We start from the raw sequence: 142,512 nt of genomic DNA, 5'->3' as shown, positions 1-142,512 counted from the left end.
ATGTCAGTGCGCGCGAGCTCTTTTTATAATACATAGCATATATGGGCAAAAATATGCCTATTTAAAATCCGTTATAGCTCTTTGGAATGCACCGGGATCCTCAATTTTTTTTCATATTTAGATAGAGTATGAGTCGGAAATATGATTCCATGTCTCATTTGGCCATTAAGTGTATCGTGACATCATCACAATGGCCTTGGAACTCAAAATACGAATTTGCATATTATGACGTCAGCATATTTATGTAAAATTGATTGTATCTCTGTAAATATTGATCAATTTTCTTCAAAATTTCGATATGTTGTAGCTAAGACAATTCTCTACAAGCACAGTAATAACTATTTTTCATTTTGATGACGTCATCATAGTAAAAATTTTGATTGAAGGCCTCATGTCAAAAACTTCATAATTTGCGTGTTATGCCTATAGAAGGTGAATTTAGTTCACGTTATGAATCTGCATGATATTGTTTTTTAAGAATTTGTAAGCAGTATGTCGCTTATTTTTGCTCTATTTTGTCTCAAATTTTAGTTGACCAGCCCACCTATACTTGTTCCAAACAAGTATTATATGTCTAGTTTATTATCAGGTGGGCTGTATATCGTACAGACCACCTTATAATTTCGTTAGAATTGCCTTTATTTATTTATTATTATTAAATATTTTTCTTATTTCTAACCACTTTTTTGTTAGCAAGATAACTTGAAAATGGCTCAATCAAATGCCTTGAAATTTGGCACACATATGTAAAGGCATATGTACAAAGCACAATAACGTTTTCAACATTGTCCTTCACTGATGACGTCATCTAGGCGCCATTTTGTAAAATTTTACGAAAATCAACTCATGATCATATCTTCATAACCAAAAGGTATTTCTCATTCATATTTATAATGATCGAGGTCAATATCCGTCCGGTCAATTTCAGGTCAAATAACGCGCGCGTGCGCGTACGTCCGCGCGTCAATGCGCGCGCAAAATTTTGAAATGCTCAAAATCGTCTCAAAATCATTTTGCATACGTTTTAGGCCATTCTAAGCATTTTTTAAAAAATCGCGCACACGCGCATGCGCGCGCGTTTTCGCGCGTAAAACTATTAGACACCATAGAATCGACATTTTTTTCTTTCATAATATTCCACATATTCTTACAAACAAATTGATACCATGTTTGTCTCTTTATGACTATAAATAATTGAATAATCGACCGTTTAACATAAATTTCAATGCGCGCGAGCTCTTGTAATACATAGCATATATGGGCAAAAACATGCCTATGCAAAATCCATTATAGCTCTTTAGGATGCAAGGTGACCCCAATTTTTTTTCATATTTTGAGCGAGTATAAATCAGAGATATGATTTCATGTCTCATTTGACCCTCAATTAACTCATGACGTCATCATAATGGCCTCCGAACTCAAATTTCAATTTGCCTATTATGACGTCAGCATTTTTTTGGAAAATTGATTGTATCTTTCTAAAAATTGATTAATTTTCTTCAAAATTTTGATATGTTCTAGCTGAGACAATTCTCTACAAATCCAATTGTCACAATTTTTCATTTTGACAAAGGCATCATGGCGTATTTTTGCGATTAAAGGAGGCATGCCAATTTTTTCACATTTTGCGTGTATTCTCTATGGGACATGACTTTTTCTCAAAACTTGATTCTACATTCCCGTCTTTCGCGAGCAATATCTACGTCGTGTTAGCTTCATTTACGCTGAACTCCGAATATGTTGTAGCTGAGACAAAAAGCTATTTCAAATGTACCCTTTATTTTGTCTCAATTTTTTGTTGGATCAGCCCACCTATACTTGTTCCAAACAAGTATTACAAATCTAGTTTATTTTTCTTATTTCGACCCACTTTTTTGTTAGCAAGATAACTTTGAAATGGTTCAATCAAATGCTTTGATATTTGGCACACATATGTATAGGCATATGGACAAGACACGGTAAGGGTTTCAACCTTGACCTTGACTGATGAAGTCATCTAGGCGCCATTTTGTGAAATTTTCTGAAAATAATTTTTTGATCATATCTTCATAACCAAAAGGTATTTCTCATTCATATTTATCATGATCAAGGTCAATATCAGTCCGGTTAATTTCAGGTCAAAAAACACGCGCGTGCCCGTACGTCCGCGCGTCAGTGCGCGCGCAAAATTTTTAAATGCTCAAAATCGTCTAAAATTTATTTTGCATACGTTTCAGGTCATATTAAGCATTTTATAAAAAATCGCGCGTACGAGCATGCGCGCGCGTTTTCGCGCGTAACACCATTACAAAACATAGAATCGCCATTTTTTTTTCTTTCATGATATTTCTCATATTTTTTCAAGGAATTTGATACCATGTTTATCTCTTTATGACCATTATTTACAAGATGAGCGTAAATTCAAGATAAATGTCAGTGCGCGCGAGCTCTTGTAATACATAACATACATGGGCAAAAAAATGCCTATACACAATCCATTATAGCTCTTTGGGATGCACCTGGACCCCAATTCTGTTTCAATATTTGAAAAGAGTATGAGTTAGAAATATGATTTCATGTCTCATTTGGCCATTAAGTGTATCGTGACATCATCTTAATGGCCTTGGAACTCAAAATACGAATTTGCATATTATGACGTCAGCATATTTATGGAAAATTGATTGTATCTCTGTATATATTGATTGATTTTCTTCAAAATTTCAATATGTTGTAGCTAAGATAATTCTCTACAAGTTCAATAATAACCCTTTTCATTTTGATGACGTCATCAGAGTGAAAATTTTGATTAAAGGCCTCATGTCAGAAAATTCATAATTTGCGTGTTATGACTATAGAAGGTGAATTTCGTTCACATAATGAATCTACATGATAGTGTTTTTTAAGAATTTTCAAGCAGTATCTCGCTTAATTTTGCTCTATTTTGTTTTCAAATTTAAGTTGACCAGCCCACCTATACTTGTTCCAAACAAGTATTATGTCTAGTTTATTTATTTTATTTCTAACCACTTTTTTGTTAACAAGATAACTTGAAAATGGCTGAATCAAATGCGTTGAAATTTGGCACACATATGAATAGGCATATGGAGAAAACACGGTAAGGTTTTCAACCTTGACCTTGACTGATGACGTCATCTAGGCGCCATTTTGTAAAATTTTCTGAAAATCAACTCATGATCATATCTTCATAACCAAAAGATATTTCTCATTCATATTTATCATGATCAAGGTCAATATCAGTCCGGTCAATTTCAGGTCAAAAAACGCGCGCGTGCGCGTACGTCCGCGCGTCAGTGCGCGCGCAAAATTTTAAGATGCTCAAAATCGTCTCAAATTTATTTTGCATACGTTTCAGGCCATTTTAAGCATTTTATAAAAAATCGCGCACACGCGCATGCGCGCGCGTTTTCGCGCGTAACACCATTACACAACATAGAATCGCCATTTTTTTTTCTTTCATGATATTTCTCATATTTTTTTGAGGATTTTGATACCATGTTTATCTCTTTATGACCATTAATAACAAGATGAGCGTCCATTCAAGATAAACGTCCGTGCGCGCAAGCCCCTTTAAAACATAGCATTTATAGGCAAAAACATGCCTATACAAAATCCATTATAGCTCTTTGGAATGAACCGTGACCTTCAATTTGTTTTCATATTTAGATAGAGTATGAGTCGTAGATATTATTCCATGTCTCATTTGGCCATTAAGTGTATCGTGACATCATCAAAATGGCCTTCGAACTAAAAATAGGAATTTGCATATTATGACGTCAGCATATTTATGGAAAATTGATTGTATCTCTGTATATATTGATCGATTTTCTTCAAAATTTCGATATGTTGTAGCTATGATAATTCTCTACAAGTTCAATAATAATCATTTTTCATTTTGATGACGTCATTAGAGTGAAAATTTCGATTAAAGGCCTCGTGTCAAAAATGACATAATTTGCATGTTATGCCTATAGAAGGTGATTTTAGTTCACGTTATGAATCTACATGATATTGTTTTTTAAGAATTTGTAAGCAGTATCTCGCTTAATTTTTCTCTATTTTGTCTCAAATTTTAGTTGACCAGCCCACCTATACTTGTTCCAAACAAGTATTATATGTCTAGTTATCGTTTGTTGTGTGATCCAGCAGGTCTGGTATTTATCTCTTTACAACATAATCCAGTTGTAAATAGAAGAGAATCTAGCGCTCTTAAAAAAGACTAGATGGTGGCAGCTTACTAGATGTTGAGATAGCTTACTTGATCTTGGTGGCAAAGGAAATAGGCAAAACCCACCCCTCTTTCTCTCATTAGGGAATTACACCACCCACCCCTCTTCCTCTTACACCCCTTCCATTCTTCCTCCCTCTTATCTTATCTCTTCTTCTTTATTACCATCGTCTTCTTATTAACCCCCCCCCCCCCCCCCCCCATTTCGCCACACTATTATACAGCACATTTTACGGAAGCAGCACACTTTACGGAAGTGCCGTCAACACATGTCAGAAGTCAACATCATTGTATTGGAGATCGTAAAGTCACACTCTCCATGTGAAAAGGTAGCTAAGACGTATTCGCTTTGGTAATATATTTGCTAATATTTCATTATTTTTACCTCCGATTTTAAATTGCCAGGCATGATTATTAGTAGGAATGGCATAGCAAACTTTAAGGCCACTGTTCAATACTTGTCGGGTGCGGGAAGGGGTGATTTCGGATGCATTTTAGGGCTTAGAGACTTCGGTGGTAAGCGCTTTACAAGTAACATTTTTTAAATTTTTTATTATTTATATTTATTTTAATGTACCTGCCTCTCCGCGCACGTCTATGGAGAGCCACTTAAGGCTTGGTGATATCAGTATCATATTTTATATTATCACCAAGCATATTAATACAAAGTTTTGGGAAATTTTGAAAATTGGGTGGATAGTGATTCTTTACAATTTTGATATATTTGGATGCCCTGTGGATGTATTATATTTATAAGCACTAAAAAATTTAGCCCCTAAAACACTTCTGATTTTGAGAAAAATTTCAAATAGCGCCTACGGCCGTACAATGATGGTAGCTGTAACCATGAAAATCTCAGAATATGTAGTTGAGATATATAATTTCCAAACGGGAATAGCTACATTATCTGGTAGATTTAAGTCAAGAAACAATGTTTTATAGCTTAATTAATATATTGAACTTGAGAGGGAGCTATACAACATAAAAAGTTTTTTTATTTACAATCTCATAATTTTGGACTCGATTTCAACTGCGACAACCATATCACTGAATATTGTAGGATCACATTTGCTTCCAATATGTTCATTTGAACCAAATTCATGACCCTATACCAAAACTTTGTATTACCTTTAAAGATACTATGTCCCTTTTGCAGCCAACCTCAAATTCTGTAGAACTTTGCAGGAATTATGAATATGTCATGTATGTCCTATCTGTGAAATTTGAACGTCAGCAGTGTCATAATATTCAAATTATGCAAGGAAACCTGTTTACTTGCTAGAATTCACTGTCAGACACTATTACGTGACTGACTGGCTTTTTTTCTTCTTTGGTAATAACATACCTAAAATGAGCTGTAAATAAGGGTACATGAGCACTTGTCTACATCAATAGCCCACTTCTTGTAATGGCCAACATTAAACTGATTGAATCTTTGCGCACCATAAAACGTACGACCATTCGGTACAATGGTCTGAAAATCAAGACTATTACTTATTGGCTCCATAGCTCCTAAGTCAATTCGACAACTAATAGTCGTTATTTTCCCACTTAAAGACGTTTTCAAGCCCCCCTTTTTTTAGGGACATTCTAAATTAGTATTATCTTTCAAATGCCGTTGGTATTTAACGTTTTCATTTTTTGGGGCTGCAAATTTAAAGCTACTCAAACCAACCCAAGATTGACATAAGATTGACGTAAACATCCTCTTTTATCTTTATCTATGTCCATTTCGTAAAAATCTGTATTTAAAAAGATATCATTTTTTTTGTTTATATTTTCTAGTTGTTAGAAGTGACATTTTTTTTCGACATCTGACATGTTAATCGCTTTCAAATGATCTTTGACTGAAGTTAGGTCCCATGTTACTAAGGTCTACCTCTTAGATTTTAGCGCCCTAGTCCTACTAGTCCTGTGTGCTTGTCGTATTTCTTCTGGGACAATTATAGGCTTCAAATGTGTCATAATCTTTTATATTTTTGTTGAAATCTGGCAATACTCTGAATTTGACGACGAGTGCACAAATCGTAGGCATAGAACTTAGAAGACTTAATACGCACAGGTATTGGCCTCCCTACTACCAGTACTAACATGGCTACACTCAACAGCACACATATATATTTTTCTAGATTCTCTGGTTTAAAGGTAAAATAACATGTACACAAAAAAAATTACGATATACAAGAATGATGTGTCAACAATAGGTTGACAAATGTTAGTTTTAACTAGAACTTAGGTCTAAAGATATCCCCACAGGCCATACGTACCAGCTGGTAATTTTCTGTGCCTTATAGTATTAAGTATAACTAGATCTATAAAAGTATCCTCCCTCTCTCATATATCGTGGTTTCGGAAATCACGCGTTCGTCCGCATGCACAAGCTTGTGTGTACCATCTCCAGTGGCGGATCCAGGGGGGGGGCCGAAACGGCCGCGGCCCCCCCCCCCCTATTGGCGGCTCAAAAAAAGGAAGAAAAAAAAAAGAGGAAGAAAAGAAGAGAAAAGAAAGGAGAAGAGAAAGGAAAAAAAGAAGAGAAAAGAAAAGAGAAGAAGAGAAAAAGGAAGAATCTGATTGTTATTATACTGATTTAGAAAGAGATATTTCTTACCCATGAAAATAGTCTGCTTTATTCTTCTTCTTAAACGAAGTGGCTTTACATTGTACGCTTTCTTTTGAGGCTTTTACCAAATTTCTGGAGTACAGTGAGTTATTTTCTCTAGTTTGGAAAATATTTGACTTTTAAATTTTGATTAAGCATTGTGGTCTTGAATTGCAGTTGAGATAATATTTGAAATTTGAACTTTTTTTTAGTTCAGCAAATTTTGTCGAAATCGAAATCTAAAATTAGTTGGCGCCTCCAAGTTGATGAATGCAACTACTTTTCTGTAACTTAGCGTGAACAGTTACATTTGTCAATAAGTTCAAAATTTTGTTTAGACCAAAATCTGAAATGAAAGGTGGATCGCAACTAGAATGACCACGGGTACTGTCCATTAAAACGAACAGTTTTTAATAAGTTTAACATGAACATACAAATTATTTGATTGTAAAGATTGTTTGTTTTTTATTCTAAGTATAAACTGCACATCACCTTTTATATGAAGGTTGGATTGCAACCAGAATGAAGAATGGCCACAGGTAACAAAAACAAAAAGTTCTTGATATGGCACATCAAAATACAAATTATTTGATTATAATGTTTGTATGCTTGCATGCTAAATATACAATCAGTGACGTATCTCCAGGGTAGGGTTACGCCTAGGGCTTCACCCGAAGGGGTGCAAGACTTAATAAGGGGGAGGGATGCAAAAGAGAGGAAGATAAATGAAATGGAAAGAAAAATTATGATCCATGGTGATTTTTAAAATCAGTTTTTTTTCAGGGTTTAATATGCCAAAATTTACTTTCAAAAATCGCATATTTACAACTCAAGACTTATGCAAATTAAATGCCTATTTTAACATGTATATTTAGTATTCAATTTTAAAATGAGCTATGAAGGTCAATCTTTTCAAAGACAAAGTTTCTGAGTAGCATAGTCGACAATATTGAATTGAACAAAATTCAAATTTCATTTCAATTCTTGTGTACTTTATTGTTTTATTAATTCCTATGTATTCTATTGTTTGTATTTCTTATGCAGTACTTCTTATGTTTATGATTTGTTATGTTTCAGATTTGTATCTTGATAAATTAAAAAAGTACACGATCTATAGGACAAGACCTAAAAGACACAGTTGGAAGTCTAATAAAGCATTTCGGAGGGGGGGGGGTGTATTTTGTAAAAGACTCACTGAGGGTTTGCGTCATAACACCATGTACAATAACCGCGCCTTTCTTCACACGTTGAATGGTGAAAAAACCAAGTTACATGATAATATAGACATCTGGGTGTGAACCCTTTGTTGTTGGAAGGCCATCAATCCATTGTGCGTGAACGTGGGAAGAAAAACACAGAAAAAAGCAACCCACAAGTACGTAACTAGAATTTTAGTGTGTGTCGGAGGGGGGGGGGGTAGCCAGCATTATATGGGGTTGAAAAAATGACTTAATATGCATGCATGCATGTAGCCGAGTCCGAGTGTCTGCGGGTTTGCGTCATAACACCATGTACAATAACCGCGTCCCTTCACACGTTCAATGGTGGAAAAACAAAAATACACGATAATATTTACATCTGGGTGTGAACCCTTTGTTGCTGAAAGGCCATCAATCCATTGTGCGTTAACGTGGGAAGAAAACTACAGAAAAAGAAACCTGCATGAACTTTTTGTTTCATTGTCTCTGACAAAAGTGAGCAAATATACTTAGTCATATCTGCATTTCAGTCAGAATTTCTACTCAATATTTTTCTCTCATGTTGGCTATTAAACGGACGAGGGAGTTTCAATCTTGGGAAAGGCCATTTTTCTTTCTTTTTTTCTTCTTCTAATTAGAATTTGCAAATCACTTTTAGTTTCAGTAAAACGTTTTCTTTTCCCGGCTGATTATTAAATCCAATTACTTTTCTATAACGAAATGCACAGAAGAAAAACAATGCAAAAAAAAATAATTACAATAAACAAATCAAACAAGGTGTATATAAGATTGAAACTCCCTTGTCCGTCTACTATTTTCTACTATTTTCCTCCATTTTTTTCCTCTCTGTTATTTCTCTCTCTCCCCCCCCCCCCCCCCATTAAAAAAAAAATCTATAATTTCTCAGCTTCATATTTTTTCTTTTTATTGATTTTCTTAGCATAATTTGTTCATGTTATATTGTAAAGCAGCATCTGAGGAACTAACACTTCAGTGGCGGATCCAGGGGGGGCGAAACGGCCGCGGCTCCCCTATTGGCGGCTCAAAAAAGGAGGAAAAAAAAGAGGAAGAAAAGAAGAGAAAAGAAAGGAGAAGAGAAAGGAAAAAAGAAGAGAAAAGAAAAGAGAAGAGAAAAGATAAAGAAAAAGCCCCCCCCCCCCCCTCCCTCCAACTCCGGGGTAGGAGGGACCCAATTTGTGTTCCCTAAATTTCCGATTAAGAGTTACTTTTCACGAAACAAAGTCCGGCCCGCAATACACAAAAATCCGGCCCGTACTGACTTTACACACCGGAGATAGAGGGGTGCCCTCAAAGAGAGGGAACATACGTGTGCGTACCCTAGATTTTTTTTTTTTTTTCTCTTTAACCTCAATCAGAGGAACTTTATTATTCAAATTGACATTCCTTTTTGTTTCTTTTCCTTCAAATAAACAAATTCAACTCATATACAATCATAAACAAATAAAATATTGCAACGTCCCATTAGTTTGTTCATGAGTACATCTGTTTTCGTTGTCTACAGCATCTCAATTAATTTCTGTACCATATTGTTATTTTCTCTTTTAATACTTTTACAGTTCAAATAAAATGTCAACTCATATTTAAGACTACGATATAGAGTTCTCGCATGTGTTCTATTAAATGATTGTAAATTCTTTATGTGGTTTCTATATATTACATACTCAGCAAAATTTATTATTAAATTTACAAAAATGACAAATTGAGTTTTCAACTTCATAACCAAGTATTAAAATCTGTTCAGTCATCTGAATATTTAGACCACATAAATTGAAGATTACACCTGAAACAATTTTCCAAAACAATCTTACGTTTTCACACTCCAACATCATATGCTTAGTGGTTTCTAGCGTATTACATATCTCACATGTATTATAATCTAAGATCTTCCATTTGCATAAATTGTATCGTGATGGTAAAATCATATGCAAAAGTTTAAAGTTAAATTCTCTGATTTTATTATTCCGTACAACATGAAATTTAAACTGTAGAACAGATGACCAATTAAAATCCGCATGTAAGTGTAGTCGTCGTTGCCATGCGTTTAAAATATATGGTTTTTTCTTATTTTTTTGCACAATCAGTGAATATATTATTTTCGTATTAAGTTTTGACAAATCTATCATATCGCCTGTCGAAATCTCAATGGTCTGTAAATCAATTACTTCATCACGTTCTACATCTTGTGATTTACGCAACCATACCAAGGGAAAGCCTTTTTCAACATAGCAAACTTAAAAGCAAATAACATTTTGGGTAACCCATATCTTTGGGCAGTTTCGTCAGAGTTTTTCCATCGACCGTCATTAAGAACATGGTGTACTCTTTTTATTCCTCCTCTCTCCCACACCTTAAAATGAAGCATTCGGTTCCTTATTTTAATATTACTATTATTCCATAGTATCGTTCTCATTATGTTATTCGTCCCCTCAATATTTACATATTTTAGTTCAGACCATGTACAAAGCAAATCAAAGTAAAAATATGGCAAATTTGCTGTTTTACATAATTTTTCCATGTCTTTCTTGTGACAGTTAAATTCTAAACTTAAGGGTATTCCCCCAACCTTGTCAATCCAATAGGAAAACAATGTTTTCCATGAGGTATTTTGACAGTTCAAATATTTCATTATCCATGAAAGACGCAATGCACTAACTCTAGCTTCCAGATCAATCATTCCCAACCCCCCACTTGTAACATCATTAATACAAATATTTCTTCTTATTTTTTCTGTTTTTGAGCGCCACAAAAAGGAGTATAATAACTTATTAATTCTTTTGATGGCATCTTTGGGTGCTGGAACAGCAGTAGCCACATATACTATTTGTGATGCAGCTAGCATCTTTATAACTGTGATTTTCCCGTAGTACGTCAGATGACGCATTTTCCACATATCTAAAATTCTTTTAATCTTGTCAATTTTTCCTTCCCAATTTAGTGTTTCTACTTCTTTTATATTCATCCCTACATAAATCCCAAGAAATTTAAATGGATCGTTTGAAAAAGCCAATCCTTCAATTTCATTTGCATCACATCTTTGTGAAAGCTGCATTATTTTCGATTTATCCCAATTCACCAAAATACCAGCATATCTGCCAATTTTTTTTATTTCGTCCATTGCATGTCTCACTGACGCAAGTGAACTGAGTGTCATTACCGTGTCGTCTGCATATTGTGCAATTTTAATTTCTGTTTCAAGTCCTTCATGATTTTTATCTAGAACTTGTATACCTTTAATATCTTTATTTTGATTCACCTTTAACGCTAAGATTTCTGCAGTAATAATAAATAACAATGCTGATAGTGGGCATCCTTGCCTTACACCTTTCTCAATTGTGAAATTTTCTGAGAGCCATCCATAATTCATAACACTACCACATGCATTGTGATATAGTGTGCGAATCCATTTTATATATGTATCTTTGAACCCAAATATTTCCAACGTTTTAAAAAGAAAAGAATGATTAACATTGTCAAAAGCTTGTTTGAAATCGATAAACATAATAATACCCGGAACATGTTCTGACTCACAATAGTCTATTATATCTTGTATAAGACGTACGTTTTCAGTAGCTGACCTTCCTTTCATAAAACCCGACTGATCGACCGATACTATAGTATTTATTACACGCTTCAGTCTATGTGACAAGGCACGAGCAGCGATTTTGTAATCGACATTGAGTAATGATATTGGCCGCCAGTTGCCAAGGCGCGTCTTAGGACCTTCTTTATACATAAGAGTAAGAACAGATTGTTTTTGTGACCATGACAACTCCCCATTACAAAATCCCGTATTCAGACTTTCCAACACCAGGTCTTTTATCTCTGACCAGAAACATTTATAGAATTCCACTGTTAGGCCATCACTGCCTGGCGATTTATTATTATTCATGCCTTTTAATGAGTTCCAACATTCTGCTTCAGTAAGTAAACCTTCGCAGCTGTCTGCTTCTTCTTCGCACAATGAATGAATATCTATGTTTGTAAACACGTCGTGAGAGCTATATTGATGATCATCGATTGAATACAAATTCGTATAATAACTATGTATGTGCTTTAAAATATTATCTTTCTGAATTTTCCCATTAACTTCTAAAGAGTCTATTTCTTTTTTCTGGCCCCTTCTCTTTTCGAGTTGCAAGAAATATCTATTTGATTTTTCACCCTTTTCTAACCATTTCTCCCTTGAACGTACAAAAGCACCTCTACATTGATATGTATACCATTTGTCAATATTATTTTTTAGTTTCTTCATTCTATCGTTATCCTCTACAGATAGGTTACATTCATTTTCACACAGATCTCTTAATTCTTTTTCTAAATTAACAATGTAACATTTTTTCTTTTTATTCACATCTATTGCATATTTCATACTAAATTCCTTTATCTTTATTTTACAAAGTTCCCATTTTTGTTGCAAATCTAAGTGCCTATATTCAAGTTTTAGTTTTCGAATAACATCTGTGACATTTGTTCTATATGTCTCGTCCTCAAGCAGAGAGCAGTTTAGTTTCCAAATACCTTTCCCACGCTTCTGTTCATGAACCTTAATCGTAAGTGAAACAGCATTGTGGTCACACTTTAATGCAGGTCTGATATCGGTTGAGTAAACCCTGTGCATAAAATCAGCTGGAACAAGCCAATAGTCTAATCTTGAAAACATCTTTAAAGAAACCTGTCTCCATGTAAACTGTCTTTTATCTGGATTTTGCTTTCTCCATACATCAATCAAATTGAACAAATGTTGAAAACATGAAAGATTACGCTTACGTATATTTATGTGTGAAATACCCCTAGTATCTAATTTTCGGTTTTGGACACAATTAAAATCACCACCTACAAGAAGCACATCATTATGGTTCTTGTACTTATTTGACCATATTTTTAAAGTTTTAAAAAACTTTTCTTTCAGCGTACTCTTTGTTGGTGCATATATATTAATACAAAAGTATGATTTACCATACAAGCAAAACTGTAATGCAAGAATTCTTCCGTCTCCTCGTGTGAAAGCTTTTACTGATATCAGTGAACTAAATAATCGGTTGTGTATTAGAATCACGACTCCTTTTGAATGATTTGTTCCATTATTGAAGTAACATGCTCCGTTCCACTCTGATTTTATTATTGATTCCAGATCTTTTGTTACAAATGATTCTTGTAAAAATGCGATATGACATTTTTGATCATTAATCCAGCGAAATAGGTGCGTACCCTAGATAACACTTAGCGGGTGGGGGAAAGAAAAGTCGGTGAGAAAGGGGGAAAGACAAGGAAATGGCGCTAAGTGACAGTAACGACAAATATGGGGAAACTGTAATCGGGAGATTAGGGGTCATTCCAGAAGGCTTGGCAAACGTTATTGAATAGAGGGAGGCCGGGCCGGCCTCATAAAATCTCGAGCCGCGGATTCAAAGTTAAACGTTAAGAACAGCCCCTGCGGTCATCACTCTTTAGTGATAAATTTGAAAAGGGCACAATGTTTTGGATGTCTTTTAAATAGAAGTTATATACTCAACAGTCAAATTTTAAATTAACGGTAGGGCCGCCTCACAACTCTTATTTTGCCCTTCATTTGGATTCAGCTCATATCGACTCGCTTGTGCTTGTATTTGAACTCATGTTGGTAGTAATCATGGACAGGGGCTGCAATCCTGTGCCCGATATGGGGAAACGTCTCCCAGGAAATTTAGAAATATAGCTAGAAAGAAATATAGCGTAAAGAACGTATATATTGGGCTTAGGGATTTTGTAGAATGCATAATTTCAGCATTCAACATTGCGAAATCTCGCTTGGTCGCTACGCCCAGGCCCCGGCTCTCGCCCGATAACACAAAACTATGACGCTCCCGGCCGTGATTTATCAATGGTTGGTGTAATAGATCTTTTTTCCCTTTCATTTCTACTAACCTAATTCAATGTAACGTCAACGTTTCCGCGCTTCGCGAGGGAGGGGTAAAACTGAATTCAAACAAGGATTAAGAGACGAGAATGGTAAAACGATTCGTCTTCTTCCTCTAGTAATTTAATGGACCGTCAAAGCTTACGCGCTACGCGCGGGCAAGTGAAAACTTAATTCAGACAAGGATTAAGAGTCGAGAATGGTACAAAGAATGGTCTCCTTTCCCTTATAATTTAATGAAACGTCAAAGCTTCCGCGCTTCGCGCGGTAGGGGGGGGGGGGCGGGAACTCAATTCAGACAAGGATTAAGAGTCGAGAACGGTACAACGAATCATCTTCTTTCTCTAATAATTTAATGAAACGTCAAAGCTTCCGCGCTTCGCGCAGGAGGGGGGGGGGGACTCAATTCAGACAAGGATAAAGAGTCGATAACGGTACAACGAATCATCTTCTTTCTCTAATAATTTAATGAAACGTCAACGTTTCCGCGCTTCGCGTGGGAGGGAAAAAACTGAATTTAAACAAGGATTAAGAGTCGAGAACGGTACAACGAAACGTCTTCTTTCTCTAATAATTTAATGAAACGTCAAAGCTTCCGCGCTTCGCGCGGGAGGGGGGGGGGGAACTCAATTCAGACAAGGATAAAGAGTCGATGACGGTACAACGAATCATCTTCTTTCTCTAATAATTTCATTAAACTATGAAAGGCCAAAGCTTCCGTGCTTCGCGCGGGTGAATTCAGTCAAGTTACAAGAGTCGAGAATGGTACAACAAATCGTCTTCTTTCTCTAATAATTTCATTAAACTATATATAAAATGTCAAAGCTTCCGCGCTTTGCGCGGGAGGGGGAAACTGAATTCAGACAAGGAATACGAGTCGAGAATGGTACAACAAATCGTCTTCTTTCTCTAATAATTAATGAAAGGTCAAAGCTTCCGCGCTTCGCGCGTAATGGGGGGGGGGGGGGGGGAGAAGACAGCGAGCTACCCGAATGTGAGTTTTTTTTAATATCTTTTCTCGTTTATTTTGGTGATAAATAACACTTTCACAAAATACATATTATGCCCAAATTGTTGCTCGCTCGCTTCGCTCACTATAGCCGAATTGTGAAACCAGAAAATTACTTTTTCGGATAAGAGGCTATAGCCCCCCCCCCCCCCCCCCCCCCCCGATGAAAATGTCAAAAATTGTACCGGTATTGTGCTTCTAATATGACCTTGAAAAAACGGTCGGCGCAATTTTCAAATTTCCGGCCCCCCCCCCCCCCCCCCCCCCCCCCCTATTGGAAAATCCTGGATCCGCGTCTGATCTCTATGCATGGGATGGGAAGAAGGAACTAAATATTACTAAATGATCATGCGTGTGAAATCCGGTAGAATCTAGATATAGCTCTCACCTGCACCTCCCTGCTGAAATGTAGCGCTAAGTACTAGCTTTGCGGATTGGATCGGAGCGAATGGTGGTTTCCTGTTTCACGAAAGTTTCATTTCTATCTACAACTTGGCCATGGGCAGCTTGGATGATGGAACTCAAGATTCTACAGTGAGAATACGACCCATAACAGGCCATAGGCCCGTAATGCCACACCCTGTATCGTGCGGGCGCGCGCGCTTCATTACCTCATTGGGAATCCCCTAATATGTTATGGCCTGGCATTATGGGTATTTTAATTTTGACGTCATTGCCTCACTACTTTTCAATTCCTTATATATTTTTATTTCATTAATTTTCCTTTTTATCCCCAAAATCTTGATTTCCCCATGCCTTTGCCCAGATTATATGATTTATATCATATTTTAAAAATAATTTAAAAATAATAGATCTAGATACATTCTCAGATTTTATTGAATAATAATTTGACAATGTGTGTTTTGCGTGACTGATAAATTAAAACATGTGTATATGCTACTATGCTCATCAAATAGGGGACCTACGCCCTTAAGTCATAAATGACAGTAATGAAGATTAGTGCCCCACAAAATCCCAGGACCAAAATCCAATTGAAACCAGTTGAAATCTCCAACTGGTTTCAATTGGTTTCAACTGGTTTCAATTGGTTTCAATTCGAATAGAAAATTTCCAGTTGAAACCAATTGCCGAACTGGAAAATATTGTTATGGGTACTCATTTCCAGTTCAAACCAATAGTGCAACTGGAACCAGTAAGATAATTTTTTCCAGTTACTCCATTGGTTTCAGTTAGAAGTTATTTCCAGTTACCCAACTGGTTCCAATTAGAAGTTCAACTGGAAACAGTAAGATGATTTTCCTGTTACTCAAATTGGTTCTAGTTAGAATTCATTTCCAGTTACCCAACTGGTTCCAGTTAGCATTCATTTCCAGTTAGAAGTCATTTCCAGTTACCCAACTGGTTCCAGTTAGAATTTATTTCCAGTTACCCATTGGTTTCAGTTAGAATTCATTTCCAGTTACCCAACTGGTTCCAGTTAGCATTCATTTTTAGTTAGAAGTCATTTCCAGTTACCAACTGGTTCCAGTTAGAAGTCATTTCCAGTTACCCAACTAGTTCCAGTTAGCATTCATTTCCAGTTAGAAGTCATTTCCAGTTACCCAACTGGATCCAATTGAAACCAGTTAATTTGCTGCTTGTGTGCAGATCAATTTTTTATGTAATTTATTTTGATTTACAATGTATTTATTAATTTATTTTCATTTGCAAGTAATGCATTTGTTTTAGATAAATATAAATATTAATTAGCAATGATAAGCATGTTCATTAGTGACATATTTTTGTAATTACACAGATTAAAAGTTGATTAGTAAAACACTAACCATGTACAAAATACATCAAATACATACATATATAATGGCAATGCCTTCCTTGTTAAGTATATTGATCTGCAAATTATAATGCCCTTTACATTATACTTAATGTAGACACATATAACGATGCTTCTGTGTTGACATGAGCGATAATTAGTGCAAGAGCTAATTAACTTGTAACTAAATAAGTTTATGTCTACTGTAAGTTTCAATTGGATCCAATTGAAACCAATTGAAACCAGTTGAAACCAATTGAAACCAGTTGAAGCCAACTGGTTTCAATAGGGAAATTGGAACAATTGGTTCCAGTTGCCTAATTGGTTTCAACTGGAACCAGTTGGCAATTGGTTTCAACTGGTTTCAATTGGAACCAGTTGTTCCAATTTCCTTATTGAAACCAGTTGGCAACTGGTTTCAATTGGTTTTGCTCCAATTGGTTTCAACTGGATTTTGGTCCTGGGAAGGGCACTAATATAGCACATCAACACGGTTTTGATCCTGGGGCCTCACAGTTACGAGGCCATTGCTTTGTCACTGAACCATGACTGTACGCAGCGGGGGTAGTGTAGGGGGCAGTTTCCATAAATATTAAAAAAAAAAAAACAGAAAATGCAATGATTTTTCAATAATTTATTGCAATGCAATAAATGAAATATTCCACCTATAATGAGCGACAGTGTACATGTATGTTCCTTTTGCAGCCAACATCAAATCTGTAAAACTTTGCAGGAATAATGAATATGTTACGTATGTCCTATCTGTGAAATTTAAACATTAGCAGTGTCCTGAGTATTCAAATTATGCGAGAAAACCCGTTTAGGGCCTTCTACACTTCACTGTCAGACACTATTGAGTGATCTCCTTGGACTGACTGACATCTTTTTTGGTCTTTGCTAATAACATACATGAAATGAGCTGTAACAGGAATATGGTCGTTATTTTCCCACTAAAAGCCGTTTTCAAGCCCTTTCGTTTTGAGGGAAGTTTTACATTAGTATTGTCTTTCAAATGCCGTTGGAATTTAACCTTTTCATGTTTTTGGCCTGCAAATGGGACTTGCTGTACCTATAACTGAAAAAAACTCTATATTAGTCAGGCGCGGATTCAGAATTTCTTAGGGGGGGGGGCCCAAATTTGAAATTATGCGAGCCAAATATTGGTACGTAATGGTGACACCGGCAGGGGGGGGTAGACCCCCCCCCCCCCCAAAAAAAAAAAAAAAAAAAAAAAATCCCCATCACCCACTCTTACATTTCAGGCCCCGCTCAACGTTTCTCGGCGGGGGTCAAGTGGTGTTACCCCCAGAAGCTCAGCGGACATAGGCATTTAATTACTGTCAGATGAGCATATTTTCGTACCTCATTAATTTGTGACACTGGCAGCGAGGACAAAAATTGGTGTGGGGTCCAGGGGGCGGAGTCCCAGAAGCTCAGGGGTCATATACATTAAATTACCGTCAGATAAGCATATTTTTATACCTTATAATTATGTTACACTGGCAGGTGATGAATCGGCATGGGATCCAGGAGGCGAAGCCCCCGGAAGCTCATGGGTTTGGGCAATAAATTACGGTCAGAGAGCATATTTTTATACCTTATTTGTGACACTGGCAGGTCACGAATTGGTGTGGGGTCCAGGGGACAGAGCCCCGGAAGCCTAGGGCTTTAGGTATTTAATTACGTCAGATGAGCATTATTATACTTTATATGTGACACTGACAGGTCACTAATTGGCGTGGAGTCTTGGGGCGGAGCCCCAAGAAGCACAGGTTTGTTTTAGGCATTTTATAACGGTTGGACAAGCATGCAGGGGCCCGCCCTAGGGCCCGTTGTGGGGTCGAAAGGGCGGAATTTTAGGGGTTTTAGCCTAAAACCGGCATTTAATTACGGTCAGATGGACATATTTTGATACCTTATTTGTGACACTGGCAGGACACCCCGGCCCCCCCACTCAAAGGTCGGAATGACCGCATGCGTGTTGCCAAAATGTCCGGTAAAGGGGTACTTTTCGTGCGACAAAGTCCGGCCCGAGAATTGTAAAAAAAAGGGGTGTATTTGACTTTTCACCCGGAGATTTCTTTAAAAAGGGGGTGTTTTTCTTTTTTTCTCTCATCTCTTTGGACACCTGAGAAATTATTCCGAATTTAGGGGGGTAAAATGAGCATTTTTCCTGATTTAGGGGGTCTCCAAGGCAGGAAAAGCCCGCGAAAAGCCCGCGAAAGGGGGGTTCGGAAATGTTGGCACTCCTCAGATAGGGGGTGCTTTCAAAAATAGGGTACGAGCATATGCGTACCCTAAATAACACTGAGTGGGGGGGGGGGGGCCGGGCAGGACACTAATTGGCGTGAGGTCCAGGGAGCCCGAGACCCCAGAAGCTCAGGGGTTTTAAGCATTGAAATTAGATTAGCATCAGATTAGCATCTAGCCGTCCGCCTTAGGGCTCCAGGTCGGGTCCAGGGGGCAAAGCCACCGAAGTTAAGGGGTTTTAGGCATTTAATTACGGTCAGACTAGCATATTGATACCTTATTAAGAGGAACTGGTAGGTCCCTAATTGGTGTGGGGTCCAGTGGGCGGAGCCCCTAGGAACTCAGGGGATTTAGGCATTAAATTACTGTCATATAAGCATCCAGGTGCCTGACTTTGGGCCCTATAGGTGAAATCCAGGGGCAGAGCCCCCGGAAGCTTAGGGTTTCTAAGGCATTTAATCACGGTCAGATGAGCAAAAAAATTTGGGCCCCGGAAATTGGAAAACTACGTCGTCAGATATTTCGTTCAGGTGCTTGGGGGGGGGGGAGGCTTTATGTAGCACACACAAAAAACAAAAAAAAAGTTTCCCTTTTTCCTTCTTTTTTTGTGCCGGGGGGGGGGGGGGCGGCCCCATTGCCCCCCCCCCCCCCTGGATCCGCCACTGATTATTAGTGCATCGACACAAAAACATAAGGCTATCAATATAACTTTGATGCTGGTGTGAGGAAATAAGAATCTTAGGGGGAAATTGGGAAAAAAATCCACAAAAGGGGGGGGGGGGGCTACACAAATACACACATAATACACACATAAAAAAAACTAAAGGGGGGTCCCTTTCAGACTCAGAATAGGCACCTCTCTTTCCCTATACATTCTCCACTCCCACCTCATCTCTCTCTCTCTCTCTCTCTCACTAATCCTCCCCTCACTCTCTTTCCTCCCTCTACCCCACTCCCACGTACCCTCATCTCTCTCTCTCTCTCTCTCTCTCTCTCTCCCTTCCTCCCTTGATCCTCCCCTCCCTCACGCTTTCCCCCTCTTTCCTCCCTCCGTCTCCACTCCCGCGTAGCTCATCTGCCTGCCTCTCCTGCCTCCCTTCATCCCCATCCTCTCTACCTTCCCTCTTTCTTGATTCAAACCTTACAAATTAATCATAATTCAGACTCGGAATAAGCAATACAAGAATACTTTAATATTTTGGCAAATACCGAGTACACATAAATATGATGAGCACAAACAGGATTGTTTTGAACATATTTCAGATTTAATACAATTTCAATTTCAGTTAAGTTGGAATTCTTTGCATATCATAAATACAAGGCTGTAAACTTACAAACTATAAGATCATCTCATTCGGACTATACAGTGATCAGACTTTCTTCTTGAAATTGGAAACGTTCTTTTATTGCTATATTTTTCTCATTAAAATCATGTACCTTCAAAGAATATTGATTTATTCATTGACAGAAAGTATGTCGTACAGTGAATCACAAACAGGTATGCCAGTTGTATATATCAACAAATTGTGATTTTGACTTTTACAACATGTCACAGAGTTCAGGATTTCAATGCAGATTTCCCTCCTAATATAAAAATAGCTCTTACACTCAAGGCTAATATCAAATCACAAGACCGCTTTGTTTTTTTACATGCAGGCACCAAGTTCAACATAAGGCACATGCACATCACCCCGGATGCACACAACTTGATATATACATATCTACTCAGAGGGAGAAAGAGAAATATATATATAGAGAGAGAGAGAGAGAGAGTGAGAGAGAGAGAGAGAGAGAAATATATATATATATATATTATATATATAGAGAGAGAGAGAGAGAGGGAGAGAGAGAGAGAGAAAGAGGGGGAGAGAGAGAGAGAGAGAAAGAGAGAGAGAGAGAGAGAGAGAGAGCCTAGAGAGAGAAAGAGGGAGAGAGAATTAAGTGTGTAGTTTTGTTAAATGAACTTTACGGTGGAGAGTTTTGGGAAACAAAATGTATTATAGAAATCAGTGAAAGCAGCTATATTGGAAAATTTATTTAAACAAACGAACAAATAAACAACGAATTATAAAACGAGGCAGCTTTTGGGAACTATCGTTTTTTTTGAGAAAAGATATAGGATGAGCCAAACGTACATTAGAAATGGATAATTATGGGATTTATGGCCATAACGTTTGGGCAAGTGTCGGGGGGGGGGGGGGTTGGAGTGAAGCCAGCACGACTGGTTTACTTCAGTTCTGTCCCACAATATTTATTTTTGTTGTTGTTATGTCTTGATAGCGAGGAAAAGACAGTGACACGATGCTTCCAGAAAGTAGTAAACCTCCGGGACGCATTTTAAATCAACTTCACTCTTTTCAACTTGTGAAAGTGGAAAAAAGATCGAGAGGCAAACTTGCAAAGATTAGTTCTCTCTAGTTCTGATAATTATTAAATTCTTTTGTTGGTTGTGTAATCAAGGATAGCATATTAAACATGAGTTACTACCTAATTTTATTAGCGGGTTTAGAAAAGGGCGGAGTGCCATAGACAACATAGTTCTCCTAGAAAACGATATTCAGAAAAGTATCAATATTATACAGATGGATCTAAGTTTCCGGAGAAGGGCCAATGCTCGGCTGCTTTCTATATCCCACACTGTCTTTTCTATACACCAATGTAAAAGATTAGCGAATTTTACCTCATCGTATAGAGCCGAGTTGGCTGCAATTGTTCTTGCCCTTCAATGGATCGAAGAAACAAACATCTATACAGGTGCAGGTCATTTTTAGCGACTGCTTAAGTGCCCTCACAGCCTTGAAACATTTTAGTGACGAATCCTTTGTCACAGAAATATTTATAATAACGACCCGATTGAAATATAGAGGGTCGAAATCGCTTTGGAATGGATTCCAGGCCACTGTGGGATAGTGGGAAATGAAAAGGCAGACTTCTACGCAAAAAAAGCTCTAACTCAGGAAATTGAAATGCATAATAAATTGACTTTATTTGAAAAGACAAGTTTAATTTTGTACAGTTCAAAGTTACTTTGGCAAGAAAGGTGGAATGATACCCAATCGGCATTAAAAATCCTTCAGCCAAATGTTATCTCACAATATTCTTGTAAATTGGGAAGAAAAACTGAAACTATTCTTAGGCGACTACGCCTGGGAGTGTCTGGACTCAACCAAGATCTCTTGCGTTTGGGCATCCACTCCACAGGTTTCTGTGACAGCTGTCCAACATTAGAAACGGTCAGACATTTTTTGATAGAATGTCCAAAGTATATAATAGAAAGGGCCATGTTAATGTCAGAAGTTAATATTTCCAAGGAAGAGGACATTATGATATGTTTACGAAACAGTGAATGGCAATTTCTCGCTACGTTTTTAGAACGAAGCGATTATGTAAAAAGTAAAATCAAAAAGAGATGAAAAACAGAAACCGCAATCAATTTGAGCTGAATAGAAGAGAAAATAGGTATTTTGTGTATAACCTTATGCCTACACCTGTATTAGTGTCTTATTTGAAGTTTTGATCGTATAGACCTATATATCTTATTTAGGCCTCTTTTAATTTAAAAAAAAATAATGATTGAAACAATTTAACATTATTTATTTGACCAATCGAAAAACATATCTTAATACATACACACAACTTTAGGGAAGTGGAGAGGAGAGAGAGAGAGAGAGAAGGATACATGAAATCTGCTGGCCACGCTTTAAAAAAAGAAGGGAAAAAAAAAGCAATTAAAACTTGCTATATCATTACTCGAAAGCATGTCACCCCCAATGATTATAGTAGTTTAAAAGTCATGCGCTATATAAATAATCTCATGAACTAACTCATATAAACTCATAAAGCCCAAAAGTGTTTTGCTTATGCAGTTGTCTTTCTCCTAATAAATAAATAAACCCTCTAAACATACAGGTACACGACGCCCCCTTGTCTATGCCAGAGTGACCTAGGTTGAGTTTATCAACCGAGAAGCGTACGGTGTAACATAACTCGCTGGGCTGGTAAGAAGGCATCATAGAAAGGAGAAGGTAGCATATATTGGCACCAAGATTAACGGCGATATGAATATTCATTATTCCCTACGTCACAGACGTGCGGGCGTGCGTACTCTGTCATATACACATGTATTCAGTACATGAGTACGTTCGTAAGCATTAGGTCATGTACATTGCTCCGGAATGAAGAGAATCATCATAAAGGACGAATTACTCCGTGAAGCCAAGTACAAGCAGGGAATTAAAAATAGCAAACGTTCCTCGGAGCGGCTATACACTCCCTAATCTAGCTAGTTTTGTAATGATAGTTTATTTAGGATAATGGACATTTAGTAGGCCTATTGTTTAGTTGTTAAATAACATCACTCAGTGTGATTTGATTCGAGATATATCTCATTAATAAAACAGTATAAAGGCTGTATGAGTCTCGAACGAACCATATCGCCACTAATCTTGGTGCCAACACCGTTAAACTATGCTCCAAATTTAGTAATACATTTTGTGTGCCCTATAATGACCCGGGGTTGGATTATTAGAAGAACAGAAGATTGATATTGTTAAGTTGTTTCATAACATCACTCAGTTTGATTTGATTCGAGATATATCTCATTAATAAAACATATAAAGGCTGTATGAGTCTCGAACGAACCATCGCCACTAATCTTGGTGCCAACACCGTTAATCTATGCTCCAAATTTAGTAATACATTTTGTGTGCCCTATAATGACCCGGGGTTGGATTATTTAGGAGAACAGAAGATTGATATTGTTAAGTTGTTTCATAACATCACTCAGTTTGATTTGATTCGAGATATATCTCATTAATAAAACAGTATAAAGGCTCTATGAGTCTCGAACGAACCATCGCCACTAATCTTGGTGCCAACACCGTTAATGGGTTAATCTATGCTCCAAATTTAGTAATACATTTTGTGTGCCCTATAATGACCCGGGGTTGGATTATTTAGGAGAACAGAAGATTGATATTGTTAAGTTGTTTCATAACATCTCTCAGTTTGATTTGATTCGAGATATATTTCATTAATAAAACAGTATAAAGGCTCTATGAGTCTCCAAGAACGATCGCCACTAATCTTGGTGCCAACACCGTTAAACTATGCTCCAAATTTAGTACTACCTTTTTTGTGCCCTATATGCTAAAGACCCATGCAGGGTTGGATTCTTTAGGAGAATGGAAGATTGATATTGTTGTTTCATAACATCATTCAGTTTGATTTGATTCGAGATATATCTCGTTAATAAAACAGTATAAAGGCTCTATGAGTCTCACACGAACGATCGCCACTAATCTTGGTGCCAACACCGTTAATCTATGCTCCAAATTTAGTAATACATGTTGTGTGCCCTATAAAGACCCGGGTTGGATTATTTAGGAGAATGGAAGATTGATATTGTTAAGTTGTTTCATAACATCACTCAGTTTGATTTGATTCGAGATCTATCTCATTAATAAAACAGTATAAAGGCTGTATGAGTCTCACACGAACGATCGCCACTAATCTTGGTGCCAACATTTTGTGTGCCCTATAATGACCCGGGGTTGGATTATTTAGGAGAACAGAAGATTGATATTGTTAAGTTGTTTCATAACATCACTCAGTTTGATTTGATTCGAGATCTATCTCATTAATAAAACAGTATAAAGGCTGTATGAGTCTCGGACGAACCATCGCCACTAATCTTGGTGCCAACACCGTTAATCTATGCTCCACATTTAGTAATACATTTTGTGTGCCCTATAATGACCCGGGGTTGGATTATTTAGGAGAACAGAAGATTGATATTGTAAAGTTGTTCCATAACATCACTCAGTTCGATTTAATTAGAGATATACCTCGTTAATAATATATATATATATATATATAAAAGCTATAGTCTCAAACTAACTTACCTACACCATTAAACTTGGTGCCAACACCATTAAACCATGCTCCAAATTTAGTAATACGTTTTGTTTGTCTGCAAAGACCCGGGGTTGGATTATTTAGGAGAACGGAAGATTCCTATATTGTTTAAGTTGCGCGGTTCCAGGGGGGCAGCGCCCCCCCCCCCCGCAAAAATAAAGAGAGAGAGAGAGAGAGAGAGAGAGAGAGAGAAAAGGAAAAAGAGGACAGGGAAGAGGAGAAAAGGGAAAGAAAGAAGAGGAAGAAGACGAAAGGGGGAAGAAGGAGATTGGGGGGACCGAAATGGCCTTGCCTTCCAGGCTGTTTGCCTCCCCGCCCCCCCCCCCCCCCAATCAAAAAAAATATGAGCGAAGGAAGGAAAGGAAGGGAAGAAAGGAAAGAGGAGATAAAGGGAAGGGAAATAAAAAGAGAAGAAGAAAAGAAAAGAAGGAGGATATCAGTTTTCCTGCCAATAGTTGTGGTTCGGGGGGGGGGGGTTATTTCTAATTTCCATAACGGTGACTTACAAATGTTGCTAAAATGACATCATTTTCCGAGATTGTTCCTCACTTTTTATTAAATTATACTTTTTTATGCGTTTGTTGGAAAATGACATATTCCGAAATTTACAGTCAGGCAAGAAAAAATAGGCTTATTGAGATGCCTACATGTCGGGGCCCGCGGAACGGTCGGGATCGGGAGCCTCGAGCTCCCTCGCCCTCCCCCTCTTTTTTGAAAAAGTATATTAAAGAGAGCAAGAAATAAAGAATAGTGAACTGCAAGTGTCACAGAAAAAAATGAGGTATCAAAATATGCTCATCTGACCGTGATTAAATGCCTAAACCCCCCGAACTTTCGGGGTCCTACCCTCTGGATTCCACCTAGGGCCCAAAGGTCGGCCCTTAAATGCTCATCTGACGGTATTTAATGCCTAAAACCCCTGGAATTCTTGGGGCTTCGCCCCTTTACCCCAAGCCAAATAGTGTCCTGCACATGTCACAAAATAATAAGGTATCAAACATTGCTAACCTGACCGTAATAAAACGCCTAAAACCCCTGAGCCTCCGGGGGCTCTGCCCCTGAACCAAACCTAAAACCCCTGAGCTTCCGAGGCTCTGCCCCTAGACCCAAACCAAGGGCCTTAAGGCGGGCCCTTTGATACTCATTTAATTTAATGCCTAAAACCCTTGAGCTTCCGGGCCCTCGCCCCCTGAACTCCACGACAATTGGTGATCTGCCAGTGTCACAATAAGTCCCTCTCCCCCCCCCCCCCAAAGAAAAAAGAGAGGAGAAAAGGGAAGAGGACATAGGAAGAAAAGGAGCAGACAAAGAACAATTTTGAAATTCAGACAAGGATTATAAGAGTCAAGAACGGTACAAAAATCGTCTTCTTTCTTTAATGATTTAATGAAACGTCAAAGCTTCCGCGCTTCGCGTATGAGGGAGGGGAAACTCGCCCCTCCCTGCATCCCCCCCCCCCCCCCCCCCCCAGGGAACGCGCTCTGTAAGTGATTCGCACGCCTCGCGTGCTCCGCCCCCCTAAAATAAAATCCTAGCTACGCGCTTGCCTGACCGTAATTAAACGCCTAAAACCCTGAGCTTCCGGGGCTCCGCCCCCTGGACCCCACGCAATTAGTGACCCTGCCAGTGTCACAAATAAGGTATAAAAATATGCTCATTTGACCGTAATTTAATGCCTTAAACCCTGAGCCTCCGGGGCTTAAGGTGTGCCCCTGAATGCTTATCTGACCGTTATAAAAATGACTCAAATCCGTGAGTTTCATGGGGCTCAGCATGTAAGTTTTGAAAAAGAACAAAAACGAGTAATCCATTGTATCGGCAATTGTGGTATTGCGAATGTCATCAAAATGTTTTTCCTTTTAACACAATAATTGTTTTGCAACTCAATTTAGGCCTGACTAAATATATACTTTTTCGTGAGGCCACCACAGACAAGTTATTTTATCATATAACTGATTAACATTTGAAGTTTTCCTACACTAGTGCCTGGCCGCAGTGGCGGATCCACGGGGCCCGGGCGCCCTCCCCTGGGGAAAAAAGAAGGAAAAAAAAGAAGGGAAACAAAAAGAAGGGAAAAAAAGAAGGAAAAAAAAAAGGGGGAAAAAAAAGGAGGACAAAATAAGAAGAGAAAGAGAAAAGGAAAAGAAGGGAAAGAGGAGAGAAAGGGAAAGAAAGAAGAGGAAGAAGAAAAGAAAAGGGGGAAAGAAGTGATCGGGGGGCGAAAGAGCCTCGCCTCCCCCTCCCCCCCCCCCCCCAATCAAAAAAAAAAAATAAAGCGAGAAGGAAGGAAATAGAAAGAAGGGGGTATCAGTTGCAATTTTTTCCGCCAACAAGTTGTGGATCGGGGCGGGGATGGGGCAAAATGCCCTTGCCTCCCCTGCCCCGCTAAAAAAGAGAGAAAGAAGGAAAAAGAAAAAAGGAGAGCTAAAAGGGACCGAAAAAAGCTGAAAAGAAGGGGAAATAGATCATTTGCAGTTAATCCCGCCAACAACATGTGGAGAAGGTGGGGTGCCGAAATGACCTTACCTCCCCCTCGCCCCCCCCCCCCCATCAAATCTTACAGAAAGAGAAGGAAGGGAATGGAAAGGAAAGAAGAGAGAAAGGGAAAGAAAAAAAGAGAAATAAGAAAGGTAAGGGAGATCAGTTGCGATTTTCCGCCAACAAAGAGTAGATCGGTGGGGGGGGGGAACTGGCGTATTGATCGAGGAGGGGGCTCGGGGGAAATAAAATTTAAACGTGGTTTATTTCTAATTCCATACGGTGGTTTACAAATAATGCTGAAATGACATAATTTTCTGAGATTTGTCCTCATTCTTTAGTAAATTATACTTTTGTATGCGTTTGTAAATTAACAGCCAGGCAAGAAATATGCTTCTTGAGATGCCTACATGTCAGGGCCCGCTGAACGGCGGGGATCGGGAGCCTCCAGCTCCCTCCCCCCCCCCCCCCCAATTTTTTTTGGAAAAGCATTTAAAAGAGAAATAGAAAGAAAGAGAGCAAGAAAGAAAAAATAGTTATCTACAGTGTCACAACAAAATAAGGTATCAAAAAATTGCTCATCTGACCGTAATTAGACGCCTAAAACCCCTGAGCTTCCGGGGGCTCTGTCCCCGGGACCCAACCAAGGGCCCTTGGCAGGCCCTTTGATACTCATCTGACCACAATTTAGTGCCTAAAACCCCTGAGCTACCGGGGGCTCTGTCCCCGGGACCCAACCAAGGGCACTTGGGCAGGCCCCTTGCCTACTCATCTGACCAAAATTTAGTGCCTAAAACCCTTGATCTTCTGGGGGCTCCGCCCGCTGGACCTCACGCCAATCAGTGTCCTGCCAGTGTCACAAATAAAGTATAAAAAATATGTTCATCTGACCGTAATCAAATGCCTAAATCCCCGAGCTTCCGGGGGCTCTGCCCCCTAGACCCTACTGGATGCTAATCTGACGGCAATGTAATACCTAAAACCCCTGAGCTTCTTGGGGCTTCCGCTTGGGGCTCAGTTTCACAAATAAGGTATAAAAATTATGTTCATCTGACCGTAATCAAATGCCTGAAACCCCTGAGATTCAGGGGTTTTCCGCACCCTCGACCCCACCAGGGGCCCTGAGGCGGGCCCCTGAATACTTATCTGACCGTAATTTGCCTTCAACCCATGAGTTTCCGGGGCGGACAAGGTATCAAAATCGTCTTGTTTCTCTAATAATTGAATTAAATGTCAAAGCTTCCGCGCTTGGCGCAGGAGGTGTGGATTAAGAGTCGGGAACGGTACAACAAATCGTCTTCTTTCTCTAAAGATTTAATGAAACGTAAAAGCTTCCGCGCTTCGCGCGCGCGGATAGGAGGGGGGGGGGGGGGAACTGAATTCAGACGAGGATTAAGAGTCGAAAACGGTACAACGAATCGTCTTCTTTCTCTAATGATTTAATGAAATGTACAAGCTTCCGCGCTTCGCGCGGGAGGGGGGGGGGGGACTGAAACAAACGAGGATTAAGAGTCGAAAACTGTAATCAGAAGAGCAGGCGTACGGAGGGGGGGGGGGGATTTGGGGTTGAACCTCCCCCTGTTCGGTTTTTTTGTTATGTGTGTATCTTGGAGCAACCCCCCTCTTTTTTTTATTTTTTTTTTTAAATTATGCCAATGGCTGTCCTAAAAAAGGTGACCTCAACACCCCCCCCCCCCCCTACGGAACAAAATGTCAATTTTCAAATTTCGAGACCCCAAAAAAGTGTCCTCTTACCCCCCCCCCCCCCCCCCCCGCTTCCTCTTTTTTGTTCCCTTTTAGCTCTCCTCTTTCCCTTTCCCCTTTTTCCCCTTCTTTTTTTGGCGGTGGGGGAGGGGGGGGGGAAGAGGCAAGGGCCTTTTGCCCCCCCCCCCCCGATCCACAACTTGTTGGCGGAAAAAATAGTAACTGATATTCCCCTTCTTTTCTTATCTTCTTCCTCTTTTTTTTTCCTTTCCGTTATCTCCTCTTTTTTCTTTTTGCTTTCCCTTTCCTTCTTCTCTCTTTTTGTTTTTGCTGGGAGGGGAAGTGGAAGCAACATCATGGGAGGCAAGGCCCATTTCGATTTCGGGCCCCCCTCCCCTGATCTCTTTCTTCCCTCCCCTTTTTCTTTTCTTTTTCCTCTTCTTTCTTTTCCTTCTCTCCTCTTTCCCTTTCACATCTTTTTTTTTCTTCTCTCTCTCTCTCTCTCTCTCTCTCTTTCCTCTCTTTATTTTCTTCTCTTTAGAGACTTTTACACCATTATTAAGAGACATAATGCGCAATCAATCAAAACTGAGTGATGTTATCGAACAACTTCTCAATATCAATCTTCCATTCTCTTAATGATCCTGGAAAGCCTCGGTCCTTTATAGACACACAATGTATAACCAAATTTGGAGCATAGTTTAATGGTTTGGCACAAAGTTTAGTGGCGATGGTTCGTTTGAGACTTGTACAGCGTTTATACTGTTTTATTAATGAAAAGATCTCGAATCAAATCAAACTGAGTGATGTGTATGAAACAACTTAACAATATCAATCTTCTGTTCTCCTAAATAATCCAACCCCGGGTCATTATAGGCACACAAAATGTATTACTAAATTTGGAGCATAGATTAACGGTGTTGGCACCCAAGATTAGTGGCGATCGTTCGTGTGAGACTCATACAGCCTTTATACTGTTTTTATTAATGAGAATAGATCTCGAATCAAATCAAACTGAGTGATGTTATGAAACAACTTAACAATATCAATCTTCCATTCTCCTAAATAATCCAACCCCGGGTCTTATAGGGCACACAACATGTATTACTAAATTTGAGCATAGATTTAACGGTGTTGCACCAAGATTAGTGGCGATCGTTCGTTGTGAGACTCATAGAGCCTTTATACTGTTTTATTAATGAGATATATCTCGAATCAAATCAAACTGAATGATGTTATGAAACAACAATATCAATCTTCCATTCTCCTAAAGAATCCAACCCTGCATGGGGTCTTTAGCATATAGGGCACAAAAAAGGTAGTACTAAATTTGGAGCATAGTTTAACGGTGTTGTTGGCACCAGGATTAGTGGCGATCGTTCTCGGAGACTCATAGAGCCTTTATACTGTTTTATTAATAAAATATATCTCGAATCAAATCAAACTGAGAGATGTTATGAAACAACTTAACAATATCATCTTCTGTTCTCCTAAATAATCCAACCCCGGGTCATTATAGGGCACACAAAATGTATTACTAAATTTGGAGCATAGATTAACGGTGTTGGCACCAAGATTAGTGGCGGATCGTTTTTTGAGACTCATACAGCCTTTATACTGTTTTATTAATGAGATATATCTCGAATCAATCAAACTGAGTGATTTTATTGAACAACTAAACAGTAGGCTACTAAATGTCCATTTTCCTATAAACTGTCATTACAAAACTAGCTAGATTAGGGATTGTATAGCCGCTCCGAGAAACGTTGCTATTTCAATTCCCTGCTTGTACTTGGCTTCACGGAGTAATTCGTCCTTTATAATGATTCTCTTCATTCCGGAGCAATGTATTTACTATGCTTGCGAACATACTCTTGTACTAGTACAGTACATGTACCTGTGTATAAGACAGATCCATAGACAGAGTACGCACGCCGCACGTCTGTGACGTAGGGAATAATGAATATTCATATCGCCGTTAATCTTGGTGCCAATATATGCTACCTCATAGGTTCATAGAAAGGACAGGGCCAGCGTGAGTTGGAACTGTGTGCGGATCGTGGTTTAATTTGAAATAATTTTTTGTTTTTATTTTTTGTAGACTATGACTAATATTATATTAAAATGAGATTGGAAAAAGAAAGAAAGAAATAATAATTTTACCAAGACATTAAAAGAAAGAGATGCGATGAAATTGGCAACAATAGTCAAATTTGACTAATAGCCATTATAATACCAAACGAACAACAACAACATCTTGCTTGATTTGGTTTCTCAACTTTCTGTTTTGTGTTTTTCTTTGCACCTTTGCTCCGCTCATTTCCGGCTATTGAATTGGCTATTGGGGGGAAAATATTTCGACATTTCAGCAAGAGGTCGTTTTGATTTTATCAGGTGAGGTTATTTCTAATTCTGACTCTTTTTCCGAGATCGAAATGTCCTGTGTTGAGCGGGTTCGTTCGTCCCTTGCTGCATGCATGCGCTGCACTGCATAAGAAGCGCTAGCATAGCTAACGCGGCGTCTGTGTCTATCCAGAACTGTAGGCAGCCTTTCGGGCAAACTCAAGCAAGTCAAGGGCCGGTGAGAAAATGGTATACAGGCACAGAGTTTAGGCGATATTGGGCCTTGGCTTTGGGGATATGTCGGTACTGAAACTGGCAATCTTGCACTGCACTGTAGTGTAAAGTGTTGACTTTTATTAGTGTTGCACAGAGTTGACTTGAATTTATTGGAGTCTTTTAGTTTTAGTTTTAAGTTTCACTTTCAATTTCAAGTCTGAGAGAGAGAGAGAGAGAGAGAACTCTGTTTGACTTTGAGTTTGAGTGACATGTTTGGTGATGTCACTGTGACTAGTGACTGAGCTGTGCATGTGCGCAAGTTCAAATAGGACTGCACATGTGGATGTGCAACAGTGCATGTGCATGCATGTTGCTGTGAATCATTGCTGTTTGACTGTTGATTATTTTAACTAGTCTATGTTATCAGTGTTTCATTCATAAAAATACCAAGATCGGAAGGATTTCCTTTTGTGACAGCCACCTAAAATTTACAGTATCCCTGTTTATAGGGTTAGTGATAGGGTTATAATATTTAATAATGAACAAATCTTCAGTAATGAAGTAAAAACGGGTGGTGAGTAGAATGATAACAGATGAATGATGGCGGAGTTATCACAGTTTTACTTACGGTGCGGTGAAGTGTATGAAATGAAGAAGACAAGACAAGACACAGACTAAACAATAAACTAACCTTATATTAGGCGTAAAAGGATACAGACTGGATGCTTGTCTGGATGCTGAACAGGCTTCGACACGTAGCAGAATCCAGAAGTAGAAGTAAAAGCTCAGCTAATTAATGATGCTCAGCTATAGTATAGATAGTAAAACCTCTATCCGTCGGAAGGTGACGTCAAGAGGGTAGATTCTCGTCTCTAGGCTGGAAGTTGGTTTCCCATGTGTACTCATCAGCTATCAAGATCTCGAATGACCCGGTGCTTAGGAAGTTGGATCATTGCCGCGAGTCGCGCGCCCGTAAACGGACGATAAACGAATACGTAAGCGCATCCAAGATGCATACATATGTATATGTATGTGAAATACCTGCGCTCTGGTAAAATGACCTGCGCCTGGTCACACATGTATCTACGCGTTCACGAATATACAATGAGAGAACTGGCATAACAAATGCCATTTTACAACATTCCTCCCGGTTCATTAGATTGTAGCATATCTCAAAGATATTGCAAAATCTCAAAAACTCTCCTATTAGAGTCTAAGAAACAAACCAGGGGAACCAACCCAATATAAACCAGCCCAATATAAAAAGAGTTACAAACTAAATAACCAGTCACAGTCCGTTAATACAATCCATAATTTGGCGAGTACACTAAACTCAAGGTAACCGTCCAGTGACCGAGTCTTAGGCACATTCCAAAACAAAACAGTATATAGAAAATCCTGTATTTATACAACAATGAATAATCCTGTATTGATGTAACAACGAAACAATCCTGAAGTTACCTGTATATCACGAATAATCCTGTTATTTATAACAATGGAAAATCCTGTCAAACTTATTCGAGGACAATTTGTCCTAGGCCACTTCCCTAGAATGCTGAATAAACAAGACTATTACGAAATAAAGCTGTATAGCTTGGTAAACTGAGGTAAAGGAATAACCTTTCCAATATCTGCACTGCTTTATAAATTTTAGTACAATAAAGCAATAATTAAACAGGATTGTTTTAACTGGAATGGACTGGAATTAACGAATCATAGAGACTAACAATAAAGGCTCAGTCCATTAGCAAAAGTAGATGACATTACTTCCGCCAGAGGGACCCCTCTGATGTCCGCCACCAATTTGCCGACATCACCGAGGAAGTAAGGAGTCTGGTACTCACACTCGGGATGGACCTTGAGGTGTGGGGAGTCAGTCTCCAAAAGAAGACGATCCCCGCGGATCTCGCGCACTGCGGCACGTTGCTCTTGGTTGAAGGTCCTTGCGAGACCTGCAATTCCAAAGTAGCAAAGGGGAAAGGCATTGGCCCATTCACGGACCAACCTGATGTCACCAGAAAAACAATGTAAGTGGATCCTCTGGCTCACCATGCACTTTCTCCGCAGTGTCCTCAGAGCTATCCTGTGGACTATATAGCCCAACAGTAATCACTTATTATTCCCGTGTGCTTTAATAATAATAATAATATCAGCCTAATAATCCACTCCAAATTTTATTACCGGTAAACCGAAACGGAAATTCTTTTTGCCCAATTGATCGTGAGCCCGGCAGCCACTGAGCAATATTGAAAATTCATTGCAAGTTTATGTTATAGGTTACTTTTGTTTCTTTCCCAGTTTACTATAGGGCCTAGATCTTGAGCCATGGAAGGTTATTACCCGCCTGGTTTCTACTGCCCTGAAAGAGATCAACAGGGAAAACAGACAACATCAACAACCTTCACAACAGCAGCAACATCAACAACAAGATGTTGCACCGTACCCCATGGACCTACCATACCACACAACCTCACAGCATCAGCCTGAGTTTGTAGTTACTTGTAGAGATAATCCCGATGGCAGCTATCATACAGCTAAACTGGATCAGCCTCTCAGACCATTCCCTGTAGGCCTACATCCTGGTGCTCCGATATTGCGCTCTATTTATCAAGGTATTTGTTGAAGGCTGGGTACATGGTAGATCAGCTGCTTAGAATTTTTCCTGTAGGCCTACCATTTGCTGGAGCTCAAGTGTTTCATGGTAATACTGAAAATTTTCATACACTAAGTTTTCATCAGTACTACTATCTTAATTTTGATGAAGGAGGAATGTTTGTAATTTAAATTAATTGTCTTATTAATTTGCTTCATCTAATGCGACGGTCACAAAATTTCGTACGAATCTCTGTTTTTCCATTGTCTTCCCGAATTTCCATTGTCTAAAAATCGTTTGTACGGCGTTTGTAGCAGTTCGTAATGGTATTTGTTTAAAATGTTATCAAACGGTTCAAACCAATTAAATGCTGTGAGTTGCGATCCTATTACTTCCTTTGGTCTCCTTTTCTGAAATTTGCCTTTGAAAAAAAAAGTGGAAAAGGTAACTTTGCTGGACCTAGTTCATTAAATTAATGCAAAAAAACCTTTTAAATTTAATGTTACAAGGTATAATTTCCCTCACTGACACTAACTTCCGTATTCCGGCACATGACTCAATATTTGCCACAGATTAGGTAAATACATGTAGGTACATACATGGTGAGGCAGAAATTGATTCAAAGTTTGATAGCATTTATATGGACGTTCAATAAAAGTTGTTGTGATATTAGTATTAAGCACTTTGTTTCCTCAGGAAAAAGTTATTTATGAATTCCAATGTTTAAATAGTATCATATCACAATATATATGCCACCACAATGTGAATTTTCAATTTTCTGTGATTGACCATGTATATTTTGTATTCTTTTCTTAAAGATTCTGACCCTCTGATCCCAGCCTCGGATATTATGAACCACCAAGTCCACCAGCAGACACCAGTCACTGTTGGTGTAGGAGGTCACGGGGTCAAATCATCAAATCTACCAGCAAGCCTCGTTCCACCCATCACAACTCATGAACCAGTGGCGGAGAGAAATAACTTTGTTGTTGCAACTTGTGAACCAGTTGTAGAGAACAACATTTCATCGATAGCAACTTGTCAACCAGTTTTAGAGAGAAATAGCCTACCCGTTAGAACTTATGAATCGGTTGTAAATGGCAACACCCAACAGTCACAAGGTTAGTGTTACCCATTTAAAGCCACACTGTCATACTTGTAGCTACTTGCTCCCTCTAAATAGAAAACAATGCCTAATCGGTGACCATTGGTCCCCCATGATCCTCTTTTTCTTATGTTAATTGAGAGCTGAGTTGATGAGAAACCACCTATTCAGTGACCACCCTATGTAGGCTTATCACCTGGCCAAACTAGTACAGATAAGCTCTAAGAGTCGTCTCCACAAACAGAAATTCAAAGATAAAATTGGAATGAGGAAGGAGTATGAACTGTTGTATGCGAAGCATGTTGAGGTTCCTTGTGGCCAGGCTCGAGGGCTAGCTTAGAGGGCTCTAAGGTTCTTAGATGCTCTCTACTGCATTCTTAGCCATATTTTTGCAGCATTTTAAAAACATACTTTATGACAAATATTTCATTAAGAAAGATGGTTGAGAATTAAAAAAGCAACACCTTATTGCAAGCAATACTGTATGATGATTAGTACATCAGGGCCCCGTCTTATAAAGAGTTGAATATTCAAAACAAATTATTTGCGATAGTTATCAATCATAACTACACTGTTTGTACATACAAGATAGAAGACTGCAAACTTGCGTTTGATTGGAGGACTTGCAATTGATTTGGATCAATCATAACTCTTTACAAGACGGGCCCAGTAATGATAACATCAATAATGGAGTGTAAATGTGAATTTTGCATTCTAACTTGAGCTTTCATCCTTACTTTTCTGTTGCAATAATTTATATTCATTTTTTTCTGTCATTATTGACTAGGCCAGACACCTATTGCCCCAACTCCCTCTCAGGAAACTCAAGACGATGAACATAGAGAGCAGCATCCAACCTCCTCACACCACCCAATCGCAAGTCCTCCAATCAGTAATGACTCGAGCAAGGCGGTGGAGCCTCTGGTAACTTGTAACGTAGAAGAGAGTAGTGAAGTTACATCTCGTGCCCCTGAGCTGCCGCAGAGTCTCTTGTTTAAAACTTCATCTAAAGAGGAAACACAGCTGCTTGCCGCCCTCAATCTCAAAAAGACCAAGTCTATTCAAGATCTTCCACAGAATCTCTCGTTTAGAGCGACATCGGAGGGCAAGGTTGATGGCGTGATTGCCAAGGAGAGGATAGAGAAAGAAGTGGATTTTGGACCATACACAGGAACACTGCTCGATGAGGAGCAGGGATGGTCTATAGATACAACATGGGAGGTAAGCTGTTCAATCTGTCTTCACTGAAAAAAGTTTAGTCATCCACACTCTTGTACCCAAAATGAGAATATCCCCACACCTCCAGCTTTTCAATAACCAATTAGATAATTAAGGCCACACACGATCTTTTAGGCCCATTTATTTTGAATGTGGTCTGTCCACACTCCAAACTTCAGGGGTGGTATTCTCGAAAGCGGACTAACTTTAGTCCATGGTTTAATCTACGGACTAAGTATGGAATGCCAAGTGTCCATATGAATATTTTTTCGAATAATTTGATATGTCCCTAAATTACCATGATAACATAATTATATCATAGTTATATTGTTGTTTATCAATCATCTTATTACATTTTATTTTGATTTATTGTCAGATTAAATTATTCAAAAACATATTCATATGGATACTTGGCATTCCATACTTAGTCGGTGGATTAAACCAGGAAGCTGTAATGTATGGAGATACCGTCTCGAAAGAATTTTCCGAGGGAAAAATATTCAAGATTAACCTGGCTTAACAAAAAGAAATGTAACCCTCTCCAGCCATCATTTCCATTAACAGCTGTCCATATCAATACACAGTCCCTCTCTGGCATTCCAAATAGTACGAAATGTTACGCAACGCCATCTGCTTCCCTAAGTTCTCTATTCACTCTTTTGCAAACACATGCAAGCATCGAGCTTTGAAGCCATGCGTGGCACCGAAAAATTAAGTCATGTTCAGTGAAGATGTATTTAGCTATAACAAATAAATACAGAATTCACAACATATGACCAATGCAACTTTCTATTAGTCATCAAATGCTTTTTTCCGTTCTCGGGTAGCTCTACTGAAGACATGGCCATTTCAACCAGCGAAATCGACCAAGGAAATTATGAGTTAGAGCGAATGAAATGTTTTCATCATCATGATTTTATGATCTAATTGTTGACATTTTCCGAAAATTTCCGAAATTTGTACATGGCTAGGAAGGTAGTCAAAAGGTTTATCTTCCTAAAGAACTAAATAAAATGGTGTTATATGTTTGCGCATTTATTGATTTAGGGCTATAAAATGTCAGGTTATCACCACTATTCACCTCAAGTACGGGCCGGCAAAGCAAAAGCCGCCCTGCTCGCTGGGCTGGGCTGTGTGTTGAAAGGAAGGACCTAGTGCTACTAGGGAGCTGTACGGTTTAGGAGGTGGATTGAGGGGATTACGGTAGGGGAAACAAAAGAGGCGCGGTGCTACGGATGGCTTCAAAGGGGCCTCTTGGACGGGATCTCCATTAATTACAGCTTCCTGATTAAACCATGGACTAAAGTTAAGTCTGCTTTCGAGAATACCAACCCATAACATTTACTCCAGCAACATACCTGCCAACCACCCCGATTTAGGCGGAGTTCCTCCGCATTTTTCATACCAACTCCGAATTCCGAATGCATGCCTCAAAAGTCAGATTTTTTTTAAATTTAATTTTTTTTTTTTAATTTTTTTTTTTTTTTTTTTAGAGTGTAATGCACTTGGAGAGTATATAACTATTATGTTTGTATTTCGAAATGTAAAGCGCCTTGAGAATGTTCATGTAAAGGTGCTCAATAAATACCAATATGTATGTATGTATGTATAAGACTAAAGCATAACACAGCACTGATAACCAGATCACGCCAACATCCGCGCTCGCGCTCATAGAAGATATACACAGCGCAGCCCGAACGTGATCGTTAGTTCCCCCCCCCCCCCAATCTACGGGCTACTACCCCAATCCTTCGGTGGTTCGCGACCTCGTAGTCCATCCAGAAAAATTTACTCCTAATTTCTCTTGTCTCAGGTTGGCAGGTATGCATCAATACTATCATTTTAAAGATTTGACACAAAGGCATGGGGTGGGGGGGGGGGAATTAATTAGTCTTGCCCCCATTATATTTCAGTTGTTCAGCATTAAAAAAATGCTTGCAGAAAGAAAACAAATAAAGATTACCCCATATGTGACATCACACCTGTTTTGACCGATTTGCCAATTTCAGATTCTAATAGTCACTAAATTAGTGTCAACCTCAAAGCCGTACTGCACTATTTATAGCTACGTGCGCCCTCTATATAAAGCAAACAGTGCCTAATCGTTGATCTTTGGTCCCACAGTCCCCTCTTTCTTATGTTAATTGAGAGCTGTTTTGATGAGATAACCACCTGTCAGTGACCATGCAGGGAGGTATAATCCCTCCTGGCCAAACTAGTGCAGATAGGCTTTAAGTTACTATGTCTCTTTTGCAGCCAACTTCAAATTCTGTAGAACTTTGCAGGAATTATGAATATGTCATGTATGTCCTATCTGTGAAATTTAAACGTTAGCAGTGTCCTCATATTCAAATTATGCAAGGAAACCTGTTTACTTGCTAGACTTCACTGTCAGACACTATTGAGTGACTGACTGGCTTTTTTTCTTCTTTGGTAATAACATACATGAAAAGAGTTGTAAAGGGCACATGAGCATTTGTCTACATCAATAACCCACTTCTTGTGATGGCCAAGATTAAACTGATTGAATCTTTGCGCAGCATAAAACGTTTGACCATTCGGTACAATTGTCTGAAAATCAAGACTTACTTTTGTGCTCTATAGCCCTAAAGTCGATTTGACAGCTAATAGTCATTATTTTCCCGCTTGAAGACATTTTCAAGCCCCACCCTTTTTAGGGAAGTTCTAAATTAGTATTATCTTTCAAATGCAGTTGGAATTTAACTTTTTCATTTTTTTGGCCTGCAAATGGGACATAGTACCTTTAAAAGGTATCATCCTCTGTCTACATTTTTTTTCATACGTTGATGAATCTGTATTTGTGTTCTTGGACTTGAAGCTCAAGTAACAACTGGTTGGTTCGTTCGTGTCTCCTTAGATCAAGATAGTTAATATGTAAAGTTCCTTAATTAAAAGTAAATTAAATTAAATTAAGTTCTTCCATCGCCCGATTGCTGCAATGGCCGTTTCATTAACAAGGGCCAGGTCTTCATCTGTGCAACCCGTTCCGCCGCACTGCAAGATGTGGTCCATCGTCTGAGTCTCTCCGCAGTCGCAGAGAGTATCTCCTTCATGGGCATAGCCCCATCTTGCCATATTGACCTTACACCGCCCCATTCTCGTCCGCATTCGATTTAGGCATTGCCACTCCGGCCACTTTAGGTTAAGCCCTTTGATGAGTACGGGCTTGGCTGATGGTGGAGGATTCTGTTCAGGTGGTGGGACAGAATCGAGGAAGCTGTGGCGGGATATAAGTCGTATGTGGCGTTGTAAGTATCCGTGTAGCATGTGTCTGTCATCTGTCGCCTGCTTCATTCGTTCCTTTAGGCAGGTGTTAGTGCGCCTTTGGTTAGGAGATCCAATGTCAGCGAAGTGATATATCTCCTCAACTTTTGTTGGTTTCAGGCAGCCTGTTATCTTTCGATATGTGTTATTGAGTGTGGTGTCAAGCTTCTTCACATGGGCTGATCTGCTCCAACTGGTCAGCAAGACAATTAAGAAATTTCTGTCAGAACTTTGTTGTAATCTATTTCAGAATGAAAACTAGTATTTACGTTATATTCCACTTTGTGATTACAGATTTGTATCTCGGATAGAGTGCATTTCTACCTTGATGGACATAATAACTGGATGTCTCATCTAAGATTTGCCCAGACGGACAAGGAAGAGAATATGGAAGCTTTCCAATCCTACGGCAAAATCTATTTCCGAAGCACAAAGGTTGTTGAACCAGGAAGTGAACTAAAAGTGTTCTACAGTGAGGATTATGCCAAGCATGTTGGAATACAGACTAGATTGAAGGATCTGCACTTTAAGCAGGGTAGGTAGAACAAACTTCTTTACTGAGGGTACAGCCATGCTGACCAAATGGCATAGAGAATAATAATGGGTTAAGTATTGAGCCTTGAGGAACTCCACATATATTAAAAGAGTGTTCATTGAAGTATTTGCAGTTTAAACCAGGGTACGTAGAACAAACTTCTCTACTGAGGGTACAGCAATGCTGACCAAATGGCATAGAGAATAATAATGGACTTAGTATTGAACCTTGAGGAACTCCATTTTTGATTTTGTATCACTTTATTATCAATCTTCAATAAAGGAACATACATGTAGTATAAACATAAACGAATTGCACAGTCACAAACATATAATAAGAGTAGTCCAGGTCATGGCTCATTGAAGGGTTTGCATTTTAAACCAGGATAGGTAGAACAAACTTATTTACTGAGGGTTCAGCAATGCTGACCAAATGGCATAGAGAATAATAATGGACTAAGTATTGAGCCTTGAAGAACTCCACATAATTATATTTAAGAGTGTTCATTGCAGGAATCGCAGTTTAAACCAGGGTAGGTAGAACAAACTTCTTTTCTGAGGCTTCAGCATTGCTGCCCAAATTTATGACATCAAAGCTATTGTACATGTATGCATGCCAAAGATTATAATGGACTTGTCTTGAGGAACTTTACATTTATTAGAGAGTGTTCCTTTGAAAGTATCTATTTTCATTTTTGTTTAGATTCACAGAAGTTCCAGTGTAGCCAGTGTGCAGATCTGTTCACATCTGCTAAACTTATCCTGAGGCACATCACCATATGTGAACACACCAGTCGTACAGCAATTAAGGTTCTACCTGTGCCTACAAAGAAGGAGAAAAAGAAAATATCAGCTAGAAATAAGAAAAGTGCTAAACAGCCACCCAGGAAGAGGAAAAAAGTGAGCAACAAGGAAGGATGTGCTTTTAAGTGTGGTACCTGTGAGAAGGTCTTTGATTCTCGCGGGAGACTAAAGGCCCATGAGCAGTTTCACGATTACAACCAGGACCACACTTGTCCTGTGTGTGGGAAGAGACAGAGAAATGCTCAGACGTGGGCAAGACACATGATGCTGCATAAACCAGGGAACGAAGCCAGGCCCCACAAGTGTAATGAATGCAACGGAAGGTACAAATCGAAAGCTGCGCTCCGGAAACATGCGAATGAGATCCATGGGTACCCTTGCCGGTTTTGTAAAGAACGGTTCTTGAAAAAGAAAGACTGTCTGAATCATGAACTGACACACCAATCTTTCTTAACATCCCATTCTGGTGCAACAACCGACCCATCTGCAATGCTTGTTTCATCTGCAATGGTTCTTCCATCTGAAGCAACAAATGCTACAGCAGAACCATCACCTGATAAGCCAAAGGATATGCTTGGTAAAACTGCTACCTTCTACCTCAGAAATCGCCCGTACAAGTGCCGCTTCTGCCCTAAGACCTATCTAACCCGCAACGTTGCCCTTGTTCATGAGAGAGAGATGCACTTTGGAGACCGAGCCTACAACTGCAGTCATTGCTCAAAGTCTTTTGGTAAGGAATCCATGCTGGTGGCACACCTTAAGAATCATGAGCAGCATCGCATGTATCGCTGCACGCACTGTCCAAAAACTTTCAGGTCCGAGAGTGCCTTTAACAATCACCAAGGAGAGCACAATGGACTGAAACCATTCAAGTGTGAGCTTTGTGGTCGAGGATTCAGAGTTAGAAAAGGAGTAACTCATCACAAGCGACGCATGCATCAGGATCGCCCTATGCGTTTCTTCTGCTCCGTCTGCAATAAAGGATTTACTGATAGAGGAAACCTGATAAAACATGAACGTCGTCATGATGGTTTTAGGCCCTTTGAGTGTTTGGAATGCGGAAGCAGATTCACAGCAAAGTGTTCCCTCGAGAATCATGCACGTACACATGTGGCAGAGAAACCATTTTCTTGCGAGATCTGTGGTAAAACCTTCCCGCGGAATGATTATTATACTCATCACATGTTCAAACATAAACTAGAGGATGAAGGGATTTTGGGTAAGGGCGTAGAAGGATAGATGGCAAACATCATTAGTGTTTTGTTACCTTAATGACAGATGAATCAATGATCAAATTCAATTCAGTTTAATACAGCCATAAATGAATACTGTTTCAAAAGCAGACACATTGGTATGAAATGTTTGTGAATTGTTCAGGCTTATACAGCAGGGAATAATTTTCCTGGTATCGCATCGCAATTTGCTATGCATTTTTGCATGACTGCTATACAAAATATCTTTTGTGTAGCAGTTTTCTTCCATAGAAATGTACAGAATTTCATTTGAAATATTTATCCATCGGCTGACATTGCTAATCAAAAAATTTGAGGAAAATTATTCCCTGTACAGTAGGCTTGCGCATGCACCATGTGAGAGAGAGGGAGGATTGAGTAGTCCTGAAAAGGACTCTGTAATCTTTCTTGAGGGTGTGTATAGTCCTGAAAAGGCTTGTTCATGTATGTCGTGGTAAACTGCGGCATTTTCTTTTCTTACGTTAAATACATCTGACAAGCGGGCATGAAAAAAGTAGCTGCACACAACAATGGTCATACGTGTATTCGCTTCTTGTTTCTGTGTAATACAGAAACGTGAAGTGCAGTACGGTTAAGTAAGTTTTAAAACCACTTCAGTTTACTGCATCATACATGTATGTGAGTAAGCCTTTAAAGGGACTTGGTAACATTGTTCAGATGAGAGAAAGTGGTGCTAAGGTAGTGACTTCAATGCTAGATGTAGAAATTATTACCGTTATTAATGATATAAATTGGGAAAAACTGATCTGATCGATTCCTTAATTCTCCCAACTATAATATTAAAATTTAATTACATTTTAGGTGAATGTAAATCATCACAAAGCAATGAATTGGCTCTATACCGGTTTACCATTCCAGACATTTAAGTGTTGACAGATTTTTTAAAGCCTGTATTATGTCTTTTTTTCATGGAAAAACGGTTGGGAAAATTCAAAAATAGTTGGAAGAATTTACTAATCATCACTGTTTGAGGGTGTTGCACAGTGACGCCTTCAACGAAAACCATAGATATCTTTTGAGTTTGTGGTTTGAGAATTTTTTTCAGGATTTGTTATATGTTAGAGGGTTAGTACAATATAAGGAATATAATAAGTAACATTTTGACAAAGATTCCATTTTGTAGATTCCAGGATAGCAGTACACATAGACATAGGAACTTGATATCAGTTATGGATTTGTTACTGCTTTACATTATATACTGCTTTACAGTATATATATATATATATATATATGACCATACTTCTGCTATCTAGACTAGTATAATGTGTATGCTTTGCTTATCATAAAACAGGGATGTGAGAGTTCCGCGTTTCCGCGAATTTCCGCGTTTTTAGATCGCCCCGTCGCGTTTTTATTTTCTCCATTGAAAAAATCCGCGTTTTGCCCCAAGACAACTTATTACTTTAAGGGTCTGCGAATGCGAGACTAATACAAAAGCAAAAGCGCGCGCGCGCGCCTGCTTCAAAGATAGTACAGCGCCTGCATCGAGTATTGCTAGCTCAGCGCGCCGCGTGCGCCGGGCGTACCGTGCATTTCGATCGCTATACTATCTACGGTACGGTGTTTGCATTGATTCACATGTCTTCGTGCAGTGTGCTATTGATTTTTGTTACGATATTTCAATCAGAATCGGCGTTCTCTTTTGGAAATATGTATTACTTTCAAAGAAAATCTGTGAAATATGAGACAACATGGCAACTCGAGATCGGAATTTTATTGAGCGAGGAACGAAATTGGACTCGGAATCATTGGAGGAAGATAAGCGGGATCCACTGGTTAAAAATCCATGGAAATGGTCTTGGATGGACTTCACGCACAAAGATCAAAAACTTTCTCACTCTTTCCGTCTTGTAAAAAAAGCTGGCTACGCCGTGTGCGTAGTGTGTGATAAGGAGTGCAAATATGGTTCTCGTGGACGAGTTTCATTGACTGATCATTTGGACTCTGTTGCACACCAAAAAGTTTTGAAACTGAGAGCAGCAAATACTTTACTTCCAGGTGAGTTTACAATTGTATTTTAGAAATTAGAATCGCGGACCCCTCAAAATCCTTTAACTGATCAAATTGTTTTCTTGTGTGTGTGTGTGTTTTTTGTTGTTGTTTGTTTGTGCTGTAGGCCTATGCATTTTTATAATTATACTGGAAAGTTTTATTAATAAGACTGGTACATTCAAGTTACATGTGTCAAATCATGTCATTTGAATGGCATCAGTGATTTTGCTGGCCAGTGCCTAGGGGGGTGTTATGCTGCCCAAATTTTCATGTGATGGGTGTGTGTGTGTGTGTGTGGGCAGGAATTTGATTTGTTCATTTCTACATATAAATGTTGGCATATATTGTCATGCATTATTTCGTACAGAACATACTTATTTTCAAAGAATTTGGGGTGAGTACAGTGATACTTGGGCAGGTGCATGTATATGAATGTAACCTTGTTCATGAGTTTGCCTTTTTTGTATTTATTCATTTATTTATATATTTTTTTTTTGTTTGTCTTGTAGGTCAAAAACAACCAATGACTACTACATCAACATATGGAATTCACCCCATGTTCAAAAAACAATTGGATAAGCATGAACAACAGTTCAAAGGTGGACTCTCTGAGCCAAATGTGTCATTGCCCGACAGACAGGCATATGCAGAAGCAACCATACTTGCGTTTACAGCTGAACATTCCCTGCCATTTTCAATCGTGAATGATCTTATTCATCTTAACCAAGAACTTGCCAAAGATAAACAAGTGCTCGAAAATTTATCAATGGACAGAACTACAGCTTCGTATAAGATGACCCATGGATTATCAAAAACATTTCATGAAGAACTCATTGAGGATTTGAAATCCTCTCACTTCTCACTGAATATTGATGAATGCACAAGTGAGACAAATCAACGCGTTGTAACTGTCCTAGTCAGTTATTTTTCAGAGAAGGAGAACAAAGTAGTCACAAAACATCTGTCATCTTTTAAAGTAGTGACCGTAAACAGCGAGACTCTGTACAATCATTTAGTAGCTCTATTTGATAAGTATTCCCTTAAATGGGAGAACTTGGTTTCTATTTTGATGGACTCTTGTGCCGTCATGCGCGGTTCAAAAAGTGGACTTGAAACACGCATTAGAAGTAAGAAAGCTCCTCAGTTGCTTGACATAGATGGAGACTCATGCCACCACGCACATAATGCTGCAAAAGCCTTCTGCCATGGATTTGATAACTACATCGAGGGACTTCTCAATGACATCTATACTGATTTCAAGTGGTCCAGTGACCAAAAAGAGGTCTTGCGTTTCATCTGTGATGCACTGGGCATCAAAGCAACAATTCCAGAGCGATATGTGCCCCATAGGTGGCTTTCTGTATACGATGTTTGTGTAGATACATCTCGATTGCTAGATGCTCTGATACTTTTTTACTATCCCTTTTTGTCTGGATCAGACAGTTCAACTTATCTCCCAGTTGTTGATAGCATGTATCAAAAACATTCAATCAGTGAATCAGTAAAGAAGGAAATCTGTAAACATCAGTCTAAAATGTCAAATAAGACAAAAACAATGACCCAGGCTGGAAAAGACCGTAAGAAGAGGATTGTGAAGAAGCTGTTCCATACCCCGAGTAAAACCAAAGTACTTCTCCACATTTACACCTCCATTCTTCCTATGCTCAAGAAGTATGTCCTGTATTTTCAGTCTGTGACACCACTTGTCCACAAACTCAATGACAAACAGCAGGATTTACTGAAGGACTTTCTTGTATGTTTCATTAAACCTGAAATCTTGAACACACAAGCCTTGCATAAAGTAAATGTGAGTGAGGAGAACATACTACCTGACAATGCGGTGTTCCTCGTCAGGTACATCAAGGAGAATTTACAGGGACCTGCTGCAAGTGAACTAGTGAACAAGCTAAAGACTGCATATCTGAAATGTGGTCAAACCTTACAGAGAAAGATGCCAGTGAACAACAAACTGCTGAGGTGTGCTTCAGCTATTGATCCAGCATGTAGAGGCCACACAATCACACTCCAGCGCTTACTCCAGCTACCACAATTAGTGGCATTTGCTCTGAAAGATGTGCAAACTCATGAATATGAGAAGGAAGCAAGGCAGTATAATACAGACAAAGAAATTGTTAATACAGAAGAGAGAATAGACATATTCTGGAGTTCATTACGAGAGAAATATCCAGTTATGACAAGAGTGGCACTGGCACTGGTTAGTTGCTTTCATGGACCACAGGTGGAGTCATCTTTCAGTATAATGGGGAATGTTCTAAACACTGAAAGGCCCAACTTGCACATTGAAACATTTTCATCCATACAAACAGTGAAGTATGAGTTAACAGCAAGTGGAAAATCAGGAATCAGATATTTCAGAAGAAAAAATTACCTGAAAGATCAGGTAAATCCCAAACTCTGCAAGAATATGAGATCAGCATACAAGTCATATGTACAGGAAAAGGAACACAAGTCTGGAATGTCACAAACTGTACCCAGAAAGTCTGCTTGTCCTTCAAAGAAACAAACTAAGGAGAAAGCAATTGAAGATGCTGACAAGGCACGGGTGGAGCACACACATAAACTGATGAAGAAAGTGGAGAAAAGGAAATCTGAAATGCATGAACTACCTTCTAGTAGCAAAAAAGTACTGAAAAAAAAATGACTGGAGTAAAGAACTAGCAAATGAGAAATACTTAGAGCATCAAATACTTAACTTTAGGTACGTTAATCATTTTTTATTGTAGACCATAATAGAAGATGTTTCTGGATTTGGTATCATATGGAATGGTGAAGAAATTTAGTAAATGATGCTCTATGTACTCTATTATGTATATTGTAAATAATATGGAAAATTAAATGTTTAAAACATTGTAAAATTATAATCTTACCCCTATGAAATAGTGTTTTCTCTACATTTTAAAATGCAAAAACCTCTGGTTTCGGGGGGCTTTGCCCCTCGACCCCCATTAGGGGCTTTGTTCCTGGACCCCCAGCCATTGGGTATGAGTCTGCTCGCTACGCTTTGCAAATCTCCTCTTTTTTTAGTTTGCTGCACTCACATCCCTGATAAAAACATTAACTGTAATAAGTAGTCCTAAACAACAATTACCAGAATGTTTGAATTTATGTTTTTTTTTACCCACAATAAGACAATATACTGTAATTCTTGGTGACAGTACATTTTAGATTTGATAAAGATAGAAGGATAGGTTAGTTATTCCAACAGATGAGTAAATGTATTTCAAGATTTAAGAAGAAAAGAAAAAAAAAAAATTTGTCTAAATTGCAAATGGTTGATTATTTGGTCATATCTTATCGAACCATTTGCATGAAAGCTAAAAGTTTTACTTCGTAATTCAGTTCAGAAATGTATGACTTACCGTTGACAAGAACATAGTGTCAAGTACAACAATGCATCATCTAAAGACTAAGGAGTACAGACTATATTCATACAGTATTCATGTAGCATCATTATACATGTACCTCGACTTTACTGTTTGTAAATTGTAGTTTAAAAAATAAAATAATAAATCATGGTTCTATAAATTTATTTTCTATAGCATTGTTTTCTAATACTTGTGCCTATCTCAATTTGTAGAGATTGGATGAGAGAGTGAAACAGAGATAAAAGAGGGAAAGAGAGTGGGGGGGGGGGAGCGAGTAAGTTGGTGGGGAAAGATGGAAATCGTGCCACACAAAATTGATTTTAGAATTTAGATGAAACAAAACATTCATGTTCATGACTTACGAATGAATTAATATCAACATTTTCCCATCTCTTTATATTATATGACGGACTGCAGGCATTGTGTCTTCTCAAAAGACTGAAATTTACACAAAAATACTATGGGAAAATTTTCAGGGACGTAACAATGGGTGACATTTTTGTGAATATACATGTAGTTCCAAGAACTTTCATTTGTACTTTGGAATAAATGTTACATGATTTTTAACTACCGTAAGTTCTAAGTAAAGGGTGTAAGTGTAAGGGCAAGAGAAAGAGAGAGAGAGAAGGGGGGGGGGGGACAATATAGAGATTGAGGGGAGAGAAGGAAGAAGTTCAGTTTCTGCCCTTTCATATGACACCTCAATCAGGAAAAATGAGCTTAACTTCGATTCATTGACGATCAGCCATACACGAAAGACTTCATGCATGGCTGATTTGCAACGAAGCGGAGGTAAGTCTTTTGTCAATTCTGCTTGTTGCTACGGCAGTCAGCCAGTGAAAATGAACTTTTTGAATCAAATAATGGAAATGCAAGCATCACTTTAAACAAACAGAATTTTGTTATTCGTCGCTCATTTTTCCTGATTGAGGTGTCATATGAAAGGGCAGAAACTGAACTTTTAGAAATATGATTTTCTCTTTGAAATTCAGATACAGTGCGCCAAATGACTTTCTGGTTCCCTCTCTTCAAATTGATTATTATCACTCATGCGTGAAATATGTATCATATGAGTTGCGTCAAATAAAAGAGGAGGATCTAAGCTTTACAAATATGTGTCATTTATTAATTCTAATTGTGATTAAGTTATGATAAAACATTGATAATTCTCGGTCTCGCTTTTTTTGGACGCACTGACCTTCACTATGAACATGACTGACAAAGAAAGCGGACAAAATATACAGTTCCTCAGGTACTCAAAGGAACATCCCTTCACTGCTATTATGTAAAATTGTGTAGAACAGGTGTCACATGCATATTCACCTTTTTACATAATAGCAGTGAAGGGATGTTCCTTTGTCTACCCGAGGAACTGTATATTTTGTCCGCTTTCTTTGTCCGTCAGTTCATAGTGCTTAGTTATAGCTCTATGATTATTACATTCAATATTTTCTTTTTTTTGCATCTTCAAAGATACCTTTGTTCACACAGCCTTGAACTTTTTCATTTCCGGTGAAGCGATACAGCGTCGGATCGGTATGATTTACTCATATTTTATTCTAATTGCGAGTAAAACATCAAAGTCGTTATATATTATGTACATTCTAGACTTGATATAGAACTCGTTTTTGTCATAATGAATATGTAGCATATGTTATTTAAGGTTTAATTGACCCGCGGCCGCGACGGCTGCTGCTATAATTTAGTATATTAAACTAGCGACAGCGCATACAGCTTACACTGTTACAGCAGCCTACGCGATGTTTATGTTGCCAGCCCCCTGGCCTGGCCCGGCCCAGCGCCACGAATGGCCACGGAGCACCGCGGCGTGTTGCCGTCTAGACCGAATTTTTCTGTCTCTTTCGTTCGTTAGCCTTTGATTTGGGTAAGGTCGGCTCTCTCTTTAGAGACAGAACAGCCCTATACGCTTTAGTGTACACGCGTTTGTGTAAAGAAACGTTACACAAAACTTGGCCAAACTTGATACCTAATTTTGATATTTTACGGGATGCATATCCGATGTATTTAGACTAGATCTAGACCCTATAGGCTTGTTCAAAAAGAGCTAGGCCTACATGCTTAACTACTTCGGTTCCACTTACCAACTTGACTACTTGAATCCGTTTGATGGTCCCTTTTCAGGAAATTATGGGTCGAGATCGACATCCATGAAGAAAATCTTGCAGCCGGGTTGCGTATGACGTCATCTATCTTCTTCTTCTTGATTTGTTTTTGTTTGGCAATCAGTCACAGTTGACTATTTTTGCCACACACTATTTTATGAATTATTTATATATATACATATATGTACAATTTCATGTCATAAATGACTATTTTTAGGATTCTTTCTCCTTCCATCCTCTTTCCTTCCTCTTTTTTTCTTTTTAGACTCTATAACTTTTTTTAGAGAGAAAATTCAATAAATTAATAATTTTGGAAAGAGACGACGGCCTAGCAAGTTGTGAATAGAAAACGCCTATAAACTAAAACTAAACGTACGTACTTGTGTTTACGCGCACGTGCGCGTTCAAATATCACCTCACGTATGCACATGTGTACTTCGCACTTACCCCCACCCTTTTCAAAATGCCATCTTACCAGTCTTTGAGGTATATTTCGCAGACTTTCGGTTTTAACCTAGGTCACTCCGGCATAGGTGAGGGGTGCCAGCTAGCATGTGATGTTGGAGGTGATCACCGAATTGTTAGAAAAGTAAATGGTCAAATTAGTTACAAGTATTGTGGGCTTTATTGGTGCAAGAAAAAGGAAAAGAGAAGATAAGAAGAAAAAAAAAAAAAAAAAAAAAAACTCAACAATAATTTAATTGTTTTGATACAGCCGCTTTGTTATTAAAACGAAGCGAACTATTGCTTTTTGTTTAACTATTTCTGAAAGTTTAAGTAGTGTCATGATTTCCTGTGGATGTGTTAAATCAGTTTCTACGAGTAACATAGCTCTTTCTATTATGTACTTTGGGCATTCAGTGAGAAAGTGGTTTACAGTTTCAGTACGTCCTATGCAGTTATTGCAATGGCCTGTCGAGTGTATATTCAATCTGAAGAGATCTAAGTTCAAACCTATCACTCCTATTCTTAATCTATGGAGAATACTTTCTTCAAATCTGTTCAACTTACATTCATATGGTTGATTTACTGTAGGCAGTATATGTCTAAGAGATCTATCAGAATTATTCCATCTGTCTTGCCAGAGTTTTATATACTTGCTGGTAATAATACTCTTTATTTCAGAAAAGGATAATTTATTACAAATTTCAATGTTATTTTGTAAAGCAGATTTTGCATAAAAATCTGCCATTTCATTTCCGTGTACACCACAATGGCTAGGAATCCATTCTAAGTGTATGTGTTTTCCTTGATACGATAATTTTGTACTTAATGTAATAATTTCAGTTACAAATGTAATATCTTTTTCATCCTTTATGGCGAGCAGGGCGCTTACGGAATCACAAAAAATAACAATGCCAACATACACATTAATGTTCTCTAGCCAATTAAGCGCAAGGACAATTGCAGCCAATTCGGCTCTGAAAGATGAGGTGTGATCCGCCAATCGTTTGGCTTGTTGAAAGGAGAATGCTGGTACATAAAAAGAAGCAGAACTTATTCCAAAACTTGGAACCTTTGACCCATCTGTATAGATGTGTAGTTGTATTGGCCATTTGGTACTGATCAATTCTAAACTGCGTTGACGTAAATAAGATGGGTTTTCATGTTTGTTCACTATTTCGCTTAATTCTATCGACACTTTTGGAGCATTAATTTTCCAAGGGGGGAAACTAGGTATAGTGTAAGGTTCGATAGTACAATGTTTCATTAGTTCTGTTCTGCATCCAAATGGCTTGTTATTCTTTTGGAGCTTCAAAAGTTCCATTTGCCAGCTGGGCTTAACGTTTAATATGACAGGGTGATCTCGATGCATTTCAATCTTTTGTCTGAATCTGTCCGCCAGCATCTGTCTTCTTAAGTCTAAGGGCATTTCACCTAGTTCAACTTGTAGTGAATCTAATGATGTAAGAGGAAGAGCTCCCGCACAAATTCTCAAGGCTTGATATTGAATGGAGTCAAGTGATTTCTTTATACTTTGAGCCGCACTGTCATAGGCTTCACAACCAAAATCTAATAACGATCTTATCAATGCTCTATATACCATTAGCAGGGATTTCGAGGAGCTTCCCCATGTAGTCCCAGTAAGGCACCTAAGAATGTTCAGTTTCTTTTTACATCTAAGGACTACGGCATCTATGTGCGTCTTCCATGAAAGTCTTTTGTCAAATATAAGTCCTAGGAAATGCTTCTTTGATTGAAATAAAAGTGCGTCGTTGTTTAATTTCAGTTCTGGGTATTTTGCTTTATTGTTTTTAGTAAATAACACTGGAAAGGATTTACTCTGTGAAAGGCGAAAGCCCCATTTAGTAAACCATTCACTCAATGTGTTCAGATAGCACTGTATTCTGTTTGAAATAATTTCTATGTTATTACCTGACATCCAGATGACACAGTCATCAGCATAAATAGATGTGGTGATTAATTCATCTGTTGGAATATCACTCATCATGATATTATACAATATAGGACTTAAGACACTCCCCTGGGGGAGGCTGTTGTACATTTCATATAATTTTGATTCTTCTTTACCAATCTTTACTTGGAAAGTCCGCTCTTTCAGATAGTTATAGAGAAACTCGAGCATATTACCTGTAATACCATGTACTGATAGTTTGTAAATAAGGCCTTTGATACAAAGTCTGTCATATGCCTTTTCAATATCGAGAAAGATTGCTAAAGTATATTCACCAACATTAATGCTTCTTTGGATGGCATTCTCTAAAAGTACAATGTTATCCGTGACCCCACGTTTACTACGAAAGCCAGTCATGAGGGGAGGAAGTATATTGTTCTTTTCTACATACCATTGGAGTCTATTCTTCACAATCCGTTCTAGTATCTTGGCAAAACATGAGGAAAGTGCTATGGGTCGGTACGACGATACCTTTCGGGGGTCTTTATTCTGTTTTAACACAGGTATTAGGATAGAGTGTTTCAGACTGGGAGGTATGCTACCCGTATCCCATATCAAGTTCATGACCTTTAGCATATATTGTTTTGCTTTCTGAGGAAGTTTTTGGTAAACCTGATAAGGGATCTTGTCTTTTCCAGGAGCTGATTGTTTACATGTGTTTAGAGTTTTTTGCAATTCAAAAAGAGTGAATGGTTCATTCAAGATATGCTCCATTCCCCGCTTCAGTGATTTCGTGACTTGTTGCTCAACATTTTTGTTTTCTTTTATTTCTGGACATTCTTTAACATTACTAATTGATTGGAAGAACTTAGAGAAAGCCTCAGTCTTTTCACTGTTACATGTGATTTCTTTTTCATTTTCTATCAGGACTGACATGTTTTTTGTTTTTTTGACAGATACCCCCTTTAACCGTTTAATGGTAGACCATACCGCTGATTCTGGTACAAAGCGGTTGAGTCTTGAGCAAAATTCTTGCCAGTAATTTCGTTCTGCTTGGCGTAGAGTTTTTTGTACCTCTGATTTTTTCTTCAAATATGTATTTAGATTTTCTATTGAAATGTGTCTTTTTAATCTATTATTAGCCCTGTTTCTTTCTTTGATACTTTGTGTACAGTCTTTTGTCCACCAAGGTACAGGGTCATGTTTTTTCTTTCCCCTCTGGGGCATTATTTCTTTAATAGTCTCTGACAAACTTTTCATAAAACATTTATACATTTTCGTAGGGTCGGAATAGTTGCCACTATGTTCAATTTTATGTTCACATTTTTCGGCAAAAGTGTTCCAATCAAAATTTTTAAAAGACCAAGTTGTTTCCTCATGTATCTTCTCGCTGTTGCTGTTTACTTTCCCTGCTCGGTCCAATAATATCTGGGTGGAGATGGGAAAATGGTCACTACCAAGGGTGTGCCGTAAAACTTCCCACGAGCATAGGCAAGATAGTTTGGGGGAGGTGATGCTAAGATCCAAACATGACATTTTCCCAGTGCGTGGATCTATTCTGGTTCCTCTTCCGTCGTTTAAAATTATAAAGTTATTGTCATGTGTGAAATTTTCAATTGTGTGCCCATTTTGGTCTATCTTTGCACTACCCCACACAGGATTATGTGAGTTGAAATCCCCAACTATAAGGAATAGATTGTATTCTAGTTTGTTAATCATCCTGTTCAAAACAATCTCGTTTAATTTTTTGCAAGGGTTATAGAAATTGATTATGGAGATTTTTGATCCAGCAACATGAACTTTAATATGTTGTATTTCGAATTCTTCGTCATTGACAGGATATTCATAGTTGATGGAATCATGTACATAAATGGCACACCCTCCTTTAGATTGATTTTCCCTGTTTCTAATAAAACATGTATATTCAGGGATTTGCAATATTCTATCATCATTGAACCATGTTTCCTGAACACAAATTAAATGGTACTTTGCATCTTTATATGAATCTAAGTATTTTATAAGTTCAGGACCGTGATTAAGAAGTCCCTGCGCGTTCCATTGTAATATGGTTAGCGCTGTCATCATCATTACTATGCTATACCAGTACATCTTTAGCGTCATGTTTTACTCTTTGTTTGAGCAGTCTCTCAGCTGCCACTTTCACTAAGGATGAAATCTCCTTCTCGGATTTTCCATCCGTAAAAGTGAGAACAAGTTGCGTAATGAAAGAGATTATTTGCTCATCACTCATTAATGTTACTAGGTTACCTCGAGGGAGGGCTTCTAGTTTTACTTCAGTTTTTCCATCCTTATCTATTAATTTACTGCTCTGTGCGTTTTTTTGCAGCGGGGTGTTCCAGGGCTGGGGATCAAGTTGCGGGGTGGCGTTTTCAGGGCGGATTGCTGTGGATGACCTCACTGGTCGGGGAGGAAGAGGGAGGTTATCTGAGTTGACATTGAGGGAGGGATGTGATTCAGGGAGGTTGGCTTGTGGTTTCTGCTGTGCTTTTTCTTGCTCCGACTGTATTTTTGCAGCTTGTGCGTATGAAAGATTGTTTTTGACTTTTACTATTTGTATCTTTTTGGCTTTCTTAGCTTCAAGACAGCCGTCAAAGGCTGCTGAATGGTTCCCACCACAATTTATACATATCGGTCTTTCTTTTCGGTTACATTCCTCAAATTTGTGGTCTTCCCCGCATCTGACGCATCTCATCTTTGCTTTGCATTGAGCTATGCCGTGGCCGTAGCGTTGGCATTGAAAGCATGTTATTTAAGGTTTAATTGACCCGCGGCCGCGACGGCTGCTGCTATAATTTAGTATATTAAACTAGCGACAGCGCATACAGCTTACACTGTTACAGCAGCCTACGCGATGTTTATGTTGCCAGCCCCCTGGCCTGGCCCGGCCCAGCGCCACGAATGGCCACGGAGCACCGCGGCGTGTTGCCGTCTAGACCGAATTTTTCTGTCTCTTTCGTTCGTTAGCCTTTGATTTGGGTAAGGTCGGCTCTCTCTTTAGAGACAGAACAGCCCTATACGCTTTAGTGTACACGCGTTTGTGTAAAGAAACGTTACACAAAACTTGGCCAAACTTGATACCTAATTTTGATATTTTACGGGATGCATATCCGATGTATTTAGACTAGATCTAGACCCTATAGGCTTGTTCAAAAAGAGCTAGGCCTACATGCTTAACTACTTCGGTTCCACTTACCAACTTGACTACTTGAATCCGTTTGATGGTCCCTTTTCAGGAAATTATGGGTCGAGATCGACATCCATGAAGAAAATCTTGCAGCCGGGTTGCGTATGACGTCATCTAAATCTCATCCCTTCTAGTCTACGCCGAAGGCAAAATGATTATAACGGAAAAACTGTGCATGTCATTACGAACTAATAGCTTGTGCACAGGTTTTCCTTCCATAAGTAGTGCAGTGGGGCTTTAATGTAGTAGACCAACAAATCGTGCCTTATTTATTCTGTCCTTTTCTTTTCTCTCTCGTCACAGCGTAGATGCCTGAACCATGGAAGGTAATTACCCACCTGGTTTCTACTGCACTGACAGAAATCAGCAAGAAAGACATTCCCAACAACATCAGCAACATGTTGCACCCTACCCCTTGGACCTACCATACCACACAGCCTCACAGCATCAGCCTGAGTTTGTAGTCGATCAGCCTCTCAGAGCATTCCCTGCACCACACACTGGCCCTGGAGTGTCTATATTGAGCTCAATATATCATGGTAATAACTCAAGAACATCAATGTTTTCTTTGAAAGTCTTTTTGCTTTTGATTGAATTTGATGCAAAAAGATATACTGTAGGAGCCATTGCTGATTAGGAAACACCTTTATTTAATTGCTGCTGGTAAATATCATCTGTTTTGAGCCAGAAGAGCATGAAACAATTTAACCATCAAAGCTTTTCTGGCTTTTTTTGTATCACACATTAGTCAAAACATATTCATTCACGTGATTGGTAATAAGAGCTTCCATTTTACTTTTTTAGAGGGGGGTGTTTCCAAAACTGGTCTATACCTTTTAATATTTGTAAATTTCCCAGTAATTGGCCCTTTAGGTTGTGAAAAAGGGACCCTCTCACAAGTTTTCTGCATTTTGTTTATGTTATTTTGTCAAGCCTTTATTAATTTGATACTACTTTCCTTTAAAATCCTAGAGCAGTAGAATTTATACTTGATGTTGGATAGTTTCTGCGCTCTATAAATGTATTATTATTATTATATTATTATTATTAAAAGATTCAACTCCTGTGCTTCCAAACTCAAATACCGTCCACCAAGCTCACCATCAGCTGCCAGCCACTCTGAGAGGTCAGAGGATCAAATTAGCAACTCAGTCAGCAAGCTATACCCCACTTATCACAACTCATAATCCACTTTCCGACAGCACCACACAAGGTAAATATCTTCATGCAAAAGTGTCGTCATTCACCATGTTAAAATTATGTCGTACACTTAAGGGGTTAGAGACAGCTCATGTTTACCTCTCACTATTTCACAATTATTTGTTTACTATGTTGTTTTCTTGTAGTGGTTGACCTTCAGAGAAAATGAAGATAAAAAGAAAATGTAAAAATATAGCACGGTTAATGTTCATGTTGCATCCCCAAGAGTCTTAGCTTAATTGAAACACAGCCAGACAATCATCTTCCTTTGAAAATTTTTGTTTGGAGCCAGAAACTCACATACCTTGACACAGAGTCAACATCGAGGCTCTGATCAAACAATTCTTTGTACAGTCAAACCTGTCTACAGCGACTGCCCAAGGGAAACAAAAAATGTGCTTGTTGTAGACAGGTTATCTTTGTAGACAGGTTCCTTTAGTACATGTTTCAATGAGAAACCATTTTTAAGGGAAACAAAAAATGTGCTTGTTGTAGACAGATGGTCACTAAAGCAGGTTTGACTGTATTTCTTTTGCCATTTTTTTCTTTCACCAGGCCAAACACCCATAGCACCACCAGCTCCTTCCAAGCCATTACATTCCAAAGAACAGAGAAAGCAGGACACGTCCTCTTCATCCCAATCTAATACAAGTCCTCCAGCCTCTGCTGTTGAGCCATCCCTTCTTGCTGCTCTCAATCTGAAAAAAAGCAGAATGCTATCGTCAACTCCAGAACTTCCGCAGGGTCTCTCCTTTAGATGGACATTGGAGGGTAAGGTTGAGGGAGTGGTTGCCAAGGGAACGGTAGAGAAGGGGTCGGAGTTTGGACCCTACCCAGGATCACTGATGAACGAGGAGCAGGGTTTGTCCAAGGATTCTACATGGGAGGTTAGTAATACAACAGAAAGCGTTTTTTTGTACCGGTAATAATAATAATACAGTCAAACCTGCTTTAGTGACCACCTGTCTACAACAAGCACAATTTATGTTTCCCTTGTAAATGGTTACTCATTGAAACATGTACTAAAGGGGCCTGTCTACAAAGACCACCTGTCTCCAAAGACCCCTATTTGTGTTTCCCTTGGGCGGTCGCTGTAGACAGGTTTGACTGTAATAGTAATACATGAGATTTATAAGGTGCCAAATCCTTGTAAAATAAAATGCTCAAGGCGCACTTGTGAAACAAAACAAAAGAAAAAAGGAGATCACATAAAAGCATCTGCATTATAAACAAAGGAACAGAAGTAATATAGAACATACAAAAAATGCAGAACAAATAACTATATGCTGAATTAAACATATACATTTGAATATTATTATTAATCACTTTAACTGATCTGCTATTACAAATTCTTGATACTTGATCCCCATCTAATTCCTCAGCAACAAAAAAAATATGACTTGTCTGTAATATGTATAGTGTATTACACAGAGAGCTACAATATGATTGCCATCATTTCCTTGGCAGAGATTGGATTGGAACCACTACCAGTCCTCAATCTTTGTAATATACTCTCAGCAAAGTCAATGAAGAAAATTAAGATTGTTCAAGTTGAAGTCTTGTTTCCAAATGACATCCTAACACCTGTAACGGCATAACCAGTCTATTTTCTTCAATAGTCCATCATGCATTTTCAAATGCCCCTATTTCTTAAACATCCTAAATTTATTATGCATTGTCTTTTCTTTTACTTTAATGAATCAATTTGATTTGTGTAAATCTTTATTTAAAATTGTTTACTCTAACTCATAGAAGCATATTATTAAGGTTGTCATTTGAAATGTTGTTTTGTAAATAATCTGAAATGACAACATAGCAAGCAGAAATGTTATTATCAATTTGTAAATGTTATCATAACAACAGGTTTGCATCTCTGGTCAAGTATTCTTCTACCTCGATGGACGTAAAACCTGGATGTCTCAAGTAAGATGTGCTCAGGGTGAGGAGGAACAGAACATAGAAGCCTACCAATACTATGGGGAGATCTACTTCAAAAGCATAAAGGTCATTGAACCAGGAAGTGAACTGAAAGTGTTCTACAATGCGGAGTATGCCAAGCGTGTTGGAATCCATACAAAATTGAATGAACTCCGTTTCAACCGCGGTAAGTAGAATACATTCACACTTTCTAAACTCATTTCAAGTGACCTGGGGGTGTTTCACAAAGACTAAGATCAATTTTAATTTGGACTTAACTATGGCAGGCCTTTCATGCCACTACATCTTCTAATTATTCTTGGCAATGGTTTCTTAAGGGACGTGCAAATCGTGGTCACAAATCTACAGAATTTACCTGTTTTGATAGTTCATTATTGAAGCAAAAAATATTATCTAAAGATCATAATAGAGAGACCAGTAGTGAGAGCAACCAGTGGCATGAATGGCCTGCCACAGTTAAGTCCAACTTAAAGTCGATATTAGTCTTTGTGAAACACTCCCCAGGTGACCTGATATATCAACAACAAAAAATTCTCTATGTAACCTCATAATGCATGTACAAGTATATAACTAAATCACTTCAGCATACTTCATTGTCTCTTTATTGAAAGTGAAAAGGATAACCAAATCAGTTGAATTACAAATATGTAAATTAAGACTACCTCTCCCCCCCCCCCCCCCCCCAACAAAATAAATGAAGTGGACCTAAATCATAGCCTTGATGAACCCCACATACATATTTTTTGGAAATTGCAAGGGTTCCTTTGAAATTACTTTAAGAATTTGAGTTTTTCTCTCAATGTTTCAGATGCACAGAAGTTCCAGTGTGGTATGTGTGAGGATCTGTTCACATCGGCTAAACTAATCCTGAGACACATGCGATGTGAACACTCCCAGGACAGAACAGAAGACCTGTATCCCGTGCTGATGTGGAAGAGGAAAAAGAAGAAGAAAGCGTTGGAAACTGAGAATAGCTCCCAGGAAGATTTAACCATTGAGAATAAAGTTAGTGAGCAGGGTGATCTAGTATTCAAGTGTAGAACTTGTGAGAAGGTCTTCTCCTGCCATGGCAGGCTAAAGGAGCATGAGTCATTCCATAAATTCAGCCAGGGTCATGCTTGTCCTGTTTGTGATAAGAAAGAAACAAATTCCAGAACCCTTGCGAAACACATGAAGACGCATGAACCTCTTGTGCTGAAGTGTAAGGAATGTAACCGTATCTACAAAACAAAGTCTGCACTTCGCAAGCACCTGAATGAGTTTCATGGTCATCAGTGTCGAATCTGTTCCGAAAGGTTCCCGTATATGACAGATTGTAAGAAGCATGAGCAGACACATCAAGGTTCAACCAAGAATGGAGCACATACAGGAAAGAGTTTGTTAAGTGCTTCATCACCTGAGGAACCAAAGGATATGCTTGGTAAAACTTCTAATTACTACCAACGGCCCTTCAAGTGTCGCTATTGTCCAAAGAGATACAGTTTACGTAGCAGCGTCAAGACCCATGAGAAAGAGAGACACACTGGAGACCTAGTTTTTAAGTGTCCTCATTGTCCAAAGGTTTTCGGTAGAGAGTATCGCCTGATAGATCACCTTCGAAGCCATGAAGAGAATCGTATGTACCGTTGCAAGCTTTGCCCCAAAACCTTTGGATCGGAGAGCGCTCTCACCAACCATCAAGGAGAACATACCGGACTGAAACCGTTCTCTTGTGACATCTGCAGTAAAGGGTTCAGAATTAAGAAAGCTGTCCAAGATCACAAGCGACGTATCCACCAGAAACGCCAGATGCGCTTCTTTTGCTCCGTCTGCAATAAAGGATTCGCTGATAAAGGGAATTTTACTAAACATGAACGTCGCCACAAGGGTGTTCGGCCGTATGTTTGCTTAGAATGCGGCAAGGGCTTCACGGCAAAGTCGTGTCTCACAACTCATATAAAAGCCATGCATACAGCGGAGAAACCCTTCTCATGTGAGCTTTGTGGAAAAACTTTCTCTCTGAATCAGAACTACACGTATCACATGTTCAGGCACAAAGAACAGGGAGATATAAGCAGCATACAGCAATGAATACAATTCTCTCTCACTCATTCATTGTTTGGTGTTAACAAGTCTATTGGAAGCTTTATGAAGTTCACCATGTTTGAATAGTTGTGAGATTACTCCAAACTCCAAATAAGAAAATTGATCTGAGGCAATTCATTGCTATTCACTCTGGATCACACTTAATTTTCTTTAATGAAGGTATGCAATGCACATTGGATTAAATTGGTTTCTTGTTGGACTACCTAGTATTGTTAAGGCCCTTTTAATTTATAGGGTAAATAAACTCTCCCTAAATAAAATAAATATATATGTTGCTTGGATCGGGTTACTCCTGTCTCGGGACCTATGGCACAAATAAAGACTAACGGATGATCTTGTCTGTGGTAGGGTTGCAGCTAATGTGTAGGCTTACGTTACCCCCCCCCCCCCCCCCCCCCCCCCCCCCCACTCAGTGTTATTTAGGGTACACATATTTTTGAAAACACCCCCTAAGCTTTAATTTAGGTGTGCTTGTAATTTTTCTGTAAATTTGAAAATGAAATTCACAGAAGGTATGGTATTTTGACAACAGAGATGTCTAAATAGCAATATAGCATTAGGCCAAATAACTAAAATAAAGTGTTTTTCATCCTCGCCTGCCTCCTTTTTGGCCGCAGCCTCCTTTTTTAAAAATTACTATTAACTATTCAGAAGAAAAAAAGCCCCCCGTCCCCCCCAAAAAACACAACAACATGTGATATACACTTTGTTTAAAAAGCTTCTTAAGTGATACAAATCATTTGTTTCATCATACATTGCATCAGTATACTCACATAGCACAATATCTGTGAATAAATAAGCTTGGCCAGCTATAATTAGCATGGCAGCCATCTTGGAAGAAAATAGCAAAAATAGTAACGCCCTACCGCTTCCTTTTTTTAAACGTCTAGACGAGAAACATGTTATGTTTGTTATCTGGCCTTACTGTTTGCTGCAGCATGTCATGGAAACATTAAATGCTTAACAGTTAATTTCAAAGATATCTGATTACATTTAAACTTTAAAAGTTAATATTTAAATTCTACAATGCAATCGCATTTTGAGAGAAAATGGTTGTGATGCATCGTAATTGTTGTTTCAAGTGCAGGCAGTAGAAATTGCCTCTTGTATTGAAAGTGCTGAATATGTTTATTCTCTGAATATTCTTTTATTGTTATTATACAAAGTACATGTAAAAGAAAGTCAGCATCATATTTTGTAATCGACTTCAAATATTTTGATATCATTGATGATAGTGAAACCAGACTTGGTCTTACGTTTTTGATGTCTCAGACTTTCTTTCTTGTTCTCAACCTGGAATTATAATGGCAAATGTTGGTTAAAAACACTTCTAGTCCCACTGTTTTTACTTGTCAAATGATGCTAACTTTCTTTTTATTACTGGTAACTATTGAACTATAGCCGCTATTTGTTTCTGTTGATATGAGCTGATGTTATCTTATATTCAAAATCATGTTTCAAACTATCATGAAAGAAATGATATGTAGAATCTGTAAGAAGAAACTTAGAATGATGTTTATGCTTTTGATTTTGTCTTGAATATACTTCATATCTGTATTTTAGACAATTAGACTGTATTTCTCACTATGGTGCATTACCAAAAATCTCACTATTATGTTAATGGTGATTAATAAATGAAATTTAAAAACTAATGTGTTGGTTATTTAGCAGCTATTAGTAAATAGTAATACATCTGCAATGTACATTGTTTAACATTTTATACATGACAACTCCAAAAAGTATTATTTTGAAAATGTCTGCTTGTTTTGTAATTTTCAATGTACAGTATTCATGTGTAAAAGGAAATATGATGGTCAACATTAAATTGAAACAATGCAAGTCTTTAAAAAGAAATTTTGTAAGAGCTTCGAGAAGAGGGGTAGAGAGAGAGAGAGAGAGAGAGGGGGGGGTGAAAGAGGGAGAGAGAGAGAGAGAGAGAGAGGGGGGCAAATGAGGGAGAGAGAGAGAGAGAGAGAGGGGAATGAGGGAGAGGGAGAGAGGGGGGGGGAATGAGGGAGAGAGAGAGAGAGAGAGAGGGGAATGAGGGAGAGAGAGAGAGGGAGAGAGGGGGGGGGATGAGGGAGAGAGATATAGAGTGAAGAGAGATGGAAAAGGTACGTATGAAAGAGAAAAGAGAGAGTGGGTGAAAGAGGGAAGGTGTGAGGTACTAAGAGAATGGAGTGTACATTTAAATATGATTTGAGTTTAAGCACCAAACCAGATTACAAAACGAACAAGAAAAAAACACTTCACTTTTTTTTAATCCTTATTAATTAATTTATTTTTGAATAGGAGTGGTATTCTGTATTATGTTAGGGTAGAAAAACAATGTTAATTTTCATCAATCATAATTAGGCCAAGTCGTTAGTTAATACCTGAAAAAGGGCTTGCTGTGATAAAGCTTAAAAAAAGTTTCGCAATAAGCAAATTATTATTTATCTAATTATGAAAAAATAATTGTTAACCCAGGGCTCATAGAAAGGATTGAGGGGGTTTGTCTATTCATGTTGGATACCATTTGGGCAAGACTTGATAAAAGCAGGGACCTATAGGGCCACCAACAAATTATGTTCGGTAACTAAATAATTATAAAAAGGGTAATGGTTGGGCATCATCCATATATAAATTAATAGATATGATACACTTTTTCCTCATGATTTGTACGACAAAGAATAAATATACATATTCACTGAGGAGCAGAGATGAGAGGTGCTTAGAGCAGCATGGACATGCTTAGAGAGAGAGAGAGAGAGAAAGGTGAGATTGAGAAAGAAAGATAAAGCAATGTTCAATTTAGAAATTTATCGTTGAAAATTTGCAATTACTTTTAACAATTCTTTGGGATTTAAACTAATGAAATAACTTTAGATTTTTCATGCTTGTTTGTGATGTATCCCGGCGAAGTTACTGAGCTGCGTTTTGTTGTCTTTGGATTCGTGTAACGTATTTCCTTTTTTATTTGTATCATTAAAAATGCCGTAAATTCTAAAGCCAAGGTTTCTTTTTCGTGTTTCTGATTTTGTGGGATAATTTTGCAGATTTGCTGTGGAAAAAAACGGCATATGACTCCATATGATTCTCTGAATTTGGTAATGCTAATGACGGTAATTATAATTAGATTGATACCTAGCTATTTTTCATGTTAATTTGTAGATTTTTCATCCGTATGAGAAACAGCTGATGCTGCCGAGGCGAGGCGAGGCCGAGCTCAGCCCCGAGCTCCGAGGCTGAGCTGAGCTGAGCTGAGCTACCCTTCTCTCGGGCTCGGGCGGCCGCGGGTCCAGCCTAATTGTACGCCTTGGCTTGGTCTTGGGCGGGCCGGGTCCGCTATGCATATTGCTAGATAAATTTAAGACGGCCATTGCCATTGGCCCAGGCATTAGAGTTTAGACTGTTACAACATACAATGTTAGTGCCATTTTTACAGATGCTCACAATAGACCTAGGTGACTTAGGTCTACTGAGCGAATTACAGACAGTGACTTTCTCATCCTATCGGGCACCTATTTAAACACCCGGGTGGAGAGTGGCAAATGTGGATTGATTAAAGTTTTCTGTTTGTGCTTCTACATGGTAACCGTCCAAATACTTCTTGTTTCTGTACTTCTGTTCCTTTTATTGCTTTCCAATCATAAAAGTATGAGTGATGGAGCCCAATTACCAGCCTGGTTTCTACCTCCCTGAGAGAGATCAACAAGAACATGTACAACATCTACAACCTTCACAACAGCAGCAACAACCACAACAACATGTTGCACCCTACCCCATGGACCTACCATACCACACAACCTCACAACATCAGCCTGAGTTTGTAGTGGATCAGCCGCTCAGAACATTCCCTGTAGGCCTACATCCTGGTGCTCCGATATTGCGCTCAATTTACCAAGGTATTACACTATCTAAAATAGAAATTTATTGGAACTATATGCTTGGTGTGCAGTAAATTAGCCATTCCTGATTTTCTATCGAATATTAAACCAAATAGACTAAAAATTGCAAGCTTATTTCTAGTTTGTATGCTAGTAGAACTTTTTTATTAATTAGTTTGACATGATTATCGAACTAATTAATTGTTAATTTGTACTTTAGTTTGTAAAGAAAAATAGCCCTGCATATTAAAGAAAATGTCCTTTTAACTCTTCAGTAGTTGCAGACTAGTGCGCGTATATCTTGTGTATAATATATGTTTGAAGAGGTAAGATTTCGTGAAAATGTTATAAAAATAAAATAAACTTATTTTACTGTTTTGAAAATTGTCTTTTTTTTGGAAAGATTCTGCTCCCATACTTGCAAGCTCAAGTATCGTTCCCCAAGCTCGTCATCAGGTACCCTTCACTCTCGGAGGTCATGAGGTCAAGTCTGCAGCCTTGTCTGCAAACTATACCCCGCCCATCACATCTTCAGAACCAATCGTAGAAAGCAACATCCTGCCAATCACAACTTGTGAGCAAGTTCCAGGGAGCAACGCAGCACAATTACAAGGTAAACAAAATAGAAATAGCTACCCTGGAAAAACAGTTGTCCTGTCATCCCTGACTCTAAATTTGAGGGGGGCAAAATTATCAAATATTTTGTACTTGAAACTATACTTCAAATTAAGGATGTTTATAATTATCACATTTCAAGAAATATAGTATTTCATCCATGATATTTTGTATGGAGAAATCTTTTCAGCAGTGTGAGTCTGTGACTGATACTATTTTTGACTTTTGAAAAATAAATCTGAGATCAAAGTTAATCATCAATGATTTTGGAATCAAAGTTAATAATCCTTGATTTTGATCTTAAAGGCCGTCTGTACTAGCTTGGCCAGGGGATTAGACTACACAGGGTGGTCACTGACAGATGGCTATCTCATCAACTCAGCTCTCAATTAACATTAAGAAAAAGAGGATCATAGGGTACCAATGGTCAACGATTAGGCATTGTTTTCTATATTGAGGGAGCAAGTAGCTGCAAGTAGTACAGTGGGGCTTAAGATAGTTACTCATTTTTTCTCTCCATAATTATTGATCAGGCAAGACAGATGTTGTACCAGAGCCTTCCAAGCAAACCCAGAGAGAAGAACAGCCAGAGCATCCATCCACCACACATCACCCTAGGGAGAGTCCTCCAGTCCATAACACCTCTGCTGCTGAGCCTCCGCTTCTGGTAGCACTCAATTTAAAAAAGAATCGGATGCTAACATCAAGTGCAGATCTTCCTCAGGGTCTGTCATTCAAAGGGACATCACTGGACAAGGTGGAGGGAGTGGTTGCCAGGGAAACAATTGAGAAGGGGGTGGAGTTTGGACCTTATACAGGGACACTGCTAAATGAGGAGTATGGATGGTTCAAGGATTCAACTTGGGAGGTAGGTAAAACTATATTTTAAGCTGACGGTTGTTAATGTTATCTTCTAACAAGAATTTAAATTAACTAGGTTGTATCCTGTGCGATGAAATTAACTCTTATCCTGCCTTAATGAATACAGCATTAAGGCTAATCTCCATTGTGCCAAGCCTCAAATCCCCTTGTGCCCAGTTAATTTTGAGATAATCGGATTAACACGATGGTACTATCAATAGTGCGTGTGTAACACTAGGCACAGTGCAATGGGCATGAACAATAACTGCTATTACGAATGCTAGCATGCATGCACAAAGCAGATAAGCGGTAGCTCGCTCGCATGAATGTAGCAACCAATCGATAGCGCGCTTGCGTACATACAAAGCACTTTAACGGTAGCGTGCAAGCAACCTTATGGCAAGATATGAGTTAATGTTATCTTCTAACAAGAATTAAATTAAAACTAGGTTGTATCCTATGGGAAGAAATCACAGGAAGATAAGAGGTATACAGATGGATTTCCTGATTTTACCCCTTGTCTACGGGAATCAGGTTGTCCCGCGTTAAGTCTATGGAAATGAGAAAATTCAGTAATCAACGGGTTAATCTGCTTGGCAGAGACTTGAGGAAGACTTCTTTGGAGAAATTTGGCGTACATAATCTTGTTCAATTTTACACAACAGGGCCCCGTATTTAGTTGATATCTATCGCAACTTATTTTATGTACATAAGAGATAGGAGACTGCAAACTTGCGATTGATTGGAGGACTTGCAATTGATTTGGAACAATTGCAACTCTTTGTAAGACGGGCCCAGATCTAAATATTGAATAGTAGAAACTTGTAAATTAAATAGCTATTAGTCAATAGTAGTATTACTAATATCATTTTCAACAACTTTAATGATGAAATGTCTCTGCTTCTCTGTTTGGTTCATGATAGTTTTTCCAATTTCTGAGGTGTCTTGTTCGAATGCACTTGATTTCTATCTCCAAACAAGTATCATTATAATTTCAGATCTGTGTCTCGGGTAGAGTGTTCTTCTATATCGATGGACGTAAGACCTGGATGTCTCATCTGAGTTGTGCGCAGAGTGAGGAGGAACAAAATACGGAAGCCTATCAGATCTACGGTGAAATCTACTTCCGAAGCACAAAGGTCGTTGAACCAGGAAGTGAACTGAAAGTGTTCTACAGCGAGGACTACAGGACTCGTCTAGGTTTTCAAACCAGATTGAACGATCTCACATTTAACCAAGGTAAATAGAATAAATTTTCTGACTCTCCTAAGGTCACTTGTGCTGACCCAGGCACACAGCAATAGCCATGGAAAAGTTCTATACCTTTTTGTATATTTAGTATTGTTCATTGTTACTGGATGTCTATTCTTGGAACTGCTAAAATGGGTATACACGTGCACTTTGTTATTGTATCATATCATTCATAAATATAGCTCCAAGGAGGTACTTATTTTGACTGTCAGAAAGCAACAGTGATAGACGATCAAGATCAATCATGGTTATTGAAAATTTATCTTTGATTTTCCACAGACTTCATATATTTCAGTTTCATTTGTGCCAGTTTAATTATTCTAGATACATTTATTTACAACAAATTATACAATCTGTATCAATTATAAAGAGAATTTTAGAATAATAGACAAGGTAAATATATGTCATTCATGAGTTTAAAAACCTATGAAATACAAGTGGACCTCTGACTCAGCCTTGTGGTACTCCACATTCAATTGTATAATTTCATCTTTTATTGTCTCAGATGCTCAGAAGTTCCAATGCAGCCAGTGTGAGGGTCTGTTCACATCTGCCAAACTAATCCTGAGACACATCAGATGTGAACACACCAGCCGTAGACCAGATGAGATGATCCCTGTGCTGACTTGGAAAGAGAAAAAGAAATCTACAGAAAATGAGGTCACTTCCAAACTACAGCTACAGACTAAAGCTAGCGACCAGGAAGAGCAGGTTTTTACATGTGGAACATGTGAGAAGATGTTTCCTTCCTGCGGCCGACTGAAAGCCCACGAGCTGTTTCATGAGTACAACCAGGAACATATGTGCCCTTTATGTGGTAAAGGACAAACAAATGCCCAGGCCCTTACAAAACACATGACGACGCATGAATCCAAATTACACAAGTGTAAGAAATGCACTCGAAAGTTCAAATCAGAGACCGCACTCAGTAAGCATGAGAGGGAAGCGCATGGCTATCGATGCCAGTTCTGTTTGGAACGGTTCACTAGAAAGAATGAATGTATGAAGCATGAGCAGACTCACCAAGCTTTCAAATCATTACAATCGGATACAAAGGAGACACCAGCAGAAAAGACTGAAACATCTCAACCAATGACAGACGAGGCTAAGGATATGCTTGGTAAAACTTCCAACTATTACCTGAAGAAGCGCCCCTACAAGTGCCGCTTCTGTCCGAAGAGATATATTTCTCGTTGCAGTGCAAGAGATCATGAAAAAGAGGCTCACACCAACGAGGGATCGTACAAGTGCAGTCACTGTCCTAGGGTTTTTACGAGTGAGCGTCGTCTGATAGAACATCTGATAAGCCACGAACAAAAAGGTTTCTATCAATGCACGCTCTGTCCAAGAAGCTTCGGGTCGGAAAGTGCTCTCAGTAACCATCAAGGAGAACATACCGGACTGAAACCGTTCAAGTGTGAAATATGCGGCCGGGATTCCGAGTTAAAAATCACTTCCACGCGCACAAGCGACGCATGCATCAGGAACGACCGCTCCGTTTCTTTTGCTCTGTCTGCAATAAAGGGTTCGCCGATAAAGGAAACCTCACAAAACACGAGCGACGGCACAAGGGCATCAGGCAATATGTTTGCTTGGAGTGCGGCAAAGGGTTCACTGCAGGGACGTCGCTAGCTACTCACATGCAGACTATGCATAGCAAAGAGAAACGATTTTCTTGTGAAATTTGTGGTAAAAAGTTTTCACTGAACAATCACTATACTCACCATATGATCAAACATAAGATACAGGAAGATGCTAATATTCAAGAGTAATAATAATAATAGTGAACATTTATAATGCCCCATGTCTGTCAAAAATGACACTCCTGGTGCAGTTGTGCGGAAATTGTATAATTGTGGGCATACGACCATCAAGTAATTCAAGAACGAAAGTAAAATACACTTATACACATAAGTTAAAGTTTAACATACTTAAGGACATAATTTGCAATAATAGAATAATACAATACAAAGCATATTACAGTAATAAAAGTTATATAAGGGTTGTACAATGTAAGACATAATTAAACAAACTAATATGTCGAGAACAGAAATGTTTTTAACAGAGTAAATATAAATCCCTAATTCATTGTCTGTCATATTGAAATCAGTATTAGGTCATACATGTATATCCTTTTGTCTGTATTGTACTCAAATTTAAACCCAAAGGCTAAGAGAAGGTTGAGTTCTGGGAAAGGGGAAAAACAATTTGTGAGCTTTTCATTTTGTTCATGTTGGTGTGGAAGAATATCATGGAAAAAAATGTCCTCTAAAATGAATGGCTCAGTCTTCAAATTCTCTCATTCGAAATATGACAAATAACAGGTAAAGGTTTTGGACCACAGCCCTCATGCCACATGTCTGTGTACAGAACAAGTGGCTCTTAGCAAGACTGAGCAATTTCTCATCATTTTGATGATTCAAAATCCTCACAAGTATACACCAATACTTATGTGCTACATGATCAATCTTTCCAATCGCTTCCACCCAGTTTCATTCATTCACTTTGCAATTGCATGACCAGGTAGGTGTTTTACAAAGATCCTAAGTTGAACTGATCTCTAAGTTGGACTTATGGAAAGCTGTTAGCATCTATTAAAATATTTTGTAAAAGTTATTTAAAGAGGCATAAAATGTTGATTCAAATCATTCATAATTTTCTATTATCAAGGAGACTTCATGTTCTTGATGTGGAATTTATAAAAAGTCCAGAATACTTGAATTTTAGGTTTTGAACATATTTTATTTTAAGACTACAAATGGCTCTCCATAATATTTAAGTCCAACTTAGAGTTAAGTTCGACTAAGGATCTTTGTGAAACACCCCCCAGAACTCAACTTTATCTTCAAGTTTTTATTCGAAATGAGGCTTAAAGGGAAAGTCCACCCTGAAATTAAGTTAGTTTTAATAGGAGTAGAAAAATGAGAGAAACAAGTCAGTGAAAGTTTGAGCAAATTCCGATTAAAAATAAGGAAGTTAGGATTTTTGAAGTTGTGGTCAATCAAACACAAATTGGCAACTCTATGACGTATCATGCGAGCTCAACTACCATTTGCTCAGTACTAAAAAAATCTAAAATTTTCATTTTTCCTCAAGAAAAATTTCAACCATACATGCACCCTAAATATAATAATTGCAAATATGTTTCTATACTCCCCCTGCAAGGAACAAATATATATTCCGTCATCAATAACGAAGAAAACATGATTTTATGGAATATTATGCACAAAGCAAATGAAGGAGAGCTCGTATAATAAGTCACAGAGTTGCCAATTTGTATTTGATTGATCACAACTTCAATAGTTCATAACTTTCTTATTTTCATTCAGAATTTGCTCAAACTTTCACTCACCTGATTTTCTTATTATTCTGCCTCTATCGAAACAAACTTATTTTGGGGGTGGACTTTCCCTTTAACAAAGGAAGTTAGTATGAGATCTAAGTTTTCCTTTGAACTAATCGAAGATAAGATCAACAACATAATCAACAATAGAAGGACGGATTAGAAATCAAACGAATTGAAGAAAGATGCATTGGTTGAAATTGCCAACCTATTTCAAATCAGGCGTGGGGAGAAGCGGCAGCTCCATCAAATAAAGGAGCAATGGAAACGCCTATAAGGCTCCTAGCAAAGAAGAATTTCAGGTACGGTAATATGGATCCTAGTCTAGGAAGAAGGGGGGGGGTGGGCCTTCACCAGAAGAGCCAACACACATCAGTTTGCTGGGGGGGGGGGGGGTGTTTCACAAAGATTCTTAGTCAAACTCTAAGTTGGACTTAAAAGTTATGGAGAGCCATTCGTAGCCTTAAAATAAAACGTTTTCAAAAGCAAAAATTCAACTATTTTAGACATTTCATAAATTCTACATCAAGAACATAAAATCTCCCATGATAATAGCAAATATGAATGATGTATAAGAAAAAAAAAAAAAATATCAATGATTTGAATCATCATTTTATGCCTTTTAAAATAACTTTTAAAAAATATTTTCAAAGATGCTAACGGCTTTCCATAATTGTTAAGTTCAACTTAGATCTTTGTGAAACTCCCCCCTGGTGAAGGAGATGTGCCCTTCGGACTTTGTCCAAAATTAACAACCTATTTGACGAGGATGCCTTGGCCCTCGATTTCTTGGCTGGAGTAAGCTCTCACCAGTAACTTAGTTGAATTTTCCCTGTTGTATCATATGACAGCTGGCTGGCTCGATTCCAACATTATATTTGAAGGAATAGCTTATGATAGGGTAGGACTAGAGGCAGTATTTACGCAATCTAGAAATTAATTATGAACGTGCTATTAAATTCTGCGTGATATGCCACAACCAACAAACAGAAGTGGCTTTGTTAAACATTATCATATACCCAGGATTTGGTGAACCCACACATCTTGCCGTTGGCTGAAGAATTAATCATTTGTCATTCTATAACATCATACTTTATCATTCTATTATCTATGAATTTGAGAGCTTGTAATGTATGCAGAGTTATGTTTCCAAAGCCTTATGCAGCTATAAAACTCAGTTCTTAGAAAATATGTGGATTATTTTGCAACAAAACTTGTCCAGTAATAGTACTGTCAATTTCTATTATTATTATTATTATTATTATTGTTATTATTTAATTCATGAAATATACTATTATATGTATTGTGTCATAGAGAGAAATAATCTTGTGAAATTAATCATAGTATAAATATACATGTTCTTGTGTATATGTTTATTGTACAATGAACTATATTGAGAGAAAAATATCGTCTGTATGGAGCCAGAAGGGTGTTATTTAAAGGTAAAGACCAGTTCTGGTCATGCGATTGCATTGTGAAAGAAACGTGGAATCGATCAGAAAAGGTTGATCATCTAGCATCTAGCATCTGCAAGGTTCTGGAATCATCAAAATGATAAGAAATTTGGCCCATTCTTCGTAAAGTTACAAGCACTATACACAGAAAGATGTATATGGGACTACCCTATATCTCTCACAGACCATGAGAGAAACAAATTTACCAAATATATGAATTAGTAGGCGGTTTCCTGGCAAATTTTTATCATCATGTATTAGTCAAAACATATTCTTTTACATGATTGGTAATGAGAGCTTCCATTTCATTTTTAGAAATTGGGGCGTTTCCAATACTGGTCTTTACCTTTAACCGATTTACTTAATTTAACATAGAGATAAGCCCTTCTGACTGTGAACACAAATAGTGTGTTATTTGTATCCTGTTACATATGGCAATATTTTACAGTCAAAGAAATAAAATACCGGTAGTAATGCATCTTTGTCCTATGTTCATATCTAATATTCAAGTTTTTTTCTGTCTACAGTTTCCTTGTGAGAATCAAAAACATTAAAGAGCATGAGAGAGAGAGAGGGAGAGAGAGAGAGAGAGAGAGAGGGGGGGGGGAGGGAGAGAGAGAAAGATACAGATATATGGGCAGAGGGAGAGAGATTTAGGGCAGAAAGAGAGAGAGGGGGGGGGGGGAGATTTAGGGCAGAGGGGGAGATATATATATTTAAGAGAGAGAGAGAGATATTTCGGGCAGATGGAGAGCGATTTAGGGCAGAGGGAGAGAGAGAGAGAGCCTTTAGGGTAGATGAAGAGAGCGATTTAGGACAGAGAGAGAGAGAGAAAGAGAGAGCGAAATTTAGGGCAGAGGGAGACAGATAGAGAGATATATTTAGGGCAGAGGGAGGTATATATATATATATATATATATATATATATATATATATATATATATAAATAATTATATTTAGGGCAGAGGGAGAGAGAGAGAGAGAGAGAGAGACAGAGAGTGATGACAGATAGGGGCTGTAGTAGAAGAGAAGATAGACAGAGGAGAGCAGGTACGGTTCTAGTTTTGTGTTTTTTCTTCTTTTTTTGGGGGGGGGGGGGATCTTGCAGTGATTTTCTACATGTGCCTTGCTTAAATTCATGTATAAGACAATTTTGTATGGGGGGGGGGGGGGGGGCGGGTGAGGGCTTTGAGCCCTGGTCCCCTCTGGATCACTGGAAAAGATCGAGAGACCTACAGAATGGAGATTCCATTTAACATTGTTTTGGCCGAGTGTGCATGCAAATTGATCCCCCATAGGATAATTTAAAAAAAGATATATTCATTCGCGTATCTGAATTTAAAAGTTAGGTATAGGGATGCAGCTGTCTTCTTTCTAAAGACTGAGGATATCGGGAGGATATGTACCAAATTATTATTAGGCCATGTAAAATTGATTACATGTTGATCGTCCGGATTTTTTGAAAAAGAGGAGGAGGGTGTACCATGTTATTTGATATTTGATATTTCAAAATGGCCGCTCAAAATGGCCGCTCGGTACATTTTCCCCGACAGTCGAGGCTATTTTTTTTCAAGATGGCCGCCGACAATTTTTTTTTTTTTTAAATCAGAAATAGAGCCATTTTAGCAGTGTTTTTCATGTTTTTTTTCTTTCAAAAAAAAAAAAATCAAAAAAAAAAAAAATAAAAAAAAAATAAAAAAATAACAAATAACAAAAAATAGGAGGCGGCCCCCAAAAAGGAAGCGGGCGGGGACGATCAACATGAAATCAATTTTACATGGCCTTATTTCTTCTTTTGTGTACCAGGTGCAGGTGTGAAAAACAGACGAAGCCATTTTTCAATCTCTTTTCTCTTATCAAATTGACAATTAAATCATGTTATTGCTGCCAAACATGGTTACTCTAAGCAACCAAGTCTCATGCAGCTTCGGCATAGAACTGAGTTCAAGTTTTGCTTTTCTAAACCATCCAGGTACCTGTATTTTCTGGTATTCTTTTTTTTCGCCGAATTCGAAGACCCCATAGTTTTGTGTCGAGGGCCAGGGGTCACTTCAATTTGCTGAGATTTCAGTATGAAAAAAATATGTTTTTCGCTTGAATCAACGGTTTTCGTCTAGGTATGACTACTATATATGCCTGTAATGTTAGATTGTATGATATGTATTCTTTGATTTTGATTTTGTTTGATATAAAATAGTGAGAATCACAAATATCCTAACATAGATTACCGGCCGGTGATATCCATTCACGTCTGTATGTTTATGTACCGGTATACTGGAGCTGCTGGCCTGAGCTGTGGCGCGTTGGTGGAGCGAGTGGGTCGGCATCGGGCCTGAGCTGGGCCGGGGTGCGTGGCGTGGTTTCATGGGGGTGGCCGTCGCTTGGCCGGGGATTCGTCTGTCTGGAATTTATCTTTGTTTTTTAGTTTTAGTTTTAGCACATATTTGGTGACTAATATTTCTCCTTTGCTTTGGCCATTGGCATTTTACTTTTTCCCCATAATAAAAAGCATTGTATAATACTAGTCTAATTGTTTGTGAAATTGTGGGCTTTCAAAAACAAATGAAGAAGTAGACTCTAGTCTACGTCTAGATCTAGATCTATGTATAATGTAGTATGTCTTTACTCTATGAAGAGAAATGTACTCATTGGAAGAAGAAGAAGAAGAAGTGAATTAATTTCATGTTTGTGTGGATTCTGGGAAGTGGGAGATGTGCGAGATGGATATTTAGCTGCAGCTTTTGTGAGTGCATGTTTTGGACAGTATTGACTATTGATTATATATATTATGCACTCTAATAATAATAATAATAGCAATAGCAATACTATAGCTAGTTCTTATTACTAGTAATAGCGCTTTTCAGGACCGAATTTGAAGGCCCTCTCAAAGCGCTTTACAGATATATAGACTCTAGATCTATATTAACCCCGGTCTTCAGATTCAGGGGCGGGTTCCTAGAAACCGTCATAAGTCTAACTTCTTGACTATCCCATTGAAACGTGTGTTATAGAATTTACACGCGTTTCAATGGGATAGTCAAGAAGTTAGACTTATGACGGTTTCTAGGAACCCGCCCCTGGTTTACTCGCATACAATGTATGCACATTCTCCACTCCCTGGGGAGCATTCCAGCCAGGCCTCATTTTTACAAGCGCACACTTGCTAATCTCAGCACATTAGCTTTCCATCCTACCAGGTACCCATTTAACACCTGGGTGGAGAGTGGCAAATGTAGATCAATGTCTAGTCATGTAATGATGTATTTGAAAGTATTTTTTTCATTTCATACTGTAATGTTAATGTGTTAATAAGATTTTTGAATTTAATTCACATACTAATCATTGTTTTGGTGGTTCAATTTTAGAATTCTTTTTCATTTTCTCTTTGAATCTTGCCAATCGTTTTGCTGTAAGAATTAACAAGGCATGGGTCAATTATTTTATTGTACACATTTCCGTGAAAAAGTCTTCAAAATATAGGTCTAGACCAGTTTGGACCAGTGTGAAATTAACTTATGCATAGTCAAAGCTTTTAAAAAGTAATCTTTCAGAAATATGAAATTGTGATATCTCTTTGGTTTCAATTTTAGATTTCTCTTCCCCATTTTATCCTGTTGCTGTGTAGATCCGTCCTTCTTATTCTGTGAGCAATGGAAGGTAATTACCCCCCTGGTTACTACCTCCCTGAAAGGGATCAACAAGAAAACAGACAACAGCAACAACCGCCACCACAGCAGCAACCACAACCACAACAGCAACCACAGCAGCAGCAACATGTTGCACACTATCCCTTTGATTTGCCAATACCATACCACACGTCCTCTCAGCATCAGTCTGAGTATATGGGGGACGATCAACCGACCAGAGTTTTCCCAGTACCACACCCAGGACCTATGGCACAAATGTTCAGTCCAGTATATCATGGTAATAACTCTGATTTTGATATTCAAAACCTATCATGTTGCAAATATTTCACTTAATTTCCTTAATTACTTTTGTTATTGTTATGTCGTGTTCTTTAATAGTCGTTTGTTATAAACATATTTCGTTACGTGCCTTGATCATTCCTAGATGTGAGCTGGAGCACATAAGAAATGATTTATTATTATCAATTTGAATTTAAAATGTTCCTTTGTTACTCTTTTAGCTATAATTTTGTAACATCCTAAGTATGCTGCACTTCCCGTTGTAGGTCTACAGACTTTTTTCATTCTTTTCATTATGCTGCTGACATAAATTGTTCAGATTTTTGTTTTACTACTTTTTGCAGTTTTCTATACCAGGTAATTTTTTTTTTTAAATGGCAGAAAATGTTGTGAATTCAATATTGAAGAGGAAAAAATGTTATTGTAAATTAATCTTTGAAAATAACTTTTGTTTCTCTTTCTCTTGTAAGAAAAACAAAGTGACAAACATTTACTAAGACCTACAACAATTAGTATAACACATCCAGCAGTGTACAACTACTTTCATTTCAAAATTTTCATGCAAAAAATAAATAAATTAGTATTTAACAATCAATAAAAACAGAAGCCTCCATCTTAAATGAAGAGATACTTGTCAGACATCAAACTTTCAACTCATTTTGGAGGTCATAATTATTCTCATTCTGATTTCTTATCTAAAAGATTCTGGCCCTGTTCATTCATCTGCGAATCATTTGCACCACGCTCATCTTCAGCGACCAGTCGCTTTTGGGGGTCATGGGGTCAAGTTCTCAAGCCTGCCAGCAAGCTATACCCCACCTATTACTGCCCAAGAACCAGCTGTAGAAAGAAATGACGTGCCAGTGTCACTGACAACTTGTGTGCCAGTTGTAGAGAGAACCGACTTGCCCACCACAACGCGAGAATCAGTCATAGACATTCCACCCATCTCAATGCGTGAATCACCTACAGATAGCTGCATTCCGCCCACCACAAAACAGGAATTGGCCGAAGACAGCTACATGTCGCCCTCTACAGCTCATGAATCACCTATAGATAGCAGTATTTCACCCACCACAACACAGGAATCAGTTGAAGATAGCAGCATTCCAGCTACCACAACCAGCGAACAAGTTACTGACAGTATAAACATTGAGCCTGTCGCAACTTCAGAAGTAGCTATGGATGACGACATTCCTCCTGCCAAGAGTTGGGGAACGGTTGAAGAGAGGAGCATCCGGCTTGTGACAACTCATAAACCACAAGCAGAGGGCAACACATTAAGGGCACAAGGTGAGGACTCACTATAGAGAGGACAGTGTTGACTCAACTTTAAAATGTGTACAAATGACTTTCCTTTTTTAAACAGCTCCAGTTAATGTAACAAATATTAGTAAATGCACAATTTAACTGTGTGACAAGATCAGTAATCTCCTAGATTTTGATTTCTCTTTATTTTTAGAAGAATCATTGTCAATAATTATTCTTTTTTGTGTTATTACTGTTTTTAATACCATTATTATTATATTATAATCAGTTGGTAGATAAAACAGGAACTGAACGTCATCCAGAAATCAAGGGTCACCAGTTTTTGTAAAGTCATCTTCTAAACCATTAATCATATAAATTCACTGTTCTCCTTTCCATAGTAATCCACGACCTTCCTCAGAATATGGGCTGTTCCAAGCAGATTTGCTTTCTGAGATGACACATCGATTCCAAGATCAGCCAGGAAGCTCTTATCTCTTGTTGTAACTGTTCCCACTATTAGAATTACCCTTGTCTTCCTCACTAACTTAGGTCACAAAAAAACACTGCTGCCACCATGTTACATTATGCTTAAGGGGTTTATTTAAGTGTTATTCTTGACTCGAACAGAAGAGAGCTTACACAAATGTTTTAACATGTGAGGAAAGTGTTTATTAAAAGGCATGAGTGTGCCCTCTAACTGAATATACATTATAGTCTGTCAGTTAACCAAATCACATAAACAGGATACTGTTACAGATACCATTAATGTGTTCTTGTCACCTCTTACCAGATACTGGACCAGGTCCTTCTAAGCAGGCCCAGACCAAGGAGCAGAGCGAGGAATGTCAGACCTCACCACATCTGTCTGATCCAACACCACCATCTCCAAGCAGCTCGGGGTCGGAACCACAGCTGTTCGCTGCACTAAATCTCAGAAAGACCAGCGCCATTACAGATCTACCGCTATCTCTCTCATTAAGAGTGCCATCGCAGGATAAAGTGGAGGGAGTGATCGCCAAGGAAACAATAGAGAAGGGGGTGGAATTTGGACCCTATATCGGGACGCTGATGAACGAGGAGCAGGGTCTGGTGAAGAATACATCATGGGAGGTAGGCAATTATAGAAAATTATTAGAAAAAAGTTAAAATACCTACTTCAGATTAAAGAATATAAGAATAATAAAAAGGGAGGGTATGTAAGAAGAGAGAGAAGAAGAGGAGGAGGAGGAGGAGGAAGAAGAGGAAGAGGAAGAGGAAGAGGAAGAGGAAGAGGAAGAGGAAGAGGAAGAGGAAGAGGAAGAGGAAGAGGAAGAAGAAGAAGAAGAAGAAGAAGAAGAAGAAGAAGAATCCATGGACATAATAAAGAATTGAAATTAAATGAAAATGAAATGAAAATACACTTGACGCATATAGTTTCTGCGTACATTTGAACTTCTTCCCCCACCCCCACCCCCCCCCCCCCCCCCCTGCTCCCAGTTTTAAAACTTTTTCCAGTATCAGTTGCGGTAGAATTGAAGTACATCTCGTACACTCAGTGCAGGATTATCAGTAACAGTAGAGGATTGATTTATATAAGAAGTATTACATTCACACGTAACACAAACCCCCTGGAAAAAAAATCAGCAAAAAATTTAAATGACGATATGAGCATAGAGTGCTTCATATTGCCATACACTTTTACGAACAGATACATGTGTAAGTCAATTACTGGTATGCCTAAGGACCTTTGCTGCTTGCTTGCTGTTACTTTTTTCATCACTCCACTTGCTTTGGGGGGGGGGGGGGGGGGGGGGGGTTAACACCATGTTTTATTGGAGCTCTAGATTATTTTGTTAAACCCTTTAGATTGTAATACATGTAATATGATTTAAAGGGTGTTGTACATGTTTGGGTATGATTCAAAAGCCTCCTTCACACGTAATACTGTAAACCACCTAAGGCTAAAAGCAGTGTAATGTGTGAACAAGGCTGAAGATAACCACATTCCTTTTTCTCCATTTAAACTATAGTACTACGATTTAATGGGTGTATCTGTTCAGAGCCAGAAGGGCATTACCCATGTGCTAAAGTATATGAGTCATCGCCCTTCTGACTCCAAACAGACATTATTGTCTTGATCTAATGATGAATCTTTTAATTACAGCTTTGTATCACAGGGAAAGTGTTCTTCTATATTGATGGACGTAAGACGTGGATGTCTCATCTAAGATGTGCGCAGAGGGAGGAGGAACAGAACATGGAAGCATATCAGTACTGCGGCAATATCTACTTCCGAAGCACAAAGGTCATTGAACCAGGAAGTGAACTAAGAGTGTTCTATAGCGAGGATTATGGAAAGTGCGTTGGTATTCAGACCACACTAAATGATCTTCAATTTGATGAAGGTATGTTCTGCCCCATTTTAAGCTATTGTTACGGTATCGTTCAGTAATGAATATCATCTCTTGATGTGATATTTGATAAAAATAAATGAGGACCTAGAACTGAGCCTAGTGGGACACCACGAATATGTATCGTGCATAATAATTTCAAGAAATCCTAGAGAATTGAAAGGTACATGTGTTCTCTTAATTTTTCAGATGCACAGAAGTTCCAGTGTAGCCTGTGTGATGGTCTGTTCACATCTGCCAAACTAATCCTGAGACACATCAGATGTGAACACAACAGTGGAGATGAGATGATCCCCGTGCTGACTTGGAAGAAAAAAAGGAAGAAGAAATATGTGGCAATTGAGGTCAGCTCCAAACAGCAGTTGGCAACACAGATAAAAGTAAGCGACCAGGAAGAATCCGCCTTCAAGTGTGGAACCTGTAAGAAGGTCTTCCCCTCCTTTGGCAGACTGATGGCGCATGAGTTATTCCATGAGAAGGAACAAGCATCTCCAGTAAATGTTAAAGATTCCCTAACCGTTACAAAACAGATGAAACCGCAAGGTTCCAAACAGTACGTGTGTAGTGAATGCACCAAAGAGTACAAGTCATGGCGTTCGCTCAATCGGCACGAGAGGGAAGCTCACGGGTATCGATGTGATTTCTGCTTAGAAAGATTCCCTAAAAAGAAAGACTGTTTGACACATGAGCAGACGCACCAAGCTTTCAAGTCATCCCAACCTGCTGGAAAGTCTAAGGCGTCCCCCACAAAGAGTCGGGCGGCATCTACAGGCATTCAGCCCTCCGAACCAGCACCTGATGAGCCTAAGGATATGCTTGGTAGACCTACCGATTACTACAAACGCCCTTATAAGTGTCGCTTTTGTACAAAGAGATACAGCTCACGGGGCACTGCCGAGCGCCATGAGAAAGAGGTTCATAAGGGAGAGGGGGATTTCAAGTGCAGTTATTGTACAAAGGTTTTCGCCACTGTCAGCCGTTTGAAAGACCACCTTGTGCTGCACAAGTATGTGAATATGTATCGCTGCGCAGAATGCCCAAGAAGCTTCGCATCGGAGAGCGCCCTGAACAACCATCAAGGAGAACATACCGGACTGAAACCATTCAAATGCGAAGTCTGTGGTAGAGGATTCAGAACTAGAAAGTTAGCCCTTAAACATAAGCGGCGCATCCACCAAGAACGCCCTAAACGTTTCCTTTGTACCTTCTGTGATAAAGGGTTCGCTGATAAAAGCGATTGGAAAGTACACGAAAGACGCCACAAGGGCATTAGGCAATATGTTTGCTTAGAATGTGGTAAAGGGTTTACGTCAAGCACTTCCCTCGCTGCCCACAAACAAGCCATGCATATCAAGGTCAAACCATTTTCTTGTGCAGTTTGCAGTAAAAGCTTTGCCTTGAATCATCAATACAATCATCACATGGCCAAGCATAGGCTAGAGGGAGAAGGTAATGCACTTGCCAGCATGCAACAGTCATGAATCAATTCCATGTTTAAGAAATAGCTGTATCATAGGCTGCATAAGTAGCATCAATTTTAAGAACGATGTGGACAAAATTTATTTCAGAAACATTCGCATGTGTTTGTTATGAAGGATTTTAAGACAACATGTTGTGAATTGTAAGTAAACTGTATACGTATTGTTAAACTGAGTATTCAATAGCTTTCAGAATTTAAAGAAAAGAGGAAACTTCTACTTCAGAATAAGACAGTGATGGATGTTAGCTATTCAAAAATAAGCAACAACAACAACAACAAATGGGTTCCATTTTGTGAGGTCTAGGTAATTTCAGCATGTCTCGCTACTTTTCAGGGAAGGGGGGGGGGGGTAGAGACAATCATGAATATTGTAAGTGGCAGAAATCTGAATAGAGTCTAATTCTAACTCATTACTTCAAAACAGTTTGGAAAGGTACAACAGTATTCATGGATATTGTCAAGACTGCTATTATGTAATAATTTAAAAATCTCTAAAACAAAATGTGTAGCATTCTTCAAATAAGGTTCTGTTTGACTGAAATTTCTTGTCTAAAAAATGAAGAGATTATGGTGTGCCACAGGGTCCACTGTTTGGACCTTCTGTTTTTCTGGGTAGATGATTTTAAATTTAAATTTCCTATTTATAATTTGATATTTCTTGCAAATTTACAAGCTTTTTTTCTTCATATATAACCTTGGTAAATCCTTTTATTGCTGCATTTTACCAATCTTATTAATTAGTCAATAACTGAAAATATGTATTTTGACAAAAATCCATGTAAAAATATACAAATTCCCAAATTGTATAGAAAACTATGGTTTTGACAATTCCAACAAGTTGCCCATGAGGCAAGCAATCAGTTTTATGCATATTTCCCTCTGTAATAATTCCCTAGCATCAAAATCCATATAGAAATGCAATAATGTTCGACACAAAGTATGCAGAATTTGTCCTACTTAGCATTTAATATAGATGTATATTTGTTAGGATTCTGAAAAGTTTTTGAGCCAAACTACAACAAAGTTGGGTAGATGTCCTGAAAGGATTGAAGATAAATGTATGTATTATAGAAGAAATCATGTTATTATGAATATTCAATGAATTTTAAATGTACATGATCTGTATTCTTATTGTTTTAGTGCATTTAGTCAATCTTGTGAAGCGTGAAAATTAGATCTTTCTTCACAATAAGTCATTAAAAATTTCTTCTACTGATCGTGAAGAAAGAACTTAAACATACAAGACTTATCTCCTCTTCAGTGGATCTTGTGAATTTTGAAGCAGCAATAGTGCTACCTTATTGCCCAGATCTTTTTGATCTGTTTCTCTCTCTGTAATCTCTGTATTATTCATTCATTATTGTGTACATGTTTTACATTCATATATTTATATTCTTGTTCTTGTTCTTGAATTCAAGCAACTGATTATAAAATGTTCTGTATTTCTGTAACAATACAAAGTTTTGCGACATGATACTTTCAGTAATTATTGACAACAGCCAATTTTCATGAATTTGCAATTTTTTTGTTTTATGACATGTCAAATTAATGTAGTTTATGATGTTAAACTTTATGAATCAACACCAATTACAAATTTGGAAATGTTTCTTACACCTGAAACGGATAGTTTCTGTTTTGACAGCAACAGTACTGTGGTTTAAATGAGACTTTTTAACATCTCCTCAAAGTAACATTATATGGACTATGTTGCAATTTCTGGTTTCTTTTAGATGTACTTAATCTGAAATTTTGTCTACATTTAAGTTACTGTTCTTAAACTGTTTCAGAACTTCAGACTCACAACACAAATTCAATCACACTTGATACAGCACTGAGTTTGTTAAAGTGTGTTGCTCTGAAGATGATGTCATTTACAATTTGCAAGTATTACATGTATTCTGTTGTAGGAAAATATATATTGAAGCAATCATATAGTGGAAATAGCTTTTCAGCTCTTAGGAGTCTTAGGCTTATGTTATGGTCAGTAGTTATTTACTTGCTTGGATTTACTTAAATGTAGGGAAGTAAAGCTTATAGCTTATTTGCCCCTCGTCACATTGGGTAGTCTGTCTCTAAAGGGTGAAAACTTAATTGGATCGGTTTTCCAGTGCGTCTCAACAACAGATTTGAACATTATTTAAACATATTTGTGGCTTACACCCAGTAAATAAGATCGATTGATCGATCTGTATTGAAAAACAAGTCAGAAAAAATCTCAGAACCAGCGGGACTTGAACCTGCATCTACTGCTTGCCAGGCAGCGACTCTACCACCAGGCCATCACTGGTCCATCAATCGATCTTATTTACTGGGTGTAAGCCACAAATATGTTTAAAAAATTGAAATTTCTCCCAGGAAGCATTACATTTATAAAAGATTTGAACATGTTAACACTATTTTTATGCCTCCGTTACGAAGTAGCCGGAGGCATTATGTTTTCGGGTTGTCCGTCCGTCCGTCCGTCCGTACGTCCGTACGTCCGTACGTCCGTCCGTCCGTCCGTACGTCCCGTTCTCGTGATCGCGTTATCTGAAGAACCGATTGATGGATTCCTGCCAAACTTTGGTCATGTATGTTACTTGCAGAGCCGATGAACTGATTAGATTTTGGGGTCACGAGGTCAAAGGTCAAAGGTCACAGGGCTCATTATGTATGCAAAAACAGCTCGTGATCGCGTTATCTGAAGAACCGATTGATGGATTCCTGCCAAACTTTGGTCTTGTATGTATCTTGCAGAGCCAATGAACTGATTAGATTTTGGGGTCACAAGGTCAAAGGTCACAGGTCACAGGGCTCATTAGGTATGCAAAAAGAGCTCGTGATCGCATTATCTCAAGAACCGATCGATGGATTCCTGCCAAACTTTGGTCATGTATGTATCTTGCAGAGCCGATGAACTGAGTAGATTCATGGGTCATGAGGTCAAAGGTCATGGGCTCATTATGTATCCAAAAATAACTTGTGAACGCATTCTCATTAGAACTGACAGATGGATTACTATTTAACTCAGAACATCTTGCAGAGCCAATGAACTGAGTAGATTTTAGGGTCATCAGGTCAAAGATCAAAGGGTCATATATGTATATGAGAAATTGCTTGTAATCACGATATTCTGAGAACCTCTTAATGGATTACAATTGAACTTGAATTTGAAAAATTTCTTCTGTTTTGGTTTGTAAAATTGCTCTATGACGGAGGCATCATTTTCGACTGCGCGCAGTCGAAGTTCCATCTAGTTTTTTTATGCCTCCGTTACGAAGTAGCCGGAGGCATTATGTTTTCGGGTTGTCCGTCCGTCCGTACGTCCGTACGTCCCGTTCTCGTGATCGCGTTATCTGAAGAACCGATGGATGGATTCCTGCCAAACTTGGGTCATGTATGTATCTTGCAAAGCCGATGAACTGATTAGATTTTGGGGTCACGAGGTCAAAGGTCAAAGGTCACAGGGCTCATTATGTATGCAAAAACAGCTCATGATCGCGTTATCTGAAGAACCGATAGATGGATTCCTGCCAAACTTAGGTCATGTATGTATCTTGCAGAGACGATGAACTGATTAGATTTTGGAGTCACGAGGTCAAAGGTCAAAGGTCACAGGGCTCATTATGTATGCTGAAACAGCTCGTGATCGCGTTATCTCAAGAACCGATGGATGGATTCCTGCCAAACTTAGGTCATATATGTTGCTTGCAGAGCCGATGAACTGATTAAATTTTGGGGTCATGAGGTCAAGGTCAAAGGTCATGCGGCTCATTATGCATGCAAAAATAGCTTGTGATCGCATTATCATTAGAACAGATTGATGGATTCCTCCCAAACTTAGATCATGTATGTATCTTGCAGAGCCAATGAACTGAGTAGATTCTTGGGTCATGAGGTCAAAGGTCAAAGGTTATGGGCTCATTATGTATGCAAAAATAGCTTGTGAACGCATTCTCATTAGAACTGACAGATGGATTACTATTTAACTCGGGACATCTTGCAGAGCCAATGAACTGAGTAGATGTTAGGGTCATGTGGTCAAAGATCAAAGGGTCATATATGTATATGAGAAATTGCTTGTAATCATGATATTCTGAGAACCTGTTAATGGATTACAATTGAACTTGAATTTGAACAATTTCTTCTGTTTTGGTTTGTAAAATTGCTCTATGACGGAGGCATCATTTCGACTGCGCGCAGTCGAAGTTCCATCTAGTTTATAAATATAATGCTTCCTGGGAGAAATTTCAATTTTTTAAACATACTTGTGGCTTACACCCAGTAAATAAGATCGATTGATGTTAACACTAGTGGCAGAAACTAAATCCTCTGGTAAAGCATTCCAATTATTTATTTTTCTAACCGAAAAGGAATTCTGCCTTAACTGTAATCTGCACCTTTGCTATTTTAGTCTCATGCTATGACCTCTGGTCCTGCCACTGTCGTCAATCTGAAATAACTTGTTTAGCTCAATTCGATCAAGTCCTCTTGAAATCTTATAGATTTGAATTAATTCAGCTTGTTGTCTTCTGTATGAGAGAATATAGGTAGTCTCGGAATCTTTAATCGTTCAGGATAGTCTACAATTATCTTTATCTGCTTCTTTCTTGAACAGTGCAATTACAAAAAAATTACCACTGTTCCTTTTTAAAATTCACTGTTTGAATCAATTTAAGAAAATAGTTTTTGAGGCATTTCAATAATGATGATAATTAAATTAGATAATTAGCACAGCCACTATATAAATTATGAATGTACTCTACAGCACTGTAATTGGAAAAAAAGAATTGTCTGTACTATATAAAAATGAATATTTTGTTATGATGCATTATATCATTTAGCACATACATGTACAATGATTGGAAAACTGTTTAATACTAGTATGTTCATTTTTAATTTAATTAGATGTGAACATTTTGTAGATTGTGTATGTGTTGTCATGTTGAAATCATGTTTTTACTAATGATTTAGTAATGTATCTGTTTGATATGGTGCGTAGTTACATTTGTGCATATGATGGCTTGTACGAAGATGTAATAAAGTCATTGGAAAGATGTCATTGAGGAAGTGCTTTTGAATTTATCACTTTGGTTATCAACATTTAATTAAACAATTAAGAAAATAACAATAAAGAGAAAAAAAGAGAGAGAAGATATATGAGAGATAGAGAGAGAGAGAGATATATATATATATATATATATATATATATATATATATATATATATATAGAGAGAGAGAGAGAGAGAGAGAGAGAGAGAGAGAGAGAGAGAGAGAGAGAGAGAGAGAGAGGTGGGGGGGGGGTGGGTGAAAAAGATAGATGAGACATTGAGAGAAGAGAGGAAGAAGGGGTTTGGGAAGGAGTAGATGCAATGAACATAGACATGTAGTCCTGTGGAAATGATTCATTTTCAAAGATTTGCAATGATTATCTATGAAAAGAGGGAGATAGCTAACAGGACAAATTAATGGAGATAGGGAGAGAGAGAGAGAGGGGGGGGGGGGAAGAAGCATGAAGTGAGAGAATAAAATAAAAGAAAGAGAAGGAAAGGGGTGCATGACCGACAGGAATCCAGTGAAAGAATAATGCAAAGGTAGGATGTTCATTAAGCACATATTTGCAAATGTGAATATATGAGTAGAAATATTTAATGTATCATACATTAAATGACAAATAGATCATTGATTTAAACAAGAAAATCAATGTTGTTTTCTCTTTCCCATAAGGTCAATCTATTTTTGTCACCTCGTACTATATTCCACACCAATTGTGTAAATACCATAAAAATATACTCAAATATGTATCTGTATGGTAAATACTGTCATAATAATTCATTTTCACTTTATACATCGCAGACACCTTACTTGAAGGCGAAAGAAGAAAGAAGAAAGAAATTGGCCTTCAAATTACCTATTGTTTGCAGAGAATTTTGGATCAGATTTGTCAGTAGATATCTTCGCATAAGAACGACGACGTTCTTTTCGGTATGAATTTGTTAAATATGAATTTTGTATTACGTTTTCGGTGTTTTTTAGCTCTTAATTTCATTGTATTGGCTCAGGCGTCAATCACACATACACATGATACAGTGCAGTGCTGAGCTGAGTGCATGTCGCGTCCCGATCCCGTGTGATCGCCCATCTACCCCATCACACGCAAACACTACGATAGCGATTTGCATGCAATCTGAATGTGAAATAAAATTGCTTGCACATAATAAAACACGTCTGTCGCTGCTATAAATGGCTAATGCTACCTGACTCTCCCTACTCTGCACTAGCTGAGGGAGACTTTTACTAGTTTATTGTATTGTAATTGTATTCAGTCACAGCTGTGATTGTCGTGATACTGAGTGATGAATGATGAATAAATGGTGAGGTTACTTGCCTTGAATCTTGATACGAAATTAGAAATAAATTGTGAAATCATGAATTTACGATGAATCATGAATATTGTAATATCTTAACAATGTTAAATGTTGTATTTTGTAACTTTATGTCATACGTATTCTGTTTCTCTTTTTCAGTAGGGGCGCTGGTCCGAAAATGAGGATCATCTGTGTAAACGCGAATAAATAGCGTCCTAAAAGATATTGATGTTTTTTTTCTTACGCGCTCTGCAGGTTTTGGGTTCCCGATCCTCGCCCTAGCAATGCAAAAAACGGATTCTGCATATTAAAATACCCCTTAAATGCATCAAGGAAATCGTCGCGGAATCCGTTTCTGGCGTCGCCAATGCTGCGGATGGGAAATAAGAATCGTCTTCGAAAATGCAGACGATCCTTATTCTCAGACCAGGGCCCCTACTGTTTTTGTATGTTTTTTTTTATAGGGTTCAAAGTTCCAATGAAGAAATAAAAATTGTTTTAAAGCTTATCAACCCTAGTGTGGCTAGGAGGGATTAGACCACACAGCGAGGTCACTGACAGGTGGCTATCTCATCAACTCTGCTCTCAAATAATTAACATAAAAAATAGAGGATCATGGGGGACCAACAGGCACTGATTGGGGAAGTTTTCTATATAGAGGGAGCAAGTAGCTACAAGTAGGACAGTGGGGCTTTAAATGATTTTTTTCTTCTCCCAATTTATCACAGATCTGCATGAACCATGGAAGGCAATTACCCGCCTGGTTTTTACTGTACTGACAGAGATCAACAAGAAAACAGACAACATCAGCCTCCACAACAACCACCACAACAGCAACATGTTGCACACTTTCCCATGGACATACCTATACCGTACCACACAACCTCACAACACCAGTCTGAGTTTGTTGTGGATCAACCTCTTCGAGCGTTTCCTATACCACATCCTGGGGCTCCGATGTTGAGCTCAATATATCATGGTGAGTAGCTTCAAGTATGGTACGTCACAGAGTTGCCAATGTGTTTGATTGATCGCAAATTAAAACATTTATAACTTTCCTATTTTTAATCGGCTCTCACATACATGTAATTGAAGTTGAATGGCATATGGTTTTTACTTGCACTGTACATAACATATTTTACTGTAATTTTTTTTTTTTTTAAATTTATTTTTTACTATTCATTAATAAGTGCTTTGTCTACACTCATGCACTTCATGGCACTCCTAGCTCCTTGCAGCTACTTGCCTCACTTACCATCACAGTATATATTCCTGAGAGAGATGCTAAAGGGATTGCTCAATCAAGTATCAAGTATTAAGTACTTGAGTTCATCTCATGAACAACAAGATCAAAAATAACAAATGTTGGACATTTGATCGTACCATTAACCATCACAGCACATTCCAAATTTGTCTACAGTTTCACCTGTATCTAGTATCATATCAACATTATCTGTCATTTTCTTTTGAAAATTAATTCCCTTTAGATTCTGCCCATGGAGTTTCTAATGCAGGCATTATTCACCAAGCTCGTCAGCAGCTTCCTGTCCACCTCAGGGGTCATGGGGTCAAATCGTCGACCCTGTCGGCAAACTATGCCCCGCCCATCACAACTCATGAACCAATCCGAGAGAGAAATGACCTGCCAATAACAACTCATGAATCTGTATCAAGCATCATTCAGCCCCTAACAACTCCCGAATCAGGTGCAAAGAGCAATGTGCCACGACCACAAGGTACTGTATGCAACTTTTGTCTTGTCAGGTTCTGCCAACTGGGGCTTTGTCTTATAAAGAGTTGATATTAATCGCAATTATGTACCTAAGAGATCATAGGGGACTGCAAACTGGCGATTGATTGGACGACTTGGATCAATCGCAACTCTTTATAAGACAGGGCTCCAGATTTTGAAAGATTTGTGATGGTGGTGATGATAATGATACTATTTAGCATCACCTGTGCCGGGAAGGAAAGAATTTAACATGATTAAATTACCAATAAAGTAAGCCTTAATTGGTGATGGTATTTGGGGCTCTAATTTAAAATAACTGTAAACAAATCTATGCAAATGTAAGGCAAGGTACTGAAAAATGCATGCAAACTTATGACTAAACAACTGGATCAATTTTAACATGTAATGACAAAATCCCCTTAATTTGACAAAGGATTAATATTTTGCTTGATATGTTCCAGTCACTTCTTATATTTACATTGCTACACAGTTATATTCTCATAATTGTGTAACTTCATCTCTTTAATGTATTTTGATTGTATCTTAGTGGGAAATTTGTCTTACAAAGCCACCACAGGCTTTTTTAAAGTTCTCTTTTTTGATTTCATATAAATTGTAGAGTGAAAAATTCTTTATACATTACCAATGATATGATTACTCTGTATTTTTATTATCTTTTGTATGAAAGTTTATTCGCTTTGATCATATTTTTAAGAAAATGACTCTTCATAAACGATTGATTGATTGCTTGATTTGACATTAGGCCAGACATCTACTGTCACCGCTTCAGTGAAGGAAATACAAACCATCAAACAAAGAGAGCAGTGTTCATCCTCTTCACATCAAGCAAGTGCTAGTTCATCATCTTCAGACACCTCTAATCCAACTCCAAACACCTCTAAAGACGAATCACAGCTGCTTGCCGCCCTCAATCTCAAAAAGACCAAGTCGATTCAAGATCTTCCACAGAATCTCTTGTTTAGAGCGACACCGGAGGGCAAGGTTGACGGTGTGGTTGCTAAGGAGAGGATAGAGAAGGGGGTGGAGTTTGGACCATACGCAGGAACGTTGCTGGATGAAGAGCAGGGATGGACTAGAGATACAACATGGGAGGTAAGAAGGGCAGTGTTTCACAAAACTGTCTTTAGGCACAAGTTCACTTACATCCCATTGAAGTACGAGCTTTGAAAATGACAAGTGTTTCAATGGGATATCAGATAACTTATACTTGACAGTTTATTTATTAATATTGTGATTTCTTTCGATTTTCCAATATTTTTTTTCTTTTCTTAAAGTCTGTGTAAATGGAACCATCTAATTGAAAAAGGATAGTGCCATGGACGGGGTTTGACCACAGCACTGCTTTAAGGAATTAATTCCTACCAGTTACCCATTTGCCGTGACAGGGACCCGAGCCCTGTACCTTATGGTGCACCGTATAGAGACTTCTTGTCCCCTTATGAACATTCTATTCTGTTATGATTTCAGGTTTGTCTGTCAGATCTCAATGCATTCCTCTACATCGATGGTCAGAAGACGTGGATGCCTCGGGTGAGATCCGCACGCAACGAGGAAGAACAAAACATGGAAGCCTACCAATACTACGGGAAAATCTTCTACAGAAGCACAATGGTCATCGAACCAGAGAGCGAACTAAGGGTCTCCTACAGCCTGGAGTATGCTAAGCATGTTGGAATGGAGACGAGATTGAAGGATCTGAAATATAATAAAGGTATGAAAGTGCTATTCTAAAGGGTTTTCACATTGTCAGAGACATTTAGATCACAACTCGAGGGGTCAGTGACACAAAGACGTAACTCCATTTTGGCCATTTTGAGAAAAAGTGGTTTATGTGTCACTGAGCACTTGGGCCCTAAGGAGTTAAGTCTATGTTTCACTTGCCATTGACTTTTATGGGGTGTTGGGTGGAGTTAAGTCTTGTTTCCTAGAAAGCCCACATTTTTCTGGACATTTTGATATCAAATACTCATTTTAGCAAAATATAGAGTTACATCTTTGTGTCCCTGATTCCTCGAACTGATCTTTCCTAAGAGCCTTAGGTCCTAATACTCTTTCAAACTATTTTAGATCATCAAAGATGGCTCACGTTAAGCTTCAGCTTTAGGTAAAACACGGCCTCTACTTGCATGAAGCAAGTACAATACAAAGCAACACTCATCAATCAATTAACAAAGGGTGCAAATTATATTTAGTGATGGTCACCAAAAAAAGAGCGTTCCAGCCAGGCGCCAATTCACGACTCTCACAATGCTAAGCAAACTACATTAACATTCCCATCCAACAGTACCCATTAAACACCAGGGTGGGGAGTGGCAAATGTAGATCTTACCAAATCTTGTCAAAGGATGTTAGTGCCAGGCTTGGATTTGAACCCATACGTTGTGATTTACAGTAGGGTGACTTATCTACTAGACCACAATACCTCTATAATCAATATTATTGGTTATCTCCTGTTATTTCAGATGCTCAGAAGTTCCAATGCAGCCATTGTGAGGGTCTGTTCTCATCTGCCAAACTTATCCTGAGACACATCCGATGTGAACACAGCGATGGGGAACCATGCGAGATGATGCCTGCGCTGGCATGGAAACGGAAAGGAAAGAAGAAAGGGAGAGAGAAATCAGTGGCAATCAAGTTCAAGTTCAACCAACCCATCAACCACCCCATCGTGAGGAAGAGAAAGAATAGCGAGGAGGAGGAGGAGTGTGATTTCAGGTGTGGCACCTGTGTTAAGTCCTTCCCTTCCTTGGGCAGACTGAAGGAGCATGAGTTGTTCCACGAGATGATGCACGGCGACAAACCGTACGAATGCAGCGAGTGCAACCAAAGGTACACGGCACAGAGTTCCCTCAATAGGCACGAGAGGGAGGTCCACGGGTTCCTCGACGATTACAAACCCAGGAGCCGACCCAAACGGTTGAAGGCGCATGTACCGAAAAAGCCACTTCACTGTCGTTACTGTGGCCAAGGGTACAAATCACGCGGTGCACTCGCGAACCACGAGAGGAGAATCCATGGCTCTCGGCACCCGATTCGGGAACCGGACCTACCGAACGATGAGCCCAAGGATATGCTTGGTAGACCCTCTGATTACTACCAGCGACCCTTCAAGTGCCGATTTTGTCCAAAGAGATACGTTTCCTGGACAACGGTTGAACAACACGAGAAGGAGGTCCACACGAGAGAAGGCACTTTCAAGTGCAGTCATTGTCCCAAGGTTTGCGCCAGTGAGAGCCGTCTGAAAGAGCACCTTGTCGTCCACAAGTACATGCATATGCATCGTTGCACGCTCTGTCCGAGAAGCTTTGCTTCAGAAAGCGCTTTGAATAACCATCAAGGAGAACATACCGGACTGAAGCCGTTTAAGTGTGAAATCTGCAGCCGGGGATTCAGAACTCGAAAATTAACTCTTAAGCATAAGCAGCGCATGCACCAGGAACGCCCAAAGCGCTATATTTGCTCTATCTGTAACAAAGGATTCGCTGAGAAATGCAATCTGAAAGTTCATGAGCGACGCCACAAAGGCATCAGGCAGTTTGTGTGCTTGGAGTGTGGTAAAGGGTTTACTGCAAGATTTTCTCTCACAGCTCACATGCAAGCCATGCACATTAAGGAGAGACCATTCGCTTGCGAGATCTGCGGGAAATCGTTTGCCCTCAATCATCACTATAATCATCACATGGCTAAACATAGGCTAGATGGAGATGATAGCATACCGCAATAAAAATACACAAATTTCAAATCCATCTCAATTAATTGTAAAAGCACTGTGTATTCTAGGCCTGCGCAGTAGGTAAGGCTCGTTCAGTCACGATGCGACAAATTGTGGCGAGTTTATTTCATGACGTTAAGTGTACATGTAATAACCTTCACATCTCTAAATCTTGTTCGTTCATTCGTTCGTGTCTCCTTAGATCAAGATTAATGTATCTTGATGTTCGGATCTACAAACGGCAGTGTCAGACACGTTGCCCAGGGGTACGAGATAGGACTCTTGTTGTAACACAGAGATCAGTGAATAAGCTCTTTGTTGCACGCAATTGTCATTCATTTACTCTCAAAAAACTGCGGCAGTTTATTTTGTGGCAGTTTACCGCACCATATCTGAACAAGCCTTTACTCTCTCTCTCTCTCTCTCTCTCTCTCTCTCTCCTTCTCTCTATGCCACAAGTTTAAATCTAGAAAATGAACTTTCGTCTGCGAGCACAGACTCTAATTTGACACTTTACCACTAATCCTGCAGCCTTGAGTAGAACCTAGCTCTGTCAGTCTGTGGCTGTGTCCCGAGCAGCTGAGGTACAGCGCCTATGCAGTAAACTGTCAGCCTAGTCTCACGCTGCAGACACTGCTAGGCACAGCTACTGACAAGGAAACGTGCCTACAAACAAAATACACTTTGGGCAAAAGGGTTTTCAATTATTTTGTCTTTTTTCAATTTGATACAGACATTTTTCCATAATATCTGTCTGAATGATTATTATTTTCAATTTCAAGATGAAATTTTAATCAAAATGAAAATCTGGGCAGTTCAAACAGTCAATGAAAATTGAAGTATCAAATTTTGAGATGAAAAATGTTTTCAAATTGGACATCAAGAATGTATGAAGATTATGTGGATGGTCAATGTCAAATGTTGTTATATTAACACTTGTGATAGGGAGGGAGACTGTAAATTCATAATTTCTTGTATTATAAGAAAGAGTAAGCCTTGTAAATGGAGAACCAATCATGTCATTTCAGAATTTATAGTGGAAATGTACTTCTTTATAAATTTGGTGCGGTGCAGGTTTTGAAAGCTTTAGGTACTTCTGAAAACTAAAATTTTGGGTTTTAGATGGAAACTGTACAGAGTTAGTAGATTCATTCATCTTTTGCTAGAACTTGACATCATGAAACAAAGTCAACTCACAAAGATGTGTTTGTAGAGTAGGCATTCTCTTTCTATGTAGAAAGGTTAAAGATGTGCATATCAATTTTTTTTCTCCAGTTAGGTTGTAAATTGTTGTACATTTATGTAAATAATGTAACAAGTTTGAAGGATCAATATCTCTGTTTTTCCTCACAAATTGATAATCGTTGAACTTTGTGTCCATGTACATTCTGTTAAGGTACATGTACATGAAATTTCATTTGGAGAAACATATCACCAAAAGAAATATACAAGTGTCACCATTTCAGAGAAAAAGCTAATGAATTAAGCTTTAGGTAACTCATGCGTGATAGACTAGTGCTGCCTTTTACCAACTCAATTTTGTAAAGTTATCTGTAGTCACATCACTTATATATTTGATAACTGTATACCGTACTTGTATTATTTGTGTGCTCATACAATATTTCAGCATCTTGATGTCATTGTCAACTTTCATATCCGCTTTAAAACTATATAATTTGTTTATCAATGTAAAAAGAATAATTTTGCAATTTTATGATAACATGCATGATATTTGTTTGCTACTACATTTACATCAGATTTTTCTTATTTCAACTTAGAAAAATTGAAAAATTTCTTTTCATTTTGCCGATTAAAAAAAAACAACCTTTGCAAATATCTACTCATATTTTCCTACTCAAGCTAATGTCGTGTTCAAATCATGATAGTAATTGTAAGCGTGTCGCATGATGTAGTCTGTTTGTATAAAGATGTAATAAATTTCCTAGAAAAATGTACACGATTCATTGATATCTGTTGAATTGTCTTTGTCAAGCGATGGACGGAGATCTCAAGAGGGAGAGGGAGGGAGAGAGAAAGAGAGAGAGAGAGAGAGAGAGAAAGAGAGAGAGAGAGAGAGAAAGAGAGAGAGAGAGAGAGAGAGAGATAGAGATGGAGAGAAGGGAGAAGAGAGAAAGGGGCAGATGGGGGGTGGTTTGGGAAGGGGAAAGAGGGAGAGATCAACAGTTCAGAGAGTAGTGGCAAGAGGGTGGGGGGGGGGGGGGGGGGGGAGATGTAAATCAAAGTCATAGTTACTTTGATGGAAGGAGATCGAGAGAGAGAGGGGGAGAAGACGGAGGGGACGGGATGGTTTGCGCAGGGAGAAAAATTCATCTCCCTGGTTTGGGGAGGGGAAGGGGAGAAGAAAGAGGGAGATCGATCGAGATCAACATTTCAGAGAAAAGTCGAAAGGGGGAGGGGGAGAGGTGTAATCAATGTCATAGTTACTTTGATGGAAGGAGATCGAGAGATTGAGAGAGGGGAGAAGAGAGAGAGAGAAGGTGGAGGGGACGGGTGGTTTGGGGAAGGGAAAAGGGGGAGAGATCGACAGTTCAGAGAGAAGTGGCAAGATCGAGGGAGGGGGGGGGGGGGCAGGGGAATGTAAATCAAAGTCAGATATTTGATGGAAGGAGATGGAGAGAAGGGAGAAGAGAGAGATAGAGAGGGGAGAAGGGGAGGGGAAAGGGAGAAAGAAAGAGGGAGAGATCAACAGTTCAGAGAGAAGCGAAAGAGAGAGAGAGGCGGGGGCAGTTACTTAATTGACCCTGTGGAAAGTAATTTTTAAAATATGCCTCAGTGCGGCGTCGTAATTGCTTCACTAATAGGGACTTTTAGATTTGCGTGGACTGATACATGTGACGTCTATTCAAGGCGGTGCAGGACGTCGATCGTAGCAATCCACGTTTTCTTCGTGCAAATCTAAAAGTCCCTAATATTCTGAATCATGAGCGGTGCACGATATGTGCCATCCACATAATTCATTTTTATTTTGCATCATCGAAGATAGCATAATTGTCTTAAGGAGGCTTCAGACCCAAAGACAAACCATATTTTGCGTTTGTATTGCAGGGAAATTTTAACTTTTGGATTCCCGTACCGGAGCATCGGTGTCGTACTGAGGTCTTCATACGCTCATATTTTCCTACATTCGTGATATTTGTAAGCTCTTTATTTATTTAACAGTAACCGAGGCCGAGACGATTTTCCCTGGCTTGGGCCCTTGCGTTAACGATGTCCACGCCAATGCCAGTCGGGCCCACAGCCATCAATCCCCGCAAAAAAGGCTAGGCGCGGCCTCGGGCTCTGTATCATGGAAGCGCGCGGTGTAACTTACTGTAATACTTGGTCTTGTTGTTGGGAAGAGCTAGCCAGGGAGGGTGATAAGATGAAATGTGATATTGATATCATCAATTCTATATTAATTTAAATTAAACCCTCAAAATCAAATGTCATGAGCATGGATTAACAAAATAACGATTAGGCTAGTCTACATCACCCCTATTTACGGCTTTAAACTTAAAGCACACTGAAATGTGATTTACAATATAAAGCATTGATTTCTATGTCAGTCAAGCTTGTTTGACTTTTATGACATCAAATAATCAGAAGGGCGCTGGTCCGAGAATAAGGATCGTCCGCATAAACGAGGATCATCTTCATAAACGCGGTAGACGCGTCCGCAAAAATAAGGATTGTCGGCATTTTCGTAGACGTTTCATACTTCTGATCCGCGCGTTGGCGATGCAAAAAATGGATTCCGCAATGATTTTTGTTCATGCATTTCACATTGACTTTGTGCAGAGACTTTCACGTTATGAGCGATAAATCCTAGGGAAGATGGACAACCCATAAAAGTGCCAGTAGGCCCTAGACGGTGAACTGGGGTTATACAAAGAATATCTGTTTTTTTAGCATCGCCAGCGCACTGTTCGGGAACCCGAAACCTGAAGAGTGCCGATGAAAAAAACGATCCATATTTTTTAGGAAGCAATTTGTCCGCGGTAACAAGGATATCCTCGTTAATGTGGAGGATCATCATTCTCTGACCAGTGCCCCTACTGATAATGGGACGAAAACTTCAAGAAAAGAGTAATGCCAAGGAGAAAATCAGAGAAAAAGTAAAATTGGGAGGGAATAATGGCTGCAAAAGAGTCATGATGAGAATAGGATGGGTCACTTGAAGTAGGAGAAAAGCAGAGAAATACTTTGGGATAGAGAGGTCAGAAAAGAGAAAAACCAAGATTCAATTTAATTCAATTCTGGTTTGTTGTAAATGTAAATAAAAACATACTGAATAAAAAGTCCAGAGACTCATACTATTCAGTTTACAAATTATAAATACATACAAGAATAAAGAATTCAATACTTTTAGCAATCTTTATGATTCTAATGAACTAAACAACTAAGATCAATTAATCGTGAAAAAATACATGTTCTAATTATGCAGTTATAACATTAAAGTAGTAAAATATGTTGTCACCATTTTCTAAATGTCATATGCAATTTTGTCATACACTTTCAAATTAATAAGTGATCTTTTTTTAACCTCACATGAAATTAATTTTGAGATATTTAAGTAAAATCTAACATGTCTTCTTGCTCATGTTATGATTATTTTGCCATCTTCCTAATTGAACCCATCACTTACATTGTATCATAATGTAAAAGAGGATGCCATTTAAGACACACTTCTGTAAAGATTTCCCCCCAAAGACAAATTTGTTGATAAAAGAATACATAGTTTGGGTTTTCTGTTGTATGCAGAAAAACAAAATGTTGTATTCTTTCATCAATATTAACTTCAAATGCATTTGTTTTGGGAATCCCAATTCTTTAGAGGGGCTTTTATCTGTTAGTTTTAAGTCTAACAGATAAATTTCCAGCTAAATGATGCTTTTTAATGCTTTTCTTTCTTTTACAGGATACTCCAGTAGATGCCTGAGCCATTCTGTGAACCATGGAAGGTACTTTCCAGCCTGGTTTCTACTGCCCTGAAAGAGATCAACAAGGAAACAGACAACATCAACAACCTTCACAACATCAGCAACACCAGCAACATGTTGCACCCTACCCCATGGACCTACCATACCACACCACCTCACAACACCAACCTGAACTCACACTAGATCAGTCATTCAGAGCATTCCCTGCACCACACCCTATACCTCCCATGTCGAGCTCTGTGTATCATGGTAAGTATGCGGCTGTGAATTAGAATATTGTCTTTTCAGAGCCAGACAGGTATTAAAGGTAATACAAAGTTTTGGGAAATTTTGAAAAATGGGTGGATAGTGATTCTTGATAATTTTAATATATTTGGATGCCATTGTGGATGTATTAAAAACACCAGAAGTTGTAGCCCCTAAAACACTTCTGCTTTCGAGAAAAATTTAATATAAAGATTTACCGGTGCTCCCGGTAAATTATGATAAATTTCAAATAGCTCCTACGGCCGTACAATGGTAGCTGCGACCATGACAATTTCAGAGTATGTAGTTGTGGTATATAATTTCCGAACGAGAATAGCTAATCGGTCGATTTCAATAAACATTGTTTTGTAGCTTAATTAATATCTTGACCTTGAGAGGGAGCTATTCAACATAAAGTGTTCATTATTTACAATTTCATAACTTCAGAGTCTATTTCGACCGCGACAACAATCACTGAATATTGTAGGATCGTATCTGCTTCCAATATGTTCATTTGAACCAAATTCATGACCCCATACCAAAACTTTGTATTACCTTTAATTCCATGTCGCAGTATACAAGTTAACGCCCTTCTGGCTACAAACAGACTCTGTTTTGGATTATTGGAACCCTTCAATTGTTGAACCGAGTGGAAGAGAAGTCAGAGGGAAGGAGATGATTGAAAATGGTTTTAAATCTGAGGTGACATGACTTAAAGATACATGATGCATTGTTTGTTTACAAAAAGAAAATGCTTCTTTATTTCTAATAATCTTTACCAATTTTATTGAATTTGTTTGATCTGGACAGGGTTTGAAAAATGGATTAGAAACTTCAGCACAAAGTTTTGTGGTCAGTTGCTTGACTTTAAGAACATTTCAGGCATACCCAGTCCAGTTTGACAAGACTTTTGGGGGCCCCTTTCAGTAGGAAACATTCAACCTAATTAAATGGTTCAGTCAGAGTAAATTATGATGTTTGCTTTCTGAGTAAAGAACTGTTACATAATCATAGGAGTACACTGTACATGTCACAATCTGTTACCTGTGATATATCAGGAGAGATATATTTACTCTGTCATATAAATTTGAGATTTAGTATTTTTATTTATTGTTAGTATGGTTTTATCATGTGATATTGTTTCAGGCTTAATCCCCTGTCACTATTCTCCATTCAGTATGTTAATTTCTTTTACACCTTCTTTCCTTAAAGGTTCAGGCCCTGGGCTTTCAAACGCAAATATCATTCACCAAACTCCTCCGCAGCCCCCAGTAACTCTCCCAGTCCACATCAGAGGTCATGGGGTCAAATCGTCAACCCTGTCTGCAAACTATGCCCCGCCCATAAACACAACTCATGGAGCAGTCGAAGAAGAGAGGAATGACCTGCAGATTGCAACTCATGGATCTGTTGAAGCAAGCAAAATGTTGCCACTTGCATTCCATAAATCAGTTGTAGAGAGAAATTTTCAGCCCACCACAAGCTACGAATCAGGCCTCCATGTAGAGAGCAATGCCCTCCCCATCATAACTTGTAAATCTGCTGTAAAGAATGCCACACCACAGCAAGGTAAGACTATAATTGAGGCATGAATATATTTAGAAAGATGTTTTGAATGAAGAGGTGTTGCATCGAGCTCAAGAAAAGCGGGTGCTGATTCAAACGATTAGATAGAGATAGAAGAAATGGCTTGGACACATAATGCGGCATGATGAGGGCTTGATGCTCAGAGTCATAGAAGGTTGTATTCATGGAAAGAAGAAGAGGGGAAGACCTCGTAAACGATTTCTAGACGATGTAATCACAGAATGTGGAGCAACGGGTATGAAACGCTGAAACGGATGGCTCAAGACTGAGGAACTTGGAGAGACACTTGATATAAAATTTTGATTGGGTCACTGAACCTGTCATAAACTGACAGATCACTATTGATGAGAAAGATGTCCTGACAGGTTTTCTCAAACCTCAGTCATAATGTGGAAATATTTTCACTCTGTTGATGAATAATTTTTAATAATCTTCAATGATTTCTGTCCGTCATTAGAAAAGGATTACTCTCTATTCCCAGCGTCTAGATTTTTATAGTTTTTTCTTTATACACTCCAACTTACATCCACAATTCTGTTCTCATGATTTTGTACTTGATTAGGTCAGTCATCTATTAAATCAGCTCCTTCATTACAAAGCACCGACCATAGAAAGCAGTGTCTACCTTCGTCAAAGCCGTTTCATCAAGCTAATGCAAGTCCTCCGGCCCCAGACGTCTCTGCTGCCGAACCTCCTCTTTTTGCAGCGCTCAATCTCACAAAGACAATCTCCGTCATGGATCTTCCATTGTCTCTCTCATTACGAGTTGCATCGCAGGACAAGGTCGAAGGAGTGGTTGCCAAGGATACAGTTGAGAAGGGGGTGGAGTTTGGACCCTACACAGGAACACTGCTGGATGAGGAGCAGGGATCGTCTAAGGAGACAACCTGGGAGGTATGTGTTGTAATATTTGATGGAGAATTTATGCTTTAAAGGGGCTGTAGCATGGCAAATACTGGTTAACGCCATCTACGACTTCTTTCGGACAACGTGCACGTAAATGAATGAACTTGATTAACTGGGTCAGCGCGCACTAGCATTCACAAGACAGACCAAAGTTATCTTCACGCTCCGGTTTAGCGTATGTTGCACGCACATGAATATGTAGGCCTACTGCTGCCGTTTTGTATGTAGTCGTATTATTCTCGATTAGCCCCGAGTCAGGCCACGGGAAAGACACGTAGTCTCGTCATGCTACAGCCCCTTTAATTGGCACCTACCCACTCTCCATCTTTTTCTGTAGCACTGTGCATGGCAGAAGTAAAACATTTTCTGTAGGAAGGTGAATTATTGTCAGTTGGTTTTAAAGTGTACTGTAACTGTAACAATTACTTACACATGCATATATGCACCTGTACAACAAGAACAAAAAGTTAAAATGTTAAAATGTGGAATAACAGGATATGTGAAAGTCTCCACATATACACACACAATCAGTGCGTTTATCTTCATCACCTTGAAGCAGCACTTACATTGGAAAAAGAAGAAGAAGAACTCTCGTCCTAACGTGGATAATATATATGTCAGAAAGTACCCCGTAAAAATTGATTAAAAAAAACCTACTGTGTTTGAACTGTCCCATTTTGTGTGCTTTCAGATCTGTGTCTCTGGTAGAGTGTATCACTACATTGATGGACGTAAGACATGGATGTCTCATGTAAGATGTGCTCAGAGGGAGGACGAACAGAACATAGAAGCATATCAGTACTACGGTGAAGTCTACTTCCGAAGCACAAAGGTCATAGAACCAGGAAGTGAACTGAGAGTGTTCTACAGCGAGGACTACATGAAGCATGTTGGAGGCAAGACTGGATTAACTGAACTTGGGTTTAACCAGGGTATGTAGTGCCACAATCTACCACATATATGTTATTAGATATAATTTCAGTTAGGTTAAAAACAATTATTCATGTTCTTCTTAGCAGAAAACTAGTCAAGTTATTTATATATTTGAATATTAGTTTCAGGCAAACTTGAGGGGAGAGAAAAGGAGAGATTTCTGGCCAAGTGTATTTATCAGATAAAATCTATAGTGGGTACCTCTTATGTTTCATACACCGAGAAATAACCAGTATACAAGTAAGTTTTTTAAAAACAAAATAGGACCTATGACCTAGCCTTGAGGGACTACACCTACATATTAATGAGGATTGAAAAGAAGTCATTGAAAATGAATTTTAATTTTCTTTCAATGTTTCAGACGCACAAAAGTTTCAGTGTAGCCTGTGCGAGGACCTGTTCTCTTCCTCCAAACTGATCTTGAGACACATCCGATTGGAACACACCGATGGTAAACCTCATGACAAGCTTCCCTTGGTGACACCAAAGAAAAGAGAGAAAAAACATGTCAGGCTTAAGATCAGCTCCAAACATCTGTTTAAGACCAAGAAAAAAGCTAGAGAGAAGGAAGAGTCTGATTTAAAGTGTGCAACTTGTGGGAAAGTCTTCCTTTCCTCCGGCAGACTGAAGGCTCATGAGATATTCCATGATTACAACCAGGACCACACATGTCCCATATGTGGGAAGAGACAGAAGAATGCTCAGACATGGGCTAAACACATGAACCTGCATAAACCAGCGAGCGAAGCCAGGCCCCACAAGTGCAACGAATGCAACGGACGGTACAAATCCAAAGCCGCACTCCGTAAGCATCAACATCAGGTCCATGGATACCCTTGCCGGCTTTGTTCGGAACGGTTTTCTAGAATGAAGGACTGTAAGACGCATGAACAGACGCACCAAGCTTTCATACCACCGCATGCCGCTGTAGAGTATCTTGTAGCAGAACTCTCTCCTGATGAGCCGAAAGACATGCTTGGTAAACGTGCCAATTACTACCAACGAAGGTTCAAGTGCCGTTATTGTCCAAAGAGATATAGTGACCATTACACTGTCAGGAACCATGAGAAAGAGAACCATACCGGTGAAGGAACCTTCAAATGCAGTCATTGCCCAAAAGCTTATACCAGCGAAAGCCGTCTTAAAACTCACCTCTTGTTCCATGAGCAGACGCACATATACCGCTGCATGCTTTGTCCAAGCAGCTTTGCATCGGAAAGCGCCCTCAACAGTCACCAAGGAGAACATACCGGACTGAAGCCAGTCAAATGTGATGTCTGTGGCAAAGGATTTAGAACTAGGAAGCATTCCCTTGCGCATAGGCGTCGTGTTCATCAGGAACGTCCAAAGCGTTTCTTCTGCTCCTACTGCAATTTTGGGTTTGCAGAAAAGGGCGATTTTAACAAACATGAGCAGCGGCACAAGGGCATTAGACGATACATGTGTAGGGAGTGTGGAATGCCCTTCACCTCAAATACATCTCTCACAGCTCACATTCGAGCATTGCATACCAAGGAAAGACCATTTTCATGTGAAATATGCGGGAAAACTTTTGCCTTGAATTTCAAATATACATTACATATGGTCAGACATAATGTACAGGTAAATGGTAGCAGCCTACAGCAGCAATAAATGTACAATGATCACTCACCTGAACATATAAAATTATCTATGAATTCTCATCCCTGTCCCAGATTCTTTTTGTATCAAGGTATCTTCTCCCAGCTTGGAGGTTGATAGCAACATTTTTCCACGCGTCTCCGTTTTCTGCTACCAGAGTGCACTCTTGCAGTGTCATTCCACTCCATGTCTTAATGTTCCGCTCCCAGTTCGTTGTTGAGTTCTCTCTCAGTCTGGTACCTTTTCCTTCCAATAGAGAATTAATTGCATACCCTGTAATAATATTTTGTTATCATTATGAATCTTTTGTCTCAGAGACATGTACATGTAGACCATTGCAACAACTCTCAATGGTACAAATGATCTCTCTATTTATTTTCTAAATATATCATTTCAATTATTTGTCATACAATGAAATAATTTGAAGAAAAATATTAAAAATGAACAAAAATGTATCATGCTGTCACTATGATTATTTTTTCTCTTTCTCTCCCTCTCTCCCTCTAATGCCTGGCTTTAGAGTCTTGTAATGTCTGATGTGTTTGATGCATGTTGTATCACATGTATGAATGGGTCATGTGGGTGTAGATGTTTGTTTTACCTTCTATCATAAAAAAGTAAATTACTTTGAAACTCTCTCTTCTGCAACATTTACTGAAAAACACAATTCACTCACATTTTCACACCATGAGACAACCTAGCTATTATCCACATATCTGGAGTGACAAAATCAATTTAAAAATGTTTCTTTGCTTGACCTTTGGAGAGAGAGTAACAGTGAGAATGAGAGGGGGCGGAGAGAGAAAGAGATAGAGAGAGAATAGAGAGAGAGAGAGAGAGAGAGAGAGAGAGAATGGAACTTAAAGGTAATACCAAGTTTGGTATGGGGTCAAGAATTTGGTTCAAATGAACATATTAGAAGCATATATGCAATTTTACAATGTGCAATAATCGTTGTCGCGGTTAAAATCGAGTCTAAAGTGATGAAAATGTAGCGCCCTCTCAAGACTGATATTACTTTAGCTTTAAAACAATGTTTCTTGACTACAATTGACCGATTTGCTATTCTGTTTGGAAATTATATATCAGAACTGTATATTCTGAGATTTCCATGGAATGGCCTTATAGGAGCTATATTTACAATATTTGAAATTTACCGGGAAAGATGTTAATAAATAAGCGAATGCTGAATACAAAATATGAAAGGAAACCAAGTAAATAAATTGTAAGAGATGGGGAAACCAGTAATTTCCCTAAAGAAACCGTTCGGGGCTCGATCTTCTCCCTTGCTCATATCTGTCATCAAACTAACTAACCAATTTCCCTTTTGTTTTGTATCATGCAAGATACTCTAGTTTTAGAGATTTATTGTTAAGAGAATGCAGAATTGTCCATTTTTAACTTCAAATCACGACAAAACGATAGGAAAACTGATGATAAATTTGACTTGGTATGTTGTACCTAATCTCCCTATATTATTTCAATTTCATGTTTTGCTTAATTTGCTCTTTATCTCGAAAACTGCGTCGCAGACTAGTGCCAGTTGGTTAGTAAATTATGACTGAGCGAGTGCAGTGCAGTGGGACCTTTGTCGCCGACGCGCTGGGCGGGGGGCCGCGAGGCTGTTGCTGTACTGGGCGCTGCGCTGAGCGACCGAGTGTGCAGTGTGAGAGAGCTGGAGCTCGGCGACTGCCTCGAGATCGAGAGAGCTGACGTGACCTGAGCGGAGTCTAGTCCGAGTCCCTGATATGTCCTATGTCCTAGCCTGAGGGCTAGGTGATAATTAGACCAAAAGCTTCAGTCTCTCATAGATCTATCGTCGGTTGTTCCACCGAGACAACGTCTGGCTCCACTAGACCTCCGACTATGTCAACAAATGTCAGTTTTATAAAAGAAATGACCCTTCACTTCAGACGCCACGGTAAAATGGTTATTTTTGTCTAGGTGATAATATGAAATATGATATTGAAATCACTGCACCTAGTCCTAGCCTTGGCACTGCACCGTACCCCCATATCATAATGCCATAGACTATGACCTGTGTGTGAAGATAGACCAAATTTTCTGTCTCTTTCGTTGTAGGCTCGGCAAAGAGAGAGCCGACCCTACCCAAATAAGAGGCTTAACAAACGAAAGAGACAGAAAATTCGGTCTAGTGTGAAGAGTGATGTAATTGTGAACAAAAAGTAAAATGCGTTTTTTTGCAATCGCCCGTTATCTCAACCAACCAACCTTACAAACTACCTCCTCCTTGCTTTGGAGTTCACAAAAAATAAATGCTGACCTCTCCCAAGAGTTTGCGTATTTGTTTCTGCTGGATTTCTAGAAATGCAAGCGCACAAGGTATAGGGTCTATACTAAAATCAGGGATATGTGAGTTACATATCCCTGCTAAAATATAGCTTCCACATTGCAGCCATCTTGGCAAAAAATTGTAAAATAGTAAATAGTAAATACCCTACCTCCTTTTTTAAAAGTCTGGATGAAAAACGTGTTATTTTTGTTATTTGGCCTAGTCTAATACAAGTTTGTTGATGTAGAGGCAATGCGTGACATTTGCATGATCCGGCGCGCGGGCGAGGGTATAACACTTGTATAAAGTATAGCGTTTTTTCGAAATCTAGAGCGCACGTTGTGCGTGAGAGCTTTTCCAGACCCTTGAAATGTGTGACGTCACGCCTAATGCGTGATACTTGGTAGCTCTGTCAATATCACCACCAGCAATTTTTGCCAGGCTAATGGTTTTTCTGTTTTATTGTTGTTTTTTTAATTCTCTTTAATTCCTTCATAGTATATGAGCAATGGAAGGTAATTATCCACCTGGTTTCTACTGCACTGAAAGAGATCAACAGGAAAACCGACAACATCAACAACCTTCGCAACAACCACCGCCACCACACCAGCAACATGTTGCACCCTACCCCATGGACCTACCATACCACACAACCTCACAGCATCAGCCTGAGTTCTTAGTGGATCAGCCTCTGAGACCATTCCCTGCACAGCACCCTGGGGCATCCATACTGCGATCTGTATTTCATGGTACAATGGCTTTAAAATTGGAAATCTGCATTGCCTGTCATTGTCTTGATGCAAGATTGTTGCTCTAATGTTGACATAGATTTAGATGCTGCTTGTACATGTACAATGTATGTTATTTATTTATTTATTTCTAATCTTTTGTCAGGGTAGCCCATTCACCAATAAGTAGTGGACTTCCATGGGTCCCTGAATAAACATGAACATATTTACATTAAAAAGCATAACGTTTATACAGAACATTTAAAATAAAATTCCATAGTACATTTAGAAATTTAGTACATTCAGTTATTGCAACGTTATGAATTAATATTTCAGTCAGGGTTTTTATCAATTTTAAGGAAGTTGTTATTTTGATTTGCTAATGGGATTCAATGTTCTCTTGTTCATGCTTTATCAAAATATTGATTGCTTTTAAAAGGATGATTTATCAGTTTGTATTCACTTACAAATTGGTGAACCCTCCTCCCTCCCACCAAGAATAAGGGAACATTGAAAGGGAATTCCACCTGCTTATGTATACCGGTAATACATAAGAATGGAAAGATAATAGAAATTAAAAGCGAGCAAGCAGAGAAGAGAAAACAAATCTTGTTTTACTTAGCAGTATTCAAATTTGTCTTCACTCATATCTTTTGCGATTTATTCTTGATATAGAATCTACAGCAATGCTTCCAAGCCCAAGTCTTGGGCAGCAAACTCGTCAGCAATCACCCTTCACTGCCAGAGGTCACGGGGTCAAATCTACAGCTCCGAGTCTCTCTGCAGATTTTGCCCCACCCATCACAACTCCTGAACCAGTCACAGAGAGCAATGCATCCCAGCCTCAAGGTCAGAATCAGCTGCTCTAGAGATTGTGAAAAACTGCAATTTCCTTCTGTAGTTCTTACTTGTGGCATAGAATTAATAACACTAAATAACGGATTGTACTTGGTACTCACAAGGGATATCACTGAGTTGCCAATTATACAACCGTGAACATTTATAACCGTCTTATACTTTGTTGGATTTTCCTCAAACATCCATTGATCTTCATTTTATGATGTATGCATACATGTGCATTGACTAGTCTATCCACAGACCACATCTTATCTTTATAAGGACAGAACTTATATTCAGGCTGGTAGTTTAGATATATTGTCTGTTTGAAGCCATTAATGCATTAAATCTTATATCCTGGCATAGAGTTACAGATATTATGATACAAGCATAGACCTCAATCATACAGTTAAGTGCCAATAAATTTTGATTATAACTAATCATGGTATATACAGTAGGCTTGCGGGTGCACTATGTGAGAGAAAGGGAGGATTGAGGAGTCCTGAAAAGGACTCTCTGTAATCTTTCTTGAGGGTGTGTAGTCCTGAAAAAGGACTGTTGGTGTAGTCTTGAAAAAGAGTGTTGGTTATCATTCTAAGCTTATAGTTCTAAGGAGAACTATAGTCCTTGGTATATAACGCGAGGTATATCACCATGTACATGTATATCACCATGCAGCCGATACTTACAAGCAGCATCTAATCATGATATATTCCTCACTTTCAATCAGGCGAGACATCTGCACCACCTCCTCGTAAGAAATCACAATGTAAAGAACAAAGTCCTCCAGCCACAAACTCCTCAACCGTGGATACGGCCCAGCTTCTTGTTGCTCTCAATCTCAAAAAGAATGCAATCATATCCTCGAGTCAAGAACTTCCAAAGGGCCTCATCTTCAAGGTGGCTTCGGAGGGCAAGGTGGAGGGAGTGGTTGCCAAGGATACACAGGAGAAAGGGGTGGAGTTTGGACCATACACAGGAACACTACTTGATGAGGAGCAAGGATGGTCCAAGGACACATCATGGGAGGTAGGTCGTAATAGTGATAATAATAATATCAATCGAATGTTTCTATAGCACTCACATCCACCACCATCCAGAGTTTTATTTAATAAACAACAAAACCTCTACATCATCTTCCCTACAATGTCTTATATTTTAAAGAGATAACCAGATTAGTAATTGTTATGTTTTGTTATGATCACAGATCTGTAATCCAGGCGGAGTTTTCTTCTACATCGACGGACGTAAAAACTGGATGTCTCATCTGAGATGCGCAAGAAGTGAAGAGGAACAGAACATGGAAGCATATCAGTATTACGGCAATATCTACTTCCGAAGCACAAAAGTCATTGAACCAGGAAGTGAACTAAAAGTGTTCTACAGCGAGGTATACGGGAAGTATGTTAGAACTCGTACAAGACTCGAGGATCTCAAATTTGACCAAGGTATGTACTGCCACATTTCAGACTCACCTTGGTTGTCTTAAAATTCCTGATTTCTGATTTCTTGATACCTGTCTGATTAGGTACTCAAATTAACGACTTCAACCATACACCCAACACTACACCTAACCCTAAATATGTTCTAAATATCCAATAAAAACCCTAACTCATTATTGATAAATTAAAACCTAGAGAAATTGTCACTGACTCAAATTTTAGATCACCATCATAGGATACATTTATAGCAATTATTGTACCATTTGACATGTTTTTGTGTTCAATATGTTCTTTGACCTGAAATAAGGTGCAGCAGCTTTTGTGATATTTGATAGAAATAGAAGTGTACCTAGAACCCAGCCTTGGGGAACACTCCATGCATGGGCCTGTTTAGATTTGTAGGAGTATTTCAAAGAATTCCTAAAAATTGAATGGAAAATATTTTCTCTCAATATATTTCAGGTACTCAGAAGTTCCAATGCAGCCAGTGTGAGGGTCTGTTCACATCTGCCAAACTAATCCTGAGACACATCAGATGTGAACACACCAGCCGTATACCAGATGAGATGATCCCTGTCCTGACATACAAGAAGAAAAAGAAGAAACCGGCAGAAACTGAGTTGACCATTAAACAGCATGTCAGGAAAGAGAAACTAGACAGTGACATGAATGACAGTGACGACAAGAAAGAGTTGGTTTTCAAGTGTGGAACCTGTGGGAAGATCTTTCCTTCCTGCGGTAGGCTGAAGGCACACGAGTTGTTCCATGAAAACAGCCAAGAACATGCTTGTCCTGTGTGTGCTGAAGGACAGGCGAATGCAAAGACCCTTGCCATTCACATGAAAAAACATGAACCCAAGTTCTACAGGTGTAAGAAATGCAACCAAAAGTGCAAAACAAAGACTGCCCTCAATAAACATGAGAGGGAAGTCCATGGGCATCAATGCAGGTTCTGTTCGGAACGGTTTTTTAAGAAGAGTGAATGTATGAAGCATGAGCAGACACACCAAGCTTTCAAGTCTTTAAAGCCTGCTGCGAAGAAGCATGAATCACTGTCAAAGACTCAGGCGTCACCTCCAACGTTGATCCACCAGCCTTCTGAACCATCGCCCTCTGAGCCCAAAGACATGCTTGGTAAGAGCACCAATTACTACTTACAGCAACGACCCTTCAAGTGCCGCTTCTGCCCCAAGAGGTATGTCTTACGTAAAAAGGTAAATGAACATGAGAAGGAGTGTCATACAGGAGAAGCAGCTTTCAAGTGCACCCATTGTCCTAAGATCTTCACCAGTGAGGCAAGGATGATGGACCATGTGAAATGCCATGAGCAGCACCGCATGTATCGCTGCACACTCTGTCCCAGAAGCTTTGCATCGGAGAGCGCCCTGAACAACCATCAAGGAGAACATACCGGACTGAAACCATTCAAATGTGAAGTCTGTGGCAAAGGATTCAGAGTTAAGAAAGCAGTTTATGCTCATCGGAGACGCATGCATCAGGAACGACCAAAACGTTTCTTTTGCTCTGTCTGCGATAAAGGGTTCGCAGATAAAGGAAATCTTATCAAACACGAGAGACGCCACAAGGGCATCAGGCCTTACGTTTGCCTAGAATGCGGGAAAGCGTTTACAGGAAATTGCGCCCTCACAGCTCACAAGCAAGCATTGCATACTGCCGAGAAGGCCTTTTCTTGTGAGGTCTGTGGTAAAACCTTCTCTTTGAACCAGCATTACACTTATCACATGTTCAAGCATAGAGTACAAGGAGATGCTAGTCTATGTGAGAGTACAAAGCAATGAATGTAACCAACTCAATACAGGTTCAGGATTGTTTTATAACACCTGTGATACTAATACCAACATTTGTATCGCTCCAACCTTCGGGTCTGCATTATAAATGCATCGGTTTGTGTTTAGAGAATATTGATACAAGCATATCATAAAATAGCTCAGGGGTTTTATGGAAGCTTGACTCACTACTTCATTCAATGTTTCATCTTTGTATTCAGAGTATAACTCAAAAGTTAAACATGATTCAATTGCATATCTTGCCAGTTTGTATTAAAAAAAATTATATCCAAAGTATTTTTACTGCCTTTCTAAAAATGTGGACATCCATAGTATTATAAAGCTGTACATATTCCTTTTCTCCTAATACAAGAATTATGGAATTTCATGTACATATTGAAAGCTTTATTTATGTACACATCATGACATTGAAAATTGGCTCATCAAGTTTGAAGGTAGATAGATATAGCAGTATTTGTATCTACTATCTATAGTGTAGATAGCAATGAAAAAATAGAAAACGTGACTCATGAAATATTAATACAGTTGTACAAGAGCAATTAAGAGAATTAATCTATACCCTGTAATAATATCATGGAGAATTCATTTAATAATATTTTGTCTCAGAGACATGTAGATCATTTTATATTGTGTGTGATGTCACTATACTCTCAATGGTATAAATGATATCTCTGTATATTTTCTAAATATACGATTTTGAATTAATGTGAAGAAAAATATTGAAACATACGAAAATGTCATTACCTCATACTGTCATTACCTCATACTGTCATTGTGATCATTTTTCCTCTTTCTCTCTAATGCCTGAATTATGATTATGTCTGATGTGTTTTATGCATGTTGCGTGATTGGGTTTAGATGCTTGTTTTAAATCATCTATCACAAAGAAGGAGAGTACATGTATAGGAAATATGTTTTGTGCAACATTTACTGAAAAGCGCAACTCGTATTTTTAAATCAAGAGCAATTTTTAGAATACCAGTGTTTTTTTATGTTCTGTAAAATATATATTGTCAGCCACTATAACATCTCAAGATGACTTTTCAAGAGGAACAGTGAAAATGAGCGAGAGAGAGAAAGAGTGAGATAAAAAGAGGGAGAGGGAGAGAGGGGAGAGGGAGAGAGGGGAGATGGAGAGAGGGGAGATAGAGAGGGGGAGATAGAGAGAACTACACAATACACAAAAGAAAAACATGATTTTCTAGTCTGCATTTGTTTATTGACAATGCTAAGACAATCAACATCAATATTGAGAAGGAAAAAAAGATTTGAGCACACAAAATTGTATTTGTTAAATGTCTGTACCATGATTACCAACATAAATGTACAGAGTTTGGCCGACTTCGTTTCAGTTGGTGTATATTCTTTTATTTTGTGCTTGCTTAAAAAATAGACCTCGCCATATTGTGCCCAACTCGCTCCGGGTTGGCCAAACTCTCTAATTACATTTAGTTTGTGATTGAAAATGGGCTAAACTGATGATACTACAAATACTGGCCAATAATCTAGAGCATTCACCATGCATACATCTATCAAGACCCAGATTTTTTAAATTTATAGGCACCTTTCATGATCGCTGTCTCTCTCATAAATATATTGTACTCGCAGCTTCTAAAATGAAGTCAACATTATGCCTCAGTCACACTTTTGGGTATTTGGCTTGCGTATTTATGGCAAGCCGTTATCACATTATTCCTATTTCTTGATATCGAGAATTCATTTCTTGATATCAATAAATAGGAATAAATGTTAAAACGGCTTGCCATAAATACGCAGCAATACGCAAGACAAATATGTAAAGGTGTGACTGAGACATTATAAGGTTACATGTATGGTATAGCAGACCTTGTATTTTCTGATTTTTTACTTCACATGATTATCAACAGTATGGTGACTTCATAAAAACATGTGTGTCTTGTTGGACTTGAAAGCAGCACCAGGATAAGATGTAATCAAAATAATAAGATTATTTTCAGGTTTAAGAGTTCTCAACTAAATACATGGATAATGTTCAAACAAATTATGATATACCTACTTCCGGCGGTGGGTCAGGTAACTTATGCTCTGGTAAACTTTTGCACTGGTATCATCTTATCAAAGACATACAGTAGTACAATCATGATGGGATATGTTGTGATTGGGTCTTAGGTTTGGTTTGGGCTTAAAGGGATCCGGTAACTTTGTCTCAGATTCTGAAAAAAAATCCTGGATTTAGCTCATGCTGCAATCATAATTATAAACCTTTAGGTCAGTCAGGAACCCCGTGACTTTTACAAGCCTGTCTGATTATCAAGATATTTATGATTACAAACCGAGACCAAATTTTGCATTTTCCTAACGATTTAACATTGCTAATTGATGCCTTTAAAATGCTACTGTTTGATTGATCCAGGGCTGAAGTGGGGATTTTTTACTAGTGTTTTGTAAATGAGAGTGGAACAAAATTGTCACCAGAGCAAATGTTTTACAATGAATTGTGTAGCCTACTCTCTGCCGGCATAAACATAATGCCCTAAGGTACATACAAAACAGCCGACACAAAATATGGAAATGGTGTCACTGGTCTACTAAAACAAAACGGCGAAGCATGATATACATGGAGGTAATCCAATGTTCATAAATACAATATTGTAATTGTAATAATTGCAATAATATCATTCATACTAAATACCAATGTTGCTATATACCCATTATTCACAGAAAAACTGGATTCAAATGCTATTCAGCACATACAGTACAGTGCACTCTGGCGTCTGTACTCTATATACAGTGTACATGCAACCTACACACATGTATTTTAATAGCACTACGTTGTACATATCTTTACCTACAACCTACTACCATACTATACACATTTCACAAACAGCATTGTATGACTTCATACACAATTCAGACATCCACCTATTTCTATGTACAACATTAAAAATATGTACAATGATATCTATAATTTCACATGGCATAATGCTGTCTCTAACACTTAAATGGCTAGTTATTCTTAGTTTTCATTGATTGCAAGAACCAAATCAATTATAATAAATTAATTCCATTACTGAAGACTTTTGTCTATAAAATTGATGTCTATTCACTAAGGGCAGTGGTAAACAGAAAGATTATCCTACACATACATTATCACAATATCACATAGACCCCACAAAATTGAATGACCTTTAATGGAATACAAGTGTATAACCCACGAGCTGAGGAGTATATTCCACGAGTTGGCTGGACGAGTGAAATATGCTCAAAGTGAACGTGATATATCCTTGTGTTACAACGAAGAAAAGCCATTCAATATTATTATTAAATGTATGAAGCCTAGTGCATCCATCTGAATTTTGACCATTACACGTTTATGTAGTATGTATCAAGTTGTACATTAAACACGCAGAGAAAAACCTATTTTGTCCTTACCCAAGTATTTTGCAAGGGCTTGGCGCAAACATCCATTGTCTCTGCCCATGTTTATTTCAACATGCATTCACCTTTTAACATGCTTTACATGTTACACTATCACTACTAGAAGCCTACATGTATCGCAAATCAAGATGATCTTATTAGGGGCAAGATAGGTGGCTGTACTACAGTTGTTTTTGATTGTTTGGTGGTCAATAAGACCCTGTATTTCATTGTACCTGTGGCATCTGATAGTGTTGAGTTGAGGAGGGTAGAGTTGGATGCTGGTTTGGTTGAGGAGGAATGGGATTCCGTTGACCAATGGTCAAGGAGTGAATACTCTGCGGCTGTTCTTTCTGACTCACAGTGTGTACCTTATAGATGTGGTTTGTCAAATGCTCATTGAGGGTGAAGCGTTTATCACACTGTGGACAACCAAATTTCTTCTCTTTGGTGTGCGTGTATGAATGTTGCGTTAAGCTGTAGTTGGTGGCAAAGCCCCTGCCACAGGTCAAACAGACGTACGGTCGGATCCCTTTGTGGCGGCGCTCGTGTTTGACGAGATTGCCCTTGTCGGCGAAGGGTTTGTTGCAGAAGGAGCAGGTGAAACGCATCTGCCTGACCTTATGCATGCGTCGTTTGTGAGCGTTCATGATGTGGCGAGTTCTGAAGCCCTTCCCGCAGACCTCACACTTGACTGGTTTCAGACCGGTGTGCTCACCCATGTGATTCTTCAGAGCGTTCTCTGAGGCGAAGGAGTTCGGGCAGAACTGGCATTGGAACGGCCGATTCTGCACGTGGCGCTTGGAGTGTTCCACGTACCTGAACTCTGTTGCGAATACAGCGGAGCAGTGCTTACATTTAAACTGACATTCTTTTGTATGTGCTTCAGCTTCATGAGCAAGTTTCTTGTTCCTCGAGAGATATCTCTTCTGGCAAAAGCGACATTTGTAAGGTCGTGGCTTGTCATAGTAATTGATTCTTTTTCCAAGCATGTCCTTTGGCAAATTTGGATTATTCTCCTCGATCTCTTCCTCAGGTTCTGGCTCCTCCTCCTCTTCTTCTTGCACTTCTTCTTCTTCTTTGTCCTCATTTTGAACTTTTTTAGTCCTTCTCCTTGTCTTCCTCGCTTTCTTGCGAAGTGGTTTAAATGCCGTCCACTCTGGATGAGTCTTTTCGTGTTTGTTGCACTCGCGCTTCTTGATGAACTGTATGCCACACACCCTGCAGCTATGGTTAAAGGTGTGCGAGAGTTTCTTGTGGCGGGTCAGATGGTTTTGCGACGCAAACGAGCTTCCACAAGACTGGCATTCAAAGGGCTTTGGCTTATGCGTCCTCATGTGCTTTGCAAGACTTCTTGAGCTTGTATGTGTCTCACCACACATTGGACATGTCTGGTCAGCACTGGCGGAGTGGGTGGATTCGTGGGCAGCAAGCCTTCTGCTTGTCGGGAAATTCTTCCCGCAGATTGTACAGATGAAACGTTCATCTACTGTATTGGCAGTTGAGGTGACCTCAGGGTCTTCGTTCTCTGCATTCTCTGTTGAAGCGCAGGGCTCCCAGGTAATGATTGGTCGCATCGCACCAATCCTGTCAGGGTCGTGATTGATTCTCATGTGACGCAACATTCGCTTGGCCGAGGCGTTGGAACGATAGCATGAACTGCAGGGAAAGTTCTTCGAATCTGAAACATAAATGAGGAATGATAAAGCATGAACAATATGCTTGTGTATTTATGCTCTTTGTATTAATGGCAAGAGATATCCTCTGTTAAGATGGCCAGGCTACCTATGGGGACGACACCCGGTGTTACATTTGAAAGATCTGTGAGGGGAAAACCCCCACCTAAGCTTCACGGGTAACTGACTATGGTCCATGGCAATAATTGCCTAGCTTTTATCAGCTGCCAAATTCATCCATTTTCTTACAAGTTTTCTCTGAAATGCTTTTAAACTTTGATATTTCCATCTGAAAACTTCAGAAGCCTCCATTGATTTTTCTGTCATCAGCTTCACACAATTTCAAAGTTCCCTAGTAAGTAAGATCATACAGTGTGTTATATGACACTCTTATAATACTCATTATGTATGCTTCCTATTTTTTAAGTTGATATATCAAATGAATTTTCAATATTTAGCTCCTCTTATTTCATCTATAGCTAGGAATATCCATAACTCCTCAGTCCTCACTATGTTGTAAACTTAGTTTTGTTTTGTTGTTGTTGTTATATAATATTATATGTACTTTTAATGCCCTGCGTTTTCCAGTAAAATGGAATTTTTCTGAGTTTATATGGTATGATATGGTATGAGTGTCTGGTACCTTTATTATAGACCAGGTCGCCTAGTTTCTTCTTGAAGCCGACATGATTAGCATACTCATCGCTGTAGAACACCTTGAGCTCACTTCCTGGTTCAACGACCTTTGTGGTTCTGAAGTAGATGTCTCCATAGGATTGGAACGCCTCCAGATTCTGTTCCTCTTCGCTGTTAGCGCTCTCTACGAACGCCATCCAGTTGTTGAAGGTCTTGTTCTGGCCATCCACGTACACAAAGACTTTGCCTCGCAGACACAGCTGTAATGATATCAATAAACAATATCTTTACCACTGAATTGTTTTGCCCACTCTCACTACTCTTCTACATTACAATGTTACAATTTCTGTTTGACAGGAGTTTGAAACTAACACTCTAAAAGTTTCAAATATTTTTCCCCCAAGCTAGGACGAAGGAACTGACTGAGAATATTTAGGATTATCCTTTATAGCTCATAGAAATCTATTACATGAATTCTATTTGGTAAAACACAGGGAAATATGTACATAAAGACCGCTCAAGGGAAACAAGAAAAGTGTTCTTTATAAGCAACTGAGGTGGTCTTTATGTACAACTCTCAATAGGAAATTATCTTAAAGGGAAACATAACAGCCGGTCATTATAGAAAGGTGGGCTTTCTAGACAGACAGTCAATAAATCAGGGGAGTGATTTCACAAAGACTAAGATCGACTTTCATTTGGACTTAAATATTGCAGACCGTTCTTGCCACTGTTTTTTCTCACCATTTTCTGGCATTGGTCTTTCAAGGGACGTACAAATCATGGTCACAAATCTACAGAATTCACATTTTTTGATAATTCATTATTGAAGGAAAATAAATATTATCTAAAGAACATAATAGTGAGGGCAACTGGTGGCATGAACAGCTTGTCATAGTTAAGTCCAACTTATAGTTGATCTTAGTTTTTGTGCAACACTCCCCAGGTTTCACTGTACCTACCTCCCAGGCAGAATCTTTGAGACTTCCCACAGGCTCAGCTATGAGCTTTCCATTGTACGGACCAAAGGTGGCACCCTTCTCCAACGACTTCTCAGACCTCACACCTGCAATCTTCTTGCCCCCCTGCATGTATTTGAGAGACAGACCGAGGGGCAGGTCTGGCTTCCAGATCTTGCTAGCCCGTGTGGATACTGTGACCGTTGGTTCAGGTTTCTTTGGCGCTTCCTCAGTGGCGCTGGTACTTGGTGCATTGGTGGAAGTATCTTCCTGAGTTTGAGTTTGAGTTTGAGTTTGAGACTCAGATTCAGCTTCTGGCTGAGCTTGTGATGCAGCTTCCGAAGCATCTGCAGCATTGTCCACATCAGCAGATGGTGGTTGCGCCATCGCAGGTGCAACAGGCAGTGCAACCCGTGATTCGGTCACACCGTCGGTCTCCATGGGTGGTGCCGGTGGCGGTTCGGGCATGGGTGGTTCTGCGAGGGATTGATCGACCATCGGTGCCTCGACAGCCATGGGTTCATCCCTGGTCTCCTGGGGCTGTGGAGGGGATGGTGAGTCCGGTGAGAGGAACGGTTGGTTGTTGGGCGTGGTGTCCACCATGGACTGGGTGTTGGTGGTGGTCTGTGGAGGGTACCCTGATTGACAGGTCAAACCAAGCTGGGCAAGCAGAGGGTGGGTGTGATCAGAGTACTGAGGCTGGTGGTTGTGAGTCCCATGACCTGCAAGATTACAAAAAAAACCAAAAAAAAAAAATTATAGTTTGTTTTAATTTATTTATTTTGTTTGATTTCAACAGGGTAGCCCCATCAGTAGTTAAGGTTAAGATATTGTTATACTTCGGGGCCCTGCATAAAATAGAAAAAATATAAAGACATACATAGTGAGTCATGAAAACATCATTACATGGTCAATAGCAAACATGACAAAATAAGGAAGTGTGTTTTCCTCAATTCCTAAAATATTAGCAAAGATTAAAGGGGTCAGTTTTGTAAAGCTCTTTTTAAAACAAAAGAATCCTCTTTTTACCTTTTCAGACTTGCTTTTGAATTTGAATTTGAATTTATTAACAACAACACATCACAATTATGAACAATCATATAATGCAAAGAATAATACTGATACATATATACATAACACAAGAGTAATGTCGATTGAACAGTAATGGTTTTAAAACGATATTTTTTAGACATACATCTGCATACTATTAAATGTACAAAAGATATATACGTAAATATGTATATTACTATGTTTAGGTGAAGTTGTTATGGGAACTAGAAGTTAGCACAAGTGCTAGTCGAGCCTAGTTCCATTCTTTGGCAAAAAAAAATTCTGTTAATTTGTTTTTACATATGAATGTAAAACTTGTTTGTTTTGTATTTACATATATACAACAAAATAATACAATATCATGTAACTTTTTTTCTTTACTAAAATGAAAAAATAAAAATAAAAAAGCTTAAGCGTTAAAGCATTATAATGAAAGAAGACAAATCTTTGAAGAAATAAAATCATCAATGTGTTCATAAAAATGAAAAGGATGTATTAATAAAAATAATCATACACATGTTCGTACATGCACAAATCCTGTAAAAGCTTAAGGCCGCTCTAATCGTTAACAAGGAAGTGTATACATATATAAAAGGAAGACAAGTAATATAAAAGGAAAAAACGAAGGGGGTGGGATTGAGCTCACGTCATTTACATAGAATTACTATTCATAGGCAACATATTGTTGTTTGTAACTAATTATTTTCATGTATCAGGCATAAATGTTAATTTCTATTCCGCCCTATCTCTATTTCCTTCTTTTCTAACCACATAGGGACTTTCTTTATGTTAGTGATATAAGCTATACAAATAACGTTCATTATTATTATTATTATATAGGAAACAACAATTTACAATACCACTCCATCTAGATTACAAAATTAATCCCTCATTAAATAGGGTACACACTATAACCTGTATACACATAAGTATCACTAAGCAGCAGACAGCAAGAAATAGAGTAAAGAGTTCCTAGACTTGAAGAAAGTCTGATGGAGCTTGCTTGCTAAATTTCATGGTTGGATTAAACTTGAGATTATTAATTTCCATTTTCATTGTTATTCCAAGTATCAAGAGTTTACATCGATGGATTTGCGATTAAATTAAGCACTTGCAGACTCAATTCAATTCAATCAACCTTTTCTGATCGATTCCACACCGTTTCTTTCACGATGCAATCGCATGACCAGAACTCAACTTTATCTTTAACTGAAGACCTGAACTGACCTGGTATTAGCTGCTGCATACCAGGGGGCCCGGTCAGTCTACTAGCGCACTCCTCTCTGGCCCTGCGTTGGTCCGGCTGGTCCAGCACAAAGGCTGGCTGAGAGTGGTGGAGCTGATGCTGCGAGAGGTGCGGCTGCAACAGGGACTGGTGGTGTGAGAGTTGCTGAGCATAGTGGGGTAGGAGTTGTGGCTGCTGTGGCTGCAACTGGTGTTGAGGCTGGTGATGGTGGTGGCGTATGTTTTGCTGTGGGTCCTGTTCGGTGTAGTAGCCCTGACGATCTCGGTAGCTCAGATCCATTGTGGAGGAACAAGGGGGCACTAAATAGACAAACAAAATGATAGAAAAACACATATCAAGATGTAAAATTACCACTGCATTTTAACATTTTAAATCATCCATCCAACTGAAGCAAGAGGAAAAAGTGGAAAGGCCTGTAAGTCAAAGCCTCACTCATCTGAAATGAAAGAAGAGAGCTCTAGATTTAAAAAAATCAAATCATTCAAGGAGTTTTATGCAACTTACAACAAAAAACATTCTCTGACTTTTTTCCAGGTTTATTTTCACTTCTCATTGAAATTATGATGTACATTTTGTTACTGTTTCAAAATATGAAAATATGAAAATCCAGGAAAGAACGAGAGTCTCTACAGTAGACCTACCTAGAATTGCTTTGGCAAAATCAAGTTTTATTTTGGAAGTCTCGTTGGTGGGTTTTTTTCGGCCGCATGCACTTCATTAATGGGGAATGCGCACGCTGATAAAAGAAACCAGCGGCTTGAGGCAGCATTGGATGCCAGAGGAGAGCTCCAGCATGCAATCTGGCTGAAAAGCCTGAATTTCATCTCCGCAATTAAAAAAAGTAGACGATGAACTGGGTCTGGGGGTATTTTATTTACGTAGAATCTGTTTTTTTGCATCTTTGAAAATGTGGACGATCCATATTTTTTAGGACGCGTCTCTCTGCGTTTACCGAGATGATCCTCGGTCAGCTCAGTCTTCCCCTTTTAAAATTAATTTTGCTATTCTAGAGTGACTTAGAACTCATGCATGTATCGTCGGAGTGACATAATCAGTGACAGTGCAGTGCCGTTGGCCACATATTGGTGGCAGTGCAGTGCGGTGTATCATTTCATAAAAATAACAACAAACACGAAAATACATTTGTGGGACCACAATAATGCGAACAAAAGCATTAATGTACACGTCGAACGGGTAACTTACTTCAATAATTTCGGGATTTTACGAGACTTTCATTAAATATTTAGATATTAAATTTTATTTCCATTATTCAATTATATGGATCAATCATTATTACACCTCAAAATAAATAGGAAAGGGTTACAATTTACCAACAAATCTTCTGGCCGATCCCTTCCTAGCTTTTCCAAGATGGATGCGTGATCCCTAGCCCTCCCAACAACGTAACCTACTTTTCGTCAAAGGAGACTTTTTTCTCTCTCTAGAAAATACTTTATGCAAACAGAAACTATCATACGAATTCTTCACTAAAACAATTGTAGAATGAATTCATCCTAATACATATGAAACTGGTCAGGAATTGCATCTCAAGTGAAATTTAAATTCAAAGGAAATAAAATTAAGTAGAAAACGCCTTGAATTAAGCTAGCGGCTATCATAATATCGAAAAGATTTTTGGAGGAGAATATTGCAGGAAAAATTAGTAATACTCATCTATGAGATTATCAAATTCATATTAATTCGTGAAAAATCCTGTTAGGAAATAGTAGAGCACGTGTTAGTAAGGAACTAAGCAGAATACTATGATAGATTAATTTTTAGGTTGAGCGCAATGCATGCATTGGATCCAGGCACCTTAATTGTTTTTAAGGGACCCCTTCTCAATCTCTCTTTCATTAGCCCCCCCCCCCTCCTCCTATCACAATCTAACTCTCCTCCCTCTAGCCGTCTCAGTTTTCTTTTTGTTTGTCTCCCACTCCCCCTCCTCTATTTGTCTATATTTCGATCAGGATCTCTCTCTTCCATTCCCCCTCTCAGTCTCCCACCTATCACGAGCCGCTTCCAATGTGTTTTTTTCTCAGTCTGTATGCATGTACAATGTCTCCGTCTTTCCTTTTATCTTCACCCTTTCCCCCGTCTGCCTCTCTCTTCCTCTTAGTCTCCCTGCTTTCTCGAGCCGCTTCCCATGTTTTCTCTAGTTCCATCTCCCCGTCACTCTTTCCCCTGTCTCCATCTATCTGTCTCTCTCTCTCCCATTCACTCGATCTCCCGCCCATCTCGAGCCACTTCCAATGTTTTTTTTAACTCTCCTTCCATCTATCTCTGTCTCTCTCTCCCCAACTCATCCCGAGCCCCTTAATTTGTTTTCTCCTAATTCCATCTGTCTCTCATTTTCTCTTCTCCCTTCACCTTTTCTCTGTCCCTCTGTCTCCATATCCGATCTGCTTCCCATTTTATTCTCTCCATCCATCTCCATCTTTCCTTTTCTCCCCTCTCTCTCTCTCTCTCTCCCTCTTTCATCTTTTCTCACTTCCCTCTTTACTCTTTCCTTATTTTCCATGAGAAACTGACATGATTAGACATGGAACCAAGTTCATTTTTTGAAAATGTGTGACTTGTATATTTCTGTTTCTACACATGCTACTCTTCATCTTTTACACACATGTACATAATACAGAACACATTTCAACAATAATGAGTTAAAAAGAGGTGACCATTTCAGCTTCAAACTCACCAACCAAAAAAAAAAATCATATATATTGTTCAAAACTTGGGAATAACATTTTGTATTGAATTTCAAGAAACTGATCCTGTGTTCAGTCATGAGTTGATCTGATTTTATTGGCAAAGGTATCAAACTGAAGAGAAGATGATAGCTATATGAGATGATTTGATATTTTTCATCATACTAGTGATATATTGATGAATTTGGTAAATAATAAGAGTTGGATCAGGATCTGTATACAATTGCTATGAACATTAGGCCCCCCCCCCCAAAAAAAAAGATGTTGTACTGCCCTTTGCGACCCACCCAAAAATCTTGAAATCTATGGTTGGCTTTTAAAAAAAGCTTCTTTTTTTAAAACCGTTTTTAGAGAGAAAAAAATATTTAACATTGAAAACTGAAAAATATCAGCCCAAAGAGGGAGAGAAAAAAAAGGAGGGAAAAAAAATTTAAAAAAGAAAGATTTTCGACCGACCGATCCAAGTTTTAGCACCTAAAGGACAACATTTTTTTTTAGGCATTATTGCTACACACATCTTTGTTCCCTACATACTTCACATTTATTTCCTAAAGAAATTGATTACTGTCCTGCACTAACTGGATGCACATCTGAAAGGCATGTTGTGGTCCAGTGGATAAGTCTCTGGACTGTGAACCACTAGGTACTGGGTTCTAATCCCTGCCACAACACTAACATCCTTTGGTAAGATGTTAAGCTTGCCACACTCCACCCAGGTGAGGTAAACGCAAGGTACATGGTAGGATTATTCCTTGAAAATTGAAATGCACTGTGCGCTGATAACTGCTGCCGAATAATTTCCAAAGCTCTTTGGAAACACGTAGGGATATTACATCATAATGTGTTATGTGCTATAAAGGAACATATTATTTATTATTATTTAATACTCCTTACAATTAAACAAAATTCACTAAATATTTATTAACAAAACAGAACCAGATTATAAAGAATCCTATTATAACAACTATGGTTAAACATGTTTTGCTGGTCCAACATTTCTGTATTAAATTGTTTTTTCAGCCCTGATATAACAACCCACAAGAACATTTTCTTGGAAGTCCCAAGGAATTTGTTCTTTAAATACATACAACTGTATTCATATTTCATGAGTCAATTTTTTCAAATAAAAAGCTGTTTTTCATTGCTACCTAGATACAAATACTGCTATATCTATCTTCAAACTTGATAACCAATTTTGAATTTCAAGATGTGTTTACATACATTTTGATATTTATATGGCACATTTACAATTTACATAAACATGCTCAAAGCGCTTAAATGAAGTTTTCAATATTGCACATGAACAATACATTATTCTTGAATTAGGAGAATTGGAATATGTACAGGTTCATAATGCTATGGTAATGGATGCCTATTGTCCATATTCTTAGAAAGGCAGTAAAAATATTTTGGATATAATTTTTTCAGGAAAAACTGGCAAGATATGCAATTTAATCATGTTCATCTTTTGAGTTATACTCTGAATATATGCTGGCATCAAGCCCAAAGAGCCTCGCATGTGGAGTACCTCAGGGTACACAGTTGGGACCAATCCTATTCCTTGCCCTATATGCTGCCCTATATGCTGCCCTAATGCTGAATTCTTCTATGTAATTTTTGCTTTTTAATCTCACCCCATGATTATTATAATCATCATTGTAAATGTTTATTTGGCCATAAAAATCAGAATTTCACAGTATTATATATACAAAGGCAACATAATAAATACAATTATCTTGGAAATAATAGAGAAAGAGGAAGGAAATGAGAAGCACGGAGAAGAGGAAAGAAATGGTTACCAATAAGCCAAGGTTCGCAAAAGTTAAATGCTTCACTGTTGCCCAGAGGCATGCACAATATAGCCTACAAACGTCTTGTATTTTTACCTTGTTAATAAATTCTTTGATACTCATGTTCCTATATTTATTAATGAAACTTTATTACGTTTAAATGGTTTATGCACCCATTTCAACCCTTTACTTTATAGCATCTATATTACAATAATGCCAGAATGAGACACTGTGTTTGTTATTTTTTACACATTTGTACACATTATTTACACACGCTTGTTTCTTAAGATCTTTTTCAGCTTCCCATTTCATTTCTTACTTTCCAACTTTCTTCATATTTGCAAGTAGATCTGTTCATTTGTAATACATGTATATCCGGTATTATCATCATCATCACTTGTGTTTTATATACCCATTTCTGTTAATTGTGTTTAAAATGTAAACCCAAAATCTAAATGTTAGAAAAGGGAATGAAACGCGGCGGCTTTGTCCATTATCTTTTTCCTTTTTTCCCACTCATCTAATTCGATTAATCTTATGTATGATGTGCATTGTGCAATATATTGAAGTTTCCATTATTATTATTGTTCTTCTTTCCTTGAATAAATTTTTGTTTCTTTTCCATAATGATGTATTTGTTTTTTACATTTATATTTTTGAACATTTCAACTTGTTTGTATCAGTCTCCCGACTGTTTTAACAAGGAATTTATAATTCAATAAACCTTAGAATGAATGAATGAAGGAATAAATGAAATACAAAGATGTAATATAGAATCAAGCGGTGAGTCAAACATCCATGAAACCCTGAGCAGTTGTATGACATGCTTGTATCAATATTCTCTTCTTGAACGTGCCTAATAAGGCCCCCAAAAAAGATTTGGTATTGCCCTTTTAAATAGATGCCAGCACCTTGGTCGGTCATTCGATTTGAAGAAAAAAAATAAAAACAAAAAACATCATTTAACATTTTTTCTTCTAAAAAAAAGTTTAAAAAAATGTTAAATAAAAAGCCAACCATAGACTTTAAACATTTTCAGTCGGTCACAAAGGGCAATACAACAATTTGTTTTAAAAGGCTTAGTAATCTTTAGATACTAACTGAAGCATTCACCTTTCATCCCTACCCTTGGATAAGGCGTGGTAAACAAAAATAAGACATACTCATTTACAAAATGCTTACTTTCTCAAAATAATAGAGAAAGCGATAAAAATGCTGGTATTAGTAACAAAGGTGTTTATATAGAACAACCCTGCTCCTGTATTGAGTTGGTTAAATTCATTGCTTTGAACTCTCACATAGACTAGCATCTCCTTGTACTCTATGCTTGAACATGTGATAAGTGTAATGCTGGTTCAAAGAGAAGGTTTTATTACAGATCTCACAAGAAAAGGCCTTCTCGGCAGTATGCAATGCGATCTTGTGAGCTGTGAGAGCGCAATTTCCTGTGAACGCTTTCCCGCATTCTAGGCAAACGTAAGGCCTGATGCCCTTGTGGCGTCTCTCGTGTTTGACAAGATTCGCTTTATCGGCAAACCCTTTGTCGCAGACTGAGCAAAAGAATCGTTTTGGTCGTTCCTGATGCATGCGTCTCCGATGAGCATAGACAGCTTTCTTAACTCTGAATCCTTTGCCACAGACTTCGCATTTGAATGGCTTCAGTCCGGTATGTTCTCCTTGATGGTTGTTTAGGGCGCTCTCCGATGCAAAGCTTCTTGGGCAGAGTGTGCAGCGATACATGCGGTGCTGCTCATGGCATTTCATATGGATCATCATTGCAGCCTTGCTGGTGAAGATCTTAGGACAATGGGTGCACTTGAATGCCGCTTCTCCTGTATGACACTCCTTCTCATGTTCATTTACCTTTTTACGTAAGACATACCTCTTGGGACAGAAGCGGCACTTGAAGGGTCGTTGCTGTAAGTAGTAATTGGTGCTCTTACCAAGCATGTCTCTGGGCTCCGAGGGCGATGGTTCAGAAGGCTGGTGGATCGTTGGAGGTGACGCCTGAGTCTTTGACAGTGATTCATGCTTCTTCGCAGCAGGCTTTAAAGACTTGAAAGCTTGGTGTGTCTGCTCATGCTTCATACATTCACTCTTCTTAAAGAACCGTTCCGAACAGAACCTGCATTGATGCCCATGGACTTCTCTCTCATGTTTATTGAGGGCAGTCTTTGTTTTGCACTTTTGGTTGCATTTCTTACACCTGTAGAACTTGGGTTCATGTTTTTTCATGTGAATGGCAAGGGTCTTTGCATTCGCCTGTCCTTCAGCACACACAGGACAAGCATGTTCTTGGCTGTTTTCATGGAACAACTCGTGTGCCTTCAGTCTACCGCAGGAAGGAAAGATCTTCCCACAGGTTCCACACTTGAAAACCAACTCTTTCGTGTCATCACTGTCATTCATGTCACTGTCTAGTTTCTCTTTCCTGACATGCTGTTTAATCGTCAACTCAGTTTCTGCCGGTTTCTTCTTCTTCTTCTTGTATGTCAGGACAGGGATCATCTCATCTGGTATACGGCTGGTGTGTTCACATCTGATGTGTCTCAGGATTAGTTTGGCAGATGTGAACAGACCCTCACACTGGCTGCATTGGAACTTCTGAGTACCTGAAATATATCGACAGAAAATATTTTCCATTCAATTTTTAGGAATTCTTTGAAATACTCCAAATCTAAACCGGCCCATGCATGGAGTGTTCCCCAAGGCTAGGTTCTAGGTACACTTCTATTTCTATCAAATATCACAAAAGCTGCTGCACCTTATTTCAGGTCAAAGAACGTATTGAACAAAAAAACATGTAAAATGGTACAATTATTGCTATAAATGTATCCTATGATGGTGATCTAAAATTTGAGTCGGTGACAATTTCTCTAGGTTTTAGTTTATCAATAATGAGTTACGGTTTTTATTGGATATTTAGGACATGTTTAGGGTTAGGTGTAGTGTTGGGGTGTATGGTTGAAGTCATGAATTAGAGTACCTAATCAGACAGGTATCAATAAATCAGAAATCAGGAATTTTAAGTCAACCAATGTGAGTCTGAAATGTGGCAGTACATACCTTGGTCAAATTTGAGATCCTCAAGTCTTGTATGAATTCTGACATACTTCCCATACACCTCGCTGTAGAACACTTTTAGTTCACTTCCTGGTTCAATGACCTTTGTGCTTCTGAAGTAGATATTGCCGTAATACTGATATGCTTCCATGTTCTGTTCCTCTTCACTCCTTGCACATCTCAGATGAGACATCCAGTTTTTACGTCCGTCAATGTAGAAGAAAATTCCGCCTGGATTACATATCTGTGATCAAAACAAAACAACAATTACTAATCTGGTTATCTTTTTAAAATATAAAACATTGCAGGGAAGATGATGTATAGGTGTTGTGGTCTTTTTAATTTAATTGAATTTGAAGCCTGGTGGATATGAGCGCTATAGGTTTTGTGGCCCAGAGGATAAAAATCTGGAAGGGTGGTGGATGTAGGTGCTATAGAAACATCCGATCGATATTATTATTACCACTATTACGACCTACCTCCCATGATGTGTCCTTGGACCATCCCTGCTCCTCATCAAGTAGTGTTCCTGTGTATGGTCCAAACTCCACCCCTTTCTCCATTGTATCCTTGGCAACCACTCCCTCCACCTTGTCCTCCGAAGCCACCTTGAAGATGAGGCCCTTTGGAAGTTCTTGACTCGAGGATATGATTGCATTCTTTTTGAGATTGAGAGCCACGAGAAGCTGGGCCGTATCCGAGGATGAGGAGTTTGTGGCTGGAGCACTTTGTTCTTTACATTGTGATTTCTTACGAGGAGGTGGTGCAGTTGTCTCGCCTGATTGAAAGTGAGGAATATATCATGATTAATAAAAATCAAAATTAACTGGCACTTTACTGTATGTTTGAGGTCTATGCTTGTATCATAATATCTGTAACTCTGGGCTAGGGTATAAGATTTAATGCATTAATGGCTTCAAACAGACAATATATCAAAACTACCAGTTCTGAACATAAGTTTTATCCTGATTAGACCAATCAAATAAATCTACTCTCAATAAAGATAAAATGTTATTCGTGTGTAGAGTAGACTAGTTTAAAATGCACATGCATACATCATAAAATGAAGATCAATGGATTAGGAAATCCAACAAAGTATAAGACAGTTATAAATGTTCAGTTGTATAATTGGCAACTCAGTGATATCCCTTGTGAGCACCAAGTACAATCCGTTATGTAAAGCCCCTCTGCACTAGTTTGGCATGGATTAGACCTCCCTTCAAGGTCACTGGCAGGTGGTTATCAAATCAGCTCTCAATTAACATAAGAAAAAGGGCATGGGGGTTCAACGGGTACCGCTTAGGCAATGTTGGCTGTATAGAGGGCGCAAGTAGCTAAGTAGTGCAGTGGGACTTTAACAGATAAGAACTACAGAAGGACATTACAGTTTTTCACAATCTCTAGAGCAGCAAATTCTGACCTTGAGGCTGGAGTGCGGTAAAATCTGCGGACAGACTCGGAGCTGTAGATTTGACCCCATGACCTCTAGCAGTGAAGGGTGATTGCTGACGAGTTTGCTGCACAAGACTTGGGCTTGGAAGCATTGGTGTAGATTCTATTTCAAGAATAAATCAGAAGAAAGATATGGGTGAAGACAAATTTAAATACTGCTAAGTAAAACAAGTGTTGTTTTCTCTCCCGTGCTTGCTTGCTTTTGTATTTTGATATTAATCATATTTCCATGCTTAAAGAAAATGTATATGTAGCTGGCATTCCCTTTCTACTTCCCTCTGTTTCTTTGTGGGAGGGAGGACGGTTCATGTAAACTTATAAATCACCGTTTTAAAGCAATTAATATTTTGATAAAGCATGAAAAACAGAACTTCATACCCCACAACAAATCAAAATAACATCTTCCTTTTGATAATACATGTAATAAAAATCCAGTCTGCAATATTCATAAGGATTAAGGTTGCAATAACATGCATGTACTAGCAGCATCTAAATCTCTATAAAAATTCAAGCAATAATTTAGCATCAAGACAATGACAGGCAATGTGGATTTCAAATTCAAAGCCATTACCGTGAAATACAGATCTCAGTATGGCGGCCCCAGGGTGCTGTGCAGGGAATACTCTCAGAGGCTGATCTACTAGGAACTCAGGCTGGTGTTGTGAGGTTGTGTGGTATGGTAGGTCCATGGGGTAGGGTGCAACATGTTGCTGGTGTGGTGGCGGTTGCTGTGAAGGTTGTTGTTCCCTTTCAGGGCAGTAGAAACCAGGCGGATAGTTATCGTCCATGGCTCGTACTATGAAGGAATGAAAAGAGAATTAAAAACAAAAATACAAAAACAAAAAAAACATTAGCCTGGAAAAAATGATGTTGGTAATAACTAGCAATAGCCTATATTCTCCTATGAAGCTCTCAATGATATGTATATCTCTGTATCAGCAGCAGAAGTACGGAAGTGCCGCCAACACAAGTAAGACTAAAGACTAAAAAAAGAGGTCAATATCTTTGTAATTAATGCAGAGCGGAAAGTCGCACGACAGTAGTGAAAAAGCTGTATCGCCCTGGTAATATTATTAGCTAATAATAAAATATTTCATTATTTGTAGACCTCCGATTTTGAACTGCCAAGCGTCATAGCAAACGTTAAGGCCACTGCACTGTCCAATATTTGTTGGGTGCGGGATCGGGAAGAGGTGATTTCGGACGGATATGTTTAATTGTTCACCTGCCTCTCTGCGCACGTTTATGGGAGCCAATTAAGGCTTGCGCTTGGTGATATAAATATCATAAACACATTATCACCAAGCCCTATAGGCCCTAGCCGAGTCGGCTCTCTCTCTCACACACTCCCAGTTTACAGTCTAGTCTCTCGCCCCCCGTGCATGGCCGTGCATGCGCAGGAGACAAAGGGTCCACTACACTGCATTGCACTCTCTCATAGTCATAATTAACTAAAGTAACTGGCACTACATCTACGACGCGACGCAGTTTTCGAGATAAGAACAAATTAAGTAAAACATGAAATTGAAAGCAAATAGGAAGATTAGGTACAACATACCAAGTCAAACTTATCACTAGTGTTTCTGTCGTTTTGTCTTAACTTGAAGTTAAAAATTGACTAAAATTAGGCACCGCGCACCGTACGTAAACGTAGCATAATTGGTCCAGAATTTAGTAAGACGTAGAGGGCGTTATAGTTAATTGTGAACGGAGGACATACGTGATATGATCGAATCTCTTTGATTGTGAAACAAAATATATAAGATCAACACGAAGCTTTTCCTCCGTGTGTGAGAAATTGTACGAGATCTATGAAAGAAATCATAGAAACTGGTTTACTTTAACAAAGTCTGATTTTTTTCTTCTTATTTTGTCTGTCCGTCTCTTGTCCCCCCCCCCCCCTCTCTCTCTCTCTCTCTCTTTCTCTCTCTTCATGTTTCTCTCTCTCTCTCTCTCTCTCTCCCTCGCTATATCTCTAGCTCTGTCTTAAATGTCTTTGTTTGACTTTTAGATGTTTTTAAAAGTAATATAAAAGCAATAATAGCCTTGGGAGTACATGTACTCTTATTATTAATCTGTTTTTCCTTCTATTTGTTCTTCATCTCCTTTTATTTTGCTTGTTATAAACTTATGAAACATCATGCTTTAACAACAAATGTGAGAGCTTTGTTCATTTGTGGGGAAGGTCATCAGAGATTTAAGTGCCATTAACAAATAAAAGTTCTGCCACCATGCATCCCAACTTTATAAACATGTTAAGCGATGGATAAGAAGAGGGTATATCTGACAAAAGCATGATAAATGGTGAGATAATTATGTTTACATTATTTTGGTCGGAATGACCGCATGCGTGTTACCAAAATGTCCGGTAAAGGGGTACTTTTTACACACCAAAGTCCGGCTAGTACAAACACAAAATTGACATTACACACCGGACTTGTTTTCAAAAGGAGGGAACACGCATATGCGTACCCTAAATAACACTGAGTTGGGGGGGGGGGGCGGGGTGCATCCGGACGGTGCCCTTCAATTTTCCTGCCATGGATATTGTATACTTACCCCAAGGATGAACCTCTAGACAGCAAAGTAGGAAGTAGCATGTGGTGGAGTCTGGAGTGTAATTGCTCTTCAAAACAATAAATCTTTCTATCTTTCTCATCAATTATCTCTTTTTCAAATCACGCTGCACTATAATGAGGCCTGCACTATATCTTTTCGTTTCCCATCCATGTCGTCAATGCTCTCTCTTTTCACAACTTTAAAAAAAAATCTTTATACTCATCTATACGACTCCTTCTTCCTCACATCCCACCTCTTTATCAAACACTCAATTAATCTCTCTTTCTCTCTCTCTCACTCCCAATCTCTTTCTCCTCACTTCTCTTACTCTGTGTCTTTTTCTCCCCATCTCCCCTTCTTTCATCTCCTTTTCTCATCTCATCTCTGCCTATCTCCCTTCATCTTTCACTCACATCTCCCTATCTCTTCATCTCATTTTCTCTCTATATATCTCCCTTTCTTTCTCCAGTTGCCTTTCTCTCAAATCTTTCTTTCTTTCCCCATCTCCCTTTTCTCTCCCAAACTCTCTTGCTCTGCTTCATTTGTTCACTCTCAATTAGCAAATCATATAAAACCACACAAAAATCCATCTCAATTTAAGAGGAAGCTTTATGTCACATGCCACGGTGCCAATGAGTTAACTGACATCATCCACTTGTGACAATTTATACATGATTCGCCGAACATACATGACTACCGTACATGTGCATTGAACTACAGGTAGGTCTATGGATGAAGATTACAGGTTCGGTTGTACCTCATTATAAAGAACACTGCTATAAGGGGCTATCCTTAGGTAATTTTCCCTGTCCACCTTTTCCCCTTTGTTCTATTGTTCTTGAATACCGATATAACGAAATGTTATTACAAAAAAAGGTTCCAATAAAATCCAATCTATACATTTTTTTTTAAAGTCCAACATTTCCTAGTTTTAGAGTCATGTACACCAGTACCCCCCCCCCCTAATTGGTTTGTTTATTTGAGAATTTAATTTCAATTTTCAACACCATAGCTTGTCCTAAAATAATTTAAAAAAATACATATATTTTGTAAATACAAAATGAAGGGGCTACTTAAAATTTGAATATGCTTGTATCTCTGAGGGCTCAACAGACAGTGTTTGTCGAAACTCGCAAGGCTCATTTTGAAGGACGGCATAATTTCATTTAAAAAAAATTCTGAGGCCATTAGCTTTTGACCACTGCTAATGTTGACTGATGCGTGGACAAAGCAAAGGTCTCAGAACTTAATAGTACACATTTTGTAATATGCATCCCAACCAGAATAATGCCAAGGTTTATATGATTGATAGGTGTTGTGGCACCATGAAAATGAATTTCCCCCTTCTTCTTCTTCTTCTTCTTCTTCTGATTATAGCACAAACAGTTACAGCAATAACATAAATACACACAAGTCCATGTATACAAGTGGTTGTATACATAGCGACAGTAGCTACTATTTACACTATATACTCACATGGTACATTCATCATTCATGAGAGTAAAATCAAAGAATTTCTGAACATTCTCTAGTTCAAAAACAACATTTAGAAGTTGATTGTTGATTAAAATCATACCATGAAAGGTACACATAATTAAAATAGAAAAAACAAACATTTTGGACAAATATTCTTCACAATTTTTATGGTACCGTAAATGGTCAGTTGAAGTTGTAGCCCCCCAAATGCCAAATTTGTCCATCACGTTCATTTCTTCAAAACTTTGCTCGAAAGTTATTTTAAGGCTTATATTGCATACCAAAACAATTCTCATGAGCTGTTAATGATGACAAATTAGGATTTAATATACTAGACTAATACCACTCGCGGTCTGTGACTCTGTGGCAAAATCCGTGTATATCCTTTCCCTCTTAAACCGTTACGTGCATTTCATTTTTACACAATTCATGATTATAGCAACAACTAAATGCAAGAATACCTGGATAATTGATTGATTGACACACTTCACTTTAATATCGATAAGCGATACCAGTATTTTATTTTTCATCAGTGCGACAATGAAGCACAAAATACAGGAAAATACTATCGTCAGAATGGCATTCATTGCAATACTATAACATAGAGTACTTTAATTAAAACGTTTCCAAGAACCTTTTCAAAAGAATTCTAGAACACTGGCAAGCACTCGCATAGATCAAGAAAATGTCGGGACCGGCCTAGGAGTTACATTTGTAGCTGTGGCTGCATGGGTATATCCATGGGTTGTGTGGCAGGAATACTGGCTGCGCTCTGGTCTTGAGCAGGGGGGGCATTCTGTACTTTCTCACCGGACGTATGGTCTTTGTAGATATGATTGGTCAGATGCTGGTTGAGAGTGAATTTCTGATCGCAGTGCCGGCATTGGAAGTGCTTCTCTTTGGTGTGGGTGTAGGAATGGGAAGTCAAGCAGTAGTTGCTGGTGAAGCCTTGACCGCAGACCAGACAGACGTAGGGTCGTATGCCCTTGTGGCGGCGCTCGTGTTTGATCAGGTTTCCTTTATCGGAGAAAGGCTTGTTGCAGAAGGAGCAGGTGAAACGCATCTGTTGGACCTTGTGCATCCTGCGTTTGTGGGCGGTCATGAAGTGGCGCGTGCGGAAGCCCTTCCCGCAGACGTCGCACTTGACCGGTTTGAGACCGGTGTGCTCGCCCTGATGGTTCTGGAGAGCGCTCTCTGAGGCGAAGGCCCCAGGACAGTGAGGGCACTGGAACGGACGGTTCTCAACGTGTCTCTTCACATGCTCCACGTAGCGAATCGACGTGGCGAATACAGACGGGCAGTGAGTGCACTTGAAGCGGCACCTCTTGGTGTGTCTTTCAGCCTCGTGATCAAGCTGAGCCTTCCTTCCGAGATATCTCTTTGGACAGAACCGGCACTTATACGGCCTTGGTCGGTCATAATAGTTAATCCTCTTGCCAAGCATGTCCTTTGGCAGATTAGAATTACTCTCTCCTTCTTCTTCTTCTTGATTCTCAACCGGTCCCTCTTCCTCTTGAGCGTTCAGGAAAAGAAACTCCCCATCTTCACCATCATGATCGCTATGAACCACTTTATTCCATCTCTCCTGCCTCTTCGGTCTACCTGGCAAGGCTTTGAAATTCTTCCAATCAGGGTGCATCTTCTCATGTCTATTCAACTCGCGCTTCTTCACAAACTGAATCCCGCACACCCGGCACTTGTGGTTGAAGGTGTGTGAGAGCCTCTCGTGGCGGCTCAGCATGTTCCTGGTAGTAAAGGTGTTCCCGCAGGATTGGCACTTGAAAGGTTTAGCCTTGTGGGACACCATATGCTTGGCAAGGTTGTTGGAGTTGCTATGGCATTCCCCGCAGATGGGGCAAATGTGTTCTTCACTGTATTCATGGAAGGTTTCGTGGGCAGCGAGCCTTCCACGGGTCGGGAAGTTCTTGCCGCAAGTTGTGCAGATGAATCTCTCTTCCACCAAACTTGACCTGTTCGTAGACACCACCTTGGTCTTCTTGCTGGGGGGAGGAGAAGGTAACTTGGCTGCCTTTGCCATAACAGGTTTCTCATTCTCTGCATTCTCTGACACAGTTGTTCGCGACTCCCAAGTCAACACTGGACGCAGATCATTGGCCCTGTCAGGGTCATGACTCATCCTCATGTGCCTCAGGAGACATTTGACCGAGGTGTAGGATTCTTTGCAAGAACTGCATGGAAAAATCCGGGATTCTGCAACAAAGTTGAAAGCAAAATAGAATTCAAATAAACCTTTCAGTAATACCCTTCCCTCATAAAAACTTAAAGACAATGTAACATTTACTGGACAATTTTTCCTCTTCCTGAGATTTCAGGGCTGTATAATACCTTTAAAGGTAACCCCCTGATACACCGAAATTCATATACATGTTGCCCCACTCATAGTATTCTGTGTCTACACAAAGCGCTATCATGCGGTCATTACTACAATCTACCTATTACTTCATGCTATATGGGGTATCAGTAATGGAAATTTTGTGGGAATCGATATCTAGGACAAATTAAAAAAATGAAAACTCCACCCTAAAATAAGCGTAAAGCCCTAACCCCAAATCTTTTCACAAAATAAGACTGAACACAGACGTTGCATAACCAAAAGAGATCCCCCCCCCCTCCCGAAATCCACCCATCAGCTGATGAAAACACAACATACCGTTTTTGAACGACAGCTCACTCAGCTTTGTCTTGAAGCCCACATGATTAGCATACTCATCGCTGTAGAACACCTTGAGCTCACTTCCTGGTTCAACGACCTTTGTGGTTCTGAAGTAGATGTCCCCATAGGATTGGAACGCTTCTAGATTCTGTTCCTCTTCGCAGTTAGCGCTCTCTACGAATGCCATCCAGTTGTTATGACTTCTGTTCTGACCATCGACGTAAAAGAATACCTTCCCTCGCATACAAAGCTGAAATTACAATCGACATTACAGTATGAATAGCACTGAAGATGCCTGGACACTGGACATATATTGTTTGTTTGATTTTTAGTACATTTGGCTATATAACAGGATAACAATATTTAGCTTTTATATAGGGCTTATCACAAATGTCTCTAAGCGCTTTACAAATATATTATTACCCCGGTCATTGGATTCAGTGCTTGCCAGCACACACTGTGTGACTGTGTGCACAATCTCCAATCCCTGGGGAGCATTCCAGCCAGGCATTACTTGACGCTCAAAAAGTGTTACAGGATGGGGACGGGGGGGGGGGGGGGGGGGGATTAAATTTTAACCCTGTACTCTGTTAAAATAAATGCAGCTGCCTCTCACAAGCCACCATACATCATGACACGTGAAACAAAAATTGAGAAAAGAGAACCATCCACTGTAATTCATAGCTACATGTCGGGCCTAAAATGAACTAAAGGGCAATTCCACGGTAACGGAAGGACACTCAGACAAGATTTTTGAACTTCAGGTTCATACTAAAAGAACTGTTTTATTAGTATAAGATGTGAAACAGTACAGATATAATACCTATATAAGTGCCTTTAATTCTCCCCCCAAAAATTGTCATTATAGTTAAGTAGTTTAAGAATGTGCATATTAATTATCTCGGTAACGGAAGGACATAAAAATGGACATGGTTTTTCCAGTTAATTAGTGTTTATCCAAACTTTGTGAAGTTGATGAAGCTTTCTACTTGACTGAAACACATTTTGTTCCCCATAGTTTAATACATACTAATAAAACATTTCTTTTAGTATGAACCTGAAGTTCAAAAATCTTGTTTGAGTGTCCTTCCGTTACCGTGGAATTGCCCTAAAATAAAAACACAGGTACATACATGTACTGAATTTGGTGATACGGTGATACAACATGAATTAATTACGATTCACTTGCAGCCTAACTTTAAATAGAATAATCCACTGAATACAGAGAGATTCAATAAAGATTCAAACAGAATTTATAAAGCACAACATTACTGTAGAGGTGTTGTGGTCTAGAGGATAAGTCACCCGACTGTAGATCACAAGGTACGGGGTTCAAGTCCCGCCGCGGCACCAATGTCCTTTGGCAAGACGTTAATCTACATTTGCCACTCTCCACCCAGGTGTAAATGGGTACCTGGTATGCTTGAGCGCTAGTTAGTTTGGCAGTTCGGCTATTACCAGGGTAATATGTGTAAAGCGCCATGAGCGTCAGTGCCTGATGGATACCGGCACTATATCAATTATTATCATTATTATTATCAACATCATCATCATCATCATCATTACTCACCTCCCAAGCCGAGTCCCTCGCACTCCCTACCGCTTCGTCAACCAGCTTGCCATTGAATGGTCCAAATCTTGCACCCTTCTCCAATGATCGCTCCGACCGTACTCCACCAATCTTCTTCCCACCGATGGAGAACTTCAGGGACAGGCCAATCGGCAGATCAGGTTTCCAGATGTCCACGTCCCGGACTTGTGGACCACGCTGTGTCAAGTTCTGCAGAGTGTTGACAGTAGTCTGGATGATGTTCTGTTGGGTTTCTGCCAGGGCTAGGCGCACTGCTCGTTTCTTGGGCGTGTCCATGTCTGCAGTGATTGCAGGAGTGGAGGTTTGCTCGCACTGCGGTTCGGGGACAGTGACGACTCTGATGTTCTCATCGATGCCCATGCTCCCTCGTGGTTCCTCTACTACCTCGTCCTCTATGTCGTGTTCATCTGCCGAGTCGTGCTGGCGTGTGGGGGACTGCGAGGGGATGAAGGAGCCATCTGGTGGTGCGTCTACAGAGGACTGAGTTGAGGTGGTGGGTGGGGCGTAGTTCACCTGGGTGGTTGAGCTGAGGTGAGGAAGCTGGGCGTGGCCATGATCGGTGAAGTGGGAATGACTGCGATGCATACCACTTGCAAGCACTTGCCCACTGCCTGTAAGAACCAAAGAAAACATGAATAATAATAATAATTAAAACGGTGCTTACATGTATAAAGCGCTTACCATCGAAGTCTCTAAGCGCTATAACGAACAAAATACAATGATTAACAATTACATAATTGAATGTGAGTGGCCAACTGAAGGAGTTATTATCAAATATCAATTTTTCAAAATTGGTTCTTCAATACATGCCAGTGACCAGTATCCTACACTCATCAAAATCCTAACTTCAAACCTGGACCAAACACCATACTGAAAGATACTATGTCCCTTTTGCAGCCAACATCAAATTCTGTAAAACTTAGTAGGAATTATGAATGTGTCATGTACATGTATGTCCTATCTGTGAAAATTTAAACATTAGCAGTTTCCTAGTATTCAAATTATGCAAGTTAAACCTGTTTACCTTCTAGGCTTCACTGTCAGACACTATCGAGTGACTGACTGACATCTTTTTTTCTTTGGTAACAACATACATAAAATGAGCTGTAAAAGGTACTTGAGCATTTGTCTACATCAATAACCCACTTCTTGTAATGGCCAAAATTAAACTGACTGAATCTTTATGCAGCACAAAACGTATGACCATTCGGTAAAAGGGTCGATAATCAGAGTATTACTTAGGTGATTGCAATCACTAAACTTGTTTCGACAACTTATGGTTGTTATTTTCCAACTAAAAGCAATTTTCAAGCCCTTTTGTTTTGAGCGAAGTTCTAAATTAGTATGGTCTTTCAAATGCCGTTGGAATTTAACCTTTGCTTTTTGTTGGCCTACGAATGGGACATTGTACCTTTACCCCTAGTACTAAAGTAGGACTTTAAACCAACCAGAATCTATGTCCGGACCCTCAAAACTTGTAAATGTTGGCACATGGTTTAGGCTTATAAATGCATACAGATCTATGCAACAAGATTAATCCAGAAGGCCTACATGCAAGTTCGTATGGACCCCTACCTTAAAGCTTACTGTGACCCTCTTCCTATATTTCTTTGACATTTTTGTGTATTCTTTGTTTTTGTTATATCCCTGGAAATAAAATAAAAAATAAAATGAAATAAATAAATAAAGCATGAAAAGATGGCGCAGGTGGGTGAGAGCACTCCAGCAAAGCATAGAGTCAATGCTAATGCGTATTGACCTCTAGCACTGTATACTTGCACACATCGCACACAATTGCACACTTATGCTTACAATGAATACGAAGTGGCTGGTCGACAAGTTTGACAGTGGACTCACGATTTATATTTTCAAATTATTCTTTCTAACATTGGTAAGTTGAAAAAATTGTATTTTACTGCTATTTAGGTGTTATTAATTGTCTGTTGAGTTTTACCGGTGGGTTGGCTCAGTCAGTAGAGCGTCTGCCTCACAACCAGGAGGTTGTGGGTTTGAACCCCGGACGCATCATACCAAAAGACGTTAAAAGACGGGAGTTGCTGCTACCTTGTTTGGCGTTCAACAATAGAGGATAGAGCAACGTCGATCTGGCGCTGCTCAGTGGCTGCCGGGCTCACGATCAATTGGGCAAAAAGAATTTCCATTTTCGGTTTAATAAAATTTGGAGCGGACTTTAAAAGATTATTATTATTATTATTATAATTATTATTATTATTATTATAATTATGATTATTATTATTATATTATTATTACAGTGGTGTTTGAAATGTTGAGAATCAGTAAATAATAATAATAGCTAGTTCTTATATAGCGCTTTTTAGGACCGAAGGCCCTCTCAAAGCGCTTTACAGATAGTTATATTATTACCCCGTCTAAACAGTTTTTAATATACACAGCCAGGATAGTAATGCAGCTATGTGTGGGTGAGAGGTATTACTTACCAGGTATCATTTGTTGTAAGACGGCCGATCCAGCGAGTCTGCTGGCAAAGTCTTCCCTCCCTCTGACCTGTTCACTCTGCTCCAGCACGAAGGCAGACTGAGCCGAGTGATGCAACTGATGCTGCGGCGGCGGTAAATGTGGCTGCAACAGGGACTGGTGATGAGGCAGCTGGTGGGCATAGTGTGGTAGGAGTTGTGGCTGCTGCTGCTGCAACTGATGCTGTTGCTGCTGGTGGTGACGGATGTCCTGCTGCGGGTCCTGTTCTCGGCTGTAGTAGCCCTGTCTCTCCCTGTAACCTGGATCCATGATGGACTGTAGTGTTTTATACAGACTCTGCAAGGAAAGAACAAACAAAAATTTAATTTAAATTAAGTCATTGCTCTGATGCATACCACAGCGTCAAATAAGCAGTGTACTGGTATGCATGCAAGTAGCAGAGGAGATGAGTGGCGAAAAATCTGTAATTGATAAAAAAAAATTGCCCAAATGTATATTAGTGTAATCACATTAACGGGCAGCAAGGAGAACGACGTAATAACAATTTCATCTAAAATCCAATGTTAGAATGTAATTATCTGACATAAAACCATCTTTGAATGTCATTTCGACCTCATCACCTGGTCCCCTTTACCCTCTATTTACCAATAGTTATAAGCAAAATAAATTGAGACCTCTGCATTATACTAGCTCAAGTAAACAAACAAAACAAAACACCCCCAAAAACACTCCCCTTCAAAAAAAAAAAAAAAAAAAAAAAAGAAATTGCACACAAACACACCTTATTTTTAGATCTAGACCTATCATGATCGAGAACCAAACTGATTGATATCTCACATTTATATATTTGAAATATAATTTAAAAACCATACAGGTTATGGAATTCTTATTCCTCCGAGTCTCTGACATTGGCTTTCGAAGTTTCATATAATTTATAAAACATTAAACCACACATTGTGTTTTGCTTACTCAAAAACATATGGGTGGGATCATATCACAACAATCATCACACAAAGGTCATCGTCAAGATTGTTACAGCTCACAGATTCATTATCTTACATTTCTGAGTCATTTTAAAATAACAGAAACACTCTTCAAGTAGTAACAAATAATGAGAAATGAAAACTGGGACAAAATTAACAAAATCTACTACGAATTATTGATATATTTCCAACCTTACCGAATTAGATACAGGTCGCCCACACCCTTGTTCAGTTTTCAAAATGGAGGCTTGTCAAACGATAGCTGTCGATCAAATTCTATGTTGCCTTTGTATTCTATCGTTTACGAACGATAGCACAAGGTCATTAAACTTGTGCCGTGAGTGAACGCGTACAAAACATAGCATGTATCTGTTTGGACGTGTGCCACGGTGTCGGTGTTTGTGTGTGCTGAGGGGAGGGGAGAGGTGGGGGGGGGGGGGGGGCGGAGGTAATCGACGGAGTTTATTCTAATGTATTATCCTTTCAATATTGGTTAAACAATTTTCTTAATGTAAATCCCAGAGAGGTCGTTTCGTTAATTACGAAGGAATTCAATGATAGGCCACGCACCGTCCTTTTGACAAAACAATGGTTTGATCGTCCATTTGGGAGGTGTCATTAAAAAAAATAAACAAGTTTAGCGTCCCCGTCCGCTTCCTTTTTTTGGGCCGCCTCCTATTTATTTGTTATTAATTTATTTTTTAAATATTTTTTTTAAAGAAAAAAAACATGAAAAACACTGCTAAAATGGATCTAGACTAGGGTCTATTTCTGATTTGTAAAAAAAAATATCGGCAGCCATCTTGAAAAATAGCCCGACTGTCAGGGAAAATGTACCAAGCGGCCATTTTGGAAAAAAAGAGAGACAAGAGAGAGAGAGAGAAAAAAAGGGCCTCCTCCTTCCTATTTATCAAAAGGGCAAGACGCTAAACATGTTTTGTTTTGTTTTGTTTTTTTGTGTTTTTTTTTTGGCCTTAGGGTAGAGGGATTTATTGGGATTGGCCTCGGGTGTTCTTTATAAAGATACAAATTAAAAATTTAAAAATGGTCATAATTAAACGCAATATTTTCTATTTTGAGTAAACAATCAGAGAGTATATACAGCACATGCAGTTGGCACACTGCGCGCATGTGGGCCCTCTGATGGAATGAAAGGAAGACAAAATAGACCGGCACAGAACATAATTAGATGGGCCTATATATTGTCGTCTTAAAGGTACTATGTCCCTTTTGCAGCCAACCTCAAATTCTGTAGAACTTTGCAGGAATTATGAATATGTCATGTATGTCCTATCTGTGAAATGTAAACGTTAGCAGTGTCCTCATATTCAAATTATGCAAGGAAACCCGTTTACTTGCTAGACTTCACTGTCAGACACTATTGAATGACTGACTGGCTTTTTGTTCTTCTTTGGTAATAACATACATGAAAAGAGTTGTAAAGGATACATGAGCATTTGTGTACATCAATAACCCACTTCTTGTGATGGCCAAGATTAAACTGATTGAATCTTTGCGCAGCATAAAACGTATGACCATTCGGTACAATTGTCTGAAAATCAAGACTATTACTTTTGGGCTCTATAGCCCTAAAGTCGATTTGACGACTAATAGTCATTATTTTCCCACTTGAAGACATTTTCAAGCCCCACCTTTTTTAGGGAAGTTCTAAATAAGTATTATCTTTCAAATACAGTTGGAATTTAACTTTTTCATTTTTTTGGCCTGCAAATGGGACATAGTACCTTTAAGACCAGCTGAATTATATGTACTTTTTCCATTTTAACATTATTATGCCTCATCATTCGTTTTTCCAACAGGATACGCATACCATTTATTTCAACTGTTTAAAAGATATATAATTTATCTTGCAGTATATGGATGGCATTAATTATTGGTTATTATGTCAACCACGAAAATGATGATTATCAAATATAAGGGCAACGACCAGGGGCTGATCCAAGGAGGCGTGATTTGTTTTATCATATGGATAGTACATAATTATAAGAGTATAAGACACACTGGAAATCAGACTAAATGAGCATTAGCCCAAATGGGTAGTAGACTATTTGGAGTTTAGACCGAACGGCATTCTCCATGATTTCTAGCAATTCGCAGACATAAAGCTCTGTGAATTTTCGTTTAAGGGTGAGCATGCAAATTAAGATCTCAGTACAACAGCTGCTCGAGCGAATTGTGATATCTTAGGTGTGTTTCTAAAAGACTTATAGGCAAAAACATAAGGCTCTCACAGCCTATAGTTTAAGATATTTATCCATTTTCATAATATCACGTTCTCGGGTTTTTGCTGCCGGTGATAGAGGCTATAATTATCGAGTGTTTAACTGGGCACCGTCCCGTGTTCTTCACGTTCCAAGTCGGACCTGAGCCGCTCTAAAACTTTAACAAATAGTTTTCCAGGATCCCTCACTTCTAAGTAGGTCTTGATGGCTGCTTTCAGCTCGTAGAATGACCCATACACACGCACCTAGGACAAACACAG

At 38.8% G+C, this 142,512-nt stretch overlaps 11 protein-coding genes across 18 annotated transcripts; 8 read left to right on the top strand and 3 right to left on the bottom strand.

The window, feature by feature from the left end:
• The first annotated feature begins 31,315 nt into the window (after nt 1-31,315).
• On the top strand, nt 31,316-42,548 carry LOC100892040 (zinc finger protein 665). 2 transcript variants are annotated; one of them, XM_030978333.1, is made up of 7 exons: nt 31,316-31,462; nt 33,926-34,122; nt 34,168-34,239; nt 35,039-35,341; nt 36,113-36,546; nt 40,123-40,363; nt 41,066-42,548. In XM_030978333.1, the coding sequence occupies exons 2-7, from the start codon at nt 34,074-34,076 to the stop codon at nt 42,403-42,405; spliced, it is 2,439 nt and encodes an 812-aa protein (XP_030834193.1). In that variant the 5' UTR covers nt 31,316-31,462; nt 33,926-34,073; the 3' UTR covers nt 42,406-42,548. The 2 variants fall into 2 exon arrangements, with proteins under 2 accessions (XP_030834193.1, XP_030834192.1); XM_030978332.1 differs by having other exon boundaries at nt 33,926-34,239.
• A 1,150-nt stretch (nt 42,549-43,698) lies between these two features.
• On the top strand, nt 43,699-47,293 carry LOC115921158. Its single transcript, XM_030978331.1, has 2 exons — nt 43,699-44,417; nt 44,921-47,293. Exons 1-2 carry the CDS (start codon nt 44,111-44,113, stop codon nt 47,071-47,073), a joined length of 2,460 nt encoding a protein of 819 aa, XP_030834191.1. The 5' UTR covers nt 43,699-44,110; the 3' UTR covers nt 47,074-47,293.
• Nucleotides 47,294-49,252: 1,959 nt separating this feature from the next.
• LOC100890990 (histone-lysine N-methyltransferase PRDM9) lies at nt 49,253-61,382 on the top strand. 3 transcript variants are annotated; one of them, XM_030978330.1, is made up of 6 exons: nt 49,253-49,333; nt 55,785-56,020; nt 56,578-56,694; nt 57,237-57,568; nt 58,545-58,785; nt 59,428-61,382. In XM_030978330.1, the coding sequence occupies exons 2-6, from the start codon at nt 55,801-55,803 to the stop codon at nt 60,687-60,689; spliced, it is 2,172 nt and encodes a 723-aa protein (XP_030834190.1). In that variant the 5' UTR covers nt 49,253-49,333; nt 55,785-55,800; the 3' UTR covers nt 60,690-61,382. The 3 variants fall into 3 exon arrangements, with proteins under 3 accessions (XP_030834190.1, XP_030834188.1, XP_030834189.1); XM_030978328.1 differs by having other exon boundaries at nt 56,536-56,694; XM_030978329.1 differs by having other exon boundaries at nt 49,271-49,333; nt 55,790-56,020; nt 56,536-56,694.
• Nucleotides 61,383-63,431: 2,049 nt separating this feature from the next.
• Nucleotides 63,432-68,932, top strand: LOC100891891 (histone-lysine N-methyltransferase PRDM9). The gene is made up of 6 exons (XM_011679966.2): nt 63,432-63,808; nt 64,343-64,591; nt 64,977-65,186; nt 65,722-66,056; nt 67,048-67,288; nt 67,806-68,932. Exons 2-6 carry the CDS (start codon nt 64,351-64,353, stop codon nt 68,930-68,932), a joined length of 2,154 nt encoding a protein of 717 aa, XP_011678268.2. The 5' UTR covers nt 63,432-63,808; nt 64,343-64,350.
• A 5,101-nt stretch (nt 68,933-74,033) lies between these two features.
• Nucleotides 74,034-83,376, top strand: LOC115921157 (histone-lysine N-methyltransferase PRDM9-like). Its single transcript, XM_030978327.1, has 6 exons — nt 74,034-74,214; nt 75,723-76,021; nt 76,726-77,316; nt 78,065-78,384; nt 79,418-79,658; nt 79,854-83,376. The coding sequence occupies exons 2-6, from the start codon at nt 75,748-75,750 to the stop codon at nt 81,143-81,145; spliced, it is 2,718 nt and encodes a 905-aa protein (XP_030834187.1). The 5' UTR covers nt 74,034-74,214; nt 75,723-75,747; the 3' UTR covers nt 81,146-83,376.
• A 3,595-nt stretch (nt 83,377-86,971) lies between these two features.
• LOC100890919 (zinc finger protein 345) lies at nt 86,972-94,916 on the top strand. Its single transcript, XM_030978325.1, has 6 exons — nt 86,972-87,108; nt 88,220-88,470; nt 88,979-89,227; nt 89,987-90,336; nt 90,712-90,955; nt 91,707-94,916. Exons 2-6 carry the CDS (start codon nt 88,233-88,235, stop codon nt 92,966-92,968), a joined length of 2,343 nt encoding a protein of 780 aa, XP_030834185.1. The 5' UTR covers nt 86,972-87,108; nt 88,220-88,232; the 3' UTR covers nt 92,969-94,916.
• Nucleotides 94,917-95,758: 842 nt separating this feature from the next.
• LOC100890845 (histone-lysine N-methyltransferase PRDM9) lies at nt 95,759-103,976 on the top strand. 2 transcript variants are annotated; one of them, XM_011679965.2, is made up of 6 exons: nt 95,759-96,073; nt 97,875-98,145; nt 99,355-99,711; nt 100,292-100,623; nt 101,327-101,567; nt 101,930-103,976. In XM_011679965.2, exons 2-6 carry the CDS (start codon nt 97,911-97,913, stop codon nt 103,198-103,200), a joined length of 2,436 nt encoding a protein of 811 aa, XP_011678267.1. In that variant the 5' UTR covers nt 95,759-96,073; nt 97,875-97,910; the 3' UTR covers nt 103,201-103,976. The 2 variants fall into 2 exon arrangements, with proteins under 2 accessions (XP_011678267.1, XP_003727211.1); XM_003727163.3 differs by having other exon boundaries at nt 95,759-96,112; nt 101,930-103,975.
• Nucleotides 103,977-104,288: 312 nt separating this feature from the next.
• LOC586691 (zinc finger protein 431) lies at nt 104,289-111,044 on the top strand. 2 transcript variants are annotated; one of them, XM_786463.5, is made up of 6 exons: nt 104,289-104,638; nt 105,980-106,230; nt 106,885-107,058; nt 107,777-108,075; nt 108,254-108,494; nt 108,951-111,044. In XM_786463.5, exons 2-6 carry the CDS (start codon nt 105,990-105,992, stop codon nt 110,285-110,287), a joined length of 2,292 nt encoding a protein of 763 aa, XP_791556.2. In that variant the 5' UTR covers nt 104,289-104,638; nt 105,980-105,989; the 3' UTR covers nt 110,288-111,044. The 2 variants fall into 2 exon arrangements, with proteins under 2 accessions (XP_791556.2, XP_030834184.1); XM_030978324.1 differs by lacking the exons at nt 104,289-104,638; nt 105,980-106,230 and adding an exon at nt 106,241-106,337.
• A 2,846-nt stretch (nt 111,045-113,890) lies between these two features.
• Nucleotides 113,891-120,673, bottom strand: LOC100890770 (histone-lysine N-methyltransferase PRDM9). The gene is made up of 5 exons (XM_003727162.3): nt 120,591-120,673; nt 119,241-119,558; nt 116,967-117,685; nt 116,012-116,264; nt 113,891-115,373 (listed from the first exon to the last, which is right to left on the bottom strand). The coding sequence occupies exons 2-5, from the start codon at nt 119,536-119,538 to the stop codon at nt 113,920-113,922; spliced, it is 2,724 nt and encodes a 907-aa protein (XP_003727210.2). The 5' UTR covers nt 119,539-119,558; nt 120,591-120,673; the 3' UTR covers nt 113,891-113,919.
• Nucleotides 120,674-124,357: 3,684 nt separating this feature from the next.
• On the bottom strand, nt 124,358-129,947 carry LOC583022 (histone-lysine N-methyltransferase PRDM9). 2 transcript variants are annotated; one of them, XM_030978322.1, is made up of 6 exons: nt 129,828-129,947; nt 128,841-129,065; nt 128,238-128,372; nt 127,297-127,595; nt 126,821-127,061; nt 124,358-126,366 (listed from the first exon to the last, which is right to left on the bottom strand). In XM_030978322.1, exons 2-6 carry the CDS (start codon nt 129,055-129,057, stop codon nt 125,033-125,035), a joined length of 2,226 nt encoding a protein of 741 aa, XP_030834182.1. In that variant the 5' UTR covers nt 129,058-129,065; nt 129,828-129,947; the 3' UTR covers nt 124,358-125,032. The 2 variants fall into 2 exon arrangements, with proteins under 2 accessions (XP_030834182.1, XP_030834183.1); XM_030978323.1 differs by lacking the exon at nt 129,828-129,947 and adding an exon at nt 129,495-129,637.
• Nucleotides 129,948-131,419: 1,472 nt separating this feature from the next.
• Nucleotides 131,420-140,321, bottom strand: LOC115921155 (histone-lysine N-methyltransferase PRDM9-like). 2 transcript variants are annotated; one of them, XM_030978320.1, is made up of 5 exons: nt 140,207-140,321; nt 139,029-139,362; nt 136,549-137,180; nt 134,976-135,228; nt 131,420-134,515 (listed from the first exon to the last, which is right to left on the bottom strand). In XM_030978320.1, exons 2-5 carry the CDS (start codon nt 139,333-139,335, stop codon nt 133,011-133,013), a joined length of 2,697 nt encoding a protein of 898 aa, XP_030834180.1. In that variant the 5' UTR covers nt 139,336-139,362; nt 140,207-140,321; the 3' UTR covers nt 131,420-133,010. The 2 variants fall into 2 exon arrangements, with proteins under 2 accessions (XP_030834180.1, XP_030834181.1); XM_030978321.1 differs by having other exon boundaries at nt 140,202-140,279.
• Nucleotides 140,322-142,512: the final 2,191 nt, after the last annotated feature.

This window comes from Strongylocentrotus purpuratus, unplaced genomic scaffold (genome assembly GCF_000002235.5).
Source record: "Strongylocentrotus purpuratus isolate Spur 01 unplaced genomic scaffold, Spur_5.0 spur5_scaffold_1, whole genome shotgun sequence".
NCBI lineage: Eukaryota > Metazoa > Echinodermata > Echinoidea > Camarodonta > Strongylocentrotidae > Strongylocentrotus > Strongylocentrotus purpuratus.
This window is presented reverse-complemented; position numbering and strand designations above follow the sequence as displayed.

Coding starts and splice junctions, on each gene's coding strand:
- LOC115921158 (XM_030978331.1), top strand. CDS start 44,111: ATGGCAACTCGAGATCGGAATTTTATTGAGCGAGGAACGAAATTGGAC. Junction 44,418..44,920: donor AGCAAATACTTTACTTCCAG/GTGAGTTTACAA, acceptor TTTGTCTTGTAG/GTCAAAAACAACCAATGACT.
- LOC586691 (XM_786463.5), top strand. CDS start 105,990: ATGGAAGGTAATTATCCACCTGGTTTCTACTGCACTGAAAGAGATCAA. Junction 107,059..107,776: donor CAATGCATCCCAGCCTCAAG/GTCAGAATCAGC, acceptor ACTTTCAATCAG/GCGAGACATCTGCACCACCT. Junction 108,495..108,950: donor GGATCTCAAATTTGACCAAG/GTATGTACTGCC, acceptor AATATATTTCAG/GTACTCAGAAGTTCCAATGC.
- LOC100890845 (XM_011679965.2), top strand. CDS start 97,911: ATGGAAGGTACTTTCCAGCCTGGTTTCTACTGCCCTGAAAGAGATCAA. Junction 98,146..99,354: donor GTCGAGCTCTGTGTATCATG/GTAAGTATGCGG, acceptor CTTTCCTTAAAG/GTTCAGGCCCTGGGCTTTCA. Junction 100,624..101,326: donor CTAAGGAGACAACCTGGGAG/GTATGTGTTGTA, acceptor GTGTGCTTTCAG/ATCTGTGTCTCTGGTAGAGT.
- LOC115921157 (XM_030978327.1), top strand. CDS start 75,748: ATGGAAGGTAATTACCCCCCTGGTTACTACCTCCCTGAAAGGGATCAA. Junction 76,022..76,725: donor GTTCAGTCCAGTATATCATG/GTAATAACTCTG, acceptor CTTATCTAAAAG/ATTCTGGCCCTGTTCATTCA. Junction 79,659..79,853: donor TGATCTTCAATTTGATGAAG/GTATGTTCTGCC, acceptor TTAATTTTTCAG/ATGCACAGAAGTTCCAGTGT.
- LOC100892040 (XM_030978332.1), top strand. CDS start 34,074: ATGGACCTACCATACCACACAACCTCACAGCATCAGCCTGAGTTTGTA. Junction 35,342..36,112: donor CAACACCCAACAGTCACAAG/GTTAGTGTTACC, acceptor ATTATTGACTAG/GCCAGACACCTATTGCCCCA. Junction 40,364..41,065: donor GGATCTGCACTTTAAGCAGG/GTAGGTAGAACA, acceptor ATTTTTGTTTAG/ATTCACAGAAGTTCCAGTGT.
- LOC115921155 (XM_030978320.1), bottom strand. CDS start 139,335: ATGGATCCAGGTTACAGGGAGAGACAGGGCTACTACAGCCGAGAACAG. Junction 135,229..136,548: donor CGAGGGACTCGGCTTGGGAG/GTGAGTAATGAT, acceptor TTGTAATTTCAG/CTTTGTATGCGAGGGAAGGT. Junction 134,516..134,975: donor TGAGCTGTCGTTCAAAAACG/GTATGTTGTGTT, acceptor ACTTTGTTGCAG/AATCCCGGATTTTTCCATGC.
- LOC100890919 (XM_030978325.1), top strand. CDS start 88,233: ATGGAAGGCAATTACCCGCCTGGTTTTTACTGTACTGACAGAGATCAA. Junction 90,337..90,711: donor CTAGAGATACAACATGGGAG/GTAAGAAGGGCA, acceptor TTATGATTTCAG/GTTTGTCTGTCAGATCTCAA. Junction 90,956..91,706: donor GGATCTGAAATATAATAAAG/GTATGAAAGTGC, acceptor CTGTTATTTCAG/ATGCTCAGAAGTTCCAATGC.
- LOC100891891 (XM_011679966.2), top strand. CDS start 64,351: ATGGAGCCCAATTACCAGCCTGGTTTCTACCTCCCTGAGAGAGATCAA. Junction 64,592..64,976: donor ATTGCGCTCAATTTACCAAG/GTATTACACTAT, acceptor TTTTTTGGAAAG/ATTCTGCTCCCATACTTGCA. Junction 67,289..67,805: donor CGATCTCACATTTAACCAAG/GTAAATAGAATA, acceptor TTATTGTCTCAG/ATGCTCAGAAGTTCCAATGC.
- LOC100890990 (XM_030978328.1), top strand. CDS start 55,801: ATGGAAGGTAATTACCCACCTGGTTTCTACTGCACTGACAGAAATCAG. Junction 56,695..57,236: donor TTCCGACAGCACCACACAAG/GTAAATATCTTC, acceptor TTCTTTCACCAG/GCCAAACACCCATAGCACCA. Junction 58,786..59,427: donor TGAACTCCGTTTCAACCGCG/GTAAGTAGAATA, acceptor TCAATGTTTCAG/ATGCACAGAAGTTCCAGTGT.
- LOC100890770 (XM_003727162.3), bottom strand. CDS start 119,538: ATGGATCTGAGCTACCGAGATCGTCAGGGCTACTACACCGAACAGGAC. Junction 117,686..119,240: donor TATGCAGCAGCTAATACCAG/GTCAGTTCAGGT, acceptor GTAATCTTGCAG/GTCATGGGACTCACAACCAC. Junction 116,265..116,966: donor TCAAAGATTCTGCCTGGGAG/GTAGGTACAGTG, acceptor ATATCATTACAG/CTGTGTCTGCGAGGCAAAGT.
- LOC583022 (XM_030978322.1), bottom strand. CDS start 129,057: ATGGACGATAACTATCCGCCTGGTTTCTACTGCCCTGAAAGGGAACAA. Junction 128,373..128,840: donor ACTGAGATCTGTATTTCACG/GTAATGGCTTTG, acceptor TTCTTGAAATAG/AATCTACACCAATGCTTCCA. Junction 127,062..127,296: donor CCAAGGACACATCATGGGAG/GTAGGTCGTAAT, acceptor TTTTGATCACAG/ATATGTAATCCAGGCGGAAT.